Source organism: Xyrauchen texanus, chromosome 16, assembly GCF_025860055.1.
Source record: "Xyrauchen texanus isolate HMW12.3.18 chromosome 16, RBS_HiC_50CHRs, whole genome shotgun sequence".
NCBI classification, from domain to species: Eukaryota; Metazoa; Chordata; class Actinopteri; order Cypriniformes; family Catostomidae; genus Xyrauchen; species Xyrauchen texanus.
In genome coordinates, this window is record NC_068291.1 from 30,993,568 (window position 1) to 31,102,367 (window position 108,800).

Below are 108,800 nucleotides of genomic sequence, written 5' to 3' on the forward strand. Positions count from 1 at the left end.
CCAAAGACAAAATCTGAATGGACAGATGCATGATTCCCTTCTTTTATACCCGTATGTCCGGGGGAGGAACATGCAAATCATGTTTGCCTTTTCTCAAGTTCAGAGGTAACTGAGGCCTTCAAGAAAGACCCCCAGTGGCGCTTCATTCAACACAAAGTCGAGTGAGCGACAGAAGGGGAGCAAGAGAACAAACCAGCAGACACCACAATAATGGAATCTTTTACTTAGTCTTACTTAGATGTACATCAACTGCAAATAAAATAGATTAGTTAAAAACAATCTCTTAATGTGCCATGTGAGGATGCCTAAAATGTGTGTTATTTTGTTTTTCATATGCGTTCAAAAGTTCTTTATTGAGAATTAATAGAGGTTAATTTCCCGTTGGTTTTCACTTGAACTTTGTTTAACAGTACAACACTTTTCTAGTCAGAGCAATGTTGTTGAAGATAACAGTTGTGATGCACTAAGCAGGGAATACTTTTTGAAGAGATCAAGTACCTTATTGAGACATCATTCAAAGAGCAACAAATAAAAGTCATAGCTTAATTTAAAGGTTGCATTTAACATGAAAATATAATTGGTAAATAACAAAGAGAGGTAGATGCAATAATGTTTTAACAAATTGAAAAAATACTTCCTCTGAGGAATATAATTATTTAATCATCAATGATACTCACATACATCAAGACTCAGCATACAAAACACAACAACAGTGACAATCAACAAACTAATTTTCAGATTCATGCCGCAATGCACTGTGGGTGTGTTCATAGTACAGAACTCAACATTGGCACCCAGCATTTATTGCGGCATGAGCCTGGAAATTAGTTTGTTGATTATTACGGTTGTTGCATTTTGTATGTGAAATGCTGATGTCTGTGTGTCTTATTGTCAGCTCAAATGATTATATACTCTAAAGATAGTAACTGCTCAACTTGTTACAACAGTATCGCTTTGACCCTTCTTGAAGTCTGAATTTCAGAATTATTTTCCCCAAATCATATTAGAATTATATTGTTTTAAGACTTGAGATACATACACTAAACCAAATATTTGTCTCTCCATCATAATGCATTATTGTTCTCTTAAATAATATTGTGCAGGCTGGAAAGAGTTTGCTGTACAACAAAACAAAGTTCAAGGGCCAAACCAAAGTGAACACTAATCACCAAAATGGTGACTTAAAATTAAACAAAATTACATCAGCAACACTAAATTACTTTTGTACACATTTGAAAAACAAAATAACCTACATTTCTTAAACATCCTCATACAACATATTAAGAGATCGTTGTCCAATAATCAATGTTTTTTTGCAGTTGATGTACATCTCAGACAGATTCAATTGATGTCAATAGTGTTTGCTGGTTTGTTCTCTTGTTCTTGTTGTTCATCTTTTCTCCAATAGATTCTGCTTGTTAACAGCAGGTGTCATCACTAATGATCAGACAACATTCAGAGAGTGTACCTACCTGATCTCATGAACTATTTGGCCAATTAAACATTTACTCAAAATAGCGTAGTTTCAACACCAAGGAGTGTTAATTTAACACCGGGGACTTTGCTGGGTATGTCATTTTTATAAGCAGAATATTCAATCAATGATTCACTTTGTTCAATCTTAAAGGGTAGGGCATATTCACATTTGATGAAACTGACAATTATAGACTGACTGACCCCACACCATCACATTCAGTATCTATTTACATTTACACACATCTTTATTACACAATTTGTTTCAAATAAGTGCACATACTCTTCTCATCTGTGATTTATGGTGCTGCCAATATATTGTAACCTGATTTACCAAGGTGAAGTAGAATGAGTCTTACCACAGCAGCAATGTCCAGCTTGTATATCTTGATACTGAATAGGTCAGTAATTAAAGTTAATTCCTTTATACCGATGGTGACATAAGCCAGAAGCACGGAAGCACTCAGATAAAGGAATGCAGCAAAGGCATGATATCCAAAATCCTGAAGTAAGCAGAAGACAGAGAGAGATGATTTGTCATATTCTGAGTCACATCTAATATCATACCCTCCAAAACTGAGATAAAATGTGGATATTTTATTGATATTACATTTCTATACATTAAAAGGACACATGCTTCCTGGTAAATGCATTAAAATTGCTGGATTGCCTTCACTGGTAAATGTACCACATCTGCTATTCACACATGCAACGGTTTCTGTCTTTTTTCCCATTCGACAAATTTCTTTGCACTTAAAGCTGGATTTCACTACATCACTTCTAAAATCTGAACATAATCTAAAAATACTAAGTAACATACAGTTACAATTATGTAAATGGATACCACCAAAAATTGGGTATCACACACTAAGCGACTGTGGATCATTCCTGCTGTCAAGTCGATCCTATCACAAACATATGCCCCTGTTCTAGGAGACGCATGACAGATTTCTTCCCCGACTGCACAGGCATATTCCAGAACGAAATTGTGAAAAAGTGGTTCAGGGTACATTAGAGTAGGCATATATGATTCATTTTTGACTCATCATGCTTTTGTCTGGGGAAACCAGTGAGTTCTATGGTGAAAGTTTAAACCGCTGCGATAAAACATTTTTAAACTTTGCCTCATACATGCTTGCACAAGTTCACTGAACTTATTCAGTGTGCCTGATACTTTTTTCTTGCATCTTATCATGCAGAAACACACTGACGTTTTTAAATCCAAACACAATTTGTCAAAAAAGACGCTGATGCACTAGGTTAAAATTATTTTCTTGATTCATTTTTATCTGTCAAAATGACAGAGAGCATTTGGAATTGTCCATCATAAAAAAAAGCTGCAAATGTGGATAATTATCAATTAACTCAACCCCTGAATGCATGTTGGGTTAAGCAATTGTTTGTGCCCCACCAGAAATAATGAGCCTGATACACCACTTTTCGTCATGACAACAAAGTTGTAATATTGATTATAACTTTACACAGTTATGGTTAGTAAGTGATTTTATCACACTTAACTCATGTAAACATGTATATCTCTGCTAGCACATGATTACGCATAGTGGCTATACTTTAGAAACAGTGGGTTTTAATGTTTAAGGGCTAGCCCTGTTCACTTCCATTATAAGTGTCATACTGTAACTGTCATTTTTGCTTTATTTTCAAATAAACAAGGGACGTTTCAAAAAAATTTGGGTTATCAACATTATGCCATAAATGCTGCTGATTGAGCTTAACTTTTATTGAACCTGGAACATTCCTTTAACATGGAGGTTTATTAACCAAAAATTTTAATTATTCAGTCAGACTTTCTTTTCTATGTGTAGTGTAGTGGTAGTTTCCATAGACCATGGCAATATTATAAACTGGTGTTTCTTACCAAGCCAGGCCAGTTGCTTCTCTGGTTTGCACCAGTAATGAAAATGAAGAACCAGATAGTTGTGATTAGGAAGCAGAAAATGGACACAAACATGATCCAGCCCAGAGGATTGGGTGGGATCACTTTGGTGGAGGCTACCAGGGTCCACACCAATCCACCAAAAATCTAGAACAAACAAAACACACATCAAAATGTTTCAAGACGCTCCTTGAAACTATATGAATACAGAATTTTCCCAGAAAAGTGTGTGTGTGTCTATATGGCACAATCACAACATTATTTGTTGAGCATCCTGAAACCACTGGCTTAACCAGTGGCGTGGGTTTAGAGTGGGGCTATCTGTTTGGCCAACCAATGGAAGATGAGACGTGTTCTGGAAACCTTTTTCCTGAAAGTAGTGGGGCAAAGCTTTAAATTGGTACGGAAGACACTGTACCTTTAAAAGCAATTGTATTATTAAAAATGCTGATGTTATCTCAGTAAAGGGTGTCACACTTGTCGACTGTTTTGCTGAAATCCCGCTCTCTTCAGTAGGAGGTAGGTCACACTTGCAGATAAAAAATGGTGGAGGAGTGAAATGAATGGGAAAGATTGGAATGCCCAACGGTCAACGGATGTAGAAAAGAAGTCCTGCCTTACAGGTAAAAGAGCCAATCACCTTTTAGATACAGACATCTACTGACAATTAACTCGAGAAAGGCGCATTAACTATACAAGCCTGGAAAATTTATTTTGTGGAATCTGTGGCAAAGAAGCACAATTTATTATACCAGTGTTGTCAGATTTTTACTGCTGATTGGAAATGTTAAAGAAGAAGCTCATTGTTCACTTGACGAACACAAGAGCCCTCCTCGGCGATATAATTATTTTTTCTAACAATTTTGATGTGCTTTTCCTGGTGCTGAAACCATTAACTGAGCAGGGAGTCCCGATAGTCAAGAGATCACTGAACTCCAGCTGGTAGACGCTAATGCTCTCCGTCTCTCACCTACTATCTGGCCATTATGTAAATAAAGCTTACACCTCAAAAATCGCTGGAAAACTTGATTAGTGTGACACCGGTTTAAAGCAAAGTGTACACTACATGACTTCAGCTCATCTCCTTTGATGTTTTGAGTCGGCAACTGGTCCGCAACAAGAAGTCTCAGATCTCATGACTAATGGTCGTGTATTGTGCGCACTCCTGTGATATGCCAAGACTAGTCGCAGATGGTACAATGGATTTCAAACCTGCTTGATACCTAGATATTTTGTCGTCAGTTGTATTTTGGGTGATCCATTTGAAATGGGATGGCACTAAAGACAGCTAGAATGGCAGTTTTTTTTTTCCCGGTTATTTGCAGATTTAAAGGGAAATAAGCGTACAATATGAACATTTTAAAAAGCAAATGCGTGAACATGCACAATAGGAACACAGATATTATAAGGACGCACGTTAGAAGTTCAGTTACAGGTATTGCACTAAAATAAGTCAGAATTATGCACTAAACGTCATGTTTGCATATAATTAAGAGAAACTGTGTGCCGGTTTTTAGAGCTTCCTCTTCTTTTATGTTTTTGCGCTTTATTATCATGCAGTAATACACAGACTGATACACAGACTCCTTGAATACAAGTGGTCAAAAGAGATGACCAGGTGTAATGGTGATGTGTCTCGCTTGCACACATGTGATCAGATCACCCAAAATGCATCTTAAAGGAATAGTTCACCCAAAAATGAAGATTTGCTAATAATTTACTAATTTAGGATTTCATTTCAGGCCTCCTCCTTTAAACAATGCTAGAGAATGTACTACATTTTATGATGGTCTAAAATGCATATTTAGGGTGCATCAAAATAATCTTTTATTTGTTGACTCCAGACAACAAATAAAAGTTCTTCTGAACTCAAAAGATTGATTATTTTTAGAGGCAAAACAATACTTATATGCTTTTTAAACTACAAATTTTCACTTCCGTACATCTCTGTGACGTGCAATCACGAGCGGGATGACGTTAGCTCATTGGTAAGGTAACGCGTCAAGTGGAGGAGGCAGGAAGCGTGTCATTGTTTACAAGTGAAACTTGCAGACCGCAGACCGAGCGCCAGTCACAAACCAAAACAGTCCTAAACAATTTCAAAACAATATAAAATAAAAATAAAAAATGATTTCCAAATAATTATAAAATTACTGCAACCAAACTAAATAACCATCCTTTATTTCGGAGCAATGCCGTTGCATTATCTACTTATGCCTCCTCTTTAGCAGAATTCTATACGCTATATGACTGTCAGGAATTCAAGCAACACAAGTTGTAGTTAGAGAAACCATGTGCGAGAGCGTTTACTGAGATTCACAGGATTTACACAGTGAGATCAATGATACAGGTGATATCACACAGACGAAAAGCTTCACAAACTGAACTGGGATTCACAGGGTTTAAAGTGCACAGAGCTGAAGAAGAGGTAACAGGCAAAACAACAGGGTAAGCACTAAACAGATATTGATGAAGATCAGGAGCAAATACAGACAGGTAAATAAACAATGCCTGAGAGCAGCGCAGTCAAGCTAGATTCTTTTGTGTGAGACTTGACAGTGAAGTGGTGTAAAGGTTAGTTATTTATGCAAGGAGTAATGAGTGAGTGAAATGAGTGCAGGTGTGGTGAATTATAAATCGAGTGATGAGGATTGGAGCACTGAGGGAGGTGCAGAGCCCGAGGGATGCGTGACAATGACAAAGTTATCACACATATCTGAGTTCACTGGAAAAACAGCACGGTCACAGCCGATTAATTCAGATATCGGCCCTTTGTTTCTTTCGTTGGTCTGAAATCCTCAGTGGTAAAATGTTCACTGCACACCTTCCAATATTTGAGAGAATGTAGGGTGTACGTATCCAGGTTCAGCATGATAAGCCAGAGCTTCAATCGCTCATGATCATGATGCAACGTTAATATGTTTTTTTCTGGCATGCATTATCTTTGGGGTTTCTGAAGGTTGAAGCATCCAGGATAGACACGCAAAACAACCATTTTGAACAATACACTTATACAAATACAAATCTACAGGAAAGACAATTAAACTTTTGTACAGCGCTTCTTCTCTTTTAAACAATGACACGCCTCCTGCCTCCTACTCCACGTGATGTGTGACCTTACCAATGAGCTTACATCATCCGATTATTTTGATGCACCCTAAATATGCATTTTGGACCATCAAAAAAATGAGTACATTCACTTACACTATTTAAAGGAGGAGGCATGAAAAGAAATATAAAAATCTTAAATTCTGTTATGATGAAGAAAGAAACTCAGATACATCTTGGATTGCCTGAGGGTGAGTAAATTATCAGCACATTTTCATTTTTGGGTGAACTATTCCTTTAATACCTGTTGTATACCTCAGTTGGGGACGAATGGTCATGCAGTTGATACACCCACCAGCACACCAGCACAACAGAAAACAAGACTGTGAATAGCAGGGCGCCAACTGCAAATTGTGTAGTGTACACTAGGTTTATGTGGTTAAATAGAAATGTCAGTGTCTATACCCTCATCATCCGTCCCGGAGAGGTTAATCCTGTCAGTTGAGTTGCTATTGAACAGATTTAATGGGCGTAGCAGGAATTAGTTATGAAATGATGTCACCTGAAAGCTTTTCACTGAATAATTGTGTGAGGAAATAAACTGCCCTACCTTGTATAATAATATTCATTCTGACATTCAGGTCCTGTATAAATTAATCTGTTAGATCATAATGCACAGAGTTCATTGGAGTATAACTGATTATTGCACAGTTTGCACCATCATTCCCTACAGAAAATGTACCTCTTACAAGTTCCCCACAACACTTGTTCAGTGGTATATTTGTCTAAATTCATTTCGGACCATCTCTGTTTTTACATATTTATAAATTTATTTATCCTTGCTGGGCTTAATTATGTTTATCCTTTTTGCAAGTAAACCTATATTAAATGTAGTCTGGGTCATATTGTCTTTTACCTTGTGTTGTTTTGTTCAATGTTCTTGAGGATGAGGGCATGTCAAGCAATCCTTCTATTGGCATCTACCTACTACATTTCTAACAATATAATTTAATGCATGGTCTCTGGTGCCGTCAACAAAAGATATGGGAAAGCAATTCTCCTTGATAAGCCTATATATATTTCTATCCTAACTATGCACTCTATACTATGCATTAACTAACTTGGCATTATAAAGTTAGTTGCATTGTACTTTGTATATATAATTTTTTTTATCCCTGCCATCCACTGCTCTTTCAGAACAGACCCCTTTTCAGTTTGTGACCCACCAATTGAAAACCACTGAGATAAAGCATAATGAGCTGAGTTGTCATATATATAAATATTTTCAGTCCTAACCTGTCGAAACAGTCTCTCTATTTTAACAATATTTGCTAGGGCCACATATCCAACACGCCCTTTTAAAATGCTTAACAGCTTGCAGAAACCAGAACTTCAGAGTAATAGTTATTTTACAAGGAGCCCAGCCCCACAGTATACATTATTACATAATAATTCTGGCTTTTGTAAACCTCGATTAACTTACCTCTCTTTATTACACAATTTCATTATAGTGAAATACATTTGGTAAAATATAGTATTCACTCAAATTTTGCATGTTGCATTGCAACTGCATGGATCCAGAGGTTTAGTCTTCAGATGTGTAAAGCGGTATAATGACAGGAATCCTTAGCTATCCGCCAAAGCAATTGTTACAATGCTCAATACAGTTTCTCTTTGGTGAGAATGTTGCCATTTATTGCCATCCATAATTTAATACATAAGGAATACAATAAACAAAATATATTTAAATGTCACAAAGTGTGTCACACTATAAAATCTGATTAGCCAAGTTAATTCAAAATGTTTATGGGAAACAACTGCTTTGACTCACCAAGGTTGTCTTACACGTTACACAGTTTTAAACACACATGTTAACTGGGACCTCACAAAAGCAGAGGCTTCCCATAAAACATTTGGTCTGGTTGTACATAGTTTATCCCTGTCATCTCTAGCAATGTTCCAGAATCTTTTTACAATTCTTCCTTAACCATGAACTCCATTCTGTCTCACTTCGAACTTTGAAACCACCAGGAAAAAATTTATTAGGTGGTAGATAATTTAGATGGTTTAAATTTATAGTCCCAACTACTGATTTGATCTAAAGATGACCTTACTGGTTGCATACTTACAAATTCTGGAATGAAGAAAATATCAGGCATGGTGGTAAAAATCTGACCGCCACTAGGAAGAATGCCATTATTCACTGAAGAAGCCATTGTGTGTATTACTGAAGAGTGAACAGGTTTCCAAAAAAGTTTTGAAGCAGGACTTTTTAAACACTTCCCTCATTCATAAAGCCCCTCCCTATATCCGGTTTTCTGATGAATTGCACTTGTCATTATTCAAATCTGTTTCAGGGACCTCTTTGTGTGTTGTGTAGAACTAATTATGGACTAATTATATTACTCAATTAATGAAAGGTTTCTTTCCTGAACAGTTTACTGTAGTGTAATCTCCAAATAGTTCATCAACTCATCGCAAAAGTAACATTTATGTAAATTAAACATTTTCTTAACACATTATATAAAATCTCTGTAAATGTTTTCTCAACACATTATAAAAGTAAAATCTCCATAAAAAAAATCCTCAAAACAATACGAAAGTAAAATATCTAAAAATGGAATGTTTCTTCAACACATTTCAGAAGCATGACAAAAAGCATGAATCTTTCAATTTGATCATATAAAAACTTTCACTCTTCGGGAAAGGATTTCTACTAGATGTTGGAACATGGCTGTGGGGATTTTCTCCCATTCAGACAAAAGAGTATCAATGAGGACAGGCAATGACATTGGACAATGTGGCCTGGCTCAATGTCTGCGTTCAAAGTAATTCCAAAGGTGTTCAATGGGGTTCAGGTCAGGATGTGTGTGCAGGACAGTCAAGTTCTTTCACACTGGACTCAATAAACCATTTCTTTGGACTTTGTGCACAAGGGGATTGTCATGCTGGAATAGAAAAGAACCCTCCCCAAAGCATTGCAACAATGCTCAAAGCACACAATTGTAGGCCATTGTATAAATATTTGTCCTCACAGAAATTATTGTAATGTGTACTAGCATCTACACAGTTATTGTTGTTGGTGTGAGTTCTTTTGCATAAAAGGTTTGTATAATTTTTTTTCAGAATTTATTCAGGCAACTTGTAGTACATCTAAAACAGATATGGTCCCAGTGGAGCAGCCATGGGTTAAGTGCCTTGCTCATGGGCACAAAATGAAGGCTCAAATGAAGGATAGTTTTGAACATATAATATTTTGGTTATCAGCCCAGTTCTTCTACCAATAGGCTACACCTCCCTGATATTATTTCACTACAAATGCTAATCAGGCAAGGTTTTTCCAATCGTCTACTGTCCAGTTTTGGTGAGCCTATGCCCACTACAGCCTCAAGTTTCCTGTTCTAAGCTGACAGTAGTTGTACCTCTAGGGGTTCTCTGCTGCTGTAGCCCAGCTGCCATAATATTCAATGTGTTATATGTTCAGAAATTTTGTAATGTGTGTTTATTTGGGTTACTGTCACCTTCCTGTCAGCTTGGACCAGTCTGGCCATTCTCATCTGACCTCTGTCATTAGCAAGCCATTTTTGCCCACAGAACTGCCGCTTGGTGGATGTTTTTTCCACCATACTCTTTACACTCTAGAGACTGTTGCACGTGAAAATCCCTGGAGATCAACAGTTACATAAATACTTAAGCCATCCCATCTAGCACCAACAGTCATGCCATGGTCTAAATAGCTGAGATCACATTTTATCCCCATTCTGATGGTTGATGTGAACATTAGCTCCTGACCCACATCTGAATGATTTTATAAATTACACAGTCACCACATGATTGGCAGATAAATATTTGCTGATAATCGCACGAGTAAGTGGATGTACAGGTGTACCTAATAAAGTGGCCAGTGAGTGTATATGATAATGATGATCTACTGTATGAATAATTTTAATTGGAATGCACAGAGTGCATGTTTGGGTGATGTTTAGAGTGAGATTAATTTGAAACCTCCCTTCTATGTACTTATGCTTCATATAGAAAAATTTCACATAGAAACATATTTACTATGTGGAAACAATCCAGACAACGTCTCGTTACCTCCATCAGGGAACGGAGGTTACAACAGTTTCGTAAGGCTTTTTAAGGTACCTGACACTTGTCAAGTTTTATTTAGTGTCAGGATCCTGTCACCTTTGCTCTAGTTTTTGTGTGTGTTGTCTTCTTCCATGTGCTCTGTCCGCCTCAAAGCTAGGCTGGGGCGCCGTGTGCAACAGGTATGCAGCTGCTGGCCCCTGGACAGGACCGCAACTGTGTTGGGATTTCAACAGTCTCATGTTGTTGGCAGTACTGCTCGCCCTGTGGGGGCTTTTGCAGTTGATCCAGGCCAATTGCGTGTGGGTCTGCTTTGGCGAACAGTGGAAAGGGAATGCTATCTCCAAACAGAGGCTTGCCCACTGGATCGTGGATGTCATCGTGCTGGCATACCAGGCCCAGGCTATGCCTGCCCCTTTGTGAATACAAATACAATCTACGAGGATTCTGGCATCCTCATAGGCACTGGCCAACGGCACCTCTCTAGCAGACATCTGCAGGGCAGAGGGCTGGGCAACACCCAATACCTTCATGTGATTTTGTGATCTCCGGGTTGAGCCACTTTCGTTCCGTGCATTGTCAGGTATGAACAGGTACATTTACGGGACAGCTGGCTGGGTATACTGCTTACATACAGCGTCTTTCCCCTCCATGAGGCAAAGAAGTGCACTTTTATCCCATGCGAGTTCACGAAACTGTGAACCCTGGTTGACTTCCTCCCTAGCCCTGTGGCTCGCGAGTTTGGCTGAGGAATTCGCAGTCAGATCCAGTATGAGTGCTCATATGCCCTGTCCTGGGGTAGGTGCTCCACAGGTGCCGGTTACTACAGTAGTCCCCCATGATGTATTTTCCGCAGTACAGTCTCCCTGTCGGCAGACCCATGTCTCCCTTGGGCTGAGCTCTCTCTGCTCCTGGTTTGTAGAGCCATGACGTATTGCCACGTTACTTCCCTTCATGCAGGATGTGGTCTCCGTGGTGTCTTTTCCCCCTGAAAGAATAGGAAAGGAAAAGAACACCTTCCCCGACACGAATAATAGTATTAGTTGGTCCCAGTCGTATCTAATACTCTGTGTAGAGAAAAAACATAGAGAGAAAAGGCCACGGCTGGCACGTTAGTTACAACTTGTCCCCCCTCAGGGATGTGGGGAACTACATGACGTTCAGCAGTTGTGGTGTTTTGTATAGGGACCCCTAGTGTCACTACATCAACACAACGTTGAGTGTGTGACAGAAGGGAAACATCTCGGTTACTGTCGTAACCTCCGTTCCCTGATGGAGGGAACGAGACCTTGTGCCCCTCTTGACACAATGCTGTACTACCCGCTGGAATGTCCAGGACCCTGTCTCGGCTCCTCAGCACAAAACCTAAATGAGTGGTTGCGAGCCAGCTCCTTTTATACCCTTTTATTTATCTGTGTAAAGTCAGCAGTGTCATTTCAAATTACACTTTAACAGTGATATCGGTGTGTCGGATATACCGGCTCTTTACAGAAACTAACCTTTGCCTGACAAGCTTGCAGATCTTATATCTGAAGAAGGCACACGCCTTATTGCTCATGGGAAAACTTGTAGTGTTACACAGCTCCAAACAATGCCTGTTTGTTGCTGGTCTGGTCTGGTTACCAAGGGTAACAATGACATGAAATGTTTATGAACAATATGTTTCTCTAATGCTTCTACGTGTAGCCACTGTTCACCATCACGTTTGTGTAATCAGAAGAGGGGAAAAACAACCCATATATTTCAGTCAGACCAGTTAAATGGTAGCCTAGTAGTTATTTAACTAGTCTAATAACACCAAGTTTAAAGATTTTATCTAAGGTAGGGGTGTCCTATGAACTCAATGGTAACTGGTTGTAGATGGTGTAACTTAATTATTATTAATGTACTTTAAGTAACTTTGCTAAATAGCCAGGCGCAAAGTTCAGCATGTGTGGCTTATACAGCCCTTTTGAACAGGTATATTTCAATATTAACAGTCCAAATGTAGTAATTCAAATGAGATATTTCAACAGGTCTGGGTAATATTCTGCTTTTTCAAAGTATATTAAAGCAATATCACTCAAGCAAGAGTACTGTTATATAACATTTTCAACACAACGGCATGATTGCAAATGTTATATTGCTTAACATTAGGGCGGCAGTGGCTCAGGTGGTAGAGCAGGTTGGCCACCAATCGCAGAGTTGGCGGTTCGATTCCTGGCTCACATGACTCCACATGCCGAAGTGTCCTTGGGCAAGACACTGAACTGCAAGTTGATCCCAATGGCAGGCTAGCGCCTTGCATGGCAGCTCTGCCGTCATTGGTGTGTGAATGTGTGTGTGAATGGGTGAATGAGTTTTGAATACCGCTAAGGTTAAAAAGGCGCTATATAAGTGCAGTCCATTTACCATTTACATTATATTAAGTAACTTACATTTTAGACACAATATGGTCAAATATTTTGTCTATTTTTGAGACAAATGAAAATAGCTCTGTTACCGCAAATTAAAATATTTCCAATCCCGATTCCAGGCAACCAATACCATTATTGAATAAAATTTCTTTGCAATTCTGAGAATAAAATGGGTAATAGAAAAAATAAAAAAATAAATTTATCAGCCATACTTTACAAACAAATAAAAACACTTTTATAGGCCTAAACATCAAATTATTAGACTTAATAACAATTACAGGATATTATCAATGTTTTATCAACTTTATTTAATTTAAATTTATAACAAACATCACATTTATATTTATCATTATTTAATGTGAATTAACTCCATTTGCTGTTTCTTTGTTTTCTGCCACTGCCACTGCCATTGTGCCAAGCACAAATGAAACGCTGTCTGTGACTGCTTGTGCCTTTTAGTATTTCTATGCGTTAACGTGAGTGGAAGAAGAACTAGTTCCTATCCAATGCAACTATTTGCTAATATTAATTTGTTTCACCTTAAAGCTTATGATAAGCATTTGTTTTATTATAAACAAATAATAAAATAACCATAGCTGTCAACATTGAACATTGAAAATAAGGGAGATTTCCCGGAATCCATCCCCAAAATAAGGGATATTTTTTCAGCCATTCTTACCCACAAACTTTTTAAAAGAAAGGACTAATCATTAACAGTCTAAAGAGTTTAAAACTACACAATATATATTAAAGAATGACAGACCAATGGATATGTTTAAAGTGCTTTATTTATGAACGAAGTAAACATTACTTACACATTTTAATTTGCTACAACGTTAGCTTAGTAACTCCATATAGTCTTACCTTTAATGATTTGTGTAGCCTTCGTTTTCCTCAGAGTGTACTTCTTGGCAATCGCTGAATCCGGGAACATGTCAGCCACACTACGGTTGAAGTCATCCAAAAAACTGAACGCGAACGTTATTTTTGGCAATTAGCATAGACATTTTCACCTCAGCTTTCAAAATTTGGTCAGCTTCAGACGAGGCACGGTTCACCACAAATGATGATAATGATGTTGTGTGCCTAGCTGACTCGACACTCGCGCGCTTGTGTTTCTGTGACTTGTGCTGCGAAACGTCGTTTTCCCCTCCATGACCAACACTGAAATTACAGCGACTTTTTTGCAGTGGGCATAATTTGGACCTACATGGCTACTTGTCAGGTAGTGGAAGGTGGTCTCCTATTTACTTAAATATCTGCATAATGTCCTCAGTTTTGGTTGGTGGTTAATTAGGTCACGGTGATTTTTGCCGTCAGCATCCTGATCATCATTACACTCATCTAACTTTACTCTACTCTCCTTGACGTTCAGACTTCCCGCTACTTTTTTCCTCTTCCTCCCGCCCGCCGCTGCTGCAACTGTCTTCTTCTTCTTCGACAGTAGCTTAAGCTACTGTCTGTATACTGCCACCTGCTTTACTGGAGGTCTAGCAACCCAAGTGCAAGCCACTTCACAGACACAGATAGTTCTGGTTCTGAGTTAACACAATCAGAGCGTAAAAATACGGGATATTTTACGGGAAAATACTAAAACGGGAAGACAGCGGGAAAAGAGCTAAAATACGTGAGAAACCCAGAAAAAACGGGAGGGTTGACAGCTATGAAAATAACTAGTTTAAAAAACTTTAAAATCTATATATTTTTATTATCCTATTATCAGTATTGGAAGTATCAATACTTTAGGATCAATCTGCTCATCCCTTGAAGCAACCCAGATCTGTTATAGTAAATATCACCACCCTTGGAATGCTATTTGTCCAATCAGATTAGAGGACTGGAACTAACTATTGTAATAATGATTTTATAGGATAATAATTATAAACACACCACCACAAAGATGCTATTATACTTGAGGTGCAATTTTACACAGTGTCTCAGTGTCAAATTTTTCTGGAATTTAATGAAAAAGTTTACTCAAAATGATCTCTATCTAAGCAGTGCATGTACATATACTTACAAAACACAGTAATTATATACAATGTACAGTACACATACAATAAAAAAATAAAAATAAAGAGTTTATAAAAAATATAAATACAGTACTTGTATTGAGGAGAATATATTTGACAGTCCAGTGTGGGATAATAGATTAATAAAGTGCAGTGCTGATATATTGCTCGTGAGAGATCAAGTGTTCAAAAGTCTGATTGCTTGGAGGAAGAAGCTGTCATGAGGTCGGCTGGTGCAGGTCCTGATGCTGCGATCTCGCCTGCCTGATGGTAGCAGTGAGAGCAGCCCATGACTCGGGTGGCTGGAGTCTCTGATGATCCTCCGAGCTTTTTTCACACACCGCCTGTTATAGATGTCCTGGAGGAAGGGAAGCTCACCTCCGATGAGGTGTCTGGCAGTTCGAACCCCCCTTTGCAGGACTTTGCGGTTGTGGGCGGTGCTATTGCTGTACCAAGCGGTGATGCAGCCAGTCAGGATGCTCTCTACAGTACTAGTGTAGAACCGTGTGAGGATGTGGTGGTTCATTCCAAACTTCCTCAGCCATCTCAGGAAGAAAAGGCTGTAATGTTAAACGTAACGTAAAGTATTGTGTAAATACTGTTGCACTTGTGTACATGTATGTGTGTGAACATGTTTAATCTACACTGCGAGGACCAAATGTCCCAACAAGGATTGTAAAACCTGAGATCACCTTGTTTGGCCCATGCGGTCCCCATGAGTAAAATGGCTTATTAAACATACTAAACCATGTTTTAAAAATGCAAAACATTTACTGTGAGGGTTAGGTTTATGGGATAGAAATTATTATTAGATCTTTATAAAATCCATAAAATGCATAAAAGTCGATGGAGAGTCCCCACAATGATATAAAAACAAGTTTGTGAGTGTGTGTGTTGACTTTGTGCTCCAAATTGTTTTCTGTCACCACAGCAGCAGGATGCTCGGTCTTGGCATCTTAAAAACTTGGGTTTCCTGTGCAGTTCAGAAATATGAACGCCCTGGAATCCCTCCCTTTCAAACTGGCCCTAAACACACCCGTGCACACACACTATTATCTTCTACAAATGTTGGATTGGTGAAGTTGACTTATTACTGTCATATGACGACTCATCCTGTTAATGTTCTGTTACAGATTGAGGATAGAAAAATAAATTACAATTGGGGTGGTTTTTGTGCATGCACAGTGTGGGTGGTGGGGGCAGAGCGAGAGGGAAATTTATAAGAAGAGCAACAGCAAATCTGGCTGATGCGAACTTTCGAAACTCCAAGGAGGACAAATGGCCGAGAAACAGACCAAGAGAAAAAGGTCAGATGAATATAATCTAAAAAAGATGGATTATGAGAAGTTTAGGGCAGAGCTTCCAAAGGAGCACTGAAGGGAGGGGTGTGTTTGTTTTGGCAGTTGAGTTCGAATATCAACAGTATTTCTCAGGAATTGCTGATTGCACCTTTAAGTCATGCATATTGTTCCAGGTACCTGCCAATTACAACTGGATGAGCAGTGTGTTCTCAGTGAAGCAACTCGGAACGGATAGGGGCGGAATTTTACCAGGTTAATTTTAAAAGATGGAATGTTGTCTCACCTGTTCTCTATCATTTCTCTATAACCCTGGGGGTGTGGAGACAGAAACTTCCCAGGGGGAAATAATACTTTACTGGTCATTATCTACTGCATTATTTCCCTTCTCTCAACACAAACAATCCTGTAAAATCTCAACACATTCAAAAAGCCTATTTCAGCATAATTCTTTAAGGTGATGAAGCTTAATTTTCTCTCTCTTTCTCCATCAGAGCCCCTTTTGTTCCTCCTTTGATTCTTTTACTTCAAGGTGTGTCAAAACCTGAATGAGACTAAGGGAATAAGTTCCTAAGTGTATGAGCTGTTTTTTAGGAGTGGAGTATTTTTAAATGAGAGGTGTGTTAAAGACGGAGGGGTGTGTGTTTAAATCATTTATGGATATGTGTGAGAAAGAACACTAGCTAGAAAGAGGGAGGGAGTCCTATGAGGAGGAGTGGTTCTTAAAAATAGAGTATTATTTAAGGCCATGTGGGATCGTTCAAAAGGAAACACACAGCCAACGTATGACCAATCAAAACTAATCCAAACTAGCCCAATACCAACACTCCCTTAACAAATATATAAATTACACTAATGTATACTGTACATTTTTAGATTTAATTTCAATTGTAGTCCAACTGTATATAATGTAGACAGCAGCATTACATTTTTCTAAAAATTATACAGTGTCATCAATTCCAAATCCATTGTAATATTTACAAAGTAACTAAATACAGTGCTTAATGGCAATGCATTTCAACTGATATTGGACAGTCGGGTTGCTTAAACAATATACAATAATATATTATGTAAAATACAAGCAAAGCTTCTTCATATGTATTGCCTGTATTTACCTTATTTCTGCTGACACTCTATTTCACCTGTAAATTCCCTGTATAAATGCAGTAGTGACATTTGTTAGGATAGATTTGGATTAATACTAGTTTTTTTTTTTATATAAATGTAAATTAAAATGTATGTATGTGTATATAAGTATTATATAAATGAAATAATAAATACAATATTTTCTAATTTGTGTGATATGTCAAACACTGGTATGGTGTGATTCACCATAGTTAAGCCATCTTGCTGGGCAGGGTGTGAGAGATATTACACATAACAGCAAAACTATGTATTTATGTATTGTGACATTCAAATGATCAAAACATTAAAAAAAAAATTTTCCAAAAGATTTGTTTGATAGATTTTTAGAAAATATATGATTAATTAGATTGTGAAACAGTTTGTTTCTCTGATCTGACATTTCTGGTATTGATATTGTGATTCATACTGAAAGGACACTTGGCTTCAGAAAGAACAAGGGTGGCACGTGATAGGCCAGTCTTTATTGCTGGGCACTGCTGATGAGGTCATAGGTGACCTGTGTGATGTCAAAGGCTTGATGCGTGTATTGGTATGACAGCATAGTTTCTACTGAGTCTTTTTAGAAAAAGCTATAGATGAGATGAGCAGGTTGAGACTCCACTTCTTCACCAGCCCAGCAGTGAGCGGGCATCTCAGCAGAGTACAACAATGGAAACACACTGTCCATGTATACGCTTACAAACATCTGCTTTAACACATTAATGACCCTCTGCAATACACACAGACACATGCATTGTAAGTCAAAAGCATGCAAAAATATTGAGACTTACAAAAACACCCATATTGTATGTGAAAAGCATAAATAAACACGGAAAAATGCCAGTAATGTAAAAATCTTCTAAAAAATATGCAAAAACGGTACCTTATCAGATCTTCTCAGGTTCCTCTCTGACTCTGTACATGACTTCTGTAAAATCAGGTTTTGCCACCCTTGTGTTATACTCATTTGTGTGTGCCTCACCTTAAATGCATCCATCAGGTCTGGCTGATCTAGAACATCAGGAAAGGAATCTATAACTGAACTGCAGATCAGATCTAGGATGAAGATCAAAACACAACATTGGCAATACCATGAAATAAATTGAAGTACATGAAGTAACATGTAACCAGTATTGAGTAAAGTTACCTTTAAAAGTAACGTGTTAGAATATGGCAATTCTCCTTAAAAAGTTACTTAATTCATTAAAAAGTTAATTCTTTATGGAAAGTAAAGCGTTACTTTACTTTTGCGTTACTTTTTTCTCACAACCACTTTCTCTTTTGCTATGCAATGCATTCCATACAAATAAGCCATGCATTGCATACAAGAAAGAGACATTACAGGTAATTCTAGCTACTATCTAGCTAAAAAATCAATAACATGAATATGCATTATTTGTTTTTTCATCAACATGGCAGCCAATACGCAAAAATGGGTAATACGCTAAAACGAGCCGCTGCATTATGCAGAACGGACCACAAAACAATATGTAGAAGAGGACAGCGAACAACACCCCCCCCCCCCCTTTGTTTTCAAAAGTCAGGATAAAATTCAGTGGGTAATGCTAGCCTAACATGTTCAAGGAATAAGTCTGATGAAAAAAATTTATATTTTCACTTTATGTCATCTCAGTGCATGCTTGTTTTGAGTTGATCCAGATGGCACAACTTAAAATTGCATGTTGATACAACTTGAAACCAATTTCTCCCAGTCATTTAAATAGAAGTGACTCATCTTCCTAAATAGTCTCTGTCCTCACTCTGTAGAACTACAATGCCAATCATGCACTACATCTCCTCCCCGAAGTTTGCACACTTTTACTCCTGATTTCTCACAATACAGGGACAGTAGAGGTGTACAAAAGCAACGCGTTACTTTATTTAAAAAATATTATGGTCTAAAATAAATAAATAAATAACTAATGTTAACTTAAACAACTTTTGATTTAAAAAATGTGTCCCTATCTGTTGAAATTAACATTTTAACATACCAATAATAAATGCTGTAAAAATATTGTTCATTGTAAGTTCATTGTAACTTATGTTGGTAACTAATGTTAAAGGAATATTCTGAGTTCAATACAACTTAAGGTCAATCGACAGCATTTGTGGCATAATGTTGATTACCCCAACAAATAATTTTGACTCATCCCTTCTATTCTTAAAAAAAAAGAAGCAAAAACGTCTAGGTTACGTATGTAACCTCCATTCCCTGATGGAAGGAACGAGACGTTGTGTCGAAGAAACGACACTAGTGGTCTCTCTTGAGCGCCAAATATGCCTCTGATCTATGAAAAAAGGCCAATGAGAAGTTGGCAGACAGTATTTGCATACCCCGCCCCCGGACATATGGGTATAAAGGCGGGGAAATACGTCTAGTTCAAGATTTTTCAGTCTAGGATTTTTCTGAGGAGCCAGAAATGGTCCGGCCACAACAGTGGCTTGGCTCAGCGACGTGGCCGGGAGGACACAACGTCTCATTCCCTCCATCAAGGAACAGAGGTTACATACGTAACCGCTCAAAGGGAGGTCTCTGAAGGCCCGAGAGGACCACTGAGAGATCGCAGGAGGGGAACAGGCTTGGCTGGGAGGGATTTAACCTCCGGGTGCCTCTTAGGAACCTGATAATTAAGTCGTGCTTACCCAAAGACTTGCCGTCTACTGTGTCGTGGTGGGCCGTGATAGTGGCTACATACACCTTCAAGGTGGAAGGGGACAGCCTCCCCTCCAACCTCTCCTGCTGAAATAAGGGCACTGACCTAACTGCGCACCTCTGTGGGTCTTCAGCCCAGGAAGAACACCAATTCGCAAACAAGCGCCACTTCAGGGCGTAAAGTTGCCTGATAGAGGGAGCTCTGGCTTGGTTGATCGTGTCTATGACAGCAGGTGGTAGATCAGCTAGATCTTCCACGTCCCGTCCAGGGGCCAGACGTGGAGGTTCCAGAGGTCTGGGTGTGGATGCCAGAGTATGCCCCATCCCTGAGAAAGGGGAATCCTCAGGGGAATTTGCCAGGGAGGGGCTGTCGTGAGGAGTACGAGGTCCAAGAACCAAGCCCGGGTGGGCCAGTAGGGAGCCACTAGGGTGACTTGTTCCTTGTCCTCCCTGACCTTGCACAGCACCTGTGCAAGAAGGCTCAATGGGGGAACACGATCACCATCACATGTTGCGTGCCGCGGCGCCATGCTCGTCTTGGGACTCGAGTCTGGAGCCAGTGCTGAAGCGGTCTCATATGCATCAACCCCAGCAGCGCAATCGAGAAAAGTGATGCTCTGAACCGGGGAGAGCTTGCTCTTTTCCCAGTTGACCTGAAGCCCCAAACGGCTGACCTGGTCCCTGTGAGCGCATAGTAACTCTCGGGAGTGGGCCAGGATGAGCCAGTCGTTGAGGTAGTTGAGTATGCGGATGCCGGCTTCTCGGAGCGGGGCAAGGGCTGCCTCTGCGACTTTCGTAAAGATGCGAGGGGACAGGGACATGCCGAAGGGGAGGACTTTGTACTGATACGCCTGGCCATCGAACGCGAACTGTAGGAAGGGTCGGTTCGAGGCAGAATTGAGACGTGGAAGTACGCGTCCTTCAGGTCTACCTCTGCGTACCAATCTAGATGCCAGACGCAAGTTAAGATGTGTTTTTGCGTGAGCATTTTGAATGGGAGTTTGTGCAAAGCCCGGCTGAAAACTCGCAAGTCCAAGATCGGTCGTAAGCCGCCGCGTTTCTTGGGTCCGATGAAGTAAGGGCTGTAGAAACCCTTCTTCATCTTGGTTGGAGGGACAGGCTCTATCGCATCTTTGAGTAAGAGGATCACGATTTCCGTGCGAAGGGATTTGGCATGTTCGGTGTGTACTGCAGTAAAGTGGATGCCCCCGAAGGAGGGGGGGAGCCTGGCAAACTGAATTGCGTAACCGAGTCGAATGATCCTGGCCAGCCAGCGTGACGGGTTGGGAAGTGAAAACCCTGCACCCAAACTCCAAGCTAGGGGCACTAAGGGGACGATTATCTTTGACGTACCCAGTGGGGCTTCGCAGTGGGACGGAGCAGGTAATACGCTATCGGGAGGTGAGTGTGCGTCCCAAGGCTCTGGTGCTGAGAAAAGACTAGAAGCACTTACCTTGCTCCACACACCTGGCAGGGGGCGGGTTAGTGACTGAGGAGGATGTCTGGTGGAGGCGTCCGCTAGACTCGTCAGAACCGGCCGGTCGGGGAAGAGTTGTGGGGCTGAGGGTTAGGGGTCCGCGTCCAGCGTGCCGGGACTGTTGAGGTGTGGCGGCAGAGTGCTGTGAGAACAGTATTTGTGGGCCAGGTGACCCAGAGACAAAGGAAATAGCTCTTATACTGAGAATATGGGTACCACAGCCCCGAGGGGGTGCAGCAAAATAAATTAATTCAACAAAAGATTCTCCTCCTGGCCCTCCACCGGGAGACGGAGCGGTCTGCTTACCAGCTCCGGAGCTAACGTCTTGGTCCCCGGGTCGATCGTCTCAGGAGCGCCTGGGAGCCTTCCGGGTCCTCGAGGGGGTCCGTGAGACGGGGGGCATGTGCTTCCTGCGGGGTGCTCGGGTTGAGGCGGAGCATGTTGTTTCTTAGCCACAGGAGGATGCCCTCGGCGAGCAGATGGGGCACGGCCCGAGGCGGTAAGTTTGCGGTGGGGCAGAATGTGTGAAATAGCCTCTGTCTGCTTCTTCACCATGGAGAACTGCTGGGCGAAATCCTTGACGGTGTCGCCGAAGAGGCCGAACTGGGAGACAGGGGCGTTGAGGAATCCCGTGGGAAGAAGAAGCGACGCGGGGGGCGGCTTGAGTGGCGTTCCTTCGGTTGAAGGAAAGCTGCGACCGCAACGTTGCCATGGTCAAGTTCAAGCTTGGTGTGATCGCAGCCCAGACACACCAGAAAACGCCTGTGGCTGTCTGAAGCGGAGAGCACTCTACCCACATCCAGGAACTAAACAGGGGCGGAAGGGCATCTTTATAAAGACATGTCCTGAAATGGACGTTCAACGCCGCTGTGTATTGCTCTTTTAGAGGAAAATACTCTTTTACTGAGAAATTCACTCTTTTAACAACAAACTCTTTTAAGTCTTGCGCTGTCGAAGCGCCCAGGGGCAAACTGCACTGCCGTGCAGAGAAGGAGAAAGCGTTGAAGTGCGCCGTAGATCCAACAGCAGAATCAGCTCAGAGGAAGAGGAACAGATGTGTGAATCGCAACTCACTGCATACACAACCATCGGCTCCGAAGAAAATTTCTGAATGAACTAGACGTATTTCCCCACCTTTATAACCATATGTCCGGGGTGGGGTATGCAAATACTGTCTGCCAACTTCTCATTGGCCTATTTTCATAGATCAAAGGCATATTCGGCGCTCAAGAGACACCCCTAGTGTCGCGTCTTCAACACAACGTCGAAGTGAGCGACAGACGGGGAATCAAAGTTACAGTGAGGTGCTTACAATGGAAGTGAATGTGGCCAAGTTTTGGAGGGTTTAGAGATAAAAAATTGAAGGTCATAATTTTATAAAAGCACGTACTTTCTTCTGTTAAAACAAATGTTTTATTTGAGCTGTAATGTTTTTTAAATTGTAATTTTTACAGTTATTTTAGGGTTTGTTGACATTACATTGTCATGGCAACAAAGTTGTAAAATTGGATGTAATGTTACACAGAACTGGTTAGTAAGCAATTTTGTTTTGGTATTGATATGTGACGGTTTAAACTTTAAATATTATTATATTTATTTTTATTTATTTCTAATAAGAAATGATTGCTAACATTTCTTATGTAGGTTACACCCAACTCAAACAAAATCCCAAGATCAGGGGATTCAGAGTCACTTCACAGGATTAAGTAGACAGTGCAGCATCCCAGTCATCTAAAAAAAAAAAAAAAGGACACACACACATTTAAGGTGAAATGAGGTATACATGAACAGAGATATACTTTACGTGAAGAAGCATATGTATATGTATTAATGTAAGAGTACATACACTCACTGAACACTTTATAAGGAACTCCTGTACACCTACTTATTCATGTTATCTAATCAGCCATTCGTGTGGTAGCATTGCAATGCATAAAATCTTGCAGATATGGGTCAGAAGCTTCAGTTAATGTTCACATCAACCATCAGAAAGGGGAAAACATTTGATCTCAGTGATTTAAACCGTGACATGATTGTTGGTGCCAGATGGGCAATTTGAGTATGTCTGTAACTGCTGATCTTTCACGCACAACAGCCTCAAGAGTTTACTCAGAATGGTGCCAAAAACAAAAACATCCGGTGAGTGGCAGTTCTGCAGATGGAAACACCTTGATGATGAGAGAGGTCAACAGAGAATGGCCAGACTGGTTCGAGCTGACAGAAAGGCTATGGTAAATCCGATAACCACTCAGTATAATTGTAGTGAGCAGAATAGCATCTCAGAAGGCACAACACGTTGAACCTTGAGGCGGATGGGTTACAACAACAGAAGACAATGTCTGGAACTTTATTAGGACCATAGTGTATAATAAATAAAGTACTCATTGAGTATATGCATGTGTCACACATGTACAGTATACGGCATGGATTTATTTGCACAGGGATGTGTATGCATGTGTTTTAGTGTAGTTTAGTATTACCCTTGGGGAAAAGGTCCAGGCCTTTGTGCTCTTTAAACTGTAAATGGCTCTGACTGTGTGAATACTCAAAACCTGACAAGGAAAAATTTTAGGTCAAACTTCAAAAGTAACAAAGAGAGAGAGACAGAGAGATAGAGAGAGAGAGAAAGAGAAAGAGAGAGAGAGAGAGAGAGAGAGCGAGAGAGAGAGAGAGAGAGAGAGAGAGAATGGCATTAGGTACACAACTGAATATCTGTGTCATAAACACCAGTATGCAATTAACTCTCATAGTGAAAACAAAGGGTTTTGAATGTGCTTTAGAATTGTTTCATAGTTTAAAATGACTCATTCTGAACTGTCAAAAGAAAGATGGGCTGTGTACAAATGAATGTTATTCTATGATACTACGTGTACAAAATATTCTAAAACACTTCCTTGTCCTCCCTTACAGATTCCAAATCCACAGTGAACAGAAAGAATTCCTGCGTTGCGAAAGACAAATATTTTACAAATACTGAAGATTAAATGATATGTTTGAGTTTAGTTTGTTGACCAGACTCAAATCTTCTAGTATATTACACATATGTTTTGGATGTAAAATAAATAGCTGTTTGTACATTTAAAACTTCTTAACAAATTAAAAAATAAATAAAAAACATTCATACAGCCACAGGGACATCAGGCATCTATTTTTTGAGGAGGCATTAGTGGCAGTTCTGGCTCACTTGGTGCCCAGGGTGAGATAAGACATGACCTGAGTGGAAAAAAACACCACACTTGTTAATGGCTTTGCAGTTCCTTATAAAAGTGTAATACACAATAGTCTTATGATACAACTTTATTTAATATGAAAAGGAGACCTGGGTTCAAATCCAGACTTTGCAACTGAACTTGATCACCGTCCCTATTCGATTCATGGAAATTAACAGCTTTTGATCAACAGGAAGAAAAAATGTGTTTGTTGTAACATCGGGTAGTCAGGTAGATGATAAAATATTTTTTTAATTAAAGCAAATAATTTTCTTAACAAAATAATGCATGATTTCAGCAAAGATACAATAATTTTTTTAATCCACTTGACTCATCAGTTTAAATGGGCAGGACACCTCTGTCCAGGCCTCCATGTTATTAATCCCGAGTCTGATTTGTTTTTGTTTATAAATTGTTCCACTCTGATTACTGGGACACATGACCAACACATGATGTCAGAATCCATTCAGAACCCAAACAAATCATTACTCAAGATTTTCCACAAAACATCTGTATGTAAATACCATTCAGATTATAGAGGAGGAAATAATAGTGGTGATAGGTGTGCAAGGATATGTGTGTGTGTGTGTGTGTGTGTGTGTGTGTGTGTGTGAGCGTGTATTTATCACTTTGTGGGGACCAAATGTCCCCATAAGGATAGTAAAACCCGAAATTTTTGACCTTGTGGGGACATTTTGTTGGTCCCCATGAGGAAAACAGCTTATAAATCATACTAAATTAAATTAATTAATACTAAACATACTAAATAGTTTTTTGAAAATGTAAAAATGCAGAAAGTTTTCTGTGAGGGTTAGGTTTAGGGGTAGGGTTAGGTTTAGGGGATAGAATATAAAGTTTGTACAGTATAAAAACCATTATGTCTATGGAAAGTCCCCATAAAACATGGAAACACAACGTGTGTGTGTGTGTGTGTGTGTGTGTGTGTGTGTGTGTGTGTGTGTGTGTGTGTGTGTTACCTGGGTTCCATTAAATGCACAGAGACGAACATGTCTTCTGAGCACCAGTAAACCAAACCCGGTGGGTGGGATCATTCAATAGCTCCAGAAAGTCAGGGTTAAACTCAATCAAGATGGGCACACATGAACATGGACAAATACACACAATTCTCATAAATGCTCTACATGTTTACAGAGGCAGCCTTAGTGTGTGTTTGTATTGCAGTTGTACACCTTGCCATAGTCTGGGTCCAGATGGAGGACTTTAAAGAAGAGTTGTGATTGGCTAAGCTTGGGCTGAATGAATATCATGGATGTGATACATGATATAATATCATGTATAATGTATCGGAATTCTTACCATAGATCTGAATATGTTCTATAATATATTTAAAGTATAAATCAGACAATACATCAAAAATGCATGTCCTTTCAGCTACTGAGGTCATGTTGGTGTGTCTACTATATGTGTGTATGTGTATGTGCATTTGCATGTGTATGTGTTTTTGTCAGTGCCAGTGCCAGAAACTAACTTTCAGAGGCAACATTTGGCCCCAGTATTTGATCTTTACCAGATCACATGTGTTCTAATCATATAAAAATGTCAAGTAATCAGATTTATTAATGTAAATTCTCTATCTGTGTAATTATACATTATTTTTAATCAATAATATGGATACCTTGGCCTAGAAATATATCAGATGTTAAAAATAAAACACAGAAGAACTCATTATAGGGGCATAGTGAAGTCTGGGGGCATTTTTTTTGTGTACCAGCCAAGGCAAAATACTGAGGCTCTTTGGAATAAAAAAATCCCAGACTGGCTCAGTAAAGATAAATAATGATCCTCCATGCTTAACCTCAATTACACAAACTCAAAGCAGTACTGCTCTAGAATCAGAGAAAGACCTTCCTCCAGAAGTCTGGATAGAGTGGAGGGTCTGAAGCCTGGAGGAATGGCGCCCATCGCTGCCAACATATCCGTGGCATCTATCTGCACATACAGCACATTTCAGTACCTGTTCATGCCAGTCTGTTGTGCAGTTAAGAGGGGAGTATAAATGTTTTTGTATATGTGTGTTAGTTTGTAAGTTATTAAGAGTGAACTAAAACAGAATATAGCTCAGTAACACCTTTCCAAACTGTGTTCCAATTGGATGTTATGCTTGATGGAAAAGAGACTGAATTTTTCCATTCCTCTATAAATACTGTATATTAACTGAATTAAGTTTAACTCTTTAATTCATATATAGCCTTTATAAATTGTGAGCTTTGTTCACTCCACACAGATACACAAAAACTAATTTGAAAAGAGATGTTTCAGAGAATGTGAAAACTATGGTGCCATCTAGAGGAGAAAGAGGGGTATCACCTGGACTTTTCTTCCTCACTCTCCCCCTCATCATCATCATTCTCTCTCACACTTTCCTGTTGAGAAGGCCATCTGGGAACACAGTTTAAGTACATTAAAAGACTGTGAATTTTATAACATCAAAAATCTGATATCCTACAGTAACTTATATGAGTATTTCTTGAGATTTAATACAGTTTATTCATTCAAAAGTTTAATTAATATTTATAAAAATATACAACCTTGAATGATCACAGACAGCTGTGGAATATGCTCCAGACTTAGTAGAAAAATACAACAACATACTTGTAATAAACAAACACAATGAAAGTTTAAAAGATCCACATCCAGTCTGCTGAAAAAGCTGCCCCTTTCTAGTCCGGACTTCACACTGAGAATCTGTGATATTAGGCACATCTTCAGGAAGGTTTTGGGCACCAGACCCTTCTGTCCTTTCGAGTTCTGAGTCAGCCACCATCCATCCTTACTTTTTGAGAGAACTTTCAAAACCTCTCCTCTCTGGAAAACCATTAAAACACAACAAATCACTGAGTCCATGAAAATAACTACTGTTCAATGCAAGTATTTTTTCATTAAGAATAATTACCTGGATACTGAGGTCCCCCTCCTCCTCTCTAGTGAATGCACTAAGAGCAACATAGCAGACAGAATGGACCAATATCTATACCCTCATCAACACTGTCTGCATCATCATCATGAACTACTTCTTCCACTAAACTCTCATCTTCTTTATCACAGTCTTCCTCCTCTCTCTGCATGAGATGAACTAATCCAGCCATTCTACATACAAGGAAATACAGACTCTGTAATATATCTGGCCACCGTTGATGACACAGTGCATTCAAATTTCAGCCAAATTGTTAGTAAAAAGAGACATCTGTGATCTGGCTACATGCCATATTGGTGTATCTTCTGATGTTCAGATTTCTTTGTAAAGTTTTCCCAACAAGATCTGAGATTAGTTTTCAATAAATCTAGTATTTATTAAATGGGTATGATACCTGAAAAGAATCAGGTGTTCAAGTTTTCAGCTTTTCTACGAACAAGCCTTCCCTGACTCTGGGCAGATTTTAAAACTCTTTACAGATTGTTGGATGGACGGAGAGATAACTGATCTGGGATCGAAACTGGTCAGGTCTATTATTGTATATCTAAATACTTTTTTGTCAATCAGAGTACAGTTACTGATTTTCAATTAATTTAATTACTTTTAACTACATAGGGTTATGCTGATATCTAATATATTATTTATGTAGAATTTGTGTTTTAGAAAGTAACTTAAAAGTACTTTTTCAGTTAAAGCTATACTATGTAACTTTATTTTTGTAAAAAAAATAACAAAATGTTATTATTGAGAGGTTGCAACAAAAATTCATCTTCTTAACCATCTATTTGCTTTACCCAAATGCACTTTGATTACCCTATAATACTTGTAGTATAAATAGTTTAGAGCTGTCGGGATGGATTTTGTGGGAAATTGTGTAGAAATATAATAGATAGAATAACTGTGATGAATTCTCCAAGAAGCTTTGATGATCTGCCATCAACCAAGGAAACTGTGTCCAGGTGTAGGAGAATTGGTGCTGTTTTTCATTAAATTGACTCAGAGTCGACTCCTACTTTTGAGAGACAATAACTTTTTTTACGGTGAACTTTCATATATAAAACTTTGCAGGATGTTTTTGTTCACTTAAATCTATGTTACACACTACATGAAAGGTAATTTTCAAAATTCCATAATAGGTGCCCTTTAAAATTCATATTTGATCTCGTGTACCCAGGGTCTCCTCTAGTGGCGGGGCCCGGGGCTGCAGACCATATTGCCCACTGGGTCAACGCGGAACTTAAAATGTGCTGGCAGAGTCAAGAATTAACAAAATATTTCCATTTATTTCCACAGCAACAGGCAGAAAGCACAGACATGGTAACAATTTGATTTATGGCTTGAACAAACATTGCGAAAAAAAAATCTTACAAATAAAACATTTTGCAGACAGTTTAAAGTCTTTGAAAACTATATTGTTGCATTTCAGTCTGATTGTGTGTCTTTGCTCCAAGATTGAAAGCTTGATCCTGCTGAATTGAGAGGTGCTGTTATCCAAGAAAGACTCCTCATTCTGGTTGTGCAGTCAATACCGTCACATTCGGGTGACCTTCTTGACCAGACACTAGAAAGTGGAAGAGCAGGTATGTAAACCAGAAAGTTAATGCGTCAAACAAAACTGAGCAAAAGCAGGAAAGGCTCTTGAGATGACTCTGAAAGTTACAAATGACACTTCTGACACTAGACACATTGTAGTAGAAACTGCGTTGCAAGCGAGGAAAATGTGCAACATTCTTACAAATCTCTTTTCTGTAATCTGTTTAGAAGTAAATCTGATGGTGTCATTGCTATTTTTATGAAAGACATGTCTCACCAGTTCATCTGTGGTATTTTGAATCTGTCACGACAAATCCAGCTTCTTTTGTGTTTCTGCGAGTTTATCCTGTAACCGCTTCTTCCGCCAGTCCAAGAACCTTCTTCGCATTCTGTTTGCCTGCCAGCCGGCTACAAAACCAACCGCAAAAGAAGCGAGAATGGCGACCTGTAACGTCCTCTCCGACACATCGGCCATGTTCACCTCCGTTCTGTTTCTGCTCGGTTTGGGATTGCTTGTGGTAACACGTGCTTGAATGGAAACCGTGTCACGTGACTTGGACGTACCGAGAAACTCGAGGGCAACTGTCACAATGAATTCCAACACAAAAGTCTCTTAAATGGGTGGAAATTAGTCTTTTGAGTGTTTCGAGATATAATACATAATTTGATATCTTATTTGACTATCTATTTTTATAAATGTCATATTATACCAATAATAATAAATACATTGAGAATATTTTTTTTTTATTTTTCAAATGGTTTTATTTTCTAAACCAAATGTTTTCTTTAAATCTTCTTATGAGTTGGTTTGCTGGATAAATACAATAAATCATTTTAAATGATTTATTTAAATCTTACTGGTGACAGAGTTAATACAATAAATCATTTTAAATGATTTATTTAAATCTTATTGGTGACAGAGTGATTATTATAGCCTATATATATATATACATATATATATATACATATATATATATATGTATGTATTTTAAATGTATTTTAATTAACTAGCATTAATAAAGATGAATAAATGCTGTAAAAATATTTATTGTTCATTATATGTACCCCCGTCGCATTAAGTAATGTTAACGAATGGCACCATATTGTAAAGTGTGTGTTTTTTTTTTTTTGTATTGTGACATTATTTTCAGGACACATTTACCCTCCAATTCTCATTTCCGTAATGCAACTGGATGATTTACTTTTAATATTCAGATTGTTTTCAATGATTCTTTTTTTTTTTTTTTACTGTATTACATTTGCTATAATTAAAATGAGTGAAAATAAAAAGCAGTAGGCTATCATGGACTACTGTGATGCATACATATTTTATAATTTTAATAATACATAAAATAACGTACATTGCGGTAATGAAAATGTCATAATGGGTATAGGCCTATATATTATTTTTATTTATTTTTTGCATTGCGATAATGAGAACTGGATTAATGAGACTGTTATGAAAATAATGTGACAATGTAAAAAATCTTAATGTGCTAAAAGTAGAATTCCTTTCTATAAGTAAAATTAAATTTCTTATCTGTTACTTTTGGTAAAGGTAAAATATCTAAAAGGCTATGAAATCTCTAATTTAAACACCAACGAAATTTAGTTTAAGGATTTGTTATTTTATTGTTGTTGTAATTATTATTGAATTAGGCTACTATTATTATAAAATATAGGCTATTTCATTAGGCCTATTACTCGTTTCTAAAGGAATTTCCTCAATGGCTGCACGGCAAGTATGCGGATGGGGGGATTCACGCCTGTCATGTTGCTACGCAACAGCCATCTTCGGCCACGCATGTGCGCGGTGCATAATGGGAGTATCCGTGCGATGCTGAATCAGTGCAGGAGCAGAGGAGGCTGAAAATGGTGCAGCATCAACAAGGGAAAAAAGCGCAGCGGTCGTGCAGACGGAATGACGCGCCTTCTCATGAACACTCACTTTGAGATTTTACTCCGACGACAGAAGAACAGGTTAGTAGAATGATGCTTTGTTTTCCATTCGTTTGCCATTTAATATTTTACAAAGCACTTCTTAGCGATCAGCTTGTCCAGTGTATGTTGGCACTCTGTCAATAGTGATGCTGCGCGGAACCGAGTTGCAGGCTATGATGCCTGCCACGCGAAAAAAAATCTGCCATGGTCATGACAAACTATTAAGGCACTCGGGCCTAAGTCAAAATAGAAACTCATCTATATACATATATATATATATATATATATATATATATATATATATATATATATATACTTAAGGAAGATTATACATAATTTACATTACATGCCACATAATGCAGCTGTACGTCAACAGCTTACATGACCTGTCAATGGGAGTTGTAGTTTTTACATGTTGGAATGTTCAGTAACGCCGATGTCTATTGTCTCATTGATCAACGACATAGCCCAAAGTGCTTTTCGCTTTAGGCTCAAGCGGTGTAACGTTCTGCTGATTGTAAGCCAGGGCGGGACTCAATTTTCAAGGTTGCTCATTGGACAAGAGCTTGTTTGGGTGGGGTCGGTTCAGACGGATCCTCACTGCGGAGAAAACTGAAGATGTCAGGTGGAACCCACGCATGCCGGTTGCTTACGACATTTTGTTGAGTAATAATAATGAAGTGCATACAGAAAATGCGTGTAAATTCATAATTTTGAGTTGTGTATGTAAGGGTTTCCATGCAAACAGGTGAAGAGCCTGCTGCACTATGAGGATTTTCCTTTGATCCCATGCACATGATCTAATAAAGAATAAAAAAATGTATTTAGTAGCCTATACACACACAGTGCAAAGTGCACCATTAAAACATTGCTTATTATTCCATCAGTTTTTTACTTTGTTTTAAACATGCCTGGTGACATATCAAAATAGATTCAAGAAGCAATTGGTAAAAAAGCTTTACATTTCCAATGCATTCATATAAAACATTTTGTAATCCCTTTACAACAATATTAGTTAATGTAAACTAACAATGAACAATACATTTAAAGCATGTATACGTCTTATTTATTGATAATTTCAACATATAGTAATACATCTTTTTAATCATATAGTTGTATATGTTAGCATTAGTTAATGAACTATGACATAACATGAACTAACAATGAACAATTGTATTTTTATAATTAATAAATGGTGTAAAATATATTGTTCATTGTTAGTTCCTTATACCTAATGCATTAACTAATGTTAACAAATGGAACCTTATTGTAAAGTGTTACCATTTAAAAAAGAAAGTTCATATATATATATATATATATATATATATATATATATATATATATATATATATATATATATATATATATCTGGCATAAGTATTTATGTAGTTAAGTATTCTCCTGAAACCTTAAGCATGATTTAGTAATCATATTTAAACTTTATAGAATTAATTTCTGCTAAATAATAAGATTGGTAACATGAACAAGCAATGAACTATATATTTTTCGTTCATTATTAGTTCATATTATCTAATGTTAACAAATGGAACCTTATTGTAAAGTGTTACCAAGATCTTTGAGTTAAGATGATTTATGGCATATTTATGGATGCTGCATATTTAGAGATGGTGAATGGAGCTATTCCCTGCTTTTTCCTAAAATGCCTGTGTGGTTCTGCATTGACTGTCTCAGATGAAGGTAACAGAAGTGTCAAGATGAGAGTCTTTTAATTTGTGTAATCAGTTTTGCATAAATAGATCCATTTATAACCCGTTGCATTCCTCAGAGAGCAGATTCATTTTAGAAGAAAAGGGTGATTTTGAGCTGTTTAATTGTAAACAGAAATACATTTTCTTATGCTAGTTGGTCTGATGGCTTTTAACTCGCAGTACCTGCAAATGTGATTGTAGAGAACACAATTAAGAGACAAATAATCTCTGATGTGTTCATTTTACAATGGTTAAACCACTGTACCATTATGGGAATGTGCTTACGGATGTAGTCTAGTTATGGCAGACCAGGATTCTGTGTCTGACTGGCTCTTGTAGATACCTAATACTCTGCAGCCATTATAGCAAACTATTTGCTGGAGAGGCTGTAGTATAGAATTCAGCGTCTATTTCCTGTTGACAAATGGAAATAGTGATTTGTTAATTCTCAGTCTTTGTACAGTAGTCATACATTAATAAAGCTATGGACCCTTTTCACAGCCTGTGATGACACGTTTCCACCATATTTAGCAGCATAAATCTAGTTAACTTATTTTTTGATTTTACATTTTTGTAAATTTATAACATGGAGCAAATGTTTAAGCAAAAATAATATTTGTTGTGGTCTCCCATTCACTGCTATACTGCCCTACAAAGCAAAAAGGCAGTAACTACGCAGAGTGCAGAACTGAGAAAAATGACTTTAAAGTTATCCTGTCATCCAGCCTAAGTAGTTGTAGGTAGATTATTGGACATGTGGCTGTTTTGTTACTTTATATTAGCTTATTCTTTGTACATATCAATCCTCATATTTAATTTGATATTTTACCACTATTTTGCAGTTACTGTATTCTTGCTTTGTATTACTTACCAAAAACGTGGCACCATACCAAGGAAAAAGGCAGTAACTACAGATTCTCCAAAAACTATTTTGCCACAACTTGGGCTCTGGGTGTGTTAGATACACTGTATTTGAAATAATTGGAACCATTTGTTTTCCTGAACATGGATATACCAAACCCAAACTAATTTGACCATTTTAGGTCAATATTTTCCACCCAGAAGCTGTTCTGATGCTGAAACAGCTGCTTAAAGTCTCACATTGCTAAGCTGTATCAAGGCCCAAATTGGGACAATTTATTTTGAATAGGACCACATGCTTTTCTAGTTATTGAATATTTTTCCACCGCTGGTTGGATTATAACTTTGTGACATGAACAACAAAATGATGACATGGCATCGGCGATGATGTGAAGTTACTGAGGATAAAGTTACAGCTAGGAGCAGGGAGGATCAGGGGCAGGTAAGCAAAGCTATTTAAAACATTGCCTGTCAGGTAGCATAATGCTATCTGAATGGACCTCTGAGAGGAAGTCCCGCCCCGGTGGCTGACAGGTGTTTATATTGTGATAGCCTAGCCTCTAAATGTTTAATCTGTCACTGTTACTTACCATTCTCCGGGTATTTTCTTTTCAATGCCAGTTCGACCATCTTCTTTCCCCAGCTTTGTGCCATCTCAAACAAAATTTGTGTGAAGTTAGAAGGGTGAAATCGCAAATGTTAAAACCGTCCCGTGAGGACGAAGTCAGCTGTGTGTGTTCACCATGGAAACAGTAACTTCACTGCGCAGCAACACGGTTATTTTTTGTTAGGTAAAACATAACAAGAATACAGTAATGGATGTTACTGTACTCTTTGTTTCACTAGGGCTTTTTGCAGTTACTGTACAAACGACTACCATTTTTCTCCAAAACGACACACATTTGAGATAAGATGTTTTGTCACATAACAAAGGATGCCTTGAATGTCATGAAAATGATAATAACTCATTTTTGACCAAAAATGCAGTTACTGCCTTTTTGTTTTGTAGGGCAGTATAGATGTTTACCATGCAATATTTTACTTCTGCATTCAGAAGTAAAATATTTTACAACTGTGATATTAATGTAGTTGAAGGGATTGTTGGTACATTTGGGCAGTGCATGTTTTTTATGACCTGAAATGGGATCACTGATAATGAATAAAAGGTCAAACCCAGACACTGACCTCCAGAGCAACATATGTCCGTTCCTACGGGTGTCTTCATAGTATTCAACATTCTGATGAACATTATGTTATTTTTGTTTTATCAGCTGTGTTTGGTTTGTGCATTATTTTGCATTTGGAGCTAAAAGGGATAGTTCGCCCATACATTTTTATTCTGTTATCATTTACTTATTCTCATGTTGTCCCAAACCCTTCTGACTTTATTTCTTCCACAAAAAGAGATGTTAGGCATAATGTCAGCCTCTGCCACCATTAGCTTTCATTGCATCATCTTTCTATACAATGAAAGTGAATGCTGACCGAGACTTTCATTCTACCTAACATCACTTTTTGTGTACACACTGTGTTGCAGGTAAATGGCAGGGTTTGGTAAAGTGCTGGCCAGCAGATGCAGTGCATAGGGCCCAGTGTCCAAGGCGACGAAAACATGAACGGGGCGGGGGAGCAGGTCGACATCCTGCCCTCTAACTGCTTGGTGAAAGAGCGCTGGAAAGTGGTAAGTGTGTGTGGAATATAGGATGGTGTCTAATGTATCCATTGGTTAAGCAGCCTAATAACACAAGACAAAATGGTCCACATCTGACAACAGATGCTTTCAAATCAGCTCACTATGGCTTCTTTCCAAAAGCATCCAAACCATTTGGTTGCTGGCCAGTGCATAGAATTTCTCCTTCAGAAACAAGTAAATATCCTTAAAATGATTTGCAGAAAGAGGTGCAAATTGCCACAGCTTTTTTACTGTAATGGTATCTTTGGTGGTGATTTTGCCTGTTCTTAAAAAGAGTCTGACTCATCAGTGTCTGCTTAAACTTAATCCTGTCAGAACTCATGCTGAAATTATCAGCATGACAAAGCATGTTTAAGCGAATATTAATTTAATATGTTTAGTGTTTTTTTTTTAATTGAGTAGAATGTTTATTTATTGCTACATGGCTGCGGCCAGTGGAAATGTTTTCCACAATATTCATGCAGTGTTATTATGTTGAGTTACAGTGACTCGCTTAAAGGGATCATAAAAATGAAAATTATCTCATCATTTACTCATCCTCATGCCATCCCAGATGTGTATGACATTCTTTCTTCTGCAGAATACAAATTCCATACAATACCAGTTGTTGGTGCCCAAAAAGCACATAAAGGCAGCATAAAAGTAATCCATGTGACTCCAGTGGTTAAATTAATATATTCAGAAGCGATATGATAGGTGTGGGTGAGAAGCAGAGCAATATTTAAGTAATTTTTTACTATAAATCTCGACTTTCACTTTCTTCTTCTTTTGTTTTGTCAACTACTGCACAGGGAGGATAATTTATATTGAAGAAGGACTTGGTATTGATGTTTCTCGCTCAGACCAATCATATCACTTCTGGAGATATTGATTTAACCTTTGGAATTGTGTGGATTCATTTTTATGCTTCCTATGTGCTTTTTGTACCTTCAATGTTCTGGCCACCATTCACTTGCATTGAAAGGACCATTTTTGGGTGACTCTCTAAATTTTTTCTTAACTTTTCAAGTCGTCATTTTATGACTTAATAATTCATGTCTTTGCTGGACAGCTTATATACAGACCACTGCAAAATGATCAGTTTCTCTGGATTTAATATTTATAGGTATGTGTTTGAGTAAAATAATTTTTTTTGTTTTATTTTATAAACTACTGACAACATTTCTCCCAAATAAAAATATTGTCATTTAGAGCAATGTGGATGCTTATGGATACAATGATGATAACTCAAGGATCACCACTTGTTGGGTTCAGGATACATTTTTGAATATATCAATGTTCAGTAGGTCAAATTTCAGCCATTAAAATGTTTTCATACCCTTTTTGATTTGGGTTACAGTGTAAGTAAATTCTGGTAAATTGGACCATGTTTTTGATTTAAATGAAAGACAAAAGTGCCCAAATGAACCTGAATTAACCCTATTGTATGTCAAAACGTCCAGGCAGTAATAAGACATAAAATCTTTCCTTTGAATTCAGCTGATTTCTGTTGTTTTTTTTTCAGTTCAAACTCAGGACCTTTTTGTGTAATTAGTAACCCCCCTGTTATTGGATACTTTCGCTGTGGAATTAATCATGGCTGACTGAACATGGCATTTCATCAATGGCTTTAGTAACCAAAATTTTTTGTGTGATGCTGCATCCAGTTTGGGTGTCGCTAGATGTAATTTAAGCCCGGTTTAAGCTACCAGATCTGGCAGCACAACAAAAACATAAAAATGTACCTTAAAATCATTGCACTATTATGACTGACCCCTTGTTGTTTCTCTGTGTGTGTATTCAGCTGAAGAAGATAGGGGGTGGAGGGTTTGGGGAGATATATGAGGCCAATGACCTGTTGACACGGGAGAATGTAGCTCTAAAGGTGGAATCGGCCCAACAGCCCAAACAGGTGCTTAAGATGGAAGTTGCTGTACTAAAGAAACTGCAAGGTGAGGAGTCAGAGAAAATATATATACATTTTGTGTCCTTTTATCTATTCTGAAAAAGGCGTAATTTATGGGTGGTGAATGTCTCCCAACACATTTTGAAATAGCTTTAGTCAGGTAAGTGTCTAATGCAGAAGAAACATCTCCAGTTCTTGAGCAGGAGTTTCCATTTCATTTGTGTGTTTTATTATATGTGGTGATCCAGCACAGGAATTTGTTATAATGAGTGCTCATTGCGGCTGTTATCAGTGGCATTGAGTTATAGCGGGCGGCGATGTTCTCTTGTGCACCCTGAAACGTGCTCTTCACTGTGGAGAAACTTGTGCTCCTTTCCAGTTAAATCGAAAAGCAAAACGCAAACAGATGTGTCCCCACAATAGGTAGAGCGTGTATAATGCTTAGCATCCCCCTGGCTATGGGGTATGGGCATGTGTACACATTAATACAATTCTGATTGGAGCTGATGGATGACGCTGCACGTTCTTAGGATTTATTTCCCCTTCCGAATTCATCTTACTTTGCTTGAGTGACTGTGGCCGATTGCTGCGTGCATGTGCAAGGAGAATGTCTTCATTTCTGAACAAAAAATTAGTTGTAATGTTCTTTTTTAAATTATCCTACATCAATTCTCTTTTAAATCAGTTTAAAATCATTTAAACAACACAATACAAATTTTTTAACTTAGGAAGAGTTCAGAAATCAATATTTGGAGGAATATCCCTGATTTCCAATCACAGCTTTCATAAATTTACATTTATGCATTTGGCAGATGCTTTTATCCAAAGTGCCCTTATTACAGGGACAATCCCCCCAAAGCAACCTGGAGTTAAGTGCCTTGCTCAAGGACACAAAGGTGGTGGCTGAGGGGATCGAACCAACAACAGTTCAGTGCTTTAGCCCACTGTGCCACCACCACACATGCATCTTGGCATGTTCTCCACCAGTCTTTCACATTGCTGTTGGGTGATTTTATGCCACTCCTCAGCTTTGTTTGATGGCTTGTGACCATCCACCTTCCTCTTGATCACATTCCAGAGGTTTTCAATAAGGTTCAGGTCTGGAGATTGGGCTGACCATGACAGAGTTTTGATCCAGTGGTCCTCAATCCACACCTTTACTGACGGCTTGTATGGCATGGAGCATTGTCCTGCTGGAAAAAACAATCCTCAGATTGAGGAACATTGTCAGAGCAGAAGGATACAAGTTTTCTTCCAGGATAAACTTGTACATGGCTTGATTCATGTGTCCTTCACAAAGACGAATCTGCCCGATAGCAGCCTTGGTGAAGCACCCCCAGATCATCACTGATCCACCAAATTTCACAGTGGGTTCGAGACACTGTGGCTTGTAGGCCTCTCCAGGTCTCTGTCTAGCCATTAGATGACCAGGTGTTGCGAAAAGCTGAAAATTGTATTCATCAGAGAAGATGACCTTACTCCAGTCCTCTATGGTACAATCCTTATATTCTTTTGCAAACCTCAACCTGGCTCTTCTTTGCTTCTCATTGATGAAGGGCTTTTTACTAGCTTTGCACAACTTCAGCCCTGCCACTAAGATCCTATTTTGAACTGTCCTCGCCATGGACTTTACCCCCCCAGCTGCCATTTGCCATTTCTTTTGTAAGGTCACTTGATGTCATCCTATGGTTGTTGAGTGGCTTTTGAATGAGTTGACGGTCATACAAGTCAGTGGAGAATCGTTTTTGCTCTCTGCCGGTCAGTAGCTTTGTTGTCCCAAATGTCTGCTGCTTGACCTTCCAATTATAAACTGCTGTCTTTGAAATATTTATGATGGAAGCAACCTGACGCTCACTGTATCCATCTGCCAGTAAAGCCAAAATTGAACCTTTCTTTTCCTCACTGAAAACATTTTTTTCAACTCTTTTGGCATGGTCAATAGTTTTTATTCCAATTACTTTTGAGGTACTACTAGCACTGGGCTGTGGATGTTACCTGTAGTCTGAAAAACTTTTGCATTTAATGGGCCTCTGGCTATGGTCCCAGCTCATAATATACATCCACTCATGTGCAGATGCAATCTTTATTTATTAAAGTAAAATGTTATATCTGGATGGATTAGGGGCCTGGGGAGCTCAGCGAGTATTAACGCTGACTACCATCCCTGAAGTCATGAGTTAGAAACAGGGCGTGCTGAGTGACTCCAGCCAGGTCTCCTAAGCAACCAAATTGGCCTGGTTGCTAGCGAGGGTAGAGTCACATGAGGTAACCTCCTTGTGGTAATGATTAGTGGTTCTCGCTCTCAATGGGGTGTGTGGTAAGTTGTGCGTGGATCACGGAGAGTAGCATGAGCCTCCACATACTGGGAGTCTCCGCGGTGTCATGCACAGTGAGCCATGTGATAAGATGCGTGGATTGAGGATCTCAGAAGCGAAGGCAACTGTGACTTGTCCTCTGCCACCCGGTTTGAAGTGAGTAACCGTGCCATCACGACGACCAACTAAGTAGTGGGAATTGTGCATTGCAAATTGGGGAGAAAAAGGAAAAAAAAATTTAATAAATAAATAAAATATCTGGATGGATTAGAACCCAGAACTCCTTGTAGTAGATGCAAAGACTTTACCAAAATATCATCAGTTATTCTGGCTAATACTAACTGATTCATGTCTTTATCCAGTGACTAACAAAATCCCAGTACTGACAGTGTTAAATGAATCATGCAAAATATTTATTGGTGTGCTTAATTTGGCCATCAAGAATGAGTAATTATCAAAACAGTAAAATATTATTTTACGTTATCTGAACATAACTTCATGACTACCACTACATGACGTCAGTACAGAACACAAACAAAGATTTTTAGAAGAGAATCTCAGCTCTGTAAGTGCATACAATGCAAGTGAATATTGATCAGGCCTTTTGAAGCTCCAAAAAGGAGATAAAGTCAGCATAAAAGTAATCCATCAGACTCCAGTGGTCTAATCAATGTCTTCTGAAGCGATCCAGTTGGTTTAGGGTGAGAACTGACCAAAATGTAGCTCCTTTTTCGCTGATATCAGCAGTCTCCTTGGTGATCATGATTTCAAGTTTGATTAGGCTTCCTATAGCACCATCTATTGCTCTCATTGGCGGCCAGTGCATTTTAAGTCTAGGTGATTCATGCCATTAAAAACCAGCTTCAGACCAGAAAGTCCCTTTTTCCTAGAAGATCGGGAGCTGATCCAGTATCTTACGAGATCCTGGAATCCCTATCCACAAACACACTGAAGGAAACATTATCTTCAGGACATGCTCGAGCCTGCTAGGCGAAGTGTTAACATCTCAACGGTGATGCTGATCTACCCACACTGCTGCTAAATGCAACATATAAACTGCAGCTGATGAAGCGATTATGTTATAGATGAGCAAGACAGCATTATTTTAGAGCATTATTTTAGAATGTTATTACAGGCAGCTATCACCAGAAATAAAGAGCCTACTAATTCAGCAGTCTACCATCAACTATGGGCGCTACACTGAAGGAGAGATAAAGATATTTCTTCGGATATGTTGTCGTAGAGTATATAAAAGATCTCCAACATCACCTGCAGGGACCTGGGGGGTCCTTCGGCAGATTAGGACGTCACACCGTTCTTTTGGCAGCAGCTAATCCTTTATCTACAGCTATATGATTCATACCACCATCCCTTATAGGAGATTTTAGCAGGTAATGAGATTAATTTGATATTTGTTTTTTTCTTGAAGAGAATAAAGGTATCTTTACATAGCTGTGTTAATCCTGCACTGTACCTGCACATTTCAGTTTTAAGTGAACAGGATTGCTTTTAATCATTTGTTTTATAATGGGCTAGGGCTGGGATCGGCATTGCATACTATCAAACTTCTCATGCTATTTCTACCATTGACACATGTGACAGAGGTAGTGGGATATTTTGCATGCTTTGGCATTTTTAAACAACCAGTTATGTCATAAGATCCTGTTGATATGATGACTTTATTTGCACGGTCAGCATACTCTCTAACATAGCTAGCTGCCCACCCTAGCAACCGGGCCAATTGATTGCTTAGGAAGCCTGACTGGAGTCAATCAGCACACCCTGGTTTCAAACTTACGACTCCAGGTGTGGTAGTCAGTGTATTTACTTGCTGAGCTACCCAGGCACCCTCCCCCCCCTTTGTGGATATTGATATTCTAGGAACTATTAACAGGCCAGAATTTTGTTATCGTAATGAACATGATGGAATATAGTGTGGTAGAATGTCACTACAGTACTGTGGAGCTAGACCATTCAAAGCTTTCTATGTAGTTAACAGAATTTTAAAATTAATAAAAAATATTTTTTAGCCAATGTAATGATGATAAAATGGTTTAATGTGATCATATTTCTTGGTTCTAGTCAGACTAAGTTCTAGTCTAGTGATATCTAGTGATACCAATCTAGTCAAAGGACAGATTGGTATCAAATATAGCACCTAAGTCTCTCTCTCTCTGTCTCTCTCTCTCTCTCTCTCTCTCTCTCTCTGTTATGCTATGTCATAAATAACATGCGAGAGAATTCCAGATGTTCTTTGGTCACTGCCTCTCTCTGTACCTGCTCACATAATGTGTTTTGTATGTGTGAGTTTGTTTATGAGAATGTGTTTATCCAAAGTCAACACTGATTGGAAATTGTCAGCTGTAATACAGTATCTGTAACTTATATGTAATATCTGAGACATTGCTGTTTTTATTTCTTTGTGCAGGAAAAAATCATGTTTGCAAATTCATTGGATGTGGGAGAAATGACAAGTTCAATTACGTTGTCATGCAACTGCAGGTATGATAGGATTTTAATTTCTTTTTTTATGTGTGTGTGAGAAACAGCAAATGATTATCTCTCTCTCTCTCTCTCTCTCTCTCTCTCTCTCTCTCTCTCTTTCTTTCTCTGTAGGGAAGAAATCTGGCTGATCTGAGGCGGAGTCAACCTAGAGGAACGTTCAGTTTGAGTACTACTCTGCGGTTGGGGAAACAGATCCTGGAGTCCATTGAAGCCATTCACTCTGTGGGCTTCCTGCACAGAGACATTAAACCTGTACGTCTTACCATTCTCTGTTCTCTACTCTTCTTTCTTTTCCTATCTGGGCCTGTCAGGCAGTCTGTTAAGCCAGGATGGTCAAACTGGCATTTATTTTTACAATCCATTTGCCTGGCTTTACCCAACTACACACACATACACAGGACAACAGTGGTTCTGACAGCTGATGCTGGTGTCTTTCCTATCTGTAGTCTAACTTTGCCATGGGCCGGTTGCCGTCCACCTGTAGGAAATGTTACATGCTGGACTTTGGGTTAGCGCGTCAATACACAAATACAAATGGGGAGGTGCGGCCGGTGAGTATTACTTTAGCTTTATTTTATGGTCATTTTAAATCCTCCCCCTACCAACTTTATATTTTCTCACTGTTTTTATTCCTATTTCTTTGAGTGCAAATGCAGAAAATGTGTTAATTTTAGCAACATTTTTCACATTTACGTTATTTTGGTTCAGTTTTGATATATATATATATAGTTGCAATGTTTTATGTTTCATAAGTTATTTTGTTGTATTTTACTTTCACTAATAAATCTTATTATTTGTGTTTTGATTTAATTTTTATGTTTCACTTTTCTCAGTTATGTGTTGCAGTTCTGTTTTTGGCTCTCATGTTGAATCGCACGCACCCCCACCAAAGATGTTTGTCCCTGTTACCATAGCGACAATCACATTGTGAGTTGTCCAAAGTTAGACACTCGCATCTAATGCGTGCGTCCTTAAATTCTAAAACCTGACTTCACTCTGCCCTGCACTTGCCTTTTGTACATATCTACACCCCTGCTATACCATCTCATACCTGCATTGTACACCTTTATATGTAAAGTCCCTTTATATGTTATAAACTTCCCATACATGTGCTTAAAGGGGTCATGAAGTGCTTTTTTTAAATAATTGTAGGTCCAAATTTTGTTTTTGCACCAAAACTGTCACAATTTAGTACTAAATTATCCTTTTCCACCCGGTTTTTGGCCCTCTGTCTGAAGCGCTCAGTTTTAGTCTAAGCGCCTCCTTAAAACTTCAGTGTATATGTGTTATGATTGGCTAACATCATGCAGCTCCTCAAATTCAGCAAACTCAATCGAAAGAGAATTAACCTTGACATTATACAACAAAATTGTAGGGTTTACACAACACATTGCATCTGAATACCTTATATTAAACTGTTCATCTCAAGCACAACTGTTAACACTCAGCACCATAAACTATAAAAAGTCCATTGTCAAAGACATCCATCGCCAAAGACATACACCAACAATTAAAAATAGCACAGATGGGCGAAATAATTCATCCATGTATGAGGCAGCAGCTGAATGAGAGAATTTCTTCTCTCTTCAGAGTTGTAACTTGACATCGCTTCTTTAAAAAGTGGCGAGATACATGGCAGTGGTCAAATAGTCTGTGTAGTTCATGTTAATATACAAAATAATTAATAAATAGTCCATATTGGTCCCCTTAGGTGTTATGTTTGGAATAGGTAGCCACACAAGACCTGCTCTTTTGACCTGCATCCAGTGGGCGGGGCCAAGGGTGCGATGACGCATGTTGTGGGATGTGTAAATACATATGAGCAATGTGTTGTTATGTCATTAACACAGATTTCAAAATGAGACGTTTCAGCAGGGTGGCAACTATAAATGCTCTTTTTAGACTGGGAGGAAGTTTTGCGTTACAGTTACCTCTTATATGTTTAAATATCAAGGAAAATGTGATTCTCCATTTCATGACCCCTTTAACAAATTTATACAATTTAGCTAGGGATCCCCAATAAAAGGCCAAAAATAAGCAACTAAAGCATACATAATTCTTGTTGCTATAAGCTTCCATACTTTTCCTCTCATATTTGGTTGTTTTTGATTTTATATTTACTTATTCTAAAGTGTAATATTAAAGTTGCATGAATCCCTATTGTGAAGCTTTTTTAAATGTTCTTTTCTAGCCGAGGACAGTAGCAGGATTCCGAGGAACAGTTCGCTACGCTTCTATTAATGCGCATAAAAATAAGGTGAGTCTAGTCATAGCACTTATTTATGCTAAACGAAAACTAATTTTTCCTTTAAAACTGTCAAACTAACAGACTGTTGCTTGGCTAATTTCTTCATTTTAACTGAATTTACTCACTACGCTCTTATATAAATTCTGTGACCATTTTTGCATCATAATTGATTATTTTTCCTAATGATGTCTTCGGCAAATAGTTTTCAAATTGTTGTTCTTCTTAACAGGAAATGGGTCGTCATGATGATTTGTGGTCATTGTTTTATATGCTGGTAGAGTTTACGGTTGGACAGTTACCCTGGCGAAAGATAAAAGATAAGGCAAGACAAATATTACACTCACATTAGCCAGTAACTATGAACATAATGGGACTGAATTGAGTGATTTAACCCTCACTGTACTCAGTCTTAAAAGGTTTGTCTTAAAATATTTAAAGTAATTTTTTGTAATGTGTATCTGATAAACAGGAGCAGGTGGGGCAGATTAAAGAACGTTATGAGCACAGGATGCTGTTGAAACACATGCCTGCTGAGTTTCATGTCTTCTATGACCATGTGCTGGATTTAGAATACTACACCAAACCTGATTATCAGGTAAATCATTCACACACACTGCTAGTCCACCAGCCACTGTGGGAAAGACACCAGAAACAATTTCCAAAGTTGTGGACTTGATTTTTGGCTTTTGGAGTGTGGTGTCATGCAGTAATTTCATGTCCTCCCTTTAAAGCATAATCTTCTCTCATACTTGTGCTCTTTCTTACTTTCTTGCTTTTCTCTTGTGTCTGTAGTTGCTAATGTCAGTATTTGAGAACAGCATGAAAGAGAGGGTCATAACTGAGAATGAGCCATATGATTGGGAAAAAGCTGGAACAGATACAGCCCTCCCAAGCAGCACACATACACCACCGCAACAAAACACACGGCAAACTGCTGCCATTGTGGGGTGAGTATATATAGATGTTTACACAAATTTCGACAAAAGACCACATCAGACCAATGACTTTAAATAGACTCTGATGTGACTCTGGATTGACTCTGATGTTACTGTGGTGTGACTCTGGTGTGACTGAATAGACTGATGTGACTAGGGCTGGGCGATATGCCCAAAAATATTAACACAGGTATTCTTTTTCATATAGTTTGATATCGATATTTATCATGATATACATTCACATTTGCACATTCACATTTGCACATGTAATTTCTTTAAATTTTCACGTTGGGTGAAGAAAAAAAAAATTCTAAACAGTCAAAATAGTCTTTGCAAAACTGCATTGGGTGTACAGAGACAGCCAAAACAGTGGTGTCTGAGGGATCTTCTACCAAAATATTTAACTATTTTATAGAGTTTACCAATCAAGTACATTTGGATATGAATGTTAAAATGCATGAAAACGTAATTTAACTTGTCATTTCTCCCGCATCCAATGAATTTGCAAACATGAAGTGAGTAAGACTAGTGACTAATGACATCTGATTAATTTCACAAAATTAGAACATAAATTTGCTTCTTTATTATTAAATGCTCGTAATAGGCCAATTAATAAAGCAAAATTTAGAAGGAAAAAACATTATGGTCCAAAGGCGCTCTGGAATCATGTTAACTTATACTCGCATGCGGTGAAAAGAGGCAACATGTGCAGAGCTGGACAGCGCATAAATGTAGCGTGTTTGGTTATATATGTACACATCACTGTTGTTTTGTCGTGCTACTCATTAGAGACGATGAGAGGGTGCAACCATCGTCATGATGCCTTGCTGTCTGGATGGAATCAATCCGGAGTCCGGACTCGGACTCTGTGACTCTGGATTGATTCTGATGTGACTGAATTGGCTGATGTGACTTTGTATTGACTCTGATGTGACTGAATAGAATCTAATGTAAATCTGGATTGACACTTATTTGACTGAATAGAATCTGTTGTGGACTGACTGTAGTGTGACTCTGTAGCCACTGTAAATAGACTCTGATATGATTCTGGATTGACTCTGGTGTGACTTTGAATAGATTCTGCTGTGACATTTGCGTTTGACATCTGAATCAGTGAATGGAGGCTGAGCTGCTGCTCCCGGGTCCTAGTGCCTGCCATATTCAACCTTTGTCAGTGTGACTTATGTGGGTTTTCTTTTCTCTCAATCAACAATGCGATTTTGACCTGGTGCGTCTTATAGTCAGGTGTGACTTTATTTCTGGAAAATACAGTAAATAAATAAAAAAATATATATATTTATTTGCTGTGCCATTGCAAGAATTAATTTGCAAGAACAAATCTACAAATTGGAAAAGACACAAATTTGTTGGTTTTTCATTATCCAATTAGCTCTTGGCATCTGTGACCTCATTATACAGTGCACCTGTTACTTGCGTTTTTTGCATAGCCGAATTTCAAACATTATGAGTTCACGTTACTAAGCCAGACAGAAAATATGGACAATTTCTTGAAAAGGAAAACTATCGAAGATGGTTATGTGGGACAGTGGTGTGCCATGGGATTTTTTAATCGTAAAAAGTGTGCCATTGCAGAAATAGGTTGGGAAACACTGACCTAAATCACAAAGAGTTGATCTGCAAAAAAGCATCTAAAATGCAATGTTTACCAAGACGGCTGGGACCACATCAAACTTTAATCGGCACTTATAAAGGAAGCATTAAGAAAGGTAAGCTTAGTGTAAGAGATGCTAGCAAAGCTAGCTAGCTAACGTTAGCAATCTACTTCTTGCTGCATTCCATTCAACTCGGAAAGTCCTACAGGGAAAAGTGCAATGGAACGCTACTTGAAGTCGTAATTATAACTTGGAAAGTCGTGCGGAAATTTTAAACTCTGATTTCACCGAGATGCAGGTGCGTGACATCACATAATCTTGTCGGCACCCAGGAAGATGTACAAAATAAGTGATAAACATTTACTTTTATTAAATAATGTTGATAAATTAGTCAAAGTTCCTACATAACATGATATTAAAGCTTGTTTAACAAATGTTAGCAGAGTAGCAGTTGTTCAAAACATGGTAAATTATATTCTCTTTTGATAATCATACAAAATACTAGCGTTGCTGATTGTTAATGAATTGGGTGGCAAGGAGACATCTCTGGTGACAGTCAAACTCCTGGTAAGTTAATGGGAGCATTGCACTTTTGTTTTTTTAACGTCATCTTCCGAGCATCTGGCATTGGAATGCATTCATATCCCACATTCGATTTGAATGGAACGCAGCATCTGTACCTAAACTCATCTTCACCCCTCACCCAAAGAGATTTAGCGAGTATTAGCTATACATATTAGCTACCTATGTATTTACTGTTTTTTTTAGGGTGCACATTTCAGTTGTTTGCCAGTTATTTGCCACCTAGCTAGGTGCACAAGCTTCCTAATTTAGTTAACATATATTGAGGGATGTAGCTAATGCAGTCTTAACTTTGTGAGAGATTGAGGGGACATATACAATGACAAGACAGGTCACACTAAAGCAATGTAGCTAATGTATAAAACGATACGTTACATCAACGTTAGCTAATGTCAGCTCCGACATTAACGCTACATGCTGCGGTAACACTAACTAATTTGGGTGAGAGAGCTAGAGATGTGACAGCAGAGAGTGGAGACTGAGTAATGTGCCTCCACTTATATGAAAAATGTACATTTAAATAGGCTGCTTTGCTAATGTTTGCCATTCTTTGTTCTATTTTCTAGATTTAGCTAAACTGGCAGCCAAAAGTTTGGAATGTACAGATTTTGCTGTTTCTGAAGGAAATGGCACTTTAATTCACCAAAGTGACATTCAACTGATCACAATGTTTAGTCAGGACATTAATGATGTAAAAAACAGCACAATCACTATTTGAAAAAAGTTATTTTTGATCAAATCTAGACAGGCCCCATTTCCAGCAGCCATCACTCCAGCACCTTATCCTTGAGTAATCTTGCTAAATTGATAATTTTGTATCTTTGTCATTATATCAAACACTGCTGAAAGCTATTTGGTTCAATAAATTAAGCTTAACATTGTCTTTGTGGGTTTTCTTTTTTAGTTGCCACAGTATGCAATAGACTGGCATGTCTTAATGTCAATATTGGGTCAAAAATGGCAAAAAATGAAGCAGTTTTCTCTAGAAACTCGTCAGTCAATCATTGTTTTGAGGAATGGAGGCTACACAATGCTTGAAACTGAAAAATAAAAACTGAAGATTTCATACAAAGGTGTACACTACAGTCTTCAAAGACAAAGGACAACTGGCTGTAACAAGGACAGAACGAGATGTGGAAGGCCAGATGTACAATTAAACAAGAGGATAAGTACATCAGAGTCCCTAGTTTGAGAAATAGATGCCTCAAATGTCCTCAGCTGACAGCATCATTGAATTCTACCCACTTAACACAAGTTTCATGTACAACAGTAAAGAATTGCAAAGAAAATGCCACTTTTGAAACAGAAAAACTAAAAGAAAAGTTTTAGAGTGGACAAAAAAACAGACATTGGACCACAGCTAATTGGAAAAGAGTGTCATGGATTGACACTGATGTCACTTTGAATTGATTCTGCTGTGACTCTGGATTGACTGCTGTGACTGACTTGATGCAAACGTGACTCTGTTTTGACTTTTCATTGATTCTGCTGTTGCTCTGGATTGACTACTGTGACTCTGAATTGTTTCGTATGTGACCTTGAATAGATTCTGTTGTGACTCTCGATTGAATGCTGTGACTGAATTGACTCTGATGTTACTGGATTGTCTGCTGTGTCTAGATTGACTCTGATGTGACTCTGACTTGTCTTTGATGGCTCTGGATTGTCTCTCTCAGGGTGGTGAATGTAACACTAGTACCTGGGGAATTACCAAGGGAAAACACTGACGATGTTCTGCAAGATGAACACTTAAGTGACCAGGAGAATGCCCCACCTGGTCTGATACCTAGCAGGCCTGGTGAACCCGGACCAGCCCCACCTGCTGGTGAAGGTTGGGATGAAACTGACTTCAACCGTAACAAACTCCAGATCAGCACCAGCAAGGTACTATTTTTATGTTTTTATTTAAAGGCATTATGATTAAACTAAAATATAATTATTCTTATTGATTGTGTCATTAAAAGACAATGAAAACATTTTTGTGAGTCTGCTCTATCTGGAAAATTTGCAAGATCCATCTATCCGTCCATCCATCCATCCATCCATCCATCTTCAACCGCTTATCCGAAGTCAGGTCGCGGGGGCAGCTGCTCCAGCAGGGGGCCTGAAACTTCCCTATCCCGAGCCACATTAACCAGCTCTGACTAGGGGACCCCGAGGCGTTCCCAGGCCAGTGTGGAGATGTAATCTCTCCACCTAATCCTGGCCAGGGGGCATCCTTACCAGATGCCCAAACCACCTCAACTGCCTCCTTTCGACGCAAAGGAGCAGCGGCTTTATTCCGAGCTCCTCACAGATGACTGAGCTCCTCACCCTATCTCTAAGGGAGAAGCCCGCCACCCTTCTGAGGAAGCCCATTTCGGCCGCTTGTACTTGCGACCTAGTTCTTTCGGTCATGACCCAGCCTTCATGACCATAGGTGAGGGTAGGAACAAAAATTGACCGGTAGATCGAGAGCTTTGCCTTCCGGCTCAGCTCTCTTTTCGTGACAACGGTGCGATAGAGCGAGTGCAATACTGCCCCCACTGCCCCGATTTTCCAGCCAACCTACCGCTCCATTGTCCCCTCACTCGTGAACAAGACCCCGAGGTACTTGAACTCCTTCACTTGGGGCAATACCTCCTTCCCTACCTGGAGTACGCACAAATTTGCAAGATCTCCATGTAAAAAGAAAGGTGCTGAATTTGATTTTGTAGTGTCTTGAAAAACGCTGCCATGTCCAAACAAACAGACCCTTAACAATACTGTAAATATGAATAATGAGTGTAATGCTGCTTTTTTTTCTCAGACGCAGGTAGTGGCAGAGGAAGGAGAGGAGCCTGCTGGAGGGGTTCAGTCCGTCTCCCCAGTGAGAGGTGGAGAAGCAAATGCTCAGGCCCGCCCTCTGAGGTACCGAAGAGTTAACAGCCCAGAATCAGACCGTCTCTCTGCTGCAGAGGATAGAGGAGATGGAGCAGATAAACGGTGAGGAGAGCGTGTTGTTCTATAAAATGTATCACCCTGTCCCTGTGGCTGACATTTTACTTTCTAAAGGTCACCCAACAGACCACATGCATTTCATTAGTGAGAAAAACATATAAACTACTTTCTGAGGTTAAAACATGGGAATTTTTGTTTTGTGCTATACAGTACATACTGCTCTGACATTTAGGACTGCTTCTGTGAATTTAATGAAAGAGAAGTGCATTCGCTGTGCATATTCAGTTTATTATGTTAACATATGGCATTTTTAGGATCATAACAGCTTGCCATGCTCTAGTAAGAACAGGACTTTTATAAAATTTACATAGTAATAGGACTAGATTACTTAAAAATTCTACAGTTTTCTTAGAATGGAGATCATGTTGCATATATTATAAAGAAAACTAAAAGAGATGTATCCTGTGCATACTCATCTTATTATGGTAACATATGTAATTTGTAGGACCATCACATCTTGACTAAATTAAGATTAAAGACTACTGTAGTCTTTTTTTAATAGATATAATACATATTTTCAATAACTCAAAAAAAAAAAAAAAAAAAGGGTCATGTTTTGTATCATTCTAAAGAAAACATATTTTTTATGATATAGATTATGATACATTCTGAGACTCTCAGCCTAAGAAACTGCAGAAAAATCACAAAACAAATAAGCCAAATATGTACTTTTTTCTATAAATAAGGTGGCTCAGAAAAACTGCTTTTTTCCCCCCAATCATGTCAACTGTATCTGAAAAAAAAAATTGTTGATAAGACAAAGCCATCAAAAGTTATAGCCTTACAAAAAATTGTTCCCAAAAAACACCTCCATGTGTCCAAAAGCCTCTCCAAACAAATCAAACAAAATATTTATACATAAGAACTAATTACACATACAAACACAACAATGACTAAAGGCATGCATAGCATGCAGACATGATTTTAGTAATGATATTTCACAGAATGAGTGCCCTTTGAGACTGTGTAATTTACATGGATCCATCTTCTGGTGGCCTTATGTAATATTGTGCTTTGTATGGATTATCTAATGATCTATCCATCCGATAACCTTGAGTGTGGGCTCGTTTAAATGATAATCACCTCCTCCAAGTAAATCATTTTTATGTTCTGTTTATTTTTCTTGTTATAAGCGAAAATGCAGCATATAAGCAACACCAACATAATTGTCAAAGAAATATACTTATAAAATATCGCGAGCTATTACTCACTATATTTTCTTCAACTAGGCTGGTTGTATTCTACTCTTTGCAAGCTTTCCAACAATAAATGACACATGGCTATTCGATCAGATTGTTACTGATTACAAAATATGTACAGTGCAATTGTTTTTATAAATGATCACAACTGAACACTTTGTCTGCAAATTTCAAGTTTTGGTCATAATGCCTTAATGCATTTGGAAATCAGAGCTGCTAAGCTTTCAAACAATACCAATTTTTTATTATTATTAGGCTTTATTATTATTAGATTAGGATTAGAAAATGATCAAATCAAAAATCAATGTGCTATTAATCAGTCCCTAACACCCCACTAGTCTAATTACAAGTACTTGATAAGTAATCTGTTTTACATGTAATCCATTACTTCCCAACATTACCTAAAAATAAGTCTGTAATTTACCCCTAGGGACATTTATAAAGATATTGCTTTCCAGTTGATTCTGTGGTTTAGTCTTTGTGTGTTTTGTGGCAGCTCTCGTATGGACATGCTGGGTTCTCCATCTAGGCACGTCTACTCTTCCCAGCCTGCTCAGATGCTCTCTTTAGAGGCTGGACAAGGAGACCGACAGGCTGGTGGTCACCATGATGTCTCTGCAGATGGGGACCAGGAGGCCCACAGCAACGCCTTCATCCGCTCAGTCCCGCTGGCAGAGGAGGAGGACTTTGACAGCAGAGAATGGGTGATGATTGATAAAGAAACGGAGCTGAAAGACTTCCATCCTGGGGCAGAGCCCACCACCTCAGGCACTACGGATGAGGAACCGGAGGAACTTCGCCCCCTGGAGGACCATGAAGAGAGGAGAAGGAGGAGAGGTGGGCATGGGGTGGGCGGAGCTGAGGCTGTGGTACGACCCAAAACGCAACGTGGGATGATGACTGTAGCACAGGAGGAGGGGCCAGTACCAAGCCCCACCCATCATACCTGCCCACGGAGGAGGGAGTCAGTGCCGTTTGGACCTGATGGACCGGTAAGGGCAGTATGTATGTATGTGAGCATGTGTGAATGGATCACACTCAACATGTTTGTGTGTGATCTTTGCTTCAGTCATTAAAGAAATAGTTCACCCAAAAATGAAAATTCTGTCATAATTTATTCACCCTCATGTCATTCCAAACCCACATCACTTGTACCCATATGATCTTATACAGAACATAAAAGGCGACATTTTTTTGAAAATCCCAGTCTGTCTTGTCATTGCAATGGTAATTGATATTGACTCACTTCCAAGCTTATAAAAAACCCAAAAGAATCATAAAAGTCATCCATGTGTTACATTTCAAGTCTTCTAAAAGCATATGATAGGTTTGGTGAGAAGCAATGCAAAATTTAAGTTATTTACAAAATTGTGTGCATTCAGAAGACTTGTAATATTATACATGAGACACATTGACTACTTATATATACATTTTGAGTCCTTTTTAAGCTTTAAAGTGAGTCACTGTCAACTGCCATTGTATTGAAAAGATAGTACGGGTATTTATTGAAGGTGTTCCCCATAAGAAAGAAAGTTATACAGATTTGGAACAAACTTAGGGTGATTAAATTATTACTGAATTTTCATTTTTGGGTGAACTATTCTTTTAGCATACTCATGATGCCACAATGAACATGAATAAGGCCAGATTATGAAATGCTAATGCCAGGATTTTCTTGATCTTAGACTCCTGCAGAAAGATTGATTTCAAATTGAAATCTTTTTGTTTGTACTTAATTATTTCATCATGACATTCAAGTGGCAGCAATGTGCATTAATCCTTGTTATCTTTAAAAGCTCTTTTGTGAACATTTCATGCTTCTAAGTTCCTAACACCCTGTCAAATCTACGCTTTTTCACTTGCATAGATTTACCTGTTGTGTGAAGTTGTTATATTTTCATGACTGAATTCTTGTTTATGTGGTTTTCTCTATGTGAATAAACACATAGATGACATGTTCTTCCTCAGCTTGATTTAACAATATAGAAGGATACTCAAAATGTTATAGTGTTTGCAGGCACAAATAGTCAGTTCGGATAATAAATAAAGATATTATTAAATTATTAATTTTTTTTTTTTTAGAAGTCACTAAGGATATATCCACACCAGTGTCAGAAACGTTCACATTAAGGATGCAATATTTCCCCCCGGATTTTATTTTTTGGGCCAGTTCTACTACTTTTATGAGGGCATATTTTCTCTCATCCGTGTATGTCAAATACGTCAATGTAATCAATGAATTAATACAAATTTATAAGATTGAGAATTTAATTCTTACCTTAAGAATTAAATTTACATCAACTAATATATTATGCCATAATATGTACAATCACTGAGCTCTTTATTAGGTCCTAATAAAGTGGACGGTGTGGTTTTCTGCTGTTATAGCCCATTCAGCTCAAGGTTTGACATGTTGTGCATTCTGAGATGATATTCTGCTCACTACATAGTGGTTATCTGAGTTACCATAGCCTTTATGTCAGCTCGAACTAGTCTGACAATTCTCCGTTGACGTCTGTTATCAACAAGGTGTTTCTGTCTGCAGAACTGCCGCTCACTGGATGGTTTTTTGTTTTTGGCACCATTCTGAGTAAACTCTAGAGACTGTTGTGTGTGAAAATCCCAGGAGATCAGCAGTTACAGAAATACTCAAACCAGCTCGTCTGGCATCAAAAATAATGCCACAGTCAAAATCACTGAATTTCCCCATTCTGATGGTTGATATGAACATTAACTGAAGCTCCTGACCTGTATCTGCAAATTGTATTCATTGCACTGCTGCCAAATGATTGGCTGATTAGTTAATTACATGAATAAGTAGGTGTACAGGTGTTCCTAATAAATTGCTAAGTGAGTGAATAACCAGGACTATAATCGAATATTATAATCGAATCAGACAAATAAAAAACAGAAGAATTCATTTCAAGGTCTTTTTTTGTTGTTTTTTGGCACCCACATTTTGAAAATTTGGTCATTTTTGTGATTTTTTTTGCCCCAAGTCCCCCTTGGTCTGATCCAGGGACTGTTGCTATACGTAAGTTACAACTTTGCCTAGTTGTGGCGTAAATGGGTCACAATTTCAGCAATATTAATTTGAGCATTACACCATTTTACTTAGGTAGGGCATATTTGATGTTGTCAATATTTACAAATATTTACATTTACGAAAGAGAACTTTATGTAAAAAATTTACTTCTTAGCAGCTCTTCATCTTGAAACCGATCTAAAGGTGCACTTTGCAGGGTGTGTTGCCCGGTTTCGAGTTTCAACACATAAAAAATATATAGGATATAAAAATTTATAAAATGAATGCATTACACAAATTTTTCGAGCATGTTGTATTAGTATTTATTTATTTATTGCTCCTTATTAAGAGACCAGTTTCTGAATAACATTATTTATGTAGGCTAAATATACTATTTATTTACAGTAAATAGTATATTTACTTTTTATTACATATCATATTTTAATGGGGATATAATTCATTAAAGCTGACAGCTATGTGACCAAACAAGGTTTGAACATTAACCAATGAAAATGCACAGCTTTTTAACTGTGTACAAATCTGAAGGCTGTTTATTGGATCCATTAAGGTAAACGTCATATTATGTGACTACATGACACTTTACGATGAGCTTATGACCTACTAGCTCAGTCTTGCCTTAAGAACAAGGGGCTAAGCACTGCCTTAGTTACAAACTAACTAATAGTTGCTAAGCGCTTAGTGTGAACTTTATGTCCCAACTTATGTGAAACCTTACGCACAGCTGCTGCAACCCTACCCTGGTCCTAACTTATATGTTTTCTGTTAAAAACTATTTCCTAACGTTATTGTTTTCCACAATATGCACTGGTAGAAAACACTTTCAGTGCGGATATAGAAGCGTAATTGTAGCAAAATAAATGTGTTTTTCATTTTACCGAAAACGTATTAGTATGGACGTGGCATTAAGTCAAGTGTACTCTACATGACTTGCAGTCAGCACACTGCGACTCACAGTCTGGTTTTTCATCGTGCTGGTGACACTTCAGTCAGTGTATCAATTGCACAACCATTTATGCCTCTGTGGTAACACACTCAACAAGCCACGTGATAAGATATGTGGATTGACATCTCAGACGTGGAGGCAACTGAGATTCGTCCTCCACCACCCGGATTTAGGCGAGTTACTACGCCACCATGAGGACTTAGAGCGAATTGGGTGTTGGGCATTCCAAATTGGGAAAAAATTTACACAACCATTCATCCCCGACCAAGGCCATTTGCACACCTGGTATTAAGATGTGTTTTTAATGATCCGATCATAAATGTACAAGCTAGACATCACCGTTACACCTGGTCGTCTCTTTGACCATTTAGGTTTGGATTTCGAGGAAAGAGTCTCTGATTTCTTGAGGACATACTGTACATCAATCAATACGCCTGTGTTTTACTGAATGATAAGAAAGCGCAAAAAAAGAAAGTGCTAAAAACCGACACTCAGTTTCTCTTAATCTTCCCAAACATGACGGTTAGAGCAGAATTCTGAGTTATTTTATTGCAGTATCAGTAATTTAGTTTCTAATGTGCATGCTGCTCATATCTGTGTCCCTTTTCATGTGTCAGTTTTTAACCTCTTTCAACAAACATTAAAGAATGTCTTGTGCCCGTGCGTATTTGCACTAATTTGCAAAGGAATGTTTTTTTTTTTTTATAAATACATCTGAAAGTAATAAAGACAGTGGGGTAGGGAGATGTGGATGCTTTTTTAGTTTTATTTTCTAATTCTTTTTCTCTGCTGCTACCCAAATCTTGCTCTCCTCTTTCAATAAACATGAAAAATGGCACGTGCCCATTTGAAAAAAGGAAACATTTAAGAAAAACAGTTGAAAATAATTAAGACAGAGTGTAGGGAGATGTGGGTGAAGTTTTATTTTATTATATTTTCATTATTTTTTGTCTTCTGCCTCCTAATAACTTGCCCTCCTCTTGCGCTTTCTCTATATTTCATTGGGTGTTGCTCATTGTCGGTCTCTCGCTTGTCGGGACAGTGCGCACACCTGACGTCAAGACGTCTAGATATCAAGCGGTTTTGAAAACCGTCGTAGCGTTGTAGAGCCTGTCGCTGGAGTGTGTACACAACAAGACCGTTTGTCGTGAGATCCGAGACTTCTCGTCGCAGACCATTCACAACATCTCAAAACATCAAAGGAGACGAGCTTAATTTGACAGGACTCATCATCTCTAACTGGGTGCTGCGATATCTCTGTGCTGTTTAGTCAATTTAGATTGGGATAAATGGTTTAGATTGGGAAAAGATTGTTTTGATTTTTAGTTATTTTTTACTGCCTTGCTTAAGAATGTTTTTGCTTATTGTACGTTTAAACACATCAGGGTAACTTTTAAACCTTTTTTAACCAGTATTTCAAGAGATTTGAAAATTAGCATGCATGGTTTGTACATGAGTGTTTGTGCGTACCCTTGATGTATATGTGTAATATTGTGCATACGTGCTGTGTTTGTGTGTGCTTGTCTTTGGGTTGTATGGATGTGTGTTAATTATTTCTTCACGCTCAGCAAATCACAGCCAAGCTAAGTTTGCTCATTGGTCATAAAAGTGTCTATGTGCACACTTTTGCTCCTTCACAACATGTAGAACTTAAACTCACATGTAAGATGAAACTTAAACAAGCCTATCTTTAGCGTTCAGACAGATGTGGGCTGGTCTTGTCCTCTAAGAGTTACAGCACATATGTGTTTATACCACCCATTTAATATAATGTTTCGTTTTCTCTTGTTTTTCATTGGTTTGTTTTTTTGTGTGCTGTGGAGCAGTATCACACACAAACTTAAACAAAAACACGCTTATGGTAGGATTTTTTCTCAATACTTCGCGTTTTAGTTTTTCCTCAGCCTGATTCCTCTTTTCCTCCGCTCTTATTGGTCTTTTTCAGTTGGAGGAGGACAGGCCACACCCACATCACTCATTCCCGAGGCCCGCCCATTTGAGAAGACTGGCGTCGTATGTGTTTTCCTCCGCTACCATGGACACGGAGCACTACCCCCACGACCCCGCCCTCGGGGGAGCGGCCATTCAGCGCAGCCGCTCGGCTGAAAGCAGCCCCGCCCACCGACACGCCCAACGCAGACACATGCCCCTGTTGCCAGGCAACCCCAGAGCAAGGCATTCTGTACTCAACCTACCACGCCTACACATTCAGCAAATGCTGGCCAAACTTATGAACAAGACATGATCCCCCACCCTCATCACACACAGAAAAACACTTGTGATGCGTTTAATAGAGGGGGAGCACATCACATTGTGCCGATAGATGAAACAAATTCAATACGGAAGCTTGGGCAATAAACTTGGTCTGTGATTGGGAGACACACATGTGTGTGTGTATGTGTGCATGTGTGAATGTAAGTGAGATATAAGATGCTGACAGAAATTTCTGTCATTTGCTATTTTAAATTAAAGGGACAGCCAAAAATTAAAGTTTTGTCATCATTTACTTACCTTCATGCTTCAAACTTATTTTGACTTCCGTCTGTGGAAAAGAGATGCTAAGAACTGACAGCCTCAGCCACCACTCACTTTCTTTGCATATTTTTTCCATACAATGAAAGTGAATGGTGACTGAGGCTGTCAGTCCTTACACATTCTTCCTAGCATCTCCTTTTTGTTCCACGATAGAAAGCAATATGGCTTTAGAACAACCAGAGGGTGAGTAAAGGATGATAGAATTGTCATATTTTGGTGAATTATCCTTTTAAGCAATTAAGACAAATGAGAGAGAGAAATTATATTGTATACTACACAACAAAGCAATTCTGTACAATGCTGTAAAGTGACACTTTACACTGCATTTAAAAAAACTAAACAAACACAAAGACAAACAACAGACTATATAGTAAATGTGAACTAATTTAAGCAAAGTGACATCAGTTCACATCAACAGGTTAATGCAGAACTGCTGGTGTCCAGGGGGACAGATACACTTACTGCAATTCCGAGAATATCTTCCTGTCCCGTAGGCCTCTTAGATTCTCATCTTCTATTAGATCCTCTTTTTTGTAAGAGGACCGATGTGATGTAGGCTGGATGGTGTGATTGTCATTGAGTTATAATGAATGTTGGCCAAAAGCAGATATAACCAAACTTAAAAGTGTGTGTGTGTGTGTGCTTGCCTGCTGTGTGTTGTGTGTGTTCATAGAGGACAATAAAAGGAGAGAGAGTGCTTGCTAAGCAACTTTTTTGCAGTCCATTCACATCAATATGATCTCAGTATTTATTATACAAATTTAATCTGTTAAACGCCACAACACACCACTAGGCAGGATGATTGGGTTTCGTAAGCAATCATGACAGAATGTGAATTGATAGGTCTCGACATATAGATTCTTAAAGCCGAGACAAAGTAGGACAGACAGTGGCGTTAATCATATTCTGTATGTTATAATTGTGATCGCACATTTGTCTTCCATGTTAGCTATATAAAGATATTTAAAGATTATTTTGTCAGTCATAATTGTTGTCTGTCAGTATTGCAGAGACAAATGCATACTTTTATCAAAATAGAGAGATATTTGACGAGTTTCTGGAATATTTAATAGGTTTATCTAAATACAACCCCAATTCCGAAAAGTCGGGACAGTATGAAAAATGCTAATAAAAACAAAAAGGAGTGATTTGTAAATTACATTCACCCTTTGCTATATTGAAAGCACTATACCTACACATTATATGATGTTTTACCTTGTGAATTTCATAGTTAAAAAAAAAAAAAAGTACAGTAATTTTAAATCAGATCATTGCAACACTCTCCAAAAAGGTTGAGACAGGGGCAATTTAAGACTAATAACAATTTGACGAGTTGAAATAACAAGGCGATGTGACAGGTGAAGCAATCGTGTCATAGCATATAAGGATCCTCCAAAAATAGCTTAGACTTTTAAGAGAAAGGATCGTTCGAGACTTGTCAGTTTGTCTACAGATGCTTCAGCAAATTATCCAGCACTTTGAGAACAAATTTGAAGGATTTGGGCCATTTCATCGACAGTGCACAATAGAGTTAAAAGATTCAAGGTATTGAAAACCACTTCTGAATGTGCATGATCTCCGATCCCTCAGACGTCACTGTCTTAAAAATATAATTAATCTGTAATGGATATCATGACATGGGCTCTGGAATGCTTAAGTAAACCTTTGTTAGTCCACACCATTCGCCGCTGCATCAACAGATGCAAGTTAAGACTTTACTATGCAAAGCAGAAGCCCTACATCAACACTGTTCAGAAGCACTGCCGACTTCTCTGGGCTCGGACTCATCTTAGATGGAATTAGAACAGTAGAACCTTGTTTTTTGGTCTGACGAGTCCACATTTTAATAGTTTTTGAAAAACACAGTCATCATGTTCTCCAGGCCAAAGAGGAAAAGGACCATCCAAGCTGTTATCAGCGTCAGGTTCAAAAACCAGTGTCTGTATGGACCAGGGGTCTGTCAGTGCCCATTGCATGGGTAGTTCACACATATGTGAGGGCACCTTTAATGCAGACACATATGTACAAATTTTGGAGCAACATACACTGCCATCCAGCACTGTCATTTCCAGGGACGTCCCTGTATTTTCCAGCAAGACAATGTCATTAATTTCAAACACATACTGCTCGGATTACAAATGCATCACTGTGTGGCTGCTGGATTGGCCTGCCTGCAGTCCTGACCTGTCCCCAATTGAGAACATGTTGCACATTATGAAGCACACCATACGGCAACTAAGACCCCGTACAAGTAGGGAAAAAATTAACTTGACTGTCCCAACTTTTTTGCAGCGTTTCTGACTTCAAATTACTGTAATTTTTCAACAAAAACAATTAAAACAAGTTACCTTAACAAGGTAAAACATCATATAATGTATAGCTGTAGTACTTTCAATATAGCAAAGGGTGAATATAATTTACAAATCACTCCTTTTTGTTTTTATTAGCATTTCTCATTCTGTCCTTTTTTGGAATTGGGTTGTATCTGAGGGCTAGAAAGATATCCTCTGTGTGGAGACAAATGCTCGTAGCTGATGAAGTGAAGTTGGTAAGGAATTAAATTCTGGAATGGAATTATACCATGTATCAAAGTGCAATAGAGCTCCAGGCAATAGTTTGTGTTAGAAAGGCTGAGCCTCTTTTTATTACACATGCATGTGAGGTTAGATACGTATGTTCTCCTCTGGCAATTGACTTGACATGCTACTTCAGTATTTAAAGTTATAATAGCTGTGTCACATAAATCAATGCATAAACAGGCTATTGAATGCAGCCAAGCAGAATCAGTGCATTGTAAGGTCATAGAGAAAAGTCAAACCTAAGATACTTCCTGTGACACACAGGAAACGTGAAGTAGCATTAACATGGAAATCATTGCTGTATATGTTCTGTAGGATTGTTCATCTGCAGCCACTGAGTTCAAATGTAAGGATATATATACATATCTATGGAAGAAAAGCTTGAAAATAATGCTTCACTTAAAATTCATGCCTCTGGTATAAAACTGCTATTACTCAATGCTGGATATCAATGCATATGTGAACCAATTTGTAGCGTCATCAAACATAATTGGAAATATAATGACTGCATTACAGCCATTGGTTCAGACAATGCTCAAATAAACAGAGCAATGTCTTGATGGCACCACCGAGCAACAGTGTTTACACCTTTTGGGAAGTCAACGTACAAATGGCATATTTGTAGTTGTCTCTGAACATTAAGCTGGGATAGGAGAAAGTATTTTAACAGACAAAATTACACACTTCAGCTTTAACTTTTCTTGCCTCGTTGGGGCCAACTTCAACAAACTCTGAGGGTTGAAAAACATACATACAAAATACATGCATATGAAAACGAAATCCACTAATACAAAACATGATTATTTTATATAGCCCATATTATTCTCATTTAAAGGTTCATCATTTTATTTTGGGGGTCTACTAGAATAGGTTTACATGCTTTAGTGTTCAAAAAACACTATTTTTCTCATAATGTACATTGCTGCAGAACCTCTTTTCACCCTCTGCCTGAAATGCTCTGTTGTAGCTCCTGTCACTTTAAAGCCCCCTTTCCGAAAAGCCCAGTCTGTTCTGATTGGTTAGCTGGCCCAGTCTGTTCTGATTGGTCAGCTACTTAGAGCTTGTGTCAGAAATGTAAGGCCCCTTACCAAAACCGAGTTTCAGCTCCAGAGGCTAAGTAGCCCTTAGGCGGATATTATGCAAATGTGTAGCTATGTCACGGAAGTAATGGCTGGATTGCAAACCAGGCATTTCAGGCAGTTTAGGAGCATTGTTTTCTGTGGGAGAGAGTAACGCTTTGTAACTTTGCAGAACTTTTACATGCACAAACAGCTATATTACACGATAAAGGAAAGGTCTTTAATTTTGGCTTTGAGACCCAATCACCCAATCAGATCTTTTCAGTGTTTCTTGCAGTTGGCTCCAGTTGTCTGTGCTGCTTTCAGTGTTTTAATGCAATTTACACAAATCACTGTTTGTCTGGATTCACCAATGTACTGTAACTTGTATGTTCAGAAGAGTCTGTGTAGTCTGAACAGTGTGAGACAGCTGATCCAAGTGTCTTCCTAACCAAGAGGATGAACGCAGACTGAATGGCTGTAAATAGAGACACAATAGCTTAGTAGTAACCAAACATGTAGTTTTTCTTGAGTATGAAGCATAATAGTAAGTGGGATTGTTGGTCCAAAGAGTGTTCATTACTGTGGTCAGACCATATTTTAATCTTAAAAAGACAAGATCTTTTTTATCTATCAGCTTAAATTCAGTACATTTTCTAATAAAGAAAATTGTTATTATTAAATTTCCACCCTGATATAGATTTAGTGCGTGTTTACAGGAATAAAAACTAAAATTACATTCTTTCTTCTGTGGAACACAAAAGGAGATCTTAGACAGAATGTTAACCTCAGTCACCTTTCACTTTCATTGTGTGGAAAAAAAGAGCAGCATCAAAATGTCTCCTCTTGTAATCTAAGGAAGAAATAAAGTCATACAGGTTTAGAACAATGCTGAATAAATTATAACAGAATTGTAATTTTATGTGAACAAACCCTTAAAATGTGTGTTCACTTTTCATAATGTGAGGAAAGAAATATTGAGGAATGATAGAGGAAGTTTCTTATTTTACAGATTCGCTCTCTGAAATATCTCCTCTCCTTTCTGAGAGACTGTAAATAATTTTGGCCAATACTTGTGAATCTGTAAATCTCTTTGTTTCATTCAGTACCGTGCAGTTTTTTTTACTGTTTTCATTATTCTCTCAGGCCAAATGCCTTCTTCCCACCATTCAACATTCATAACATCTCATATTCTCCATCTCTAACTCATTAGAACTCCCCAGAGAGTAATTTTGAGCTCTGAGCTGCATACAGAGACTAGAGGTCTGCACGGGCCTTAAAATGAAACCCGACCCATACCCGAGACCGTGTGGATACCCAGCCCGAAAGATACCATCAGATTTTAAGCCCGAACACGAAATAACTTACTATCTAATTTCTTCTCCTAGCAAGTACTGTTGCAATAGGCTATATTTTATGTAAGCATATAGGCAACATTCGTAACAGTACTGAAACTGTAAACATACACAGTTTTAACAAGGCACGGCAGGCCCTTAGTACACTAGAGCAAAAGGGGAAAAACGCATTGACTGAAACTTCAGCAATGAGTGCTGAAGTGCTGAAACTTCACCTGGTGCAGAACAACCTGGAATAATATAAAACACTGCAACAATCCCCTCTATGTAGCCTGAACTTGATTAGAATGCGGCAACTATGCTGAAAACAATCTAGACGCAGCGCAAAGAGTGAAATTGACCGCAGGTGTCTCAACATGCGTTTTTGAACATTTTAAGTTCTTTTTAACTTGACTTGGTGTTTAAAATATGCCGGTCCTGCACGAGACGCTGAACAAAAAGCGAGATGCGGTGCAACAGTCAAAGATATTCATAGCGTGTGTTTAAACAACTAGAAAACAGAACAGACGTGTGCAAAAACCTGTTCGGTGCGACCAGCCCTTAACTCGTCCGTTCGCAAATGTCTGTGTGTGAGAGCGAAAAAGTTCAGTAATACTGTTTAATTTTTCATTAATTACAAACCCGACCCAAACCCAATGTTCTCGGGTTCCATTAGACCCGGGTCGGATTGCAAAAATCTAACAAGGACGTTGTGGCAGGGCGGAGGGCGGGGCCGGGTCGTGATCCTTCGCACCCGGTCCCGTATTAGGCTAATCAAGCCTCCGAGGTATAATGGTCGACTGCAGGGTGTCGTGCGAGAGAGAGAGATCGTTAGCGGACATGTCCATCATGTGTGTTTATGTTGTCTTTTAAGTTTACCATTAAACTATTATTTATATCGTCAAGCTGGTTCTCGCCTCCTCCTTTCCATTGAATACCGTTACAGACGTTTATCCCCATAAACTGTTTAGCATTGTCAATTTGTATTTAAAACACAAAGGTAAATCATTAAAGTAAAAACAATCTTTTTTTTAAATTGAATTTAAAAGCATATTGAGAAAAGCCTAAAAAAACAATGTGTGGATGGCAGCTCAAAGATCAGTGTTGTTAATCAGTTTTAAGCAATTTTCTGAGTCAAAAGTTATATCATGCACTGGACTTTTTAATGCTTTTAATGTTATCCATTAGCTGATCCCAGTTCACTCATAAACATATTATATGTGTGAATCAGGGTCAACCTTCAAAAGCAAGAGTCTTTCACAAAATAGCTTTTTAGTGCAATAAACACTATATAGAATATATAGTAGACTTGTAATATGTACAAGCATGTATTTTAGGCTTTTGTAAATTGTATCTCTTTGGACAAATACAGCATTTAAACATGCTGATCTACTAACACATTCCTCATTCGCTGTTTCTGTGTCTGTGCTGTAAATACTGTTTTTGAGTCTACACTTGAAATCACAAATGGACTAAATCTTAAAAAAAGAACAAAAGAGAGAAAGAGAGAGAAAATATGACACTGTACACTGGACTTTTGTGCCTTTTTAACCATGTATGTCATTCTTAAAAGACAATCCTTCAAAGCTTGTATACAACCAAATCACAAGTAAATGATCTGGAAAATGACTGAAGAGTGCTTTTTTTCTCACTGTCAGTTGTGCATGCAAAGAACTGTTTTAATGGGGTTGTTTGTTGCCATTAACTAAGTTTGTTGAAAATATAAAGTGTTGGTAAAGTGTGTAATTTCTGCCCCACTGGCGTCACCAAATGGAATTAAAAAAATGTCACTTTTCAAACAGGATTTCTGAACACGTCCCTGTTTTCTATTGATCCGGCAAACATATATTACAGCCCCAAACTCATTTATTGGTTGGGATTCACAAACAAAAAGAGGAATGTTTAAATAACGCCACAGAGCTACAGTGATTACACTTTTCAAGTCAAGTCAAGTGGTTTTTATTTTCGTTCAACCATATACGGTTAGTACAGTACACAGCGAAATGAGACAATGTTCCTCCAGGACCATGGTGCTACATGAAACAACATAGGACAAACACAGAACCACATGAGACTACACAGAATAAATAACATTTCTACATAAAGTGCAAAAATTAGGGGACAGTACAATAAATTACTAAAAGGAACAGGACAATAGGCACAGTGAGAGACAGTGCAGTGCCGACCAGTACACATTTGTAATCTGAGTAGTGCAAAAAGATGACACTCTCTAAAATGCTAAATGTAAACATAACATACTATGAAATAGTGTTCTATGGACACAGCAGTTATTGAGTTAGCAGCCAGGTAGACAATGAATTAAAGTGCAACTCTGGACATGTGCAAAAGTTGGATGGTGTACAGGTGTGTGTGTGTGTGTGTGTGTGTGTGTGTGTGTGTGTGTGTGTGTGTGTGTGTGTGTGTGTGTGTGTGTGTGTGTGTGAGCGTGTATTTATCACTTTGTGGGGACCAAATGTCCCCATAAGGATAGTAAAACCCGAAATTTTTGACCTTGTGGGGACATTTTGTCAGTCCCCATGAGGAAAACAGCTTATAAATCACACTAAATTATGTTTTTTGAAAATGTAAAAATGCAGAAAGTTTTCTGTGAGGGTTAGGTTTAGGGGTAGGGTTAGGTTTAGGGGATAGAATATAAAGTTTGTACAGTATAAAAACCATTATGTCTATGGAAAGTCCCCATAAAACATGGAAACACAACATGTGTGTGTGTGTGTGTGTGTGTGTGTGTGTGTCAGTCCAGTCTCTGAGTATTGAGGAGTCTGATGGCTTGGGGGAAGAAGCTGTTACACAGTCTGGCCGTGAGGGCCCGAATGCTTCGGTACCTCTTGCCAGATGGCAGGAGGGTGAAGAGTTTGTGTGAGGGGTGTGTGGTGTCATCCACAATGCTGGTTGCTTTGCGGATGCAGCATTTTACTGTATGTAAATGTCTTTGATAGAGGGTAGAGAGACCCCGATGATCTCCTCAGCTGTCTTCACTATCCTCTGCAAGGCTTTGCGGTCCGAAACGGTGCAAGTCCCAAACCAGGCAGTGATGCAGCTGCTCAGGATGCTCTCAATAGTACCTCTATAGAATGTAGTGAGGATGGGGGGTGGGAGAAAGTAGAGACGCTAATGGGCTTTCTTGGTAATAGAGCTGGTGTTGAGGGAACAGGTGAGGTTCTCCGCCAGGTGAACACCGAGGAATTTGGTGCTCTTGACGATCTCCACAGAGGAGCCGTCGGTGTTCAGCGGAGAGTGCTCTCCTGAAATCAACAACCATCTCTTTTGTTTTGTCCACATTCAGAGACAGGTTTTTGGCTCTACACCAGTCCGTTAGCCGCTGCACCTAATCTCTGTATGCTGACTCGTCGTTCTTGCTGATGAGACCCACCACGGTCGTGTCATCGGCGAACTTGACGATGTGGTTCGAGCTGTGCATTGCTGCACAGTCGTGAGTCAGCAGAGTGAACAGCAGTGGACTGAGCACACAGCCCTTGGGGGCCCCAGTGCTCAGTGTGGTGGTGGTGGAGATGCTGTTCCCGATCCGGACTGACTGAGGTCTCCCTGAGACTGAGGTCTGTCCACTTTTCAGGGACATCAACCTGTGAATTGCTTAGGTGGTTTTCATACTGGGCACATTTGCTGTGGTCAGAATCTGAGTGCTATTGGTTCTGGCACTCCCGCAGAATTGGTCTATTTTCAGACTAACTTATGATTTTGACGAACCCCGGTGCTTTACCATCATCAACTCATCCCTAACGTGCACTAGATGGAGAACACAATGCCAGTCACTATATTTTTGTGTTTTTTATTCATTTGGTTCCATTATGTGCACCAGAGTGAACAACACTCATACCACCTCCTACAGGTAGTCTTGGGTGCGGTACCATGGTCTGCTCCCCGGTTCACAAAACAGCTTTCATATTACCATTTCTTTCATGCAAACCGTGCTCTGTTTTGGACTAAACTGATAGTGTAAAAGCCCCCTTTGAGTTGTCTCTGCATATTAAGCTGGGATTCGAAACCCACTTCACTTTTAACTCAACAGGTCCTATTTTAAGAGTGTTAGCACTAAGCACAGCACTATTCCATAGGTCATAACTGCAAAATCTATGGGTATGGCCAGGAAGATTTGAGATTTTCATGCAAGCTTGCGCTAAGCCTAGGTGCAAGTAGGTTTGGCAGTTTTGCGCGTGCAAAGCGCTAATGGGCTGGGTCAAGTGCAAAATAAGCAAAGACGGCACAATCATAAGAAGTTGGTTGGACTTGCATTCTTTTTTGTATTAACTGAATCCTTGTTGAATGTCAGGCATATTTCTATGACAGTGACACGCTCCATTTATGCGCATGGAAAATGTGGTTCTCGTCAGGATGTGGATTTACGCTCCATTACATTATAGAGCATGTAAGTATTATTGATAATTTTCATCTACTGACAGACAAATCATGGCTAGTATTAACAATGATTGTATGCAGTTCACTTCTATCGGGCGATTTATTGAAACAAAAAGAAATTCTAAATTCAAGTTACACTTCAAATGAAATGAAAATATAATCAAAATAACATCCATCCATCCATCCATCGTCAACCGCTTATCCTGTGTACAGGGTCGCGGGGGGCTGGAGCCTATCCCAGCTAGCATTGGGCGAAAGGCGGGGGACACCCTGGACAGGTCGCCAGTCCATCGCAGGGCATCAAAATAACAAAGTGGTCAAAAAAAAAATCATACCAAATCCAAACATTTTACTCTCTCCCGCTTCTTCCACTGGCTATAGGACAACAGATGGGAAAAACCAATACAAATGAGATAATAAATGCAATTGTTAATATTAACATAATAATTATAATGATTGAAAAAAATAAACATGACCTAAAGATAGATTAACACAAATCTCATAAATATTTGTTTAATAAACAAAACTATAGTAATCATCATGGACATAATTTGATGTTCCACTGTATTTTCAGAGTTTGGACATTGACTTTATTACCACCTGCTGGAATATCCAAACTGCAAATGCAGGAACTGAGTATAGACTTTGCATTTCAAGCAGATGTGTTTTCACATCATACATCTTAGCTAGGCATGTAATGATACACAAATTTTACAATACGATGCATAGTCTCATAAATGCCACAAAAGTGTCTGACATTGGCAACAAAAAGCAGAGCTCTAAGTAACTTTTACACTGCGTTTATTTTGTTTGATTGTTCAAAAAATAATAATATAACAAATTTTCAAAATCACAATTTTCATGTTTTTCTTGAGAAAATAAGTTTGTCTACACTCTAGTCATTAATATTTGTATAGCACTTTCACAATATACATGGTTTTAAAACAGCTTTCTAGAAAATCATGCCTTGCTGTCTGAAAGCTCCCTGTAAACAAACTGAAGTGACTGTAGCAAGGAAAAAACTCCTTTCAATTTAATTTAGTGGTGGAAAAAGAACTTGAGAGGAACCCGACCTCTGGTTATACTATATATATATATATATATATATATATATATATATATATATATATATATATATATATATATATATATATATATTCACATGATCCAATATTATTTAGCAGCTTGAGCAAAAACCGGTCGGCACACTGTGGTGATGAGAGAGTTAGAGAACTTTGTCACACACACGTAATTTTTTTGCCCTCTTCCCCCTGTTTCACTTTGCATATAAATTTTACTGTCATTATTACTGGCTTATAACATGTGTGCAAGTGTTTTTCTCAAAGCTGTTTACATTTCCAAATCAAAAGCAAATAATTATAAGTCTCATGTAATCGCGGGATTCTTATTTTGTCTTTTTTTAATAAGCTGTTTTTTGATAGTTATGACTCATAACTTATGAGCATCTTGCTGTGCATGTAACACTCAGTGTTGGTTGGGAAAGGCGGCTGTTAAACGTATTGCTGCTGTTTCTGCCTCAAAAATCCACCTATTTGTGCGGTGATGTCGGTGTAAATAAAACAATATGATGTACTGTAGCACTAGGACATGACACCATTGTTTGGCAAATTCGACAAGCTGGACCACTACTGTACAATCTACTTGCCGTTTGCCATCGATCTTCGTGCTTACTGCATGTACTATGAGTGTGTTGGTCTGTTTTCCTCTGTTGTTCAGGGCCACCTCTTGTGGGAGAAGAATGTTCTGCAGCTCTCGATGTTGCATTGCCTTGTATAAATTACACTACAATGTGTTTGTTTATGTATCGTACAATACATATGGTATTGTATAGTGAGCGGTGTATCACACGATACAATATGATACAATATTGTTTTACACCCCTGGTCTTAGTACAATTACCTATTCCTCAGGAAAATAGAAAATTGTGCTTTGTACAGATAGCATTCCCCACTCATGGCTACTTGCACTTTGCGCTGGCCCGAAAATTGGGCCTAGAATTAGCGCTCTCATAAAAATTGGAAAAGACATTGTGCACGGATTTAGTGCTACGCCTAGCCTGGTCACGACAATAGAGCCCAACATCTTTTAGCATTATTCCACTGATTTCTTTTTTTTGTGTCTAATTTCTGCAGGAGGCCGCAGTGGCTGAATGTATGCCATCCTGCTCACAAACACGCCTGAAGCGAGTGGATTTTATGTCTGGTGTGTTGATGTTTAACGATCTTGGAGAGGAAGGCACCAAGACGGGAGGGTCAGGCAGTGATGGAAGCCCTCGTAGTAGTGAGGGAAGCCCGGAGGGTGCTGCATCCACCCTGCTTGCCCCTGCGCACCGCGATCACGACCAGGAAGAGGGCTCACGCACCCTAGTTCTCGTCTCCACTGGAAATGGGCAGGTTTTTTCACCTGGAGATGGACAGGGTACCCTTGCCGCATTAACTCCTCAGGGAGAGCGACCCATGCCGGATGAATCAAATCCTGGTACTATCTTCTCCATCATTAAATCAGAACCCAGGCCTATCATCATGACAACTGCAGCTATGATCACTAGTGGTTCTTCCTCGCCACCGTTCACCAAGGTAGAACAAACTTTCATCCACATTGCTGAGACGACACATCTCAATGTCATGACAGCCAAACACCGTCCATCTGGACTGGATGAGGTGGCATCTACAGAGCGTGAAGTATCAGGTGGAGGGAAAGAGAAGGAGGAACGAAACGTTGTCAGTGAAGGAGAGGAGAAAGAGAGCAATAGTGAGCAGATTACAGTAGAAAGGGAAGATGAGAGCAGGAAAGAATGTGAAGCTGAGGAGGAAAGGGAAGTAAATGATAAGAAAAATGAAGAAAGCGATAGAGAGAGTGACAGAGAGGCTGAAGAATCGGAGAAAGAAAAATCAAGTAAAAGTGGTAAAGAGGAAGCAGATTCTCTGTTTGTAGCCCTGTCACATAACCAGCTCAACACTACAGCTATTGGCCCTGAGGAAGCACACTCCACGGAAACCAAAATAGAAGTCAAACCAGACAGCATCAAACCAGAAGTATACCAGCAAAGGGAACTGGAACAGGAAGAGTGTCCTCCTCTGACCCCTGAAGAAAATAGAGATTCTGAAGTAAATGATGAGAAAGTTGTATCTCCAAAGGAGGCAGACTCACCCAATAAAAAGGCGGAGTCTGTTGAAAACACACCACCACACCTACAGAGGCGTAGCCGTATTCCCATGCTTGTGTCTGAGGAGGAAACCGGCTCGGACAAATCATCTCAGGCAAGTCAAGAGCAGTTGCAACGCACTCGTAAAAGCCGACACCAACAACTGGCCCGTCTCGTTCTGGAGCACAAACAGACACATCTTATTCGTTCTCGCTCAGCCTCTTCCCACTCCCCGTCCCTCTCGACGACAGCATCTGAGGATGATACACACCAATCAGACGACTCTGCTAAAGGAGAGAGAGGAGCAGTAGGGCGTATTAGGAGCAGGATCCCTCGACCAGTCACGCCCATCAGAGGGTTTTCTGACCAATCATGGAGCACGACCCTCCCGCAAACCCAGAGATCTGTCTCTTTTATTCAATATAGGTAGGTGGCGCAGCATACTAACTTAAACATATTTCCTTTGAATACCACTTGTGCATAAGAATGCATTTCTTTAAAAATAAAATCAAGCATAACCAGTTCAGACAGGTCATGTTATTCATTCTTGGAATCAGCTGACCCTCAGCTGATCATGAAGTCTTCCAATACAATTCAGACATATATCAGAGTGGTTCTTTTTAAGTCTTTACCTACATTCACTCAGCTGGCTTTCTGTTGCATGGTTTCATTTGCATTGATTTGCATTGATTCGCTGCTCTTCCCTAATACGACTCATTATTTTCTCTCTCCAACAGAACTAACAGTTCTGTCAAAACCAGGATACAAAAATCTGCAAGTTTGCACACAAATATCCATCAGCAACCACCCAAACCTCAGCTCCGCCCCTCTAAAAAACTTCCACACCACCCTCATTCCTTAGGTCCCTCCCACTCACAAGGAAGTTGGACAGCCACACCTACCGTATCTCGTACCTCAGCTTCTACTGCCCCTCGGAGTTACACCACCTCTCGCACTGATAGCCCCTCCCCCCAGCGCATCCGCCGACAATATGCAGCCAGTGAATTGCAACGACAACCACAGCAGCCAAGACCTCCTGGCCAATCACAGTCCAAATCCAAACCTCAGGACCCCATCCCCAAAAGGAAAAAGCTCCACTCAGCAACTGCACCCCAAAAAGGGAAGAAAGATCCACTTGAATCAAAGACTAAAATAAGATAATTACAGTCTGTGGAACAAGGACATAATTCCTCCAAATGATTGTTCCATCGTTCCTCTAGACCTACCATTATCATAGGCATCATCATTTGTGACCTGCCAGGTCATAAAAATTACTCTTAACATCATCAGTGTTGAACTGAGAACTCTGGTGAACCACAAAAAACTCAACCAAACAATGTTGGTGGAAATGTTCTGTTTTCAGCCAAGTGACTGCAGCAGCTTCTTCAATACCTCTGATGAGGAGAACCTCTGACATTTACACACATATGTGCACAGTGAGTGTAGAAAATTGTGTGTGTGGGGAAGTTTTCATTAATGAAGTGTGTTGGACTGATAAACACACCTCATATGCCTTAAACCTGCAAAGGAAACAATTGCTGCTGTCACAAAAAAGCTTCCACAGGCTATACCCTCCTCTACACAGTGCAAAATCTACTGTCATGTCAAATATATAACTACCAATAACATCACATATGTTAAACTTCCGGTTCTATTGCAGCTTAAAAGCACTTTCCGTTCATGTTCAGATCTGGTTTAAGTAAATGACTGCAGATAATAGATAATAGATACTATTAATTTAATTTAAAATAATTTCCAAAAATGTTTTGACATATATCACAATGTCATAATCTGGAAAAATGTAGCTTTACGGACACTTTCAGAAATGTAAGACAATTTAAAGTCCCATATGTACTTGTTATTCAACTAGTCATTGTTTGGGACTGCCTTTTATATAAGCTTCTGCATTCAATTACTGTGTCCTCAAGTTTTTATTTATCTAAAAAAAGAATAATAATAGTCAAATGCACCTATAACGTGGTGTTTCTGTGCAGAATATACAGTCAAAATGTGATGTTAACACAAGACTGAAATAGGCCTAAATACATTTAACCTCTGCACAGAACAAAGATGACTACCTCTGCTGCTACAATTTGATGTCAATCATTTAATCATATTGGCCCCTCCCACTGTCTATGATTCTTCTCTCTGATTGGGTCAATACATTTCTGACGCTTGCAAATTGTATTTGTTAACAAATCCTGGACCAGCACTGCTCAAATGGCATGTGTTTGGATTGGTTGTCTATTTCTGTTGGTCTTTTGCAGAACTGTAGATAATATAAGCAGTGCTTTTGAAAACAAATTCATGTTTTTGTTTGAAAACCACAAAGGTTACAAAAAAGATTAAAGGACGAAAATAGGACTACTTAATTGCATTTTCTCAGTCTAAGATGAAAATGCACCGTTCGGATCTGTATGCAACTTTTACAGTTCAAAGAACGCTTGTGATAACTGAATGAAGGTCAAAGAGAACATTAAAGCTTCTCAGAAATGAGACATTTTGCACAGACACCCAAAGGAGCAGCAACAATTTGAAAATAATTCAGCAGGAATCAATAACGTGTGTGAAGGCAGCATGTCTGGGATTTGCAGTGTTCAGCAATGCTCTATAGGATGTTGTTTCTAGAAAGTACTGCTACTCCTATTAAAATAAGTGTCCAAAGCATGTATTCAAAGGGATGTAGGCCAGCCATCTGATGTGACGTTTAAATGACTACGGTGCTATCACAGACTCTTTCGACATGCCTGCTCTAGTCATTGGTGTGTTTTTTTCGTTCTGTGCTTGGATTAGAACCTGAACATCCCTGAAGATTGTCAAAAATGTAGGACGTTTCATAGACACATGCTGATAAACTATTTAATTTGTGCACACTAGCCAGTGTTATTTGTGAGTTCTACATACTTGTGTGCACATTAACTAAACGGGAGTGCTTTGTTTTGGACCATTCCTACTACGGAAACATTGCATGCTGTTGTTTGGATAAAAATAACAGGAAAAAAGGCTATTTCTGCTCTTAATAACAACAATATAAGGTAAAGACTGAGACAGCTTTTTGGTCATATCTTTTCAGTGCATTTCTTTGGGCCCATTGAGACAGAGAGAATTTGCATGAATGTGTTTCATGATCATAATTGACTAATAAAGAGCAACCTTTCCGAGTTATACAATAAAAAGTTATTACAAATATGAATGATACCGTTCAATAAACAGAAGATCCATCACAGTTTTGATTGTTTTTTGTCTTTCTTTCTCAGTCTGGATATTATCAGAGGCTACCAGACAAAACTGATACCAACAATGGACATTGTAAAGGAATATTCCGGGTTCATAACATATTAAGCTCTGCGTTTGTGGCATAATGAAGATTATCATGACAAATAAATTTGACTATTGTTCGACTCAATCAAGATTACAGTGAGGCACTTATAATTGAATTGAATGGGATAATTTTTGGAGGGTTTGAAGACAAGTGTAAATCTTATAATTTTTTAAAAGCCCTTACATTCATTCTTCTTTTAAAATGAATGTATTATTTGAATAAAGATGTTTAAATAGTCATTTTTACAGTCGTTTTAGGGTTTGTTGACATTACATCATCATGGCAATGAAGTTGGAAAATTGATTTAAATTTTAAGCAGAAATGTACGTGATCCATGATCACACTAAAATCATGTTAACACACATTGTTTATTTCTTGTTGCTTTACTTTTGAAATAGTATTTTAATGTTACGGATTTGTCCCATTTACGTCCAAGTTCCTCTCTGGAACCTGTATTTTTGCTTCTTTTTTTTTTTAAGAAAACAATGGGCAAGTCAAAACATATTATAAATATTATGCAACAGATGCTGTTGATTGAGTTTATTTTGCACTGAACCTGGAATATTCCTTAAAGGCATGCTGAAACTTTTTCATGGAAAATGTATATTAAAGTTAATATAATTTATACATTTATTAAAATGTATACAACATGTAATCACTATTATTTAACCTCAATTATTTTGATGCTGATCCTTTGATAGTTTTCCAGTTCTTAATGTATCATCTGATTTTGGAACAATCACAGAAAAAGTAGAACACTGTGTGATCACAACAGCTTAGATTTTAGAGTCCTTTAGAATGGTTCAGTATTTTTAGCATTATTCCCCTTATACTAAAGTCCATTAATACTAAAGTTCATTAATAAAGAACACCAGCAGGTCATGAAAGTTCTGTGGGATGATACTTTTAAATATTATAATGTATGGCAGATCAATTTATAATTCACTGAAACCAGCTAGAAATGTATCAACTGATTTTGGGCCAACTGGCAATATTACAAAAACTAGAACACTTCGTTATCACAATATTCTGATCGTACTGTCCCTTGAACTGGTTCAAGGATTAAGGGCAAAAATAATTTGTACTTATTTGTTACCATTTATCTAATTCCAATAAGTTAAACTGTTAGAACACTCCTCCACTAAAAAGGTCATTTTAAAGTTGAAACTCTGGATAGAACATTTTGTTCTAGCACTGCCATCTGTCAAAATGAGATTGGTACTTAAATTATTTGTATGTTTTTTTATTCTTGACAGGTTTGGTTCTTTTTACATGATTTGGACCCATTGAGAATTCTGTGTGTGTGTCATTGAGCCTGTGAGCGTTGCAGTGATGCTAAAAATTAACTGCTCGTCAACATACTCCCATCTGATTGGTTTGATTGGAATTTAAATTCTAGAGTGAAACCCCGTCGTGAAATGTTCCTCTCCATTTGCTCTGGAAATTGTGGGAAGAAAGGATTCCAAACTCTGATTTTAGTTGATGTTTTTAAAAATGGCCTGACAGTATAACAGCTAGAAAGACATTATATGTTTTAGAGACAGAAGAGGAGAAATGCTTTGACTTAAGAAAAGTAACTCAACAGCCAAAACAGCATCTATTTCTGTGACTGAAAAAGAAAGAGAAGAGGAAGGATTTTTGACCCTTCTCAACTCTATTTATTATTGAGGAGGGGCTTAATTTAGCCTTAATTTGTGAAGTGCTGTTGATTCATATCCTCCAACCCTCTGACTTTTAGGCTCTGTGCTTAACAAAGCTCTCCACCATCACAGCACTCAACAAAAAACATCTGCACACTGGAATCTTCAAACTAATGTGAGTGTCTTTTTCTGGTCTCTTTTCATTCTTGGAAATTTTAAACTGTATAACAGTGCTTTTGATGAGCAACTACAAGAAGACAATCACAGATCAAAAAGCTCTCTATTTTTATTATTGTGATTGCAAAAGCTGATCATTCACAATTAAAACTTAAATCAATGATATCATTTAAAAAAAAGTTGTTCAATAGAACAGAAAAGTAACAAAATGTATATATTTGTTTTATTTTTTTCAGAATTTACTGAATTAATGTTTGGACTGTGGTGTTATGTTGAATTCTATTGCTCTATTCTAAAACCTTTAAATTAACAAAACACATAAAATTAACAGAACAGACTGGTGAAAACTTAAAGGTGCACTCAGTATCTTTTATCTTTGTGTCGTCTTGGACTTACAGTACACTGCACCTATCGGGTTGGATGCAGCACCATTTAAAATCAATAGTTTTCAGTTTGGTGTAAAAATTTTGTATTCAGTCGTGATTGCTTTCATCAATCAGTGAAAGTGTCAAATAACAGGACAGTTACTGAGATTAAGAGAGTAGTATTTGGCTGGTCATGTGATTCTAACATGTACAATAAAAAGGCTTTTGTAAGGTCACTGATATGACTTCATTTTAATGTGAGTGGTCATGATTTCCTACATGTATTGCAAAATTACAATTCATGTCTTTAGGAGTTAAAATTTTTTAACAAAGGTCCATAGGCATGGAAGGTCTATTAACATAGAACACACAACACACAATGGCGATGACACTCAACAATCACGTATTTATGGAAAGAGATGCATAACTCAAAGGGACAACAAAAACACTACCAGTGCAAATACTGCAAAGAAAGACAAATATTAAGACATTAATTCACAGTTTTTACTCAGGTCGTGGTGCATGCAGGGAACCAGACCATGATTAAATACAATGAAATTAAGTTGTGCCAAAAATGTTTAAGAATTGTGCTACATTAGCTAATTTTCAATAACTAAACTTGACAAGGACCACTTTTATTTTATTTTTTTACTTTTGGTTCACATGATCTCAGCCATTTATTAATTCATTCATATTGGAACATCTCATTAAAGACAGTAAATAATTTTAAGAGAACTTCAAAGGTAAATTCTGAAAGTTATTCTTGATTTGGGTCTACATTTCACACCAAGGACATTAAAAAGTACATAAATCATACAACAAGGGGATGTATCAATAAGGAAAAATAAATAACAATTTATCCAAAATCTATTTAATAGTCAACTCAATAATATGGGGTTCCTTTTCAGGTGAGTCACTTTGATGCTGCGTCAGTAGCTGATGCTATGGGAAACTCTTTCCATGAGTGACAATCTCTGAAGCCATTTTAAATCACCCGAATCTATTGGCAGATGGCGAGTAACACTCCTGCCCTGATGTGCACATCATTGCGAGCATATAAACTGGAGCACAGCGACATTTCATCTGAATTTTTCTCTTCAGGGTCGTGATTTCATCTATCTCTTTCTTGATGGCCGAATCTTTGCTTCAAATTTTAAACTGCACACCATAACATCTAGTGGATTATTTCTACCTTCTTACGTGTGCTCCGATGAACAGCGTATTCTTTAAAAACTTCTGTGTTTGATATTGTGCATTGCAAAGTATTGTGTAGTGTTGGGTAAGCTACTCAAAAAATGTAGCCAGGTTTCTGAAGCAACCAACTGACCCAGTTGCTAGGGTCTTACGGGTTCCCCGTTCAAACTAAATGCAGGAAGCTGCGTGTACTCTCTCTGAAGAACAGTGTAAATTTTTATGTTTTAGTCATAGTTTTAGTCTTTTGATGAAAATGCCATTTAAAATGAGTCAATATATCATCATCTCACATTCATTAGTTTTAGTCAGTTTTAATGTTACGAAAATGTCATATAATTTTAGTCAATGAAAATAAAATATTTTAGATGACGACGATGTGCAAAATTGTTAAAGTGTCAAACTGTAACAGACCAAACTTTTATAAAATATTCAAATATTTAGGGAAAAAATGTATTAACATTAACAAAATGTAACAAACAACTATACATAGCCTACGGTCCTTGTTGTGAAAAACAATTAGCTCCTAAAATAATAATGAATAGACTGAAGTATTAGTTGCATTTTAGAAGTTAGCCTGCTCTACTCTGAATTCTTTATGCTTTAGAAACATATTAATTTTCTGTGAAAGGATATTACATTGTATGTAGCATGTTTCTTATGGAAACAGTGTATTCACAACTCAAGTTACGCAATGCAAATCATGAATATTCTGACTAGCGTGTCATTTAGTTAAAGTTCACATATCATCATCTTCAACATTAAAACCACCTGCCTAATATTGTATACTGTATGTCCCCCTCATGACACCAAAACAGTGCCAACCCGCCTCTCAGAATAGCATTCTGAGATGCTGTTCTTCTCAACATAATTGTACAGAGTGGTTATCTGAATTACCATAGACTTTGTCAGTTCGAACCAGTCTGGCTATTCTCTGTTGACCTCTCTCATCAACAAGGCATTTCCGTCCACAGAACAACCGTTCACTGGAAGTTTTTGTTTTTGGCACCATACTGTACAATACTCAAACCAGTCCGTCTGGCATCAACAATCATCCATGCAATCAGCCAATCATGTGGCAGCAGTGCAGTGACTAAAATCATGCAGATACAGGTCAGGAGCTTCAGTTAATGTTCACATCAACCATCAAAAAGGGGAAAAAAGTAATCTCAGGGATTTCGCTGGTGCCAGACGGGCTGCTTTGAGAATTTCTATAACTGCTGATTTCTTGGGATTTTCACACACATAACAGTCTCTAGAATTTACTCTGAATGGTGCCAAAAACAAAAACATCCTTTTAGTGGCAGTTTGATGAGAGAGGTCGACAGAGAATGGCCAGACTGGTTCGAACTGACAAAGATAACCACTCCGTACAATTGTAGTGAGCAGAATAGCTTCTCCGAATGCTATTCTGAGATGCAGGTTGATGCTCTTTTGGCGGCACAAGGGGGATGCTGTGGCTGATGTTGTGGATATAGGCTACTATAGTGATTAAAATAATGTATTAATAGGATGCATTTGAACAAGGTATTTACCCCATTTTGAAGCGGTTCATTTTGCCTTTGTTCAACTCAAGCAGCTCAAGCAGAGAAATCCCCAATTATTAATGGTTTAGATGAATCTATGTCTAATATCTTCTTCTATATACAGATTATATAGATGTTTTCCCCTTTTCATATCTTGCACTGTTAACACCTAGCAGAATCATTTTCATCTTTTCATATTTTTGTCAATACTATGCTTTTATAAAATCGTTTAATTATCGTCATGATGCCCCTTTTTCGTCTCATCTTCATCATTGATGACGAAATCAAAAAACACTTTTCGTCAGTGATTTAGTTGACGATATTAACACTGCTGAAGACCATGCTTTTACTCGCTGTGCATGATTCCTGCTTAGATTTCGGACCAGATATTCACCATATACTATTCCAAACAATAAGCAATATTCCAAATGAGACTTGCCCTGTGAAGATCAGCTGTTTTATGTCTCCACAGCTGTGTACAGGGTACAAAGAGAGTTCTGTACACCCTGTGGTCTAATGCCTGCTATGAGGCTAATGTAGGGTGAAGGAATGGACTTGAAAAGAGTTCATGCTGGTACACAATGTTTTCAGAGTTCACTGAGGTAGAGTCCAACAGCACAATAACTGGATTTTAATTCAAGGCCCTTTTTTTTTATGAAAACTGTCAATGGCGTTTTATACATGGCCTTTTATTTAGATTAGATTAATATGTATATTTTGATGATGTTTATATAATATGAAAGTTCCAAGTCAATGTTAATTCAACTTAATAATAATTGAATGAAGTTTTAGTTCTTTTTATTAGTCCTTGATCCAAATTATTTAGTAAAATCAAAAGTTTATTATTTAACTTCAATTCCCAGTAGATTTTAGATAGTGTTGGTCAAATAGGTTATGTTTGTGTTTATTTTAGTATTAGGAAATTTAACTGAACAGTCAAATCTGTCCTTTTATATCTATCTCATCTCACTGGATTGGTGTTCACTTGAAACTGCATTCTTTGGAAAGTGAAGACTTAAGGTAAAAGAAAACTGAATTTTCAGCTGAAAACGTATTAGTGTGGATGAGGTCTAAGTGATGTCAAATGTATAGCTGTATGTGAGGCACATATTGTAGGTAGGCACAGAGAAACTTTTGATTGATTGATTGATTGATTGATTGATTGATTGATTGATTGATTGATTGATTGATTGATTGATTGATTTTCCAGGTCAGGATGAACTTTGAGAGTATTCTGGCAGAGATAGATGGGTTTGGGCCATATCAGATTACACTGGTCATGCTGTTGGTAATACCTCGCATTACTATCCCATGTCACTTCCTGTTAAACAACTTTATCGCTGCCATTCCATCTCACCACTGCGACATCAGCCATGTGGAAGCGAAAGGATTTTTGGAAATCTGAGTAGGGAACAAAGACTGACTGTCAGTATTCCAGCACAGGAAGACAGGACTCCTTCTTCTTGTCACATGTTCTCCCATCCTCAGTTCCACCTGCTGTCAAATTTCTCCAACTCTCCAGATGTTGTTGTAGTCCAGTGCCAGAATGGATGGGTGTATGACAACAGCACATTTATCAGCACTCTGGCCACAGAGGTAAAGTCTCATGACTGCCAATGCCACCTATAGTTCCTTCATATCTCGCTTACCACTCACAGTTTTTCTCTCTGTCAGTTTGATTTAGTTTGTGAGAAAAGGGCACTGGCCAAAGCATCCGCCACCATATTTTTTGTGGGTGTCATGGCTGGATCAGTGTTCTTCGGATTGCTCTGTGACAAGTAAGACAGACAACAATCACCTCTTTTAAGAAAACTTAAAAGAAAAGTTCTTCCAAAAAACTGTCATTATTTACTCACCTTCATTTCAGACTCTTATGTTTTTTAATTTTAAAGTTGCACTATGTAATTTTGTGCTCTCTAGCGACATCTGTGGTTGTAACTTGAAACTGTAAGAAATTTGCAGAAAAATACATTATGTCAGTGTTTTTTTTTTAACAAACTCATAGGCTACAGTTTTTCTGCCAACAGAACAACACAAACTCACAAATCTTTAGTGAACTTCAGTGATTTATGGTTAATCAAGAGGAACTAGAGCTATACCTCTGAGACTTTGTGCAAGTTATCTCTGTCCTCTGGACCATAATGCTCAAGTGTAATTCTGCTGTAGGCTCCTCCCACCATGCTTTCTTTCAGTAGAGCATTCCAAGTGGATGGAGCAAAGTTTTTTTTTTTCATCAAAACACTGCTATCCCAATCTGCAGGGAATCAGCAGATAGTATGTTACGTTTATTGCTAAGATAATGGTTAAGTTGACAGTTCACAGTTACAGTCATGGTCAGTAACTATCGCTGAGGCCAATGTCTAGTCCGCTTTCATATTAGAATTCAGCAATGGAGTGTCACTTTCCATTTACTATACATGCAATACTGTTTTCGTTTTGGCCTTAATGACGTTGATGTACAATTTTCTAAAATCTGAATGCGATCACAGGCTGGATCCGAGATTACCAGTAAATAAAGACTTACATTTCAGTCTGTTTTTCAGGCAAAGCATATGCATACAGGGAAATATGGATTACTTTTATGGTGTTTTTGTATTTTTTGATGCATGAACAGTGTTGGGTGTAATCGGCTTACAGAGTAATCGAATTACTCTTTAATCGAAAAAGTAGTATAATGCATTACAATTTTAATTCTCGTAATCAAATTACAGTTACTAACTTTAAATCAAGTTAATAACATTTAAGTTCATAATATGGGTTACACATTTCTAAAGTAATATTATTTATGTAAAATATATTTAAAACATACGCTGATCAGCCACAGCATTAAAACAACCTGCCTAATATTGTGTTGGACCCTACTGTGTCTCTGTGGCAGCTGAAGAGACGACAAAACAAATTCAAAACTATGTCTATATTTGAAAATTGTTTTGGAAAGTAACTTTCCAAAACAAAATAAATAAAGTATTGTGCAAAGTAATGTAATTACAATTTTAGGAAAGTAATTAGTAACTCATAATGGATTTCTATTTTTGATTTACTTACAAAACACTGTGCATAATAGACATAGTCACTATAGACTGTTGCTGTATGGAAAGATACCACATGACACATGTAACAACATAAGGATGGTTAAATAATGGCATATTGTTTTTAATTTTGGGGTAAGCTATTCCTTTAAGCCTTTCAGACTAAGCAGTGTAATATATTAGTAGCCTACTACAAAGAGAGTGAAATTTATTATAAATAATTTCTGTATCAGTATGAATATATCATGTACATTGGATGTAATATAAATGCACTAAAGGAGTGTTTAGCTGTGTGTTGTTTTTTTAAGGTATGGCCGAAGAACCATGCTGCTGGTGTCCTATGTCTCATCCATAGTATTCAGTGTGGCCAGTGCCTTCTCCAGTACCTTCATTATGTTTGGTGCCTTCCGGTTCCTAACCGGATTTGCACTGACGGGTATTAGTAACATATCAATTGTGCTCAGTAAGTTCCCTCCTCTAAAATGTAGCTGTTTTTATCCATCTTTTCCCTCTCTTTTGCTCTACACTTCATCTCACCTCAACTCCACACAGAAGCTAAGCGAACTGTCATTTTCATGGCCTTTACCTCCATAAAAGGAACACATTATGCTCACTTTTTTCACACTTTTCTAGTTTAGAAGAAAAGAACAAATGCTGTATTCCTTTGTCAGTGTTTGACGTTTTTTTTTTTTTCATTTAAGATTATGATGTTGATTAAAGCACATATTTATTCTGCAGGTATTGAGTGGGTGGACACTAAACACCGCACATTTATTGGGGTGTTTGGCAGTATTTCCTGGGCTGTAGGCAACATGATGCTGGCAGGCTTTGCCTATCTAGTCACGGATTGGAGGATGCTTATAATTACAGTCACTTCTCCTCTTCTTCTTGCTGCTGCCACCTGGTGGTAAGCGAATAACATGCATGTTTTTACAAAGAACTTTGCGAGTCTGAAACCCCTGATGACTTTCAGTGAGAGCCTGTTTGGGAGGTCATGTTTTCTCTCAGCTGGAAAGATCTAAGTCTTCTTTTTTTCTCTACTGTCCTCTCTCACACACAACAATAATAAATACATATTCAAACAACTAAAACTCTTGTGTATTGCTTTCCAGCATGAGCGCAGAAAATGTCCTTTGTCCTAAATATCCTTCCTCTCACAGTCTCTAAGAAATTATATGCTTTTTTTTAAGTAATAAATAAATCAAGTTGATTTACCCTTATTCTGTTTTGATGTGTTTTGCTAATGTTATTCATAAAATCAGTTTCCAATAATCAATTTCATGGGTTAATTATTGACTGATGTGCTGAATGTACTGTGTGGCAAGAATGATTGGTCGATATTTTTGTAGGTGGATCCCTGAATCAGCACGGTGGCTCATAGCTAACGGAAAACCTGACATGGCATATAAGTATTTGCAAAAATGTGCTACCTTTAATGAGAGACAACACTTCTCATCCAGAGTCAAGTCAGAGGTATGCTTGTTCCTGCCTGTCATCTGCCTGGGGGGTTATCATTTAAATATTTACGTATACCTTAATGTTCAACCTTTGGTAAAAAAAAAACATATTATTTCTGTCTTTGTCTCAGAGTCTATCCACTATAGTGTCTGTGGATAATCAGGGTCACAGTTACACCTACTTAGACCTATTCAAAACCCCTCATCTCAGGAGACTTGCACTCTTCACAGGCATAGTGTGGTATGTTTGTCTAAGGAACGTTATTTTGTAATTCTGTAAAGTCCTTCTAATCAGTGAGTATAAAAGAAAAAAGAAACACATTGTAAAGAGTGGAGAATTTTTCCTTAAAAGCATGACGTCATTAATTTGAGCCCATATTCTTCCTCCCCTCATTCAGGTATGGAGTTGCATCTACATACTATGGCATCAGCTTAAACATCACTGGCTTTGGACTTGATCTTTATCTGACACACTTCATTTATGCATCCATAGAGGTGCCTGCAAAAATTCTCACCTACTTCTGTCTCAACAAGGTTGGTCGTAGACTCTGTCAAACAGGGACACTGGTACTCACAGGATTCTGCATACTCATCAACATCATCACACCTACAGGTTTTCTATCCCCTTCTAAATAAAGTAGGCATTTAGTCTCAAAAGCACAGTTGTTTCCATGTTTTGTGACTGACATAGTTTGTCCCTGTCATCCATGTAACATTAACTGACTCAATAATTATATGAATTATGTTTTCCTATGGGATTATTGACCTGCCTAAAACATGAATTGAATTGATAGTGAATAGTGTAGTAGTTGGCTATTCCAAACATAGTCACTGACCTAAGAGATGGTGGGACAGTACATACCTTAATGTAATCTGTGATCATTTCCTCTCCCATATGATTCTCTGATCTATGGTATTTTGTGTCAATGTGTCTGTGAATTTAGAATACTGGACGTTCCGAACTGTAATCGCAGTATTGGGTAAAGGGCTTTCAGAGGCTTCATTTACAACCATTTTCCTATACACCACAGAGCTCTATCCTACGGTATTGAGGTTAGTTCCTACCTTAATAAATAACACCATTAGACCACTTTTCAAATCATTTTAGGTTTTGAAAATGCCTCCTATTTTCTCCTTCATGGCTACAGGCAGAATGGGCTTGGATACACCAATTTCATGGCTCGACTGGGAGCATCTATTGCTCCCCTTATCATGCTTTTAGAAGACGTTTGGACACTACTCCCAGAGGTGGTCTTCTGTGCATTTGCCATCTCCTCTGGTCTCATTGCTTGGCTTCTCCCTGAAACCAACAACATAAGATTGCCAGAAACCATCGAAGATATTGAAGAGATGAGGTATTAGAAAAATTGGCAGAAAATTATTTTTATTTTAAATATGATCTTCCAGTGTCATTGTGTATATTTCATTATTTATCCTTTACAGAAAGGGATCTGTCTATAGCACAATAGAGGATCACAGCGCAGTCCCTCAAAAGAAGCCTATCACTGCAGACCCAACTCAATGAGACAAACACACACACACACATCACTTTAGTAAGCTGTCATAGTCACAAGAGACAAGTTGTACTTGAAAACAAATATTGCCTTATGTAAATAAACAATAAACTCTTGGGTTTTGAGTATCTCTTTTCCAAGACACAGCATCATGGACAGCACCCAATCACACTAGTATTAGTACCTCTGCACAGTATGACAGCATCATAGACAGCTCCGCATTCACCTGGCTGTGATCTCTGTTAGTTGATTTCACACATACAGCCTTTTCCAGAAAATTACCTGCAATTTTCAGTTTATAGGTCATGTGTGAGCATGCCTCTTTAGAAAATACTGGTCAATTTTGCACAAGCTATTTCTCTGAATGAATAGTTGTAACATTACCTGAAAAGTTCAGTTTTTATGCTATGTTTGATGTGAATCATAAGATTAACAGGTTCAGCATGTACTAGGTCAGGATGTGCTGATGTAAGATGGAGAGGATTCAATAACTCAGGTGACAAAACAATTTCATCAAATTGGACATTTGGTAAACTTATTCCATTAAGTCAGGAGGAAATAAATGAAAGACAGAAAAAAAAGCAATGCAGCACAGGGTGCCAAACATTTACATTAACTTGAAAAAAAAAAAAAACTGTTTTAAACCGTTAAGTGAATGGACTCAGAAATGTTTTTAATTGGTCATCTAGTACTTACACAGACACCCAGGAGTGTGGATATTGCATCATTCAAACACAATAGTTTTCAGTTACAGATGCCATTTTAGCCATTTAGTATTCACAGTCAGCCATGATTATTTTAATCAGTGAGTAAAAGTTTCAAATAACAGGACGGTTACTGAGATTAAGAGTAGTATTTGGCTGGTCATGTGATTCTAACATGGCAGCCTCCATGTGTGGACCATCTCCATGTAGAATTAAACAGCTTTTATAAGGATACTGATATTGACTGGGTTCTTCATTTTAATGTGAGTGGTCTTGATTTTAGGTGTTTCAGCCATAAACTGAAATAACATATTTAAATTGATATTTCAAATAGCATGTTAACACTAAAAGCTGAAAGACATGTTTCAGCTATACAATGAAATTATATGTTAAGAATAACTAACATGTCTTTACTGCAATTACTGTGCCTTGCCAACAAATACATTTCAGGGCCTGAATTCACGAACAAATCTTAAGGCTAAACATAGCACCTAACGCGGAAATTTAGGTGCAAATATTAAAAATTAGGGGCGTGTCACTTCTTATTTTAGGACTCGTAAAATTTTCATCTAAGAGTAATTCAGGAAGCATTTTAAAGCTAAAAATAGCTCCTAAACCAGTGTTTCCAAACCTTTTTTCTGCCACGGCACACTTTTTACAACTAGAACATTCTACGGCACACCACTATCCCACATAGACTAACCATCGTCAACATTTTTCCTTTTCAAGAACTTCACAGAAGTCCATGTTTTCTGTCTGTCTTAGTAGTGTGTTTACTTGTAATGTCTGAAATTCGTCTATGTAAAAAAACTAAAAAACAAGTCACATATGCTAAATCAAATTTGCTTCTTTTCTAATTTGTAGATTTGTTCTTGCAATGCCACAACAAATAACAGGGATAAAAATTCATGAGGGGCAAAAAAGGTAAGAAAATCACTGGTCCATGAAATTTTTTCAGGGGATATTATTTTTAAAGAATAAGCTAAAAGCACCGATTCCAGCTATTTTAGTGATTCAGGTTTATTCAAGTTTACAACTGTGCAGCATTAGCAGCAAAATAAAGAGTATTTTGGTGAGGCTTGCTTCTGTTTCAAAAATGTGTTAAATTTGATAAATAATTCTGGAAATGTCACTAGGTGGTGACATATGAGTAAGTCAGTGAATCATTTTGAGTCGTTCATGACCGAAATCGACCAAGAGATTTTATAGTGTTATGCATTGAAAAAACAAAGCAGATCTATTGTCTTCGTTCAGTCCGAGCAAATATATTACGTGCCGGCGCGTCTTGCTGGATATTTTCGTCATTACAGTGGAAACAACTTCAAATACGCCATCATTTTGGGGCATACAGATAAGTGTAAAACATCATTAAAGATTATAAAGGGTCTACCTTTATTTGTGTACACTCACAATAACAACAAAACCTTGTGCTTTTGTAAAATAAAGAAAATAATAAGGGTGAGCTTTAAGCAGTCTCTGTGTTCGCGAGCATATTTTTGAAACATGCCACAAAAATGAACTGATACTCCGCAAATACTTATCACACAAACATGAAGCATATGTCTAAAGAAAGCTTAAGATTTCTACTTTTAAATAAAACAATTTAAATTTAAAACAAATATTCTCCTGTAATGTAATCTGTATGAAACAAAGCAATGTACATTTTTACAGGCTCAGCTCATTATAGGTAATGTGATCACACCCACGAGTAGGGGGCAATATTCATACGGTAATGTCCTGAAGCGATCAATGCAAATGGTAAACGACCCCGACAGTGAGGTATGATGTAAACACAATTCATTAATTTTACTGCACGTTTGTAACGATACACAGGCGAGGAAACTCCTGGATAGTAAGGAAGAGTTACCATTTTCCTTTGAAATATGTACTAATAAGCAAGTTTTAGTTATATTTAAATGCTGTTTCGGCTAAAGCAGGTATTTAAATTGTATGCTGTATGATATAAATATGATAAGTAATATGGTATAAAATTATAAGAATGTTTAGATTATATTTTATCTAGTGTTTATGCTGCCTCATTATCATCAACAAAGCTTGTGCTTGCAAATATGTGTTCAGGTTAAATGAGTAAAATGCACTTTATATATGCCCATATTAGAAAATCACCATCTTATAATGATTTCTGAAGGATCATGTGACACCGAAGACTGCATTAATGATGCTGAAAATTCAGCTTTGATCACAAATTGCAAATTGCAAATGAGTTCAAAATATCAATGTTTTTACTGTATTTTGGAAGAGACTTCTTTTAAATGGTAGTGTAGGTATAAAATTAAGTAAAGTCTTTATGTAAAGAAAATGTACAGTCAGATTACTACTTTTAACTTAAAACTTGATTTTGATCATTAAGTCTCCTCACATTCATTCTCTTTCAGTCACATTCCTCATTGATAGGCCCAAGGGAGGGGTCTTTTGTCTCCTCAGGTGTGAAATAAATCCATATACATGATAGTTCAGGCCTCCTCACATATGACCTTTCTAACACTAAAATTGTCTTACAAAAGTTAAATTAGTATATTGTTTTGTATGCATGAGTGATCAGGATGGTTTTCACATCATTTTGTAGCAAAAACTCTAGGATACAAGATTCAGTTCTCAAAAGGCTTGTGACAAATATTTAGTATGTGTTATATGGCCTTATTTCAATGACTTAAAAATTTTGTTTTTTCAAAAACCATGCATAAACGTTATTTTCTCAAAAATACATGCATTTTATGTGTGTGTTTTACATACATAATACATAGTACATACATGTTGCTACATATTATTGTAGCCCAGTTTGTGTCAGACTTTAGCCATTAATATGTTTTTATGCAACTGAAAAAAAGCACAAATGTTAAGGCATGTCAAAACTTCTCCAGGGCCCAAAATACCCTCAGACCCCAGAGGGTTAACCCCATTGAGCTTTTGTGGGATCAACTAGACTGTAAGGTGCGTGACAAGTGCCCAACAAGACAGCCACATCTATGGCAAGTGCTACAGGAAGTGTGGGGTGAAATGTCACCTGAGTATCTGAACAAACTGACAGCTAGAATGCCAAGGATTTACAAAGCTATCATTGCAGAACGTAGAGGATTTTTTGATGAGAACATGGCATTTTTTTTAAATTGTAACTATTTTGCAATATACATTTTTTCACATTATTAATGTCCTGACTATACATTGTGATCAGTTGAATGCCACTATGGCTAATAAAAGTACCAATTTCTTTCCATAAGAGCAAAATCTGTACATTGTTCCAAACTTTTGGCCAGTGTTTATTCTTTTTAAGAAATTATTAAATTTATTGGCAGCATCATTTATAAACATCTCGATAAAGTACATTGGTTTGTTACCTTTTCACAGTTTTTTTTTTTTTTGTTAATTGGCCTATTATTATTATTTTTCTTTTTTCCCTCCCTTTGCAAATAAAATTATTTTGATTAAATAAATAATAATAATAAAAAGATAACATCTCCGTAAAATTGCCAGATTAATCTAAATTATAGAGATTACTCTTTATAGATTACAAATCTATTACTGTATTAAACATCATCCTATATTATGTATTATATATTATATAATATATCTTATATTCTGCAAGAGAGTTTTGAAGACTTAATTAGAAAATAGAATTGCTCATAGTTTGGAACCTAAATTGAAGTGGATAACTGACACATGTTTTATAAAAATTGTATCTAAACTTTATAACAAGTGATCCATGAGCCTTCACCATTTTGATCTTGAGCAAGGCCTGTCCCTGAATGAAAGACTTGGCTACACCAATTCATGTCTTTTGTATCACCTAAATACACAATTATCCAATTTATGCAGTTGATATTTTTGAAATGTGTTTTATTAGGCTGTATTAAATTAGTGTTTCCAGTGCAGTTAGAGACACAGTTGTACAGCTTTCTGATGGACAGAATGGATGCATGATTCTGTTGCTGGGATCTTCAGTCCTTCCAATTATCATATTACATTACAAAAACTCAAGATGGCAGCAATGACAGACCTCAGATAATGAATGGTTGTACTGTAATGCAAGATTCAAACAGGTGTCATACAGTTTGAACTCTGCAGAAACACCACTTGCTGAGGATCAGAGGACTCTCCTCAACCACCACCAGTGTGCAGCATCCACCTGGATAATGCACAACAGCCATAGTACACTTGTACCAGTACACTTACCACCCACCAGCTGTTGGTGGAGAGGTGAGTGTAGAGTGATGGAGCAAATTTATGGATAGAGATTATCAGTAGCATTTACATCTTGTATGACGCCCTGGGCAAAACCCCCAGTTGTTGATGGGGGTGCTGGTGGTTGTGCATGGTTGGAGAGGAGATGGCTAGTGGACTTCAAGGCACCCACTTTTTTGTGTTGATGCCCTGTGCCACCCCTGGCAAGATGCCACCCCGGGCGGCTGCCCATGTCACCCATGCCTAAATCCGCCCCTAGGGATTATTATGAGGGCATGATTGACAGGAGCCAATGGGGAAATTTGACCAGGACACAAGGGTTACACCTATACTCTTTATGATAAATTCCAAGGTATTTTTATTGATATTGTCTGGACCTCCACAGAATAACTTGGAGATCTGCCATTGATAATCTGTACATCAGATAATGTACTGTATAATGTCACTAATTGGTAACATTTTAAAATAACTACTAATTAATTGCCACTCAAAACATTGGCATGTGTCTAAAATGTGAATGCTTATGTTTTGTTTAACAGGATCATGCATTGTTTCTTTGTGGGAATTCATTTATGAATGTAATAGAATGCTAAATCAAGGCTGCAGTATCTGGTAGAGTATCATAGTCAAGGATGTAACCACATATTCAGGATTGATGGGGACCATATTTAATAATGTAATAATTAACCATGGAAAAAACTTATATCAGTAGACCAATACAATATTATGTCTAAGGTGGTTATGTCTAAGGCCATGATCATAGTCAGTATACCTTACAGAAATATAGGTATGTATTTGCCCAACCTGTGTATTATTTGGGAAATCTCTTCTATTCATTAAAAAATATTAACTTCTACATGTGTGATAATGCTGGAGGTCTTTTTTTAATAATTCTGGTAACCCATAAGTAATGAGTCAAGTGTTACCACATAAGTATGAAGGAATTACTAATTATCTGGACCATTATTTTATAGTGAAGGTCATGGTAACGCATTATTAATTAATGAGATCTTACTGTTATCTTCATTAAATGGTTAATTTGAGGTAAGATGTTGATTTACTCAAGGCAAGCACTAATGTACAATCTAGAAGCAAGCAGTGAATGTGCATAGTTAGACTACCTCCCTCATTGCTTGTTTCAAGGCTCATCAGCAGAAATCTGTGAAGATAAAATTTGAGAACCTGTGTGCTGAGGTTGGGGGTTTCGGAAAATCCCAGATCACTCTCCTTGTGGTTCCGCAAGTCACGCTGCCATTTCACTTCCTGTTAAACAAGTACCATACCATCTCACCACAGTGACATCAGCTCACTGGATATTGAAGGAATCCTTGGGAATCTGAGTGGGAAGGGGAAACTGACTATCAGTGTTCCAGTGCAGAAAGATGGGACTCCTGCTTCCTGTCACAGTGTTCTGCTATCCTCAGTTTCACTTGCTGACCAACAACACAAACACCTCAGTGCTTCCTGTAGTAGAGTGTCAAAATGGATGGGAATATGACAACAGAACATTCAAATCTGTAATCTATAACTCAAATAAAGTAATTAAAGTATTAAAGTTTGTAACAAAACAAAATAAATTGTACTCCTATATCTCTTCTCTGAATTATTTAACTCACTCACAGATTTGACCTAACTAAAACCTGGCTCTAGTAGCCTCTTTTTAGTTAAATCATCCTTAATCATTAAAAAAAATAATAAGAAATGGTTTCATTAAACTTACTAAATTAAATTAAATGCATTTGAGCCTAAATGTGGGGAACGTGTATGTCTTGGCTATTTTTATTTTTTTTAATTTAACCAAATTTTTCTTTGTAGTGTTGATTTAGCATGTACAGTAAATGTGATTTAATTTGCAAATGCCTTTCATTTAAATTATTTTCCATAATTTCAATTAATTCCACATCATAATTTTTGTTTTTGTTTTCAAAATGTTAAAAAACATAAAATAGAGACTATTTCTTTGCAGGTTTAAATTCGATTTTGAATTCCAGGTTTTTGCTGTCAGTTTGACTCGGCCAGGCTAATGTTGCAAGGCAGAATTTTCTAAATAAATTTAATTTTATTATATATTCAGATGTATATAACTGATCACTCTCACTGTGTCCCTCTTTCAGTTTGATTTGGTGTGTGACAGGAGAGGTCTCAGTAAAGCCACAGCCACCATCTTCTTTAATTGTGTGATGATTGGAGTAGCCATTTTTGGCTGGCTAAGTGACAGGTGAGATCATTATGGTTTGACATTCCTATAAAGTATCCTGTATTGCAGGATTGTCACGAACCCCTTTCCTCTGCCCCATCTCCGCTTCCTCGAGCACGCACACATACACTCCGCGAGCGTGCTCGCTTCCCGCTCCCTCGCTCCGCCCCCTTGAGCTTGTACGCTCTTTTTCCTCCCTCAGGCTTCCACACCCGGTTTTTCTATTACGAGCTCTAGCTGGTAAACTATCTCCCCCCTCTGACACACATGCACTCCGCGAGCGTGCTCGCTTCCCACTCATCAGCCTGAACATTATGACCACTTGCACTCACGCGCTTCCTATCTCCACACATTAGTTTCACCTCCACTCGTCTCATCACCTGTCATTGTTCACACCTGCACTCGCCCCTATATAACTCACTATCCTTTCGTTTGTTGGGGTTTGGTTATTGTATTTAGATTCCCGTGTTTTGCCCCTCGCTAGTCTCGCCTAGTTTTGTACTCCTCTTTGATTCCCTCTTAGCTTGCCAGCCCCCTATTCCTCTTGTTCCCCTGTCTTTTGCTCCCTCTAGTCCCCTCTTGTATACATCCTGTTTACCCCGGCTTTGACCCTCGCTCCCCTCGACTACTCTCCCGGATTTGCCCCCCTTTACTCTCTTTCATTCCCCGGCTTTGACCCTACGCATTCCTCGACCATTCTCCCTCTGGATTTTCCCTACTGTACCTTCGCCTGCTTTTTAACTAATAAAAAGCAGTATTTTGACTTACATTGTGACTGTCTCGTCTTATGTGTGTGTGTCCTGGTTACAAGGATGAGTATTTTGGTGCATAAAAGGCTTAGATCTGTGCCTTGACCTGGTGCTCTTCACAAAAATGCAATTCAACAGACTTCTGAAATGTTTACTATTGTATGTTAGCTGCACATCATGTCAGTATTTAGGTATATCCATTGTTTTATTTATCTCTATTTATTTCAGGTACGGTAGGAAACGCATGCTTACGGTGTCTTACATGTCAGCCACTGTCTTTGCTATAGCCAGTGTACTCTTTCAGTCCTTCATTATGTTTGATATAATTATATTTTTTTCTGGAATGGGCATTACGGGAATCAGCATCATCTCCGTTGTCCTTTGTGAGTGCTCTCAGACAGAGTTTGGCATGGACCTGGTGGGCAAATGTTTGGACAAAATGGACTGAATTTAAGTTTGTCATGATCTCAAAAAATAAATGGATCTAAAGGCATAGGTTAAAATGCTTGAAATTAGTTTTGTATAAAAAATATTAATAGCCTACATATGCACTACACAATGAGTATGAAGCATAAAAGTAATCCATACGACTCAAGTTGTTCAATAAATACCTTCAGAAGTGATATTATAGGTGTGTGAGAAACAGATCAATATTTAAGCTCTTTTTATTCTATAAATTCTCCTCCCTGCCCAGTATGTGGCAATATGCACAAATAATCCCAATAGGCAAAAACAAAAGATGAAGAATGTGGAAGTGAAAGTGGAGATTTATAGTAAGAAAATGGCATGAATATTGATGTTTCTCAACCACACCTATCATATCACTTCTGAGGATACGGGTTTAACCACTGGAGTTGCATGGATTACTTTTATGCTGGCTTTATGTGCTTTTTATAAAGAATGAGTAGATGTGTTCACACTTTTGACTAGTAGTGCACCTATTTCAGGTAATTTACTTACAATCGCACTTACCATTGGTTCACAATGAAGTGCTCGTTCTGTCCCATTAGATGTAGGCTGATGTTGTGCACAAGACGATGGCCAGAGTGATGATCAGTCTTGATTGGTCTGTAAGCACTATGATATTTCCTGGCATTGTTTACTTCGTCTTTGATTGTAATGGCAACAGCTCCCCTATGACTGGCTGTAATCACATGGAGGTAAGATACAATATTACAATGAAATGTGAAAGTGATTCAGATGTCCAGTTTTACCTAGTGACATACACTGTTTTCTTGTAGGTGGATTCTAGAGTCAGCACAATGGCTCATAAACAATTGGAGATTGGAAGAGGCCCATCTTTATCTGAGTAAACATGCCTCAACAAATAAAAACAGCTTCAAAGCTATCATACCACAGGTAGCATTTCAGTCCTATAATACATATGTAACTTAATTGCATATGTATATGCAATATCTGACATGCAATAAATTTGTTTTGTATTGTTTTGATTGGTTGAAACCATAATATATATATATATATATAGTATATACTTTATTATAAAGAGTATAAGTTTATGGCAACCAGTGCAATAAGTGAAGAAACTAGTGTTAATGATGACTCAAACTCCCTTTTAATAATAATAATAATAATAGCAAACTAATTGTTAAAAACACTTGATTACATGATCAAAGACACTTTAATTCAGAAATTCCTGGAGTTTCAAATGATAGGACCACACCCTGTGAAAAATACAGCAAAAAATCAGCACATGTGCATTCTGGGGTTAATATGTGTGATAAGGGAAAATAAATGATAAATAAACAACTGCGCATGCAAATTAAGGGTCTAAAAGAAACCACATAGGAAGTGATCAAATATTGTATAGCTGTGAAAAAGTAATATTTTCACTTGCCAATGTTATAATTGCTGAGAAAAAGGAGACAAGAAGTACTCGTGTCTGGATCTGGTAAGAACTCCCAAGATGAGGAAACTGGCTCTGCTCACAGGATTAACCTGGTATGAATGTTTTCTCGAGAGAATACTGTACACTCATTATTAAACCCTTACAAATATATTGGTCTCAATCAACAGATTGGATGCTTAAAAACCTTTACTAATTTACTCCCCTTATTTAATATTCTGTTCAGATTTTACCTGTCAAAAAAATCTGTTTTTTTATTTTATATTTTTGCAGGTATGGAGTAGCATTCACTTACTATGGTATACGTTTGAACATATCTGACTTTGGGCTGAATCTGTACCTGACCCAGTTTATTTATGGGACCATAGAGATGCCAGCATAGCTGGTGGCCTATCTGTGCCTAGATAAAGTGGTCCTCAGATACAGCCAGGTGGCTACACTGAATGCAACACGGGCATGCATTGGCATCACCATCCTCATTCCTAGAGGTAAAGAGAACAACCTCTACATGTTTGGTACCATATAAAAAAATAAATACATATCTGGCTTTCAAATTTGCTGTCAATTAAAAAGTATGTCTTTCAGAACAATCATTCTTTTTGTCACAATGACTTGTCTAGCATTTAAACTTTAAAAGTAGTCATTCATTATGAGGTCAAAGTCATGTGTCTGGCTTTAAAGTTAATGTAAAATATTAATGTTTTATAGTTACAGGACAATCATTCATTATGACATCATGTAACTAGCATCAAGTCATTTTGAAAGGGAGAATGTTTGGTAGTAGTAAAAGATTCATGTCACAGTCATGTCTAGCACTCAAGAGCATAGAGCGAAGTTTATTCCAACAAAAAATGTAAACTCTGTTTGAGCAATCTGAAAAGTTATACCTGGCCAATGGAAGACGGGGATAGTATTTAAGAAATTCTGTATATTTGAAAATAGTCTTTATTTTTGCAGTTCCGTTTGGTAACGCTAGTGGCACAGAAATTGCACATTTAAACTTCTTTTGAGTCAAATATTCCAGGTATCTCTGTGCCTGTCTCTAGATTTGTGGTTCTCTCATACAATTGTGGCTCTGCTGGGTAAAGGGTTCTCAGAAGCCACCTTCACATGTCTTTTCCTATATAGATCTGAGCTGTACTGACTACGGTCAGTTGTTTACTCTTTTTTCCACTATTAAAGGTACTGTAAGTGATTTTGGCCGTTCTACTTCCACGAGACTGAGCTGTTGGACGAGCCACACCCCCTCTTTCCAAAACCCTGCACTCTAAAGATACCAAATTAAATTTATTTAGACTGACATAGTGTATAAACGGTTGTTAAATATAACAGCAGCAATAGCGCCCTCACATGACAACTGTTAAGAACAAGATGGCTTAAAAATGGAGGTAAGTCTCACTAATTTGCTGGAATGTGCAAAATGATTAACAGGTCGAAATCGTCATTGTCGGACATATTTTTGTTTGCTGTTTACATAGCCTAGAGCTGTCACAGAGACAGGTGAGATATCTTACAACACTTTCAGTAATATCTCTCAGGGAGTAGGACAATTTTTTGCATAGCTTTTATCACTTACAGCACCAAGTTGGAAATCTTTTTATTTCATTTTGTTAATAAAACTAAATCATTACATAACTAAAATTGACACATCATAGCAACAGGTTACAATCATTCTCTCTTCTGATCATAGGCTAAATGGATTGGGCTAGCTCATTTTTTGTCCATGTTGGTGTGTCTTTGGCACCTCTTGTGAGCCTCCTGGGCGAGGTCTGGCTCCCTCTGCCACTTTTCTGTTCGTGAAAGGGGCGTGAATGCAGCATCATTCAAACGCAATAATTTTCAGTTACCGTTGCCATTCCAGAAATACATTATTCACAGACAGTTACTGTATGATTGGTTTAATTCATGAGTTAAAGTGTCCTATAACAGGTTGGTTACTCAAATGAAGTAGTATTCGGCTGGTAATGTGAACATAACATGGCGGCCTCCATGAGGGGGACCCTCTCCATTTAGAATAAAAAAGCTTGTATAAGGTTACTGATATGCGTCTTCATCTCATGTGAGTGCTCACAATTTTATGCATGTTTCAAAATTGCCATTTTATTTTTTTGAGGAGTAAACTTTTTTATTAAATAAAAGATTATTGAGTGCACCTCACAATATAAAGCTATATTTTTGCCCATATTTTAAATGAATGAATGCATTTTATTTAGACTTATATGTTTTTTTATTCAGGAAAAGATCCATATGTTCACCACTTGATTGAATCCCAGCTTGGAAGATCCCTAAATGGAGAGAAAATAAATAAAATCTGTAGAGTATGAAACTAATAAAAATTGAATCACTGAATTGTTTCTTATTATTATTCTTTATTTAATAACTTACTATTGTGAAGAGCTATGTACTGAAATTATGCAGGTTTGTTCCTGTATTTTCTGTTTGAATGTACATTTTTAAAAATAAGAAAATGTATTGATAAATAATTTAAAAGTTATTGTGGTAGAATATGTGGTAAAGATGTTCAAAGAAAATTTCGAAGTCTTAACTAAATTCATATGTTTTTAATGTGAAGGTTGGCACTGATATCTCATTATAAAGGCATTAGAAAGCAGTAGATATGGGTGCCTCAGAATTTGATGATGCAATCATAAAATTGAGGTATAGTGCCTGATGTCTGAAATGAGGTCTATAAAGTTTATTCCCAAAGACTTTCCCCCCATATTTCTTTGGGAAAAAGTTACAACATGCTTCTAACAATGACAAAGCAAGAATAAACATAAATGTAAAATCAACCAAAGGGTTTAATTTTTTCCAGAAGTTTTACAAAGGTTTAGACACCCCCCCACCCCCCTTGTTAACCATTTTCTACCTTGGGATTGTTATGTCAGTTTAGAACTAAACTGCCAAGTAAAACAGAATCAGCACCAGGCCTGTATGGGGTGAGCACCAGCCAGCTCGCAGAACACTGAGCAAAGATGAAGTTTGAAGAAATTCTCTCAGAGATTAATGGATTTGGAAGGTTCCAGAAGATGGTTCTGATCATCAATTTCCTTGGTCGATTCAGTCTTGCGTGTCATTTCCTGTTAGCTAACTTTATCACTGTCATTCCTACTCACCACTGTGATATCAACTATCTAGATGCTGAGGGAATCTTTGGGAATCTGAGTAGGGAGCAGAGACTGACTGTCAGTATTCCAGCACAGGAAGACGGGACTCCTTCTACCTGTCACATGTTCTCCTATCCTCAGTTTTACCTGCTGTCAAACTCTTCCAGCCATCCAGAAGTTGCTGTAGTTCAGTGCCAGAATGGATGGAAGTATGATAACAGCACATTCATCAGCACTCTGGCCACACAGGTGAGAAGGGCTTCCTTCGTTTACTCTATTCAACTCATATGTTAAAATACTTTTGAGATTTAATGAGACTCAATTACAACCCTGTCATATACAACATATAGCATATGTTGTGTTTTTGATGCTAGTGTACTGCTCTCCACATCAGGCTTCTTAACCAGCAAGAGTTCCTTGGTAAAGCAGCTTCTTCAGAAAGACACTGCTGGTTGTTCAGCATTTTTACTGCTGAACAGCAAGGCTATGCTGGTCAAACATATCTTTAATATGTTTGACCCCCCTCTCTCTCTCTCTCTGTCTGTATTTCTTTCAGTGGGATCTGGTTTGTGAGAAGAGAGCAATGAACAAATTGACAACCACCATCTTTTTCATTGGGGTGATGTTTGGAGCAGCTGCTTTCGGAAGCCTGAGTGCAATGTTGGTCACATAAACAGAATGCAAACTAAATACATTGGTCCAATAAGACCTTTACAGCTTAAAAAGTAATGTAAACCTTTGGCTTTTTAAATATCTAAAATCATCATGGGCCATTGCTGTAATTCTTTTTAATCTCTATGATACAGTACAAGTGACATTAGAAACACATTGGCCATTACTCAATTTGGCTGGTAAAATATGGGAAGCCAAGAGGAGTTATCTAATTTCAATTTGGTTACCTTTATCAATAGGGCATCTGTAGGTTGCTGACAAATTTAAGTGGATAGAAAGTACAAAGAGAAGTTTTCTGGGGTTCACAAGATAGTCTTCTAACTTCCTAAACTAGAATGCTTTTCTGAAATGTGAACGTGTCTGATTCTACACAGATTTGGGCGTAAGCCGATGCTGCTGGTGTCATATTTAACAGGAACGGGTTTTGGATTGGGCAGTGCTTTTTCATCCTCCTTCATCATGTTTGCAGTGTTGCGATTCTTCACTGGATTCAGCATCACTGGCATCGTCATCATCGCTAGTGTTCTCAGTGAGAAGCCCTCTCTGTTATTTTTAATTAAATGTATCTTTCTTTGCCTGTCTCAGTCAGTGTCTTATCTTTGTGCAGCATCTTTGTGCAATAAACTCACTGAGCACTTTATTAGGAACACCTGTACACCTATGTATTCATGCAATTATCTAATCAGCCAATCGTGTGGCAGCAGTGCAATGCATAAAATCATGCAGATACAGGTCAGAAGCTTAAGATAACTTTCACATCAACCATCAGAATGGGGAAAAAGTATATCTCATAAATGTGATTTTTGGTGCCAGATGGGCTGGTTTGAGTATTCCTGTAACTGCTGATCCCCTGGGATATTCATGCACAACAGTAATTGTGCATGAATTACTCAAGAGTAAATCTAGAGTTTACTCAGATTGGGTGCCAAAAACAAAAAACATCTAGTGAGCGGCAGTTCTGTGGACAAAAACACCTTGTTGATGAGAGAGGTCAACAGAGAATGGCCAGACTGGTTTGAGCTGACAGAAAGAATACGGTAACTCAGATAACCACACTGTATAACTGTAGTGAACAGAATAGCATCTCGGTATGCACAACACTTTGAACCTTGAGGCAGATGGGCTACAACAGCAGAAGACCACGTCGGGGACATTATTAGGACCATAGTGTTCCTAAAAAGTGCTCAATGAGTGTCGATTCTTGAAGTTATTTTTCTCTCAAGTTATTCTCAGTCTAAAATGACAGACAAAGATTTCTGAAAGAAGAAGTATCTCAATAAGTGCCAAAGGGATGAGTGTGTATGTGCATTTTTATCAGATGTGGAGTGGGTGAGCATCGAGCAAAGGAAGCTGGTAGGGGTGATTGACAGCCTGTCCTGGACATTTGCCATCATGAGCTTGTCTTTGATTGCATACTGCATTCGAGACTGGCGATGGCTGACAGTTGCCATCTCATTGCCCAACATAATTTCCATTATAACTTGGTGGTGAGTATAAATAAACCAATCTCAAGCACAAAAAAGTCACAAAAACAGACAATAATCACATTCTGTAAGTCAGTCAACTGGTAAAAGATACCTGCTAAAACCAGGTAAATGTACAATGCCTTGATCACAAAGTCAGTTGCAGAGTGAATATAACACATTCTATGCAAATAATATGAGCTAATTTACCTGATTTTGACTTTCCTATAGGTGGGTGCCAGAGTCAGCTCGATGGTTGATAGCCAATGGAAAGGTGGATAAAGCTCATTATTATCTTCATAAATGTGCAATTATGAACCGCAGAGAGGACGTTACTTTAAGGATCAAACCTGAGGTGAGAGAATCCTACTTATTAAATACTGTATCTACTTATTTATCTGTTTTTGTTTCCCAACAACAACATGGTATGCTGGTATTTTCAGCACGGTTTAGCATAGTTAAAATGCTTCACAAATATAGGGGTGAACATCGTTATTCCTCTCTTTCTCTAGGATTTAGCAAATATCATAGTCACAGACAGAGGAAACAGAAAGTATTCATACCTGGACCTGGTCAGAACTCCTAAGATGAGGAGACTGGCTCTGCTCACAGGAATCACCTGGTGCGTAGTGTACTGTCTAATATAACCCTCCATAGACCCATCAGTTAGGTTTCATTAAAAGATGTTCAGATAAAGTTGCAGTTGTCAACATAAAGAACAGAAAAACACATTTCCTTTTATATTCCTTTTTATATTTAAATATGGAATTTGACACTGGATATTTCACTGCCAGGTTTTCTGTTGCCATTGTTGCCTATGGAATTGGCTTCAACATCTCAGGATTTGGACTAAATATATATTTCACTCAGTTTGTGTATGGGGCCATTGAGGTGCCAGCAAAATTGATCATCTATTATCTGCTGGATACGTTTGGTAGACGTAAAACACAGGCTGTATTCCTGCTATTGGTTGGAATTACCCTCATGACTAACATATTCATACCCAGAGGTGAGAGACTTACAACTTTAACAATCATTTAACATGAGTAATTGAACAATATAGTTAGTTTACCTTTACCAAATTGTCTAAAATATTCTTGTTTATGACAAAATAATGCAACAGTCCTTTCTTTTTGCCATTCAGATATGACGGTGGTTCGTACTGTGATAGCAATACTGGGAAAGGGCTTTTCAGCCACATGTTTTGGCACAATAATTTTGTACAGCTCTGAGCTTTACCCCACTGTTCTCAGGTTTGTAAACTAGCTTCATGTTCCTGTAGTCTTTGTTAACTCCATCAAATTTCATTAAATGGGGCCACATATACAATTATTTTATCACATTCTTGAATGTTGTTTTTTATCATCACTGATCGATGAAAAATTAATCAATTTTGGCACATGTACATTACTTATTATGGCTCCTCACCTCTATTGTGCTGCATGCAGGCAAAATGGGATGGGCTACAACTCTTTCCTGGCACGTCTGGGTGTGTCTCTGGCTCCTCTGATCCTGCTTTTGGACGATATATGGAGTCATCTCTCTCAAGTCATCCTGTCTTCTATTGCACTCTGTGCTGCTCTTGTGGCTTATCAGCTACCCGAGACACGAGGCATATGTCTACCTGAGACTATAGAGGATATCGAGGGAATCAGGTAACTATGCAGCTTAAGTTCTCTTAAATGTCTGAGCTTTTCTGGAAGGTTCCCTGATCAAGTTTAATCTTGGACCAAACCAAGTTTCCTTGTGACAGACCCATCTTAGTCTTACTTGGACCCTTAAACTTCATAATTTGGCTCTCTGAGAATTAGAATTTTGTCATTTTTTTAATTACAGGAAGGACACTAATGGCTCATTACTCCAACATCTAAAAACAGAGGAAAATGTGGAAGTGGGATGATATGGGTTAAAAAAAAAAAAAAAGAAAGAAAGAAAAGAAGGTATTTCATGCTGTACCACATTGACTTACAACTTTAAAGATTTGTGTGTTATGTAATATAATTGTGTAGGATGAGTAACAATAGTAGATCTGTGTTGATCTACAATATACCCCCAACCACACATTAAAGTGTAACAATTGACATTTAGCTCACTGTGTTGTTGATGTTTTAATCAGAATTGTACAGGCCCACTAAACCAAAAGCAGACAGTTTTCACAGGTCTAATGTATATGGGGGGATACATTTTTTGTATGTATCTACTGTTTGGTAGACATAGCGTTAGAGTTGGTTTTTTATCTTTGCAAATCTCCAGAGTCTAACTCCCAACCTTTGGCAGCCCAAACCTTAGCTGCTAGATAGACACCAATGGCTGCTTTTCCACTATCAGGCCAGCTCGAGCCAGGACTATCAAGCGATCAGCTGGGGCCAATTCCTTTGGACCTCGAGCCACGAAATCAAAATCGTTCTGCATTTCCACCATCGGACCAATAGCCCTGCAGCGTCACCCTAAACCCACACTTACTATGACAACGTCACACACCCGGCCCATTTCACAAGCAAGAGGGAAACTCAGTCTGAGGTATCACACTCTGGAGACTGGCCAGCCCTCAAAATGAACACTGATTTGTACTGTACCCTTTTTAATTTTTCCCGAACCTCAATCTGATTGAGTACTGTTGTGCGCTGGATACACACCTTGGCAAGTTCGTCGATAATATACTTGATGACATTTGCATTTCGGAAGATGTAGTCAATCTGACGTAGCACATTTTCATCAGCCCAAATATTCAGAAGAGCTCTGATTTCTTCTACTGTCCAGTATTGAATATTCTTAATTTTACCATTGATCTACTGAGGTAAGCTGTTAGCAAGGTATGAAAAATTATGAAATGAGTATCTTGGTGCTGACCCTCTGGCCTGACTCAGCTAAACTCTGCCTTTGAAATAGACCCCACCTTAACTCCCTGTTGACCTTGTTTGGCCAAAGTGTAATTGGCGGGCCAAAGGCCAATGGCCCTGAAGAGGCACGATGAAGTCCCGGAAGTGACAGAGGAAATGTAATTTGCCCTGGCGTGCACTAGCATTCCATAATTTGGCCCAATAGTGTATGTAAATTATAGAGTAAATTAATAGGTACTTAAATAATCAAGTTATGTTTATTTGCTTATAATATAGCAGCATAATATTTATAGCCCAATATTTGTAGCCCGAGTAATTTCATAAATACACAAACATTCTAAAACTTCAAACATTGCAAATGTACAGTTCTATCCTTCTCATTGATCATTTGTACTCATGACAGATAAGATCTCATGACCCAGCAGACAATGATCCAGTGGGTCGTAACCAATGGCGTAGATTTGGTTTGAACATTGAGGGGGACCAAATGTGGTCCAGCGGTTGGGCGGGGGAGTGATATGACGTTTACCTGTATTGATCAAATAAACAAATACTTCAAATTTGTACACTGAAGTGTTAAAAAGCCGTGAACTTCAATTTGATCTTGTTACAGTTGATGTTCAAACCTTGTTGCAAACTGTCAGCTGTAATAAGTTATATCAACATTAAAATACAATATGTAATAAAAGTAGATTTAATAAATAGTATATTTGCCCTGTGTAAATAACAATATATAGGAACTGTATCTAAAATAAGTAAGGGGCAATAAATAAATACTAATACAACAGGCTGGAAAAATAGTCATTTATTCATTTAAATTTCTAATATATCTCTTATATGTTGAAACCTGACACCGGCAACGCATCTTGAAAACTGCACCGTTTGAAAGGTTTCATGCAGAAGAGCTGTTTAAAAAGTATTTTTATCTCTCCCGTAAATGTAAATGAGTGTATATGTCAACACCATAATGTATGTCGAAATGATTGATGCCTGTCACGCAAACATGAGCTCATTAAACCACAACTAGTATAACTAGTTGTAACCAGGGCTGGACTGGTAATCTGGCATACCGGACATTTTCCCGGTGGGCCGACGCACTTTGGGGCCGATCAGGGGCGGACTTTATAAGCTAAAATGAGCCATGGCATTATGTAGAACAGACCACAAAACGGCACCGCGATATGCAGAAAATTCCTGCGAACACATTCCTGCAGGGGGCGCTTAACCCTTCAAAACAGAATCCTCCATTCATCCACATTTCAAATCTAATAACGCTTTATATTCATTTGGAGACATTTTACACTGGATAGTTATGTTTAATAAAAACTGATAATTGATTCATTCCTGTGAATGAAAATCCACCTCAGCATTATCTATAAAAGCATTTTTAAAAATCATCATCCATTAATAAATTACAGTGAAGCTGTGTCTCGTTTCGAAGGCTGCATGCTGGGTAGGATGCGTCCTCTGAAGGCAGCGGTATACCGAGTGTCCTCCTTTAAACAAGCCTAGTTTAAACAAGACAGCCTTCGTAGGACAAACAGAAACAAAACTTATCATGACAGCAAACCACTCTATTACAAGCGGGAGTGCTTTGAGTGAGAAGGGAACAATGTCCATCTGGAAGGGAATGTATGAGGTAAAGTTTAAGAGAGTCATAATGATGTAGAGAGAAAAGAAAATTTATTTTACAGGTGTTTTTTTTTTTGTCTATCCAACTTTATTTTAATTATCTAAAACTATAATTATACATATTGTTACACTGCATTCATTTACTGAGGTATACGTCAACTTGGGAATTAACATTACTTGCGTTTGAATGTCATATTTTCGGGCAAATTGGCTATAATTGTTTTTTTACATTTCTGTTAATGCAAAGAATTGTGGGCGTTTGCATCCTCCGTATACCCGTGAAAGAAGGTCGTATTCAAAGGCTGCATTTGGGTTGTCCTAATCGCTTTTCTGAAACGAGACAGCCTCGATGACGTAAGCAGCCGACAAATGCAACCTCCGGAGGGCGCAGCCTTTGAAATGAGACATAGCCTGAGTTCATGCATCTGGGTCAGCGCTGAGAAACGTAACAGGTACCACGTGACTCATCCGTCAAGTTGGGCAATACCAACTCGTTCAACGAAGGGGGGATTTCAGTTTTTTTGTCTCAATATGACAGAATCACAGCCAAGCAACTGCAAACTAAATTATTTTCAGTGTTGAAAAAAATGTATATAAACAAGTACAGATTCAGCATTGGGGGTATGTGTGCCCTCCGTCTCCCCCAATTGTACGCCAGTGGTTAAGAATGCCTGTATTAGTTCATATATTTCACTTCTATTCCACTTAAAATATCTCATACCTGAGATCAATTCCCAGGATAGAAATTATATTTATGATATTCTACATGAAAAGGAATAATTTGTGCCAGGAAAAGCTTAAGGTTTACAACGAAGAGACCCATTTGTACAAATCAAATCAAAGAATAAACCCAACATAAATCAGGTTTGTCAAAATGTCTACATTTTTAAACATGATTTCACCTAAAATAAAAAGGCACTTTTAATTTTGTCAGACAATATGCTGTTATGAGGTTTGCAGAGTTATTCTATTGTGATCTTGTATTTATTAGTCTGGGAAGTTGACTATAAAATCATAACCCCATTTGTCACTGGTTACTATAACTGCACAGTGCAATCAAATTACTTCCTCTGAGATAATTTGGGGAAAATGGTCATGCAATGATTTCAAGGTACTTCATTTTGCTGTTTATTAACCAATAATCTGGAATAATGCCCAAGTGCTTCTCAATGTGATACAAAATGTAAAATGTACTAGCTACAGAATATGGACCTTAGGAGAAGGACATTGGCAAACTGAATTTAGTTCTTAGGGCCTAATTTATCAAAAACACACACTTTGTTAATTGCTATTTGACAACTTTATTTTGATACTTAAAAAAATTAAATAAAAATCTTAACTGATTAAATTCTTTTGTTCCAGGAGTTGTGAGAGATTCACTGATATGTGCACAATAAAGTGTTGGATGGCACATTTCTGAAAATAATTCTAAACCCAGATCAGTGCTGAAGTTAACGATTCACTGGAAACAAAAACAAATCTATGGCAAACAAACAACCCAATGTCTGTACATTCTATTAATATTTATACTCGCTCTAATTCAATAATGCTATTGGCATGTTTTGTGCTAGTCTACTGTATATGGGGAATACATTTCTTTGTATGTATCTACTGTACTATAATATACTATACTACTGTATATAAGAGCTGCAATCTTCTGGAAAACATTTGCTACGAATCACAAGCTCATTTGAGTGGCAAATTGGCCAGAACTATAGATTATTAGTAAGGGTTGGCATAAAGCTAAATGTTCACATGCCAATTTACACAAGGTTTATTTCTATTTCTGCTGCACCAAACTTACTTTAAACGCACTTCTCTTGTCTGCTTGTATGAATGTAACACATCAAAGGAAAGGGTTTCACCGCTTTTCAAATGCTCTTTGGATTGCATAATTTTATATGAATAAATGTTGTCCAACTGAATAGACTCAATATTAAATGGACCAAATAACAATAAATACAAAGTAATCTCTTTAGTAATCAAAATACTTTTTAAAAATAAATTAACTTTTTTTTTTTTTTACGGAAACCCATTGCATGTATTCCATTACTCCCCAACCCTGAAAATAAATATAAAAAATATGTATTTAGTATGAAAATATTTTTAGAATTTTTTTAGTATCAGTTTGTAGTTTCATCACTCAAAATACAAGTAGCATGTAGACAGCAGACTCAAAAGTATATTGGGCAATCAGTTTTAGTACACAGCCAATTTCTGACAAGATATTATTGGAAAAGTGTCATGATGCTATATGACCCATGTGGAATGCACACATGGAGAAGCATGCTGTTGCACAAGCATTATCAAATAATTCTCTAATTTTGGCAAGTATGAGTTTTGTTTGCTTTTGTGGACAGCAATTAATTCATTTACAGATATACAAACTGTATTTGCTTTATTTATGAATTGATTTTCCACTGAGAACAAGTGCTTGGTAAGTTCCTTAAAGTAATCCACTACAAATGACTAATTACTTCTTTGTGATTGTAATCAGATTACTTTAATGGTTCCTTTATTGAACAAGTAATCACATTACTGAATACTTTAGTTTTAAGTTACTTTCCAAAATGTTCTTCACAGAAAAGTTTGTGGTGTTTTGCTCAAGGAATTCAAAATAATGTCTATATTTCCTCAATACAAGGCATACATTCTGAACCTTCTCCCTTACAATTACTTGTTAGTATGCCCTTCGGCTGTCGCAAAAACATAAACAGACGTACATATAAACCAAATTCATAGTTTAATCCATCCATCCATATTCAACCGCTTATCCGAAGTCGGGTCGGATAAGCGGTTGAAATTAGTTTAAATTCTACATAAATTCTACTATTTTAGAAATGTGTAACTCAAGTAATGTACTTAAAAGTAACTTAATTGAAAGTCAGTAATCTGATTACAAGAATTTAAAATGAAATATTTTACACTACTTCTCAAATACTAATTACACTGTTATCAGATTACTCCCAACAATGTTAAGGATGTCCCCTAATGTTCTCAAAAGAACATTTTGTCAAATTTAACTCCCTTATAGCTCAAACTATAGCCAAGTATATAACACATGTAAATAAATAACACACAAACACACACACATAACCACAGCAGTTTCTTTTATGGCCAAAGTACAAACTGCATCTGGCTTATAGTTTCCAACCTTCGAAATGTCATCACTCACTACAGAAGCCAAGGGTTTTGTTAAGTAGACACATAAAGGGAAAATCTGTTCATCAACAAAGGATGAAGTTTGAAGATCTGCTTTCAGAGATCAATGGCTTTGGCAGGTTCCAGAAGATGATTCTTTGCATACATTTTTTAGGATGATTCAATTCAATGTCACTTCCATTTCATCACTGTGACATCAGCTCTCTAGATGGTGATGGAATCTTGGAAATCTGACTTGAGAGGAGAGACTGACTGTCAGTATTCCAGAACAGGAAGATGAAACCTCTGCTTCCTGTCACATGTTCTCCCATCCTCAGTTATATCTGCAAAAAAACAATACAAATTCCACAGAGCTTTCTATAGTGGTGTGTCAAAATGGTTGGCAATATGACAACAGCACATTCATCAGCACTCTGGCCAAACAGGTGATATTTAGATTTGAAGGGTACTGCAACCCAGTAACTAATTAATGCCCTTAAAATTTTTTCCAAATGTTACATTGTGGTTGTGGAAATGCAAAAATTTATAAAAAAAATGTCGTGAAAACATAATTTACCAACTTATATATCAGATTTCACTCTCAACAAAAATTTAAAGAAATCTAGTTTAAAATATGTTTTACTAAAAACGTTTATACATTGTTAGAAGAAAAGGTTCCATATAGAACCCTAAACGGGTTTATCGCTCACTTGATATTTGAAACCCCTTAAAGGTTCTATATAGAACCCTTTTTAAGGGTTCTTTGGGCCAGTTGTAAAGGTTCTATATGGAACCTTTTAGGAGTTCCCAAAATGCACCCATAACATTACCAGAAGACACATTTAATGGATATGTGAATTGAATAGTTCATATACTATATCACTAAAAAAGTGAAATAACCATTAAGAGACATTTAAGTATTATTTAGTAAAGCATTTTAAATAGTTAGTTTTTGCAACAACTCAAAAGCAATAATTAACACAATTCTTAATGCAATAGTTATGAGAAAAGACTTTGTCAAACAGGCTGCCACTGGTCTGACAAACTGAGTGAGGTATTTTGGATACAACAAATTAAACTTCACTTCACTTCAGCATCTCAATGTCATCAGTTTGATGCCAACTCTCTGCCAGGGTTGGGGAGTGACGGAATACAAGTAACGGGATTACGTAATTCAAATACAAAATATTAGTAACTGTATTCCACTACAGTTAAAGTTTAAATTATTGATAATCAGGATTGTTACATTCAAAAAGTATTTTGAATACTGAAGAGATTACTTTGCCTTTTATTGTCATTTGTTTCACTTAATGTTTAGACTATTCAGTTGGAAAACATTTATTC

At 37.9% G+C, this 108,800-nt stretch overlaps 4 protein-coding genes and 3 pseudogenes across 5 annotated transcripts in view; 4 read left to right on the forward strand and 3 right to left on the reverse strand.

Moving 5' to 3' along the window:
* LOC127656649 (myelin and lymphocyte protein-like) overlaps nt 1-8,670 on the reverse strand; it is a 12,969-nt gene extending 4,299 nt beyond the window's left edge. The window contains exons 1-3 of the mRNA XM_052145061.1: nt 8,548-8,670; nt 3,353-3,517; nt 1,833-1,976 (exon numbers count right to left, since the gene is read on the reverse strand). Of these exons, the coding sequence (XP_052001021.1) occupies nt 1,833-1,976; nt 3,353-3,517; nt 8,548-8,634 (396 nt within the window). The 5' untranslated portion in view covers nt 8,635-8,670. The remainder of the gene's footprint in view (nt 1-1,832; nt 1,977-3,352; nt 3,518-8,547) is intronic.
* Nucleotides 8,671-17,819: 9,149 nt separating this feature from the next.
* Nucleotides 17,820-27,784, reverse strand: LOC127656765 (nephrocystin-1-like; annotated as a pseudogene).
* A 1,107-nt stretch (nt 27,785-28,891) lies between these two features.
* Nucleotides 28,892-29,661, reverse strand: LOC127656650 (mitoregulin-like). Its single transcript, XM_052145062.1, has 2 exons — nt 29,423-29,661; nt 28,892-29,173 (listed from the first exon to the last, which is right to left on the reverse strand). Exon 1 carries the CDS (start codon nt 29,618-29,620, stop codon nt 29,450-29,452), a length of 171 nt encoding a protein of 56 aa, XP_052001022.1. The 5' UTR covers nt 29,621-29,661; the 3' UTR covers nt 28,892-29,173; nt 29,423-29,449.
* Nucleotides 29,662-30,937: 1,276 nt separating this feature from the next.
* On the forward strand, nt 30,938-73,880 carry LOC127656647 (tau-tubulin kinase 1-like). The gene is made up of 15 exons (XM_052145059.1): nt 30,938-31,125; nt 35,194-35,337; nt 37,133-37,280; nt 41,978-42,051; nt 42,166-42,306; nt 42,501-42,605; nt 44,246-44,311; nt 44,532-44,624; nt 44,772-44,897; nt 45,095-45,249; nt 49,109-49,316; nt 50,221-50,396; nt 52,107-52,602; nt 69,654-71,092; nt 71,404-73,880. The coding sequence occupies exons 2-15, from the start codon at nt 35,230-35,232 to the stop codon at nt 71,825-71,827; spliced, it is 3,759 nt and encodes a 1,252-aa protein (XP_052001019.1). The 5' UTR covers nt 30,938-31,125; nt 35,194-35,229; the 3' UTR covers nt 71,828-73,880.
* Nucleotides 73,881-75,720: 1,840 nt separating this feature from the next.
* LOC127657218 (solute carrier family 22 member 7-like) lies at nt 75,721-85,033 on the forward strand (annotated as a pseudogene).
* A 2,313-nt stretch (nt 85,034-87,346) lies between these two features.
* Nucleotides 87,347-96,401, forward strand: LOC127656766 (solute carrier family 22 member 7-like; annotated as a pseudogene).
* Nucleotides 96,402-97,503: 1,102 nt separating this feature from the next.
* On the forward strand, nt 97,504-106,251 carry slc22a7b.2 (solute carrier family 22 member 7b, tandem duplicate 2). Of its 2 annotated transcripts, XM_052144994.1 has the most exons (11): nt 97,504-97,957; nt 98,265-98,368; nt 98,755-98,909; nt 99,699-99,867; nt 100,075-100,198; nt 100,356-100,465; nt 100,638-100,852; nt 100,988-101,096; nt 101,292-101,498; nt 101,680-101,783; nt 105,678-106,251. In XM_052144994.1, the coding sequence occupies exons 1-10, from the start codon at nt 97,577-97,579 to the stop codon at nt 101,741-101,743; spliced, it is 1,638 nt and encodes a 545-aa protein (XP_052000954.1). In that variant the 5' UTR covers nt 97,504-97,576; the 3' UTR covers nt 101,744-101,783; nt 105,678-106,251. The 2 variants fall into 2 exon arrangements, with proteins under 2 accessions (XP_052000954.1, XP_052000953.1); XM_052144993.1 differs by lacking the exon at nt 105,678-106,251 and having other exon boundaries at nt 101,680-101,930.
* Nucleotides 106,252-108,800: the final 2,549 nt, after the last annotated feature.

Bases quoted from the DNA above. Each gene is read 5' to 3' on its own strand.
- slc22a7b.2 (XM_052144994.1), top strand. From the start codon at position 97,577: ATGAAGTTTGAAGAAATTCTCTCAGAGATTAATGGATTTGGAAGGTTC. The intron at 98,369-98,754 runs GTTGGTCACATA...GATTCTACACAG, and splicing joins TTCGGAAGCCTGAGTGCAAT to ATTTGGGCGTAAGCCGATGC. The intron at 101,097-101,291 runs GTTTGTAAACTA...TGCTGCATGCAG, and splicing joins CTTTACCCCACTGTTCTCAG to GCAAAATGGGATGGGCTACA.
- LOC127656647 (XM_052145059.1), top strand. From the start codon at position 35,230: ATGCAGTGCATAGGGCCCAGTGTCCAAGGCGACGAAAACATGAACGGG. The intron at 44,625-44,771 runs GCAAGACAAATA...TCTGATAAACAG, and splicing joins GGCGAAAGATAAAAGATAAG to GAGCAGGTGGGGCAGATTAA. The intron at 50,397-52,106 runs GTGAGGAGAGCG...GTTTTGTGGCAG, and splicing joins GGAGATGGAGCAGATAAACG to CTCTCGTATGGACATGCTGG.
- LOC127656650 (XM_052145062.1), bottom strand. From the start codon at position 29,620: ATGGCCGATGTGTCGGAGAGGACGTTACAGGTCGCCATTCTCGCTTCT.